We start from the raw sequence: 133,896 nt of genomic DNA on the forward strand, positions 1-133,896 counted from the left end.
ATGGTTCCCATTTCCAGATTTCGTGGAGTAAGCCATATTCGGATTTCTTCCCTAATGAACTTCAGCAGTTCCTCCCCTGTGTGACTCCATTCGCCAAGGCAAACCATGTGAAGGACGGCTTGACACCGCTGTGCCCTACCCACGTGGTACGATGAAGGGCAACCGAGATTTGGATGTGCAGTGGAGGCCGAGGACATGGGGGAGGAGGAGGAGGCACACACTGTAAAAGGACCAACTGCCTGGGAGCGAGAGCGTGGAGGAGGAAGCAGTGTGACCTGTCCAAGTTGCTGTTGTGGTTGTGCAGGAAAAACATTTACCCAGTGGGCCGTAAAAGACATGTATTGTCCCTGCCCGTAGTTACAGCTCCACACGTCGGCGCTGCCGTGCACTTTTAAACACACCGACAGGCTAAAAGACTGGCCCACCTTCTCTTGTACAAACTTATGCAGGGCTGGTACTGCTTCTTCGCAAAGAAATGACGGCTTGGGACTCTCCACCACGGCTCTGCACAAGCCATCAATTCCCTGAAAGCTGCAGAGTCCACCAGTTGGAAAGGGAGGGACTGCAACACCAGCAACTTGGATAGGAGCACATTCAACTTCTGCGCCGTTGCATGAGTGGGCGCATACTGTTGTCTCTTGGACATGGTTTTGCCGATCGATTGTTGGCGGAATGGCTGACTACGAGCGGAGGAAGCAGGAGCGCAAGAAGGAGGGTTTGACACAATGCTCCCTTCGGCTGAGGTGGTGGAGCCTTGGCTGGATGACGGAGGGAGCGGATGGCCACTGGGTGATGGGGCAGGCTGGACCACTACCTCGGAGCCACGGTTATCCCAGGCCGCTTTATGGTGGCGAATCATGTGTTGACGCAGGGCAGTGGTGCCGAGATTGGGACCCTGGCCACGCTTCACTTTCTGCCCACAGATTTTGCATGTGACTACGCTAAGGTCCTCTGGATTGTTTATGAAGAACAAACACACCGCAGAGTAGCTGATTTTCCCACCCGCAGTTCGCATTTCACTGCTACTGGCGCCGTCTCCAGGAACCCCTGTTCCACTACCTCCCTGAATGGTAGCTTGCCGCGAAGCAGGTGGTCTCCCCCTGGCACGTTTGGCTCCTGAATTTCCACTACTGCCACCATCACGCTGAATGCCAACCGTGCTACCGCCTTGCTGCCTCATAGACAAAGAGCAAATCTCTTCTCCTGATGATGATGAAGCCCCGGCTTCTGCACCCGGCTCCCAATTGCGATCGGCTTCATCATCATCAAAAGATGTGTGCACGTCACTGATGTCCTCCTCGTGTTCCACAACAGTGTCTGTCTCAGGACCCTGAACACCGCCTCCCACGTCACTCTCCGCATCACTATTTGCACACCTTGCGGAGCAAGGGACGCATGTCTCCTCACATTCTTGGCTGCCCATTAGATGCTGACTGTCCTCTATTACATCGTCCTCGCTAAATAGTGGAGCTGAACCCAAAGCATGAGATACTTCTTTGGGAGAGGGAACAGCATAGGACAAAGGCAATGGGATTACGGGGACTGCTCCCGGGCCATGCGAACTGAGGGTTGTGTCTGAGGAACCCACCGACTCTTGACTGGGGTTTTCAGATGTCGCTTGTGATGATGGGGATGAGTGTGCAAAACAATTGACGAGGAGAGATGGGTGGACGACACGACCGCTGGCTGTTAATGGGAGCTCAGGCCTATTGCTGCGACTCCTGCTGCCACTCGCCCCAAGTCTGCTGCCAACTCTGCCTGATGTATGTAGGCCTCTGCCCCTTCTCTGTGCATGTCCTGGCACTTCCCTGCCTGACATACTTAGTGCATTTATGAGGGTATAGAACAGCAGCAGGCGATTACTTACGGCTGTCCTTTCAAAGTATAACAGTTACTAAATAGTACACTCCTTTGTTGTGTGTATGCCCTTTGTATGCCCTTTGCAATGATGAGCGCGCTGTTAAGCGTATTTATACACAGAAAAAAACTCTTTTTTTGTTGTATACACCAGCCAGTGTATACTAATGTGTGGAATAGCACTGAATTTAGCACCAAGACAGAAATACAGGTACTAAATAGTACACTACTTGGTTGTATGTATGCTCTTTGCAATGATGAGTGCACTGTTAAGCGTATTTGTACGCAGGAAAACCTTTTTTTTTTCTTTTATACACCGGCAGGTGTATAACGTGTGGTATAACACTTAATTTAGCACAGAGACAGAAAAAAAGGTGGTATATGGTAAGCTATTTGCTTGAATTTAGGCTCTTTGCAATGATAAGGCCACTGAAAAAGCGTATTTTTACGCAGGAAAACCTTTTTTTTCTTTAATACACCGGCAGGTGTATAACGTGTGGTATAACACTGAATTTAGCACAGAGATAGAAAAAAAGGTAGTATATGGTACACTATTTCCTTGTATGTAGGCCCTTTGCAATGATAAGGCCACTGTTAAGCGTATTTGCACTCAGGAAAAACTTTTTTTTCTTTACTACACCGGCAGGTGTATAACGTGTGGTATAACACTGAATTTAGCACAGAGACAGAAAAAAAGGTAGTATATGGCAGGCTATTTGCTTGTATTTAGACCCTTTGCAATGATAAGGCCACTGTTAAGCGTATTTTTACTCAGGAAAAAAAAATTTTTCTTTAATACACCGGCAGGTGTATAATGTGTGGTATAACACTGAATTTAGCACAGAGACAGAAAAAAAGGTAGTATATGGTACGCTATTTGCTTGTATTTAGGCCCTTTGCAATGATAAGGCCACTGAAAAAGCATATTTGTACTCAGGAAAACCTTTTTTTTCTTTAATACACCGGCAGGTGTATAACGTGTGGTATAACACTGAATTTTGCACAGAGACAGAAAAAAAGGTAGTATATGGTACGCTATTTGCTTGTATTTAGGCCCTTTGCAATGATAAGGCCACTGTTAAGCGTATTTGTACGCAGGAAAACCTTTTTTTTCTTTAATATACCCGCAGGTGTATAATGTGTGGTATAACACTGAATTTAGCACAGAGACAGAAAAAAAGGTAGTATATGGTACGCTATTTGCTTGTATTTAGGCCCTTTGCAATGATAAGGCCACTGTTAAGCGTATTTGTACGCAGGAAAACCTTTTTTTTCCTTTAATACACCGGCAGGTGTATAACGTGTGGTATAACACTTAATTTAGCACAGAGACAGAAAAAAAGGTAGTATATGGTACGCTATTTGCTTGTATGTAGGCCCTTTGCAATGATAAGGCCACTGTTAAGCGTATTTGTACTCAGGAAAAACTTTTTTTTCTTTAATACACCGGCAGGTGTATAACGTGTGGTATAACACTGAATTTAGCACAGAGACAGAGTAACAGGTGAAAAATGGTAAAAAGGCACTAAAGTCCCCACTAATATGACTTATTTCTGAACAGCAGCAGGACCCAACAGTGCAGCACCACCAAAAAAAAGGGATCCAGGGATTAAACCCTAAATTGCACTTCGTCACATGATTCTGAGCAGCAGAAGATTTGTGGAGCAAATAAAAACTCAATTGGGCTGAAAAATGAGGAAATGAGATGCTTCAGAAAGTTCAGGCAGCTTGGAGATCTGTATGAGGCAGCTGACAGCTATCTGCCCCTCTCTGCTGCAATGCTCAATAACGTGAATAGGAGGTTTAGCAATCAATGATCCTTCTCAGTGTAACAGCACAGCACTCTGCACTCCTGTCTTTCCCTAATGCTGATGTGACTAGCAGTTGCAGTGTAACGCTGTGGTATGAGCTATTCACACACACACAGTCCCGTCCTCTCCATCTGAGTGCATAGATGAAATGAAGAGAGGCAAGATGGCCGCCGATTATATAGGGGCTGTGACATCACAGGGGTCAGTGAACACTGATAGGCTGCATCTCACATGTGGTTCAGGGTCAGCCCGCCTACTTTCATTCCCGCCGCTGTTTCCCGCACTCCCATAATCCCCTGCCCCATGTACTCACATGTAGTTCCGCCATCTTAGCTCTACAATAGCCTGGAATGCTGTAAAATGGAGTTTAATGAAGCGATTTGTGCGATAGAATCGCGGCGATATTCGTATTTGTTGCGAAACTAATTTTTCATAAAATTCGTAACAAATTCGGGTTCGTCAAGTTCGATTCGCTCATCTATAGTGTATATACTCAAAATCAGTACTTGCAGCAGCCTTGCGTCCCGGTTCTGGTCATCAGTGATGGCGGTCAGATGAATCAATGGAGTGGAGAGGTATAAGCTTTTCCCAGATGTGGATCGCAAACTGGCGCTTGCAGGGAGGCTGCCTGTCACAAATGCATAGAAGGCAGCAGGAGTAAAACCAGGCAGGTTTTATTGGTTAAAATGCAAACAGAGACAATGCCTTTCGCAAGGATCCTCTTGCTTCGTCAGGTCTCTGACGAAGCAAGGGGATCCTTGTGAAACGCGTTGTCTCTGTTTGCATTTGCATTGATACTACACATGTGATTTATCTTGCTACGTGCCATCTATGCGTTTAAAGTACATTGGATGTACAACCAGAAAATAAAAAACAAGAATTGCTGAACATCTTGTGATGCCATCCAAAACTGTGGCTTTTCAAAGATATATGGCCGACATTCATCATTGTAGGTGTAAGTGAAGAATTTTTCTAGACCTTTTCTTTGTTTGCTGATAATGTGTAGGAGTACCAAATTTATAAAAAGGTAGCAGAGCATTTGATACATTTTGTGCAGGTACACATTTTCAAAAATTTCACTTTTCACATACACCAAAAAGCTAAGCTAAGGCGCAAAAAAACGCAAATAAACCCTGCTTTCGCCTTTTTTTGCGCCTTTTCTAGACACAAAAAAACTGTCTAAAGACAATGATAAATATCGGCCTATGTCTGTATTTAAAAGACACTTTGTTGAGAAACATGCGGGAGACCTATCCTGCCTGAATATCCAGGGCATTGAAAAGGTTATTGGAGTAAGCTAGTGTTCAGATGGGAGGCATTTTGGATCCTCCGTCTGGACACCAGGTACTTGCGGGGATTAAATGATAGAAATGACTTATCTTATATCTATTAACATTTCTATCCCTATCTCATAATCATACCTATACATAGTTTTACATATTTCTTTGTTGTTTTACTGCATATACATTTGTTCTTCAGCACGTATACCTGCATTCGTATATTCAGCTGCTTGCATAATTGTACTAATTACCGGAACACACGCCATATGGGAGGTGTGTCCTTTACCCATTCATTACTTCCTCTGGCAGATATATATGCTTGTTGTTTTCTTCTGTGAAATATCGCTATGATTAAGGTTGACATGCAAAACGAAACGTGTCGGGGTTTCATTTGGCTTTTACCTTGCACTTTTTTCTTTGGATTTTAATGGAATAATTAAAGTTTTGAAGTTTTAAGGAAACTGGATCTACATTTATTTTTGCTCCATGAGCTTTATGCCCATGGTCTGGTGTTGTTATGTATAAAAGACCCGGCACCATTCTTTTACTACACCTTCGTTTACGAGGGAGCCTTACAGATAGCTACTTTACTTGGACCCCACTTCTTAGATTTTTCAAAGCCTATATGTTTACTTACCTCTGACAAAAAGCTCCTTACTAGAGAGTTTGCAAATAGGATGTCCTCTGTTTTTTCTACCTTGAACCACCTGGATCAATTTGGCTTTATGTCCAATAGGTCTATCTCCCATAATTTTTGTCAGAATAAAATTTACAGACCCAGCTGACTGACGATGACAGGTCAACAAAGCTTTTGATAGTATCAAGTGGGAAGACTTATAGGCTGTTATATGCAAAATAGGGTTTAGGAAAAACTTCTTGGCCTTGGTTCATCTTCTTTATACTCTTCTGGTAGCAGAGGTTTGTAGCAATGGGGGTTATCGTCATTTGAGCTATTGCCACAGAGCCTCTGGGTTCCATTAACCCCTTAAGGACCAGGCCATTTTATACCTTAAGGACCGGAGTGTTTTTGCAATTCTGACCACTGTCACTTTAAACATTAATAACTCTGGAATGCTTTTAGTTATCATTCTGATTCCGAGATTATTTTTTCGTGACATATTCTACTTTAACTTAGTGGTAAAATTTTATGGTAACTTGCATCCTTTCTTGGTGAAAAATCCCAAAATTTGATGAAAAAAATGAAAATTTTGCATTTTTCTAACTTTGAGGCTCTCTGCTTGTAAGGAAAATGGATATTCAAAATATATTTTTTTTGGGTTCACATATACAATATGTCTACTTTATGTTTGCATCATAAAATTTATGAGTTTTTACTTTTGGAAGACACCATAGGGCTTCAAAGTTCAGCAGCAATTTAGAAATTTTTCACAAAATTTTCAAACTCACTATTTTTCAGGGACCAGTTCAGTTTTGAAGTGGATTTGAAGGGTCTTCATATTAGAAATACCCCATAAAAGACCCCATTATAAAAACTACTCTCCCTAAAGTATTCAAAAAAACATTCAGTAAGTGTATTAACCCTTTAGGTGTTTCACAGGAATAGAAGCAAAGTGAAGGAGAAAATTCAAAATCTTCATTTTTTACACTCGCATGTTCTTGTAGACCCAATTTTTTAATTTTTGCAAGGGGTAAAAAGGAGAAAATTTTTACTTGTATTTGAAACCCAATTTCTCTCGAGTAAGCACATACCTCATATGTCTATGTTAATTGTTCGGCGGGCGCAGTAGAGGGCTCAGAAGGGAAGGAGCGACAAATGGTTTTTGGGGGGCATGCCGCATTTAGGAAGCCCCTATGGTGCCAGGACAGCAAAAAAAACACATGGCATACCATTTTGGAAACTAGACCCCTCAGGGAACGTAACAAGGGGTAAAGTGAACCTTAATACCCTACAGGTGATTCACGACTTTTGCATATGTAAAAAAAATATATATTTTTTTTACCTAAAATGCTTGGTTTCCCAAAAATTTTACATTTTTAAAAAGGGTAATAGCAGAAAATACCCCCCAAAATTTGAAGCCCAATTTCTCCCGATACAGAAAACACCTCGCATGGGGGTGAAAAGTGCTCTGCTGGTGCACTACAGGTCTCAGAAGAGAAGGAGTCACATTTGGCTTTTTGAAAGCAAATTTTGCTCTGGGGGCATGCCGCATTTAGGAAGCCCCTATGGTGCCAGAACAGCAAAAAAAAAACCACATGGCATACCATTTAGGAAACTAGACCCCTAGGGGAACGTAACAAGGGGTAACGTGAACCTTAATGCCCTACAGGTGTTTCACGACTTTTGCATATGTAAAAATGTTTCACGACTTTTGCATATGTAAAAAAAAAATTTTTTTTTTTACCTAAAATGCTTGTTTTCCCAAAATGTTTACATTTTTAAAAAGAGTAATAGCGGAAAATACCCCCCAAAATTTTAAGCCCAATTTCTCCCGATTCAGAAAACACCCCATATGGGGGTGAAAAGTGCTCTGCTGGCGCACTACAGGTCTCAGAAGAGAAGGAGTAACATTTGACTTTTTGAAAGCAAATTTTGCTCTGGGGGCATGCCGCATTTAGGAAGCCCCTATGGTGCCAGAACAGCAAAAAAAAAAACACATGGCATACCATTTTGGAAACTAGACCTCTCGGGGAACGTAACAAGGGCTAATGTGAACCTTAATACCCTACAGGTGTTTCACGACTTTTGCATATGTAAAAAAATATATATTTTTTTTACCTAAAATGCTTGGTTTCCCAAAATGTTTACAATTTTAAAAAGGGTAATAGCAGAAAATACCCCCCAAAATTTGAAGCCCAATTTCTCCCGGTTTCAGAAAACACCCCATATGGGGGTGAAAAGTGCTCTGCTGGCGCACTACAGGTCTCAGAAGAGAAGGAGTCACATTTGGCTTTTTGAAAGCGAATTTTGCTCTGGGGGCATGCCGCATTTAGGAAGCCCCTATGGTGCCAGGACAGCAAAAAAAAAAAACAAATGGCATACCATTTTGGAAACTAGACCCCTCGGGGAACGTAACAAGGGGTAATTTGAACCTTAATACCCTACAGGTGTTTCACGACTTTTGCATATGTAAAAAAATATATATTTTTTTTACCTAAAATGCTTGTTTTCCCAAAAATTTAACATTTTTTAAAAGGGTAATAGCAGAAAATACCCCACAAAATTTGAAGCCCAATTTCTCCCGAGTACGGCGATACCCCATATGTGGCCCTAAACTGTTGCCTTGAAATACGACAGGGCTCCAAAGTGAGAGCGCCATGCGCATTTGAGGCCTAAATTAGGGACTTGCATAGGGGTGGACATAGGGGTATTGTACGCCAGTGATTCCCAAACAGGGTGCCTCCAGCTGTTGTAAAACTCCCAGCATGCCTGGACAGTCAACGGCTATCTGGCAATACTGGGAGTAGTTGTTTTGAAACAGCTGGAGGCTCCGTTATTGGGGAGGGGGGTTGTATAGGGGTATGTGTATATGTAGTGTTTTTTACTTTTTATTTTATTTTGTGTTAGTGTAGTGTAGTGTTTTTAGGGTACAGTCGCACGGGCTGGGGTTCACAGTAGTTTCTCGCTGGCAGTTTGAGCTACGGCAGAAAATTTGACGCAGCTCAAACTTGCAGCTGGATACTTACTGTAATCCTCCGCCCATGTGAGTGTACCCTGTACGTTCACATTGGGGGGGGGGGGGGAAATCCAGCTGTTGCAAAACTACAACTCCCAGCATGTACGGTCTATCAGTGCATGCTGGGAGTTGTAGTTTTGCAACAGCTGGAGGCACACTGGTTGTGAAACACCGAGTTTGGTAACAAACTCAGTGTTTTGCAACCAGTGTGCCTTCAGCTGTTGCAAAAGCTACAACCCCCAGCATGTACGGACAGCGGAAGGGCATGCTGGGTGTTGTAGTTATGCAACAGCTGGAGGCATACTACTTTGGCTGGGGATGCTGGGGATTGTAGTTATGCAACAGCTGGAGACACACTGGTTTGCTACTTAACTCAGTGTGCCTTCAGCTGTTGCAAAACTACAACTCTCAGCAGTCACCGACAGCCAACGGGCATGCTGGGAGTTGTAGTTATGCAACCACCAGATGCACCACTACAACTCCCAGCATGCACTTTAGCTGATTGTGCAAGCTGGGAGCTGTAGTTACACAACAGCTGAAGGTACACTTTTCCATAGAAAGAATGTGCCTCCAGCTGTTGCAAAACTACAAGTCCCAGCATGCCCATAAGGGCATGCTGGGAGTTGTGGTGGTCTGCCTCCTGCTGTTGCATAACTACAGCTCCCAGCATGCCCTTTTTGCATGCTGGGAGCTGTTGCTAAGCAACAGCAGGAGGCTGTCACTCACCTCCAACTATCCTCGCCGCACAGGTCAGTCCCTCGTCGTCTCCGCCGCCGCCGCTGCTCCTGGGGCCCCGATCCCAACAGGAGCGCCGGGGATCGGGGTCCCCAGCACCCGGGGTGCACATCCCGCACCCGCTCACGTCCTCGGGAAGAGGGGCGGAGCGGGTTGCGGGAGTGACACCCGCAGCAGGAGCCCTGATTGGTCGGCCGGTAATCCGGCCGACGAATCAGGGCGATAGTGAGGTGGCACCAGTGCCACCTCACCCCTGCTGGCTCTGGCTGTTCGGGGCCATCTCTGACGGCCCCGATCAGCCAATAATTCCGGGTCACCGGGTCACTGGAGACCCGATTGACCCGGAATCCGCCGCAGATCGCTGGACTGAATTGTCCAGCGATCTGCGGCCATCGCCAACATGAGGGGTCATAATGACCCCCCTGGGCGATATGCCCCGATGCCTGCTGAACGATTTCAGCAGGCATCGGGCACCGGCTCCGCTCCAGATGGTTGCGGGGGGCCGGTAAAACACATGACGTTCTCATACGTCATGTGTCCTTAAGGACTCGGAAATGGAGACGTATGAGAACGTCATGTGTCCTTAAGGGGTTAAGGACACTTGACGTTCTGGAACGTCATGTGTCCGCTCCCGATCTATAACGCGTGGCCATGGCGTGGCCCCGCGTCATAGCGGGTCGGGCCCGGCCTCTAACAAGAGGCCGGGACCCGTGGCTAATAGCGCGCGGCACCTGGTCCTTAAGGGGTTAATTAGGTTTTTTCATGAGATTATTGTTTTTTCATGGAGACGTAGAGAAGAGAGAATTAAGCAAAACTACTAAGGAGTCAATGACCAGAAAAAACTCTAAACCCCAAGGCCAAAGCCCGGGGTGAAAAACCCCTATTGCTTACCCCTAAAAATTAACTTTTATTCAATATAGATAAAAATTCCCAAAACTGCTAAATGTTAAAACTGATGCCAGGTGTACCTAGTATTAACAATGTCAGAATAAAGAGAATAGTGTCCACTATTTCTCCATGAAATTAGCCCTGCAGTAGCTAGTGATATGAGAGGTAACAAACTGGTATCGCTTAAAAGGCAAAACACTATTGCCGCCTCAAATGAGGCGGCAATAGTGTTTTGTCTTTTAAGCGATACCAGTTTGTAGTCTGACAATGTTAATACTAGGTACACCTGGCATCAGTTTTAACATTTAGCAGTTTTGGGAATTTTTATCTATATTGAATAAAAGTTAATTTTTAGGGGTAAGCAATAGGGGTTTTTCACCCCGGGCTTTGGCTTTGGGGTTTAGTGTTTTTTCCGAGAAGAGAGAATCTCACTACCCAGACCTAGATTAATCAATCGCAGCAATGTAGCAATCATTTTGATCATAGATATGTTTTGGAACATGGTCTTATCATAAACTGGGGAAGTCAGTGATATTACCTTTGGACACAGACTCTATAGAGGTGCCCTTACCCTCTACAGACTGTGGGCCATTTTATATTCCTGGTTGTTATTCTCATCTTGTCCCCAAGACTTTTTTAGAAGATCATTTACTCCCTCTACTCCTTAAATGTACTAAGAAAGTAGAGATGTAGACCCATATTCCACTCTCTGTTGTGGTAAGAAGAATGTGAAAAATTATTTTGATGTCAGAGCTTCTTTATGTATTACATAATACTCCTGTTTGAATACAGGCTAGAAATTTTAAGCAGGTTAATAATATCTTTCAAAATTTAATTTAGAAAATAGATTACTCTCTGCACGCTTGGAGGCCAATGTGAAAAAAGACTCTGGAGGTCCTACTATTCCGAAACAATTTCTTTATTTCTTGGCATCTCGTTTACAACATTTGAAAGGTTGGGATCAATCTGAGGGATTGGACATTTCAGGTCAGTTTGTGGCGATTGCTACTAGATTCAGTCCACCAGTTGCAGAATTGGAGGTGAATATTTTGCTTGCACAGTGACACTCTTTCTGTACATAACTCCTTATGAATAAAGTGTGAAACACAATAGGCTCTCCTCTGTGTCTAGGGATTTACACCGTACACTACAGGGATTCAGAGAGTGTTCTATCAGGCTAAATTAAAATAGTTCTGGTCATAATCCCAATAATGCCTTACTTGTTTAACAGGCAACTGGATACAGTCTGATATGTCCAGTATTTTTGTGCTGTGTTGTTGTTACGCCTAGCGCTCCGGGCCCCCGCTCCTCCCCGGAGCGCTCACGGCGTCTTTCTCCCTGCAGCTCCCCGGTCAGTCCCGCTGACCGGGAGCGCTGCTCTGTCATGGCCGTTGGGGATGCGATTCGCACAGCGGGACGGGCCCGCTCGCGAATCGCATCCCAGGTCACTTACCCGTTCCCGTCCCCTGCTGTCATGTGCTGGCGCGCGCGGCTCCGCTCTCTAGGGCGCGCGCGCGCCAGCTCCCTGAGACTTAAAGGGCCAGTGCACCAATGATTGGTGCCTGGCCCAATTAGCTTAATTGGCTTCCACCTGGTCCCTGACTATATCTATCCTCCTCCCATGCACTTCCTTGCCGGATCTTGTTGCCCTTGTGCCTAGTGAAAGCGTTTTGTGTGTTTAAAGCCTGTGTACCAGAACTTCTGCTATCTCCCCTGACTACGAACCTTGCCGCCTGCCCCCGACCTTCTGCTACGTCCGACTTTGCTTCTGCCTACTCCCTTGTACCTCGCCTATCTTCAGCAGTCAGAGAGGTGAGCCGTTGCTAGTGGATACGACCTGGTCACTACCGCCGCAGCAAGACCATCCCGCCTTGCGGCGGGCTCTGGTGAAAACCAGTAGTGGCTTAGAACCGGTCCACTAGCGCGGCCCTCGCCATCCCTCTCTGGCACAGAGGATCCACTACCTGCCAGCCGGCATCGTGACAGTAGATCCGGCCATGGATCCCGCTGAAGTTCCTCTGCCAGTTGTCGCTGACCTCCCTACGCTGGTCGCCCAGCAAGCTCGTCAGATCGCCCAACAAGATCACCAGCTGTCGTACTTGACCACCATGACACAGCAACTCCAGTCACAACTACAGCAAGTACAGTCACAGCTACAGCAGCAACAACCATCTCCTCCGCCAGCTCCTGCACCCCTTCCGCAGCGAGTGGCCACTCCTAGCCTCCGCCTGTCCTTGCCGGACAAATTTAATGGGGACTCTAAGTTTTGCCGTGGCTTTCTTTCGCAATGTTCCCTGCACTTGGAGATGATGTCGGACCAGTTTCCTACTGAAAGGTCTAAGGTGGCTTTCGTAGTCAGCCTTCTGTCTGGAAAAGCTCTGTCATGGGCCACACCGCTCTGGGACCGCAATGACCCCGTCACTGCCTCTGTACACTCCTTCTTCCCGGAAATTCGAAGTGTCTTTGAGGAACCTGCCCGAGCCTCTTCTGCTGAGACTGCCCTGCTGAACCTGGTCCAGGGTAATTCCTCCGTTGGCGAGTACGCCATACAATTCCGTACTCTTGCTTCTGAACTATCCTGGAATAATGAGGCTCTCTGCGCGACCTTTAAAAAAGGCCTATCCAGCAACATTAAAGATGTTCTGGCCGCACGAGAGACTCCTGCTAACCTGCATGAACTCATTCATCTAGCCACTCGCATTGACATGCGTTTTTCTGAGAGGCATCAAGAGCTCCGCCAGGAAAAAGACTTAGATCTCTGGACACCTCTCCCACAGTCTCCACTGCAATCTGCGCCTAGGCCTCCCGCCGAGGAGGCCATGCAAGTGGATCGGTCTCGCCTGACCCTGGAGGAGAGGAATCGCCGTAAGGAAGAGAATCTTTGTCTGTACTGTGCCAGTACTGAACATTTTTTGGTGGATTGCCCAATCCGTCCTCCACGTCTGGGAAACGCACGCTCGCACCCAGCTCTCGTGGGTGTGGCGTCTCTTGATGCTAAGTCGGCTTCTCCACGTCTCACGGTGCCTGTTCGGATTTCTACTTCAGCCAGCTCTTCCCTCTCAGCCGTGGCCTGCCTGGACTCTGGAGCTTCTGGGAATTTTATTCGGGAGTCCTTAGTGAATAAATTCCGCATTCCGGTGACCCGTCTTGTCAAGCCACTCCACATTTCCGCGGTCAACGGAGCCAGGTTGGATTGCACCGTGCGTTTCCGCACGGAGCCCCTCCTAATGTGCATCGGACCTCATCACGAGGAAATTGTATTTTTTGTCCTTCCTAATTGCACTTCTGAAGTTCTCCTTGGACTACCCTGGCTTCAACACCATTCCCCAACCCTGGATTGGTCCACTGGGGAGATCAAGAGTTGGGGTCCCTCTTGTTCCAAGGACTGCCTTCAACCGGTTCCCAGTACTCCCTGCCGTGACCCTGTGGTTCCTCCTGTATCCGGTCCCCCTAAGGTCATTAAGGACTCTGCCTGCCACAGGAAATGCCTCTCCCCCCCTCCCAGTCCCATCAGGCAAGCCCCTGTGTCCCCTCATGACCCTCGTCCTGGTGTCACACTGCCCCGTGCCAGGTCTCGCCCACTGCCCTCTCTCCCCATTCCTACTCCTGCTGTTCTACCTGCCGTTGAGGAATCCCTCCATCCTTTCCCGGTGTCCTCATCCCAGGGGAGGCAGTTACCGGATAAAGAGAAGGGGAGACCTAAGGGGGGGGGGGGGTACTGTTACGCCTAGCGCTCCGGGCCCCCGCTCCTCCCCAGAGCGCTCACGGCGTCTTTCTCCCTGCAGCTCCCCGGTCAGTCCCGCTGACCGGGAGCGCTGCTCTGTCATGGCCGTTGGGGATGCGATTCGCACAGCGGGACGGGCCCGCTCGCGAATCGCATCCCAGGTCACTTACCCGTTCCCGTCCCCTGCTGTCATGTGCTGGCGCGCGCGGCTCCGCTCTCTAGGGCGCGCGCGCGCCAGCTCCCTGAGACTTAAAGGGCCAGTGCACCAATGATTGGTGCCTGGCCCAATTAGCTTAATTGGCTTCCACCTGGTCCCTGACTATATCTATCCTCCTCCCATGCACTTCCTTGCCGGATCTTGTTGCCCTTGTGCCTAGTGAAAGCGTTTTGTGTGTTTAAAGCCTGTGTACCAGAACTTCTGCTATCTCCCCTGACTACGAACCTTGCCGCCTGCCCCCGACCTTCTGCTACGTCCGACTTTGCTTCTGCCTACTCCCTTGTACCTCGCCTATCTTCAGCAGTCAGAGAGGTGAGCCGTTGCTAGTGGATACGACCTGGTCACTACCGCCGCAGCAAGACCATCCCGCCTTGCGGCGGGCTCTGGTGAAAACCAGTAGTGGCTTAGAACCGGTCCACTAGCGCGGCCCTCGCCATCCCTCTCTGGCACAGAGGATCCACTACCTGCCAGCCGGCATCGTGACAGTTGTGTGGGTGGGAAGAATAAATGCTGTAAAAAAAGGTGTGCCATTGACTTTTTAATCAAACGGAGAAGGTAACAAGTTCAATAGGCAGTTTCTGTTATCTTTCACAGCAAAGTTAGCATTGGCAAACCAGGTAAGGTGTGCCACAAGGAATGGCAGACAAACAATAAAATGTTTGCACTTCATTCACTTCTGACTATTCTGTACTTTATTTAAAATTTCAATATTTTAAAGTTGATAATTATTAGAACCATATATTGTATTACATAGTCACTCTACCCTGATCATTTGTTCTAACAGAAATTAGTTGAAATTAGGTCCTTGACATCTAAGTAAGCAATTGTATCCTTTGTAAAAATAATGGTGAAATAAAAGCAAAATGCTATATCTTACAGAAGAACAGATCAATGTCCATAAAAATATATACAGTAAAAAACACAGAAAAAAAAATACTGGAAGTCGGCCTTAGTGAGGCTTCGGCATCTGGGCTTTGCTCAGACAGAGAACTATTTGAATAATGAAGCTTGGGAGGGGGGGCGGATGTGGCATAGGCGGCTCCCCACCTCCACTGAGTGCTGGGGCACATTAGGAATAAAGGTATTTACCAACATAGCTCAGCACCTCCCGGACAGATTTAACAGAGTTACCCATCATTTTAAGGCAGTCCGCCTGCACTATATCCCAGTATACTGGGTTTAGTGCAGGTGAACTATCTGTCTATTTTCTTCTAATAAATCAGACAGCAAAGCTTCCTGTTCAAAAAACTTTATATACACACACACACATATATATATATATATATATATATATATATACTGTATATATTGTTACGTTACGTGCTCCGGCCGCACATGCTGGCCGTGAGCGCATGGTCCCGTTACCTGCTGCTGCTGGTGGGGCTGGGATTCGAATTGTGGACACACCGCCCCCATGCGAATCCCAGTCCATCACTCACCGGGTGCTTCTCCTGCCCCCGCCTCTGCCTCTCTTCTCCGGCGCGCGTGTCCCCAGCCAGTGCGGACATTAGTGTAGTACACCTGTGGCTAATTAATAAATTCCTCCTCCTCCCACACTTCCCTGCCGGATTTTTGCTGTCTTGTGACTAAGAGAAAGCATTTCTGAGAGTTGCCTTGCTGTGTATCTGATCCTGACTAAGCTACTGTGCCACCTGCCCTGACCTTCTGCTATTCTGACTACGAGCTGCCTTATCCCTCCTCTGCCTCGCATCTCCTCAGCTGCCTGTGTGGTCGAGCCGTGCCTGGGGTAGAGACCTGGGTGCCGCCTGCCGCAGCAAGTCCCTCCCGCTTTACGGTGGGCTCTGGTAAAAAAAACAGCGGCACCTTAGACTCCGCTCCCTGGTACGGCCGAGTCATCTACCACACAGGTCCAGCGGATCCACATCCACCGGTGTTCCTGTCTTCTGAAACGTGACTGTTACAGCAAGATCCGGCCATGGCTCCCACTGAGGTACCCCTGCCTGAAGTTGCGGATCTTCCCTCCGTTGTGGTATGTCAGTCTATGCAATTGGTGCGACAGGCGCAGCAACTTACCCAACTGTCTGCTATATTACAGCAGCTATTGGCCTTGCAGCAACAACAGCAGCTGGTACCGCAACCTGGCCCACTCCCACCACCAGTTCCTGCAGTGTCTTCTGGCTCCCATCTACATATGCCTTTACCCTCTGAGTATGATGAGGATTCCAAGCTATGCAGAGGCTTCATTACACAGTGCTCCATGCAATAGGAGCTCATATCTGAACAGTTTCTGACGGAACGTGCGAAGGTGGCTTTTGTCACTAGTCTACTGTCCGGAAAAGCCCTGGCCTGGGCTACACCCCTTTCGGTATCATCCAATTTGTCGGCTTTCTTGGCAGAATTTTGCAGTGTCTTTGAGGAACCCGCATGTGCCTCTTCTGCTGAGACGGCTTTGCTGAACCTCTGGCAAGGGAATTCTTCCTTGGTGACCATGCTGTTCAATTCTGCACTCTAACCTCTGAACTTGTATGGAATGATAAGGCCTTGTGTGCCACATTCCAAAAAAGACTTTCATGCAGGATTAAAGATGCCATTGCAGCACGTGATCCTCCATCCTCTTTGACTGAACTTATCCACTTGGCCACATGCATTGATGTGTATTTTGCTGAGAGACAGGAGGAACTGCGCTTAAAGAGGGAACCTGCCCAAACACGGAGATATACTCACCTGGCACCTGTGTTTCAAAGTCCACCTCTTCAGTTTCTTGCGCCTCTTGCCAAAGAGGCTATGCAAATGGATCATTCTCGTCTTATGCAACAGGAGAGGTCACGACGACGCAGTGAGAATTTCTGCTTGTATCCTCAATGAATGTACAGCTCGCCCACAGCGTCCAGGAAAACATTTCGCACCTAGGGTTTGTTGGAGAGGTGTTCCTGGGTGTGAATACTACCTCTCCACGCTTAACTATTTCTGTACAAGTCTTTGCCAAGTCTTCCTTCAGCACTACAGCATTTTTGGATTCTGGATCAGCAGGTGACTTTATTGATGCTTCTTTGGTCCACAAGTATCATCTTCCTCTTACTCGGCTTTCCAAGCCCTGGTTCATCTCTGTTAATGGACAAAATCTGGACTGTATGGTTCACTTCCGTACAAAATATCTCATCATGCAAGTGGGAGTATTGCATAAAGAAAAGATTGAATTCTATGTTCTTACAGACTGTACTTCAGAGATTCTTCTTGGCCTTCCTCCAACTGGATTGGAGAACTGGAGAAATTCGCTTGGGACAATCCGGTCAAAATCTTTGCCTCCAACCAGTTCAGTCTAAAGTTGTTTCTCGTCCACCTTCTTTACCTGGCTTGGTGCCACCTTACAGAGATTTCTCTGATTTATTATGCAAGAAACAGGCTGAGTCTCTACCTCCACATCGTCCTTACAACTGCCCTATAGATCTTCTGCCTGGTACCACTCCTCCTCGTGAAGGATATACCCTCTATCAGTTCCTGAGACCAAAGCCATGGCTGAGTATATCCAGGAGAATCTCCAAAAATAATTTATCCATAAGTCCTCTTATCCTGCTGGAGCTGGTTTAATCTTTGTAGGGAAGCAGGATGGATCACTCCGTCCATGCATTGACTACAGGGGTCTTAACAAAATCACGGCTACCCTCTACCTCTTATCTCAGAACTTTTGACCCTCTACATGGTGCCAAGGTCTTCTCGAAATTGGACTTACGTGGAGCGTATAACCTCATTCATGTTCGCAAGGGAGATGAATGGAAAACAGCCTTCAATACCTGTGACGGACATTTTGAGTATCTCGTAATGCCTTTTGGTCTCTGTAATGCTCCAGACGTTTTTCAAGAGTTTGTCCATGACATCTTCCGTGATCTTCTCTACACCTGTGTTGTTGTATACCTAGATAACATCCTGATTTTCTCTTCCAACTTAGAGGAGCATCTTACTAATTTTCATTTGGTTCTTCAGCGACTATGGAAAAATCATCTGAACGCCAAACTGAAGAAATGTCTGATCGAGAATTCTAGTCTTCGGTTTCTTGGCTACATTGTCTCTCATCGGGGCCTGCAGATGGATCCAGAAACATTTTCTGCAGTGTTGGATTGGCCTCATCCTTTAGGCCTACGTGCTATTCAATGCTTTCTGGGATACCCCAAACTATTATCGTCAATTTATCTCACATTTTTCGTCCTTGGTGGCTCCTATTGTGGCTCTCACTAAAAAGGCTTCTAATCCTAAGTCTTGGCCTCAAGGCTGAAGAGGCCTTCTCCAGACAAGGTGGTCACTGTTCTTTTCTAGGTTTAACTTCTTCATCCACTTCCATCCAGTAGACAAGAACATCAGAGCAGATGCTCTCTCCAGGTCCTCTGACGTCAATTGTGTGGACTCCACGCCTAGGCATATTATTCATCTAGACCATTTGATTTCTGCCGCTCCTGCCGTAATTCAGCAAGTTTCTCCGGGAAAATCCTTTATGTCCGCCAGATTGAGACGCAAGGTACTGAAGTGGGGTCATTCTTCTTTGACAGCAGGACATCCTGGAATATGCATGACTCTACTTCTAATCTCCTGGCACTACTGGTGTCCCCATCTTGAACATGATGTTTCTGATTTTGTTTGTTTCTGTGAAACCTGTGACCGTGATAAAACTTGTTGTCAGAGACCTGCAGGACTCTTACAGCCTTTACCCATTCCGGAGACTCCCTGGTCCCATATCGCCATGGATTTCATCACCGATTTGCCACCATCTCATAATTATTGGGTCAGATCGGTTTTCCGAGATGGCTCATTACATTCCTCTATCAGGTCTTCCTTTTGCTACACAGCTGGCGAACTACTTCCTGCTACATGTCTTTCGTTTACATGGCCTTCCTCAGCATATCGTTTTGGATTGTGGTGTGCAGTTTGTCTCTAAGTTCTGGCAAGCCCTTTGTAACTGTCTGTACATCAATCTGGACTTCTCCTTGGCCTACCACCCTCAGTCCAATGGTCTGGTGGAGAGGGTTAATCGAATTCTTGAGACTTATCTTTGGCATTTTGTTTCAGCTCGCCAAGACGATTGGGTCGACCTTCTCCCCTGGGCTGAATTCTCATATAATCATAAGGATTCCGAGTCCACGAGTTTGTCTCCCTTTTTTGTTGTCTACGGACTCCATCTCCATTCTCTTCTTCCTCTCCCAGTTTCCTCCCGTGTGCAAGCTGTTGATGAGCTGGTCCGTGACTTCTCCACCATCTGGCAACAGACCTGAAAGTCGTTATCCCAGGCTTCTTCACGCATGAAGGCGCAAGCTGATAAAAGTAAAAGACCTCCTCAGTACATCTCTCCGGGTGACATGGTGTGGCTTTCATCCAAGTACATCCGCTTCAAGATCCCCTGTTACAAGCTGTCTCCTACAAACTCTGTTTACCTGCTACGTTATGAATTCCCGATTCCTTCAACATCTCTGTCCTCAAGCCTCTTGTCATAAACTGATTTTCTCAAATGAATCCTGTCCCCACACCTGTCTCCGGCTCTTCTGACGTCTACAAAGTTAAACAGATTCTTGCCACTAAAACCATGAGAGGTAAACTATTTTTTCTGGTCGACTGGGAGGGTTACAGTCCTGAGGAGAGATCTTGGGTACTATTACATTATGTGCTGCGGCTGCACACGCTGGCCATAAGCGCATCATCCTGTTACCGGCTGCTGCTGGGGGGGCTCGGATTCACATCTTGGGACGCGCCCGCATGCAAATCCCTGTCTGTCACTCACCAGGTGCTTCTCCTGCCTCCGCTTCTGCCTCTCTGCTCCGGCGCACATGTCCCCATCCCCTAGGGCGCATGCGCCGGAGCTTTAAGATTGAAAGGGCCAGTGCGCCCATTAGTGTAGTACATTTATGGCTCATTGATAAATTCCTCCTCCCCCCACACTTCCCTGCTGGATCTTTGTTGCCTTGTGCCTGAGAGAAAGCATTCCTGAGAGTTCCCTTGACGTGTATCTGGTCCTTTGCTCTGTGACCTGACCTTGCTCCTCTGTGGCCTGCCTGCTGATCTCCTGCTATGTCCTGACTACGCTACTGTGCCACCTGCGCTCCCTGGTATGGTCCGAGTCATCTGCCACACAGGTCTAGCTGATCCACATCCACCGGTGTTCCTGTCTTCTGAAATGTGAGTGTTATTTTTATATATATATATATATATATATATATATATATATATAATGTATTAATATATATATATATATATATATATATATACATACATACATACACACAGACACCAGCCCGACTACCAATTCTAGAGTGGAGTGGTGGTCTTCAACCTTGGCAACAAGCTGTCAACAAGGGGAGTACAGGAAGATCAGAAGAAATCAAATTTGCAAGAGGGATGTATTTGCAAAAATATTTACCTTGACGTGCCCTACTGCCCTACAGGTTTAACTAGGATAGTTGCAAAAACTACATTTAAAGATCAATGTTTACATTTGCATTAAGCATGTATTTAGCTACTGCTAAACTTCAAAAAAATTATAGGCCCAAGGCCTGAGGCACCAGGGAGGCAAGTAGTTTGTGAAAGACACAGAATGAGTCTGGAGCAGTCATTCGCAGTACCCAAGAGGGTTTCATAACCCCTTACATTTAAAGATCAATGTTGACATTTGCATTACGCATGTATTTAGCTACTGCTAAACTTCAAAAAATTATAGACCCAAGGCCAGTAGCATCATCTTTCCCCATATTGAGAGCATAGTTGTCCCCCAGATTAGTCAGAATAGATGTCACCCAGATTAGGCAGCATACATGTCCCCCAGATTAGGAGCATAGTTGTCGCCCAGATAAGGAGCATAGTTGTCCCCCAGATTAGGCAGCATAGATGTCCCCCAGATTAGGAGCATACTTGTCCCCCAGAGTAGGCAGCATAGATGTCCCCCGGATTAGGATCATACTTGTCCCCCAAGATTAGGCAGCATAGATTTCCCCCAGGTTAAGCAGCATAGGTGTCACCCAGATTAGGCAGCATAGATGTCCGCCAGATTAGGCAGCATAGATGTCCCCCAGATTAGGAGCATAGTTGTCCCCCAGATTAGGCAGCATAGATGTCACCCAGATTAGGCAGCATAGATGTCCCCCAGATTAGGAGCATACTTGTCCCCCAGAGTAGGCAGCATAGATGTCCCCCAGATTAGGAGCATAGTTGTCCCCCAGATTAGGCAGCATAGATGTCCACCAGATTAGGATCTTAGTTGTCCCCCAGATTAGGAGCATAGTTGTCCCCCAGATTAGGCAGCATAGATGTCATCCAGATTAGGCAGTATAGATGTCCCCCAGATTAGGAGCATACTTGTCCCCCAGAGTAGGTAGCATAGATGTCCCCCAGATTAGAAGCATACTTGTCCCCCAGATTAGGCAGCATAGATGTCCACCAGATTAGGAGCTTAGTTGTCCCCCAGATTAGGAGTAGTGTTGAGCGGCATAGGCCATATTCGAATTCGCGAATATTCGCGAATATATGGACGAATATTGGTCATATATTCACGAATATTCGCATATTCGTTATATTCTCGTTTTATTTTCGCGTATGCGAAAATTAACATATGTGAAAATTTGCATATGCGGAGATTAGCATAAACTAATTTTCGCATATGCGAATTTTCGCACGCCAGTCTCACACAGTAGTATTACAGCCTTCTTTACACCACACAAGCTGGAAGCAGAGAGGGGTAATCACTGTGATGTGTACTGTGAAGAAAAAAAAATAATAAAAAACGAATATTCGTAATTACGAATATATAGCACTAGATTCGCGAAATTCGCGAATTCGCGAATATGCGATATTCGCAAATAATATTCGAATTGCGAATATTCGCGAGCAACACTAATTAGGAGCATAGTTGTCCCCCAGATAAGGAGCATAGTTGTCCCCCAGATAAGGAGCATAGTTGTCCCCCAGATTAGGCAGCATAGATGTCATCCAGATTAGGCAGTATAGATGTCCCCCAGATTAGGAGCATACTTGTCCCCCAGAGTAGGCAGCATAGATGTCCCCCAGATTAGAAGCATACTTGTCCCCCAGATTAGGCAGCATAGATGTCCACCAGATTAGGAGCTTAGTTGTCCCCCAGATTAGGAGCATACTTGTCCCCCAGAGTAGGCAGCATAGATGTCCACCAGATTAGGATCTTAGTTGTCCCCCAGATTAGGAGCATAGTTGTCGCCCAGATAAGGAGCATAGTTGTCCCCCAGAGTAGTCAGCATAGATGTCCACCATATTAGGATCTTAGTTGTCCCCCAGATTAGGAGCATAGTTGTCCCCCAGATAAGGAGCATAGTTGTCCCCCAGATAAGGAGCATAGTTGTCCCCCAGATTAGGCAGCATAGATGTCATCCAGATTAGGCAGTATAGATGTCCCCCAGATTAGGAGCATACTTGTCCCCCAGAGTAGGCAGCATAGATGTCCCCCAGATTAGAAGCATACTTGTCCCCCAGATTAGGCAGCATAGATGTCCACCAGATTAGGAGCTTAGTTGTCCCCCAGATTAGGAGCATACTTGTCCCCCAGAGTAGGCAGCATAGATGTCCACCAGATTAGGATCTTAGTTGTCCCCCAGATTAGGAGCATAGTTGTCCCCCAGATAAGGAGCATAGTTGTCCCCCAGAGTAGTCAGCATAGATGTCCACCATATTAGGATCTTAGTTGTCCCCCAGATTAGGAGCATAGTTGTCCCCCAGATAAGGAGCATAGTTGTCCCCCAGATTAGGCAGCATAGATGTCATCCAGATTAGGTAGCATAGATGTCCCCCAGATTAGAAGCATACTTGTCCCCCAGATTAGGAGCATAGTTGTCCCCCGGATAAGGAGCATAGTTGTCCCCTGGATAAGGAGCATAGTTGTCACCCAGATTAGGCAGCATATATATGTCCCCCAGATTAGGAGCATACTTGTCCCCCAGAGTAGGCAGCATAGATGTCCCCCAGATTAGGAGCATACTTGTCCCCCAGATTAGGCAGCATAGATGTCCACCAAATTAGGAGCAGAGTTGTCCCCCAGATAAGGAGCATAGTTGTCCCCCAGATCAGGCAGCATAGATGTCATCCAGATTAGGCAGCATAGATGTCCCCCAGATTAGGCAGCATAGATGTCCCCCAGATTAGGAGCATACTTGTCCCCCAGAGTAGGCAGCATAGATGTCCCCCAGATTAGGAGCATACTTGTCCCCAGATTAGGCAGCATAGATGTCCACCAGATAAGGAGCATAGTTGTCCCCCAGATCAGGCAGCATAGATGTCATCCAGATTAGGCAGCATAGATGTCCCCCAGATTAGGCAGCATAGATGTCCCCCTGATTAGGAGCATACTTGTCCCCCAGAGTAGGCAGCATATGTGTCCCCCAGATTAGGCAGCAGATTAGGAGTTTAGTTGTCCCCCAGATTAGGAGCATAATTGTCCCCCAGATAAGGAGCATAGTTGTCCCCCAGATTAGGCAGCATAGATGTCATCCAGATTAGGCAGCATAGATGTCCCCCATATTAGGAGCATAGTTGTCCCCCAGAGTAGGCAGCATAGATGTCCCCCAGATTAGGAGCATACTTGTCCCCCAGATTAGGCAGCATAGATGTCCACCAGAGTAGGAGCTTAGTTGTCCCCCAGATTAGGAGCATAATTGTCCCCCAGATAAGGAGCACAGTTATCCCCCAGATTAGGCAGCATAGATGTCATCCAGATTAGGCAGCATAGATGTCCCCCAGATTAGGCAGCATAGATGTCACCCAGATTAGGCAGCATAGATGTCCCCCAGATTAGGAGCATACTTGTCTCCCAGAGTAGGCAGCATAGATGTCCCCCAGATTAGGAGCATACTTGTCCCCCAGATTAGGCAGCATAGATATCCACCAGATTAGGAGTTTAGTTGTCCCCCAGATTAGGAGCATAGTTGCCCCCCAGATAAGGAGCATAGTTGTCCCCCAGATTAGACAGCATAGATGTCACCTAGATTAGGCAGCATAGATGTCCCCCAGATTAGGAGCATAGTTGTCCCCCAGATTAGGCAGCATAGTTGTCCCCCAATCAGCGCGGGCCCGTCAGTGCCAATCAAATGGCCGTATGTGGAAAGCGGTCCGTACAATGCCCAGGTCTGCCCCAGAGGGTTTCATAACCAACCACAATAGAGAAAATTTTGTTGTAGGAGCATGGTCAATCTACTCAGACCCATTTGTCATTGGTGGCAGGAAATCCTGGCTGATCCATCCCTGATTCATCTTGACAAACGTCAGTCGCTACACATTTTTAGTTGACAGATGAGTTCGCCTTGGGGTGACTATGGCCCTGGCCGCACTTAACACCCGCTCTGATGGCACACTACTGGTCGGACAGGACAGCTTTTCCAGGGCAAACTCCGCTAGTTGCGGCTATAAATCGTGTTTGGCTGCCCAGAAGTCCAGCAGATCTTCAACGGTTGTTGGCAGGGTCATGTCGAGGTCATGTCGAGGTAAGCCAACACCTGCTGGTTCAGGTCCCCGTTCAGGCTGCTGCTGATTGAGCCGGTACTGCTCCTGCCACCCCTCCCCTCCCCAGCAGCCGTGGCAGTGGAAGGTGAGCGCAGAGGGCCCCGCGAGTCAGACCTGCGAGTGGATGGACCATGTTGCCGATAGGCATCGGCCAACCGACTACATAGAAGCTCCCTGAAGTAGGTCAGTTTGTCCTCCCTCTCAGTGGGTGTAAAAAAGGCCCCCATTCTGGGCCGGTAGCGAGGGTCTAATAAGGTGGAGATCCAGAAGTCATCACGCTGACGAATTTTGACAATTCGGGGGTCACTATGCAAGCAAATCAGCATGCATCGTGCCTTTTGTGACAGTGACTCGCTGGGACTACCTGCCTCCATCTCCACTGCATACTGCCACGGTGTGTCTAGGTCCTCTGTCTCGCCTCCCTCGTAATAACCCTCCAGCTCCTCTGGCTGCTCCTGCTCCTCTTCTCCTTTCCAATGACCAGAAACACCGGCCATCTCATCCACCGTAAACTGTGCTCCGCTCTGCCCCTCATCATCCTCCTCCAGTTCATCCCCCACAGGACTCATGTAGCCTTCTGATGTAGGCGCAACATCTCCATTGCCGTGACCAGCCATGTTTTCAATCATTTTTTGGAGTAAATGTAGGAGTGGAATTACATCGTTCATGGCGTAATTCGAGCGACTATTAAAGGGCCTCAGCAAACGGCAGGTTGCAATGCGGTCGAGACCTGACTCACTAGTCAGTTTATGACAGGGAGCCTGTCTGATTCAATGAGTGGAGAGAGCAATCTGCAAGTAATGCAACAGATGGAGGCACCCTGATTGAAAACCACAGGTCTGCAGCTCATTTATGTTTCAATGGGTGGGGTGGCTGATGTGTGGGAGGGAGGAAAATGGAATCATGGGATTTGTACGCAAACAAGAAAACTGAAAACAGGAAATACAAGTTCACAAAAAGCTAGCCACCGTGTTATGGTAATCTCACAGCAAACTTACTGTCTGCCAGGTAGGTACTAAAATCACCTTATGCTGGATAATCCCTTTAAAGTGATATACACAACATTATGGAACAATAGGGTGAGACCTTGCAGGGGAGCCTCCAGGTCACTCAGGGTCTCACCCTGACAGGGCCTAAGGGTAGTACAGGACCATGTCCTGTACTGGGACATCACAATCAAATACTTATGTCATGCAATAAAACGAAAATGAATTTATATTTTTTAAATCATACAATGTGATTTTCTGGATTTTTGTTTTAGATTCCGTCTCTCACAGTTTAAAAAAAATTACCTATGATAACATTTACAGACCTCTACATTGTAAGTAGGAAAACCTGCAAAATTGTCAGTATATTAAATACTTGTTCTCCCCACTGTACATATATTTTCAAAGAGTGAAACTATATTATATATAAAAAACTAGCTGAGTACCCGGCGTTGCCCGGTTTTTCCTTCCTAATCCTTGTTGGGGAGGAAAATAAACAAAGGAGGAAGCTTTTGACTTCATATACTGTCCTCATATATTGTTGTCATATCCCAACCCCATATCCCGACCTTCTATCCCGCCCTCACATCTCGTCCTCATATCCCTACCTCATATCCCGTCCTCACATCTCGTCCTAACATCTCGTCCTCATATCCCATCCTCATATCCCAACCTCATATCCCGTCCTCACATCTCGTCCTCACATCTCGTCCTCATACCCCGTCCTCATATCCCGACCTCCTATCCCGTCCTCCTATCTCGACCTCCTATCCCGACCTCCTATCATGACCTCCTATCCCGTCCTATCCTGTCCTCCTATCTCGACCTCGTATCCCGACCTCCTATCCCGACCTCCTATCCCCACATCCTATCCCCACCTCCTATCCCCACCTCCTATCCAGTCCATCTAACCCAACCTCCTATCCCGTCCTCCTATCTCGACCTCCTATCCCAACCTCCTATCCCGTCCTCCTATCTCGACCTCCTATCCCAACCTCCTATCCCGTCCTCCTATCCAGTCCATCTATCCCCACCTCCTATCCCGTCCTCCTATCCCGTCCTCCTATCGGATCCTCGGATCCCGTCCTCCTATCTCGACCTCCTATCCTGACCTCCTATCCCGTCCTCCTATCCCGGTCCTCCTATCCCATCCTCCTATCCTGTCCTCCTATCCTGACCTTCTTTCCCGTCCTCCTATCCCAACCTCCTATGTCGACCTCCTATCCCGACCTGTAATATGTGTACCAGTTATTGAAATATCTCCAGCCGTACGGAATTTATGTGGGAACATAAATTTCTCATTGATTTGTATGGGACTTTAAACAAAAACCCTGACCCTCACAAATGGGGGTAGTTCAGTGGCGGATCCAGGGGGGGGGCAACGGGGCAATTGCCCCCCCCCCCCGAGATTTCTGCCCCCTCCCCGTATAATACTGCTAAAATAGCATAGCGGAGCGGGAGCTGTCAGCTCCCGCTCCCTCACACTGTTTATTTACCTTTTTGCCGGCTCGGCGCGGCTGCGGGGACCAAGTGCTGACAGGCTGGCGCGATGACATCACATTATGGTGCCGGCGCCGGAAGATCCCGTCCCCGCGGCTCGTCTGCAGTGCACACTGAGCTGCCTGTGTGACGCTGCAAGTAAGAAGATTTTCGGCGGGGGAACAAAATCTAAGTGCACATTTTTCTGTTTCTGTTTAAAAGAGTCAACTACATGACACTGGGGTAGGTGGCAATTATGTGGCACAGGAAAGGAGAAATTAATGTGAGCGGCCTATGACAGGGGGCATTATATGTTAAGAGCACTGACCCCTGTCATGTGTCTCTCACATATAATGCCCCCTGTGCTGTGCCCCTCACAAATAACGCTCCTGTCATGTGCCCCAAACATAAAATGCCCCCTGTGCTGTCCCCCTCACAAATAATGCTCCTGAGGGGACAGGATGGGGGCATTATATGTGAGGGGCACAGCACAGGGGGCATTATATGTGAGGGGCACAGCACAGGGGGCATTATATGTGAGGGGCGCATGAAGGGGGCATTATATGTAAAGGGCAAAAAACGGGGGCATTATATGTGAAGGGCACCGCACGGGGCATTATATGTGAGGGGCGCATGATGGGGGCATTATATGTGAGGGGCGCATGATGGGGGCATTATATGTGAGGGGCCAAAAATGGGGGCATTATCTGTGAAGGGCAGAGCACGGGGCATTGTATATGAGGGGCACATGATGGGGGCATTATATGTGAGGGGCACATGATGGGGGCATTATATATGAGGGGCGCATGATGGAGGCATTATATGTGAGGGGCAAAGAACGGGGAATTATATGTGAAGGGCACAGCACAGGGGGCAATATGTGTTAGGGGCACAGGGCATTATTATGTGGGGGGAACAGGACAGGTCATAATCATTATATGTAGGGGCACACGATGGGGCATTATTACTATATGTGAAGGCACAGAGTGTTTTGTATTTCAGAAGTATATTGTAGATTATGAGGAATTTCTGGGGTGGTACGTTTTTTATGGGCCACAAAACATTTGGGTATTTTATTCAGAGGGTGCACTGCACAGCAAGTTATATTCAGAGAATGCACTGTGTGGTAGTATTAAATTTAGAGAGCACAGTGTGTGATAGTATTATATTCAGAGAGTGCAGTGTGTGGTAGTATTATATACAGAGGGTACGGTGTGTGGTAGTATTATATTCAAAGAGTGCAGTGTGTGATAGTATTATATGCAGAGGGTACGGTGTGTGGTAGTATTATATTCAGAGGGTGCAGTGTGTGATAGTATTATATACAGAGGGTACGGTGTGTGGTAGTATTATATTCAGAGAGTGCAGTGTGTGATAGTATTATATTCAGAGAGTGCAGTGTGTGGTAGTATTATATACAGAGGGTACGGTGTGTGGTAGTATTATATTCAGAGAGTGCAGTGTGTGATAGTATTATATACAGAGGGTACGGTGTGTGGTAGTATTATATTCAGTGAGTGCAGTGTGTGATAGTATTATATACAGAGGGTACGGTGTGTGGTAGTATTATATTCAGAGAGTGCAGTGTGTGGTAGTATTATATTCAGAGAGTGCAGTGTGTGATAGAATTATATACAGTGGGTACGGTGTGTGGTAGTATTATATTCAGAGAGTGCAGTGTGTGGTAGTATTATATTCAGAGAGTGCAGTGTGTGATAGTATTATATTCAGAGAGTGCAGTGTGTGGTAGCAGAGAGCGCAGTGTGTTATAACATTATATTTAGAGGGCACAGTGTGTGGTAGTATTATATTCAGAGGGTATGGTGTGTGGCGGTATTATATTCAGAGGGTACAGTGTGTTGTATATTCAGGAGGTACCGTGTGTCAGAATTATATTCAGAGGGTGTGTGGCGGTATTGTATTAGAACAATACAGTGTTTAGCAGTATTATAATAATTATTGTTTTCATATAGAGGATCAGAATCCGCTGACATAGTGAGGAGACGTCTGGGCGTCAAGTTCTGCAGAGAGAAGATTTAGCTGGAACAAGTATTGGTGGTATGTACCATCTGAATTAAATAAGGAAAGACTATAGAGAAGACGTCACCTGTAGTCACTGATATCATTCTGTATCCTCCTGTGTGTGTCCCATCAGAGCTGGAGTCACTTGTCAGTTCTGCAGTAATGATGGGTGAAACAACAACTCCCAGCATCCCCTTACCACTGCTTAGGTCATACTGGGAGCTGTAGTTTTAAAATGGTAAAAACTTCTTTAGCACTTTCCCATTCTGTGGCAGTTGGTATATTTGATAATTATTCTGACATGTGAACATGGCCTAAGAGTCTTAAACAAGGTTAGGACTGTATGATACATTTAATAATATTGTAAGTTCCGTGAGCAACATCTTATTTTCTGTCCGCCAACACAAAATACTCTAATAGTGCCACTCCCGAGACTCGACTCTGGATCCGCCCCTGGGGTAGTTAAGGGTTAAATTAACTATTCTATATTTTAAGTGGACATATAAGTAACATGTGACTTTAAACATAAACCCCGCCCCTGGCAAATGGGGGTGAGTAAGGGTTAAATCACCTATCCTATGTTTGTTGTTGACATATAAGTAACATGTGTGCCAAGTTTCATGTTAATATCTTTAAACGTTTGGATGTGATGCTGGAACATACACACATACACACACATACACACACACGTTGAGTTTTATATATATATATAGTTTTAACACCAGGTCATTGCTACTGTGCGACTGAAATCACAAAATGGTTGTTTTGTTTTTTTGCTTTAAGCCCTAGAGGACATGCAACATACATGAAAGTCACTGCGCCCTGGTAATTGGCACACAGTGACACACATGTACATTGCAGGGGGTTTACAATCTATGATATGAGCACTGGAGCTGTGCTTGATTCATAGACTGTATGCCCTGGCTGCTATCAGTATCCACTAATCGTGGATATCAGCCAACACAATGCTGACCGTTGTTAACCTTTTAGATACTGTGATCAATACTGATATCTATATTTCTTTTCCTTGTGTCTTTGCCTTCAGACATGTTTCATCCACGCAGTTATCACTTGTCTGGACACTAATAGTATAATTATGGAAACACAAACAAAAGAAACATCAAACATTATACAAACTGATTTATTTACTAAATGTACTAGTGTGTTCAGCTTAACAGATGTCACAGTGCTAAAGAAATGTATACTGCAAATGGACATATTTAAACTTGTATAATTGCTTTTCCAGTGTTCTCTCCATTGAGCATCCCCATGAATCCAGCCGGCATGTTCTCAAAACCTTTTGTGATGTGTTCATGATATTTTACCTTACCCTGAAATATAAAAAATAAATAAATAAATAAATAAAAAATAAAATATATATATATATATATATATATATATTCAAAAATTAAGTTATGTGTAATAATGTAAAATGAAACCGCAAAAAAACAATTGAACACACAAAGAAAGGAAGATGCAAAAGGGCATGAAAAGCCAAGACAACAGCTGACATGTATCAGTAATTAAAAAGCAATCCAGCCCCTTGTCAGTGTAAATTAATATCAGCTGGTTCAGTCCTAACTGATGGCCTACAAAAACGTCTCATTGCCAATCTGTCAAAGAAGATATATCTCATGATGGGTAAAAGCAAAGAGCTATCTCAGGACCTTCGCAACCTAATTGTGTGGTGTCCCAATACCGTATTTCATACTGTACCTTTGTAAAGGTCCCCATAGTCAGAGTCCCTAGGAACATCGGGGTCCCTCTTCTATAGTTATCCCCTTGTCACCCCTTAGTTAGTTCATATTTGTATAGGATTTCATATAAATATAAGTATAAATATGTATATATTCAAATGCCTTCCTGTTCAGCGTAGCAGGACCTGCGGGTCATGTGATTAGGTTCAGAACTCAGGTTTTGCTAAAGGACCTTTGGTGGTTCTCATGACGTGTTCACCCACAATGCAATGTAACGGTGAGTGACAGTTGTTATGGACCAATCCAAAACGGCCAGCCCCTGCCCATATAAGGGAGCTGCGTCATCTTGATTGCTCTCTTTGGTTGCTGATTATAGATGAGGTAGGACCTCCACAGCTTACAAGACAATTTACTAGGCCAAAGCCTTGCGGCCTCGGCCTATAACATAGCGGATATACTAAGCAATTCCCCGCTACTCACCGCAAGATCACTGGACCTAAACGCACCCTTAAATCCAGCGGATCTATGCTACAAAATCTCTGAGAAGCTAAATTGAGCTTATCTGATCCCAACCAACTGTCAATCACTGCTCAGTTATATCTGTAGAGACTCTGTTATCTGGACTGTTACTATTGCTGCATGTACAGAAATTCTTCAGTAAAAGTTCCTGCAATTTTTCAGTTAACAGTGGTTGTGGACAATCCTTTATTTCTGCATCACCTATTGCTCTTGGGAAGGGTGGCAATAGGCCTCTCAAGATTTCCGTATTTAACCCTCACCCTGGCGTCACGAGTGACAAGGGTTAACAGCGCCCTTTATAATACTGAACAGCAACTACCCTACACCCCACAAGGCTTTATCCCACCAAGGCACCACAATTGTTTAAAAACATAACAATGGTATTGGTTACAGGTGCCTTTCTAAGCTTCTAAATGTTCCAGTGATCTCTGTTGCGTGAAAATACGGAAGACGAAAGTCTAAGTTATAGACTAAGTGTAGCCCTGGGCAAAAATAAAAATGGGGTGCCCAGATTGCGTGACCAAAGAGCCCCATGTAGCACTCCCTGAATTGTACTGTATCTCAGCTAATATGAGTAAATGTGATTGCGCTGCAAACCACAAATGGCTGCGACTACAACATGAGAAACGTAATAATTTTATCCAGGATGAATTTGTGGCTGGTTGGTGGTCGCAACGTGATCCCATTTAGTGCAAATCAGCTCAGCCCCCCTCCCCCCCATCTCCCCATCTGCAAGAATGAAGTGAACTGACAGCTGTGGAGCAAAAGCAACTTGTAAGGACACATTCTCCATGCAGACATTCCGCAAGCTGCGGGACAACAGCATAATAGACTAGGACTGCACAGGAACGCGCCGCTATGTATTCTATGCGGACTCCGCACAAAGGGGGGTGCAAACACCCAGGGGGGTCATCAGCCCCCCCCCCCCCCCCCATGTCGGCGATCGCGGCAAATCGCAAGTGAATTCACACTTGCGATTTGCGCGATTCCGGGTCATTACGGGTCTATAGAGACCCGGTGACCCGGAATATAAGGGGGATCGCGGTTGTCTAAGATACCCACGATCCCCCTGAAGGCATAGGAGTGAGGTGGCAGGGGTGCCACCCCTCCTATCCCTGCAATTGGTGGTCTAGACGCGACCACCAATAGCAGATCGGGGGCAGGGGAGTTAGCTTTCGTTTTCCCCGTCCTGCCCACCCACAATAGGCGGGACATAACGGGGAATGAAAGGAGACCGGCGCCGAAGATCCACTTACCGATCCGGGCTGGCGACGGAGGCTGCGGGCGACGGAGATCGGCAGGCGGCGATGACGTGCGGCTGGATCCGACGGAAGCCGGCGAGTTGCCTAGCAACATCTGGAGGGTACAGTTTGAGACCATTATACAGTGGTCTCTAACTGTAGCCCTCCAGATGTTGAAAAACTACAACTCCCAGCATGCCCAGACAGCTGTTTGGGCATGCTGGACTATGTAGTTTTGCAACAGCCGGAGGGCTACAGTTTGAGACCACTAAATAGTGGTCCCTAAACTGCAGCCCTCATGATCTTGCAAAACTACAACTCCTAGCATGCCCAAACAACTGTTTGCTGTCTGGGCATGCTGGAATTTGTAGTTTTGCAACAGCTGGAGGACCACAGTTTGGAGATCACTTTGCAGTGTTCTCTAAAACTGAAGCCCTCCAGATGTTGCAAAACTGCAAATCCCAGCATGCACAGACAGCAAACAGCTGTCTCGGCATGCTGGGAGTTGTAGTTGCGTACCTCCAGCTATTGCATAGCTACATCTCCCAGCATGCCCTTCGGCGATCAGTGCATGCTGGGAGTTGTAGTTTTGCAACAGCTGGAGGCAGACTGGTTGGAAAATACTGAGTTAGGTAACAGAACCTAACTGAAGGTTTTCCAACCAGTGTGTCTCCAGCTGTTTCAAATGTACAACTCCCAGCATTCACGGTCTGTCAGTACATGCTGGGAGTTGTAGTTTTGAAACAGCTGGAGGTTTGCCCCCCCCCCCCCCCAATGTGAACATTCAGGGTACATTCACACGGGCAGGTTTACAGTAAGTTTCCTGCTTCAAGTTTGGGCTGCGACAAATTTTTCGCCGCAGCGCAATTTCCTAGCGGGAAACTCACCGTAACACGCCAGTGCGAATGTACCCTAAAAACACTACACTAACACATAATAAAGAGTAAAACACTACATAGACACCCCCTTATACTGTCCCCCCCAATAAAAATGAAAAATGTATTGTATGGCAGTTGTATGGTCTCTTCGGCGCCAAAACGGAGCCTCCAGCTGTAGCAAAACAACAACTCCCAGCATTTCCGGACAGCCGCTGACTGTCCAGGCATGCTGGGAATTTAGCAACAGCTGGAGGCACCCTGTTTGGGAATCACTGGCATAGAATACCCCTATGTCCACCCTATGCGATCCCTAATTTAGTCCTCAAATGCGCATGGTGCTCTCTCACTTCAGAGCCCTGTTGTATTTCAAGGAAACAGTTTAGGGCCACATATGGGGTATCTCCGTACTTGGGAGAAATTGTACTACAAATTTTTGGGGGCTTTTTCTCCTTTTACCCCTTATGAATAGGAAAAGTTGGGGGCTACACCAGCTTGTTAGTGTAAAAAAATAAACCATTTTACACTAACATGCTTGGGTTGCCCCATACTTTTTATTTTCACAAGCATTAAAAGGAAAAAAAGACCCCCATAATTTGTAACGCAATTTCTCCTGAGTACAGAAATACCCCATATGTGGGCGTAAAATGCTCTGCGGGCGCACAACAAGGCTTAGGAGTGAGAGCGCACCATGTACATTTGAGGCCTAAATTGGTTTGCACAGGGGTGGCCGATTTTACAGCGGTTCTGACATAAACGGAAAAAAAAAATACCCACATGTGACCCCATTTTGGAAACTACACCCCTCACGGAATGTAATAAGGCGTGCAGTGAGCATTTATGCCCCACAGGTGTCTGGCAGATTTTTGGAACAGTGGTCCGTGAAAATGAAAAATGTAATTTTTCATTTGCACAGCCCACTGTTCCCAAGATCTGTCAAACGCCAGTGTGGTGTAAATACTCACTGCACCCCTTATTACATTCTGTGAGGGGTGTAGTTTCCAAAATAAGGTCACATGTGGGGGGTCCACTGTTCTGGCACCACGGGGGGCTTTGTAAACGCACATGGCCCCTGACTTCCATTCCAAACCATTTTTTTCCCAAAAGCTCAATGGCGCTCCTTCTCTTCTGAGCATTGTAATGCGCCAGCAGAGCACTTGACGTCCACACATGGGGTATTTCCATCCTCAGAAGAGATGGGGTTTCAAATTTTGGGGGGCATTTTGTCCTTTTACCCCTTGTAAAAAATTTTAATTTGAGGGAAAACTAGCATTTTAGTGAAAAAGAAAAATCATTTACACATCCAACTTTCACGAAAAGTCGTCAAACACCTGTGGGGTGTTAAGGCTCACTTGACACCTTGTTACATGCCTTGAGGGGTGTAGTTTCCAAAATAGTATGCCATGTGTTTTTTTTTGCTGTCCTGGAACCATAGTGGCTTCCTAAATGGGACATGCACCCCAAAAACCATTTCAGCAAATTTTGCTTTTCAAAAGCTAAATGTGGCTCCTTCTCTTCTGAGCATTGTAGTTTGTCCGCAAAGCATTTTACGTCCTAACATGGGATATTTCCATACTCAGAAGAGATGGGGTTACAAATTTTGGGGGTCATTTTGTCCTATTATCCCTTGTAAAAAAATTTAATTTGAGGGAAAACTAGCATTTTAGGAAAAAAAAAAATTTTCACGTCCAAATTTAACGAAAAGTTGTCAAACACCTGTGGGGTGTTAAGGCTCACTGGACCCCTTGTTACGTGCCTTGAAGGGTGTAGTTTCCAAAAAAGTATGCCATTTGTTTTTTGTTTTTTTTTTTGCTGTTCTGGCACCATAGAGGCTTCCAAAATGTGACATGCCCCCCAAAAACCATTTCAGAAAAACTCACTCTCCAAAATCCCACTGTCGCTCCTTCCATTTTGAGCCCTCTACTGCGCCCGCCGAACACTTGACATACACATATGAGGTATTTCCTTACTCGAGAGAAATTGGGTAACACATTTTAGAAATATTTCTCTCCTTTTACCCCTTGTAAAAATTCAATAACTGGGTCTAAAAGAACATGCTAGTGTAAAAAATGAAGATTTTGAATTTTCTCCTTCAATTTGCTGCTATTCCTGTGAAACACCTAAAGGGTTAACAAACCTTTTGAATTTCATTTTGAATACTTTGAGGGGTGAAGTTTTTATAATGGGGTCATTTGTGGGGTATTTCTAATAAGAAGGCCCTTCAAATCCACTTCAAAACAGAACTGGTCCCTGAAAAATTTCAATTTGGAAAAATTGGAAAATTGCTGCTGAACTTTGAAGTCTTCCAAAAGTAAAAACATGTCAACTTTATGATGGAAACATAAAGTAGACATATTTTATATGTGAATCAATATATAATTTATTTGGGATATTCATTTTCCTTACAAGCAGAGAGCTTCAAAGTAAAAAAAAAAATGCTAAATGTTCAATTTTTTCATCAAATTTTGGAATTTTTCATCAAGAAATGATGCAAGTATCGACAAAATTTTACCAATAACATAAAGTAGAATATGTCACGAAAAAAACTATCTCGGTATCAAAAGGAAAGGTAAAAGCATCTCAGAGTTATTAATGTTTAAAGTGACAGTGGTCAGGTGTGCAAAAAATGGCCGTGTCCTACAGTGAAAATTGGCTGAGTCCTTAAGAGGTTAGCCAAATTAGTATATTTAAAATCCTTCATTTTGACGACCTATAACTTTTTCATTTTTCTGAATAAGCGGCAGTATGAGGGCTATTTTTTTGCACCATGATCTGTAAAAATAAATTTTATAAATGTTTTTATTATTATTATTATTATAATTTTTAATAAAATGTGACAAAAAAAAGCACATTTTATGTTCATGGCGTTCAGCAACATTATATTATAATAGTTTGGACATTTACGCATGCAGCGATACCCAATATGTGTATTAACCCCTTAATGACGCAGGACGTATATTTACGTCCTGCGCCGGCTCCCGCGATATGATGCGGGGTCGCGCTGCGACCACGCATCACATCGCGTCGGTCCCGGTGCTCATCAACGGCCGGGACCCGTGGCAATGTGCGGTATTAACCCTTTAGAAGCGGCGGTCAAAGCTGACGGCCGCTTCTAAAGCGAAAGTGAAAGTATCCCGGCTAGTCAGTCGGGCTGTTCGGGACCGCCGCGGTGAAATCACGGCATCCTGAACAGCTTGCAGGACACCGGGAGGGCCCTTACCTGCCTCCTCGGTGTCCGATCGACGAATGACTGCTCCGTGCCTGAGATCAAGGCAGGAGCAGTCAAGCGCCGATAACACTGATCACAGGCGTGTTAATACACACCAGTGATCAGCATAGGAGATCAGTGTGTGCAGTGTTATAGGTCCCTATGGGACCTATAACACTGCAAAAAAAAAAGTAAAAAAAAGTGTTAATAAAGGTCATTTAACCCCTTCCCTAATAAAAGTTTGAATCACCCCCCTTTTCCCATAAAAATAAAATAAAACAGTGTAAATAAAAATAAAAATAAACATATGTGGTATCTACGCGTGCGTAAATGTCCGAACTATAAAAATATATCGTTAATTAAACCGCACGGTCAATGGCGTACACGTAAAAAAAATTCCAAAGTCCAAAAAAGCGTATTTTGGTCACTTTTTATACCATTAAAAAATGATTAAAAAGTAATCAAAAAGTCCGATCAAAACAAAAATTGTAACTTCAGATCACGGCACAAAAAATGAGCCCTCATACCGGCCTGTACGTGGAAAACTAAAAAAGTTATAGGGGTCAGAAGATGACATTTTTAAACGTATAGGTGACGCATCTTTCCCTGTATCAGTGGTCTCCAAACTATGGATCTCACGCTGTTGCTAAGCTAAAACTCCCAGTAAAACATCAACTCCCAGCATGCACAGAGTGTTGTTGGAACAGCTAACAGTCCACAGTTTGGAGACCTAGGGGAGATTTATCAAAGCCTGTGCAAAGGAAATGATTCCCAGTTGATTGGTGAGTGCTTCCAATAATTTTCTACTGTGAGACTGTTATGCTCACTACTATAAACTATTGGGATTGAGTACCACATCTGTATGCAGGAACCTGCAAAGTCGGGAAAAGATGTAGTGTTGGACTTTGTAGTGCTGAGCACTGTATCTTCCAGTGTCTCCCTATACACTGCTAGAGACAAGAGAGACGTGTCAATCAAGCCGGCTGGGCAGGGAGCAGCCGCCAGGACCTGCCCCTGTGACTATTTACCTGTATTCTTGTAGCATTTTCAAACTATGTCTCTGTGCAATTTGTGTCCTGGAATCGCAATGCCTGCCCCAGTGTTATGCTTCCCACGGTATTTTAACCCTATGCAATATCTACTACGGGAGGGGGAACAGTAAAAAAACAAAAACCCTTTCTAAAATTCCTTGCTTTCACACTGCCACTGAAATGACGGAATTCTGTTTCTGGTATCTGGCACTTTCGGTTAGGTGACATGACATGGCCAGCCATCCAATCAGTGCCTGAGGCTGGACATTGCTTCGGCCCGTAATTAAATGAGCAGCTGTGTGAGATCAGGTAACCTAACCCAGAAGTGCTGGACACTGGGAACTGAGTTCCGTGATTCTGGCGGTAGCTCAAGTGCAAAAAAGAGAGGGTTGCTTTTATTTATTTATTTATTTTACTGTTTTTCCCAAGTGGATTTTACATAGAGTTAATGGGTACTCCGGTGCTTAGACATGCCTGATCAAGGAGGTCCCGCCGCTGGGGATCCTCGTGATCTTGCACGCCGCACCCCGTTAAAATCAGTCCCCTGAGCGTGTTCGCTACGGGTCTGATTACTGTCGATCACGGGGCCAGAGTGTTTTGACGTCAAGGCTCTGCCCCATGTGACGTCACGCTCCACCCCCCTCAATGCAAGCCTATGGGAGGGGGCGTGACAGCTGTCATGCCCCCTCCCATAGGCTTGCATTGAGGGGCGGATGCGTGACGTCACACGGGGGTGGAGGCATGACGTCACACGTCGCCGGCCCCGTGGTCACCGGTAATCAGACCCGGAGCGAATACACTCCGGGGACTGATTTTAATTGGGGTGCTGCGTGCAAGATCACGGGGGTCCCCAGCGGCGGGACTCCCGCGATCAGGCATATTATTCCCTATCCTTTGGATGGGGATAAGATGTCTAAGCACCGGTGTACCCCTTTAATACCACATTACTATCTTGTATGTTGAGGCTGCACCCCTTTGACTTCAGGGCGCAGCCACAACGTAGTTCTCCTATAGAGGCATGGCAAATCAAGTGCCAGGCTTCCCTGTCCCTTCCCTGCAGTGACTGCTACAGTGATGCTGTGGGGCTGGTATGACAATTTTTCCAGGGCTAGTTTTTAGCCCCAGTCCGGCCCTGGCCACCATGCTGGATGATCGGATCCCCGCAGCAGCACCGCGCGCGATCCGATCATCCATATAACCGGGACCTGCCGGTACCAGCCAGGACCTGCCGCGCATGACACGAGCACCGGACTGGTCATGGCGGCGCATAAATGTACGCCATGGTGCGTTAAGTACATTGTTGTTAAGGTGTTAAAGTTTTCTGCACAACATTTGTTAAAGGCCAGCAAAATACTTGGAGAATATAGAGTGGTCAGATGATAGCAAAATTTTACTGTTTGGATGCTATAATACACACCATGTTTGTAGGAAAAATAGCATTGCATATCTCCCTAAAAACATCATTCCAACAAATCTGCTAACATTTACCAGGATGACAGAGATGAAAAGGGGGTGGACATTTTAGCAAGACAATGATTCTAAACACACAGCCAAGGAAACATAAACCTAAAGCTGCTTGAATGGCCCAGCCTGTCACTTGACTTAAATCCCATTGAAAATCTATAAAAAGAACTGAAGATCATGATTCACAGAAGAGGCCAACAGAACATTCAAGATTTAAAGATTGTTTGTGTGGAAGAATGGACCAAAAATCTCATCAGGGCAATGTATGCGACTAGTTTCTCCATACAAGAGTAATCTTGAAGCTTTCATTACCAACAAAGGCTTTTGTACAAAGTATTAAAGGGGTATTCCAGGATTTTTTTTTTATATTTGACTATGCTACAGGGGCTGTAAAGTTAGTGTAGTTAATAATATAGTGTATGTACCTGTTTGTGATGGTGGTATCACAATTTTTCTGTGATTTTCACCCCAGCACACAAAATTACTCATGTCTCGGGTTTTCACAGTTTGCAGGTGATGACAGGGAGCCTGTCTACTTTAATGGGGTGAGCCACCGCTGAGAGAGAGAGATCATTTTGCAACAGCTGTAGGCACCCTGGTTAAAAAACACTGGTCTTTTGAATGGAATGCAACTAATTTGTGTTTCAATGGGTGGGGTGGCAGATGTGTGGGAGAGAGGAAAATGACCTCAAACTTACAAGCATGGAACTATGGGATGTATAGTTTGAGAAAGAAATCAAACAGGAAATCCAGCGGGTAAGTACTAAAATCACCTTATGGCGAATAGCCCCTTTAAATAAATACATGTTCAATACTTTTTTTCTGTGTCATTTCACATTATTACACACAATATCATTTCTGAGCTTATTTGATTTAGTTTCTTAACATTCTATGTATGAATCTATGATGTATGTATGGATATGTTAGATAGATAGATAGATAGATGTGGACCCAGCAAAGACAGAAGCTAGCTGAAGCACATGTGACTCTGGCCAGGCCAGGAGCTCTTCTGACTGGTTATAGCCCACCCCTTTTCCCAGAGAGGAGGGTTAGACTAGGGGACTTATCTTGCATTTATTGGCTAGGAGACAAGAGCGGCTGGGACAGGATGACTGGTTAAGGTTGAGAGAAAGCTGAATGGAGCAAAGTTAGTAATATTCTTAATAAAAACCTGATCCAGAGTGCTCTGGACCTCAGGTTGAGCCAAAGGTCAACCTTCCAACAAGACAATTAGCCTAATCACACAGCCAGGAAAACACAGGAGTGGCCTAGGGACAGGAATGAATTAGACTCTGTGAATGTCTTTGAATGGCCTAGTCAAAGCCCTAACATTGACTACACAAAAAAAGAGAAAGAGATACGCAATATAATGCACACCCACAGTAACTGTAATCCAAAAAGTATATCTTTATTACATATAAATAGTACAAAAAGCAGACAATACAGTTAAAACCAATTAAAAAAGGCCCAATTGGCCACTGCACAAACGAGGGGGGGGGACCCCCTACCAAAAAGAAGGGGAGAAACCCCACCCAGGGCACCTGCCTCCACAAATACACAGGTTATCAACCTATCATACAACAAGAATGTTTAATCAATACAGTCCTGTCCCCACAACACCAATAATATGTATACAACCTGAGTGTCCTTAATGTGACAACACCCCTGAGGAAGTTGCTGAAGGGCAACGGAACGCGTGGGGTCTTTAGGGGGGCACCTGCCGTACTACTTCTCCATCTATTGTCCTCTACTACCAGTCCCCTGTGCTATATATTAAGGACACTCAGGTTGTATACATATTATTGGTGTTGTGGGGACAGGACTGTATTGATTAAACATTCTTGTTGTATGATAGGTTGATAACCTGTGTATTTGTGGAGGCAGGTGCCGTGGGTGGGGTTTCTCCCCTTCTTTTTGGTAGGGGGTTCCCCCCCCCCCTCGTTTGTGCAGTGGCCAATTGGGCCTTTTTTAATTGGTTTTAACTGTATTGTCTGCTTTTTGTACTATTTATATGTAATAAAGATATACTTTGGATTACAGTTACTGTGGGTGTGCATTATATTGCGTATCTCTTTCTCTTTTTTTGTGTAGTTATTGTTATTTGGTACGCTTAATAGCACCCCTTTGTGTATGATGCTGAGCCCACCTCCTTTCTATATACAAAGCCCTAACATTGAACATCTCTGGAGAAACTGGAAAATGGCTTCCACTGATGGTCCCATCCAACCTGGCAGAGCTTGAGAAGATCTACCGAGAAGAATGGCAGAAAATCCCTAAATCCAGGTGTGTAAACCATGTGACATCATACCCAAGAAGACTGGAGGCTGTAATTGTTGCCAAAGGTGCTTTAACAGTACAAGTAAAAGGTCTAAATACTTATGTTAATGAAATATTTTAACTTTACATTTAACTTAGCAAAGCTTTGCCACATTCTGTTTTCACATTATGGGACGGCAGAATGATGGGGGAAAAACTTGATTTGTTATTTTGATTTTAGCACAAGGCGGCAACATATTTTAACTTCTGCTTACAGAAGTTTTTTTTGCAGTGTATTACATCAGTAATCAGCGGATTGCATGCCTATGGGAAGGGGAGGATGTCATTTATGAAACCATTTCTAAACTAGGTGGGTTGTTAAAGGGGTACTCCACCCTTAGACATGTTATCTCCTATCCTTTGGACTTAACATGTCTGAACGCGGGGAGTCCCCAGGACAGCACTGGGGCTTTCCAAACAAGAAAGCCTGGGGCTTCCATGTCCGTGACATCACACCATTCCCCCTCCATTCATGTCTGTGGGAGGGGGTGTGGCAGCTAGTACACAGCCCTCACGCCCCCTCCCATAGACATGAATGGAGGCAGCGTGGTGTGACTCCACAAACATGGAAGCCCTAGGCTTCCTTGTTCAGAAGGCCGCAGCGCCGGCCGAACCCGCCACAATCATACATGTCTAGGGGCAAAGTACTCCCTTTAAAGGGTTAAATAAAAATCCAGCTATTATTTTTAAATCAGTGATCATTGCTGTTTCCGCTTCAGTAAGTGCACAGCGATCAGCCTTGTTATAAAATGTTACTGCTGATTTGGCATTTCCACTGCTGCAGTACTATAAGACCATAGTAATAATGGCCAATCCTGTAATCCATGGACAGGTAGAGTCTCTCATGCTCCCCTCTTTATTAGCAGCTTTCCATTCTAAGATCATGGGGGTGACCAGGAGGCAAGGACCTATTTCTATGAGATCAGTATGTTATCAGTTTGAGAATTTTATCAACACTACAGAATGGCCAAATTTCCATTTCCATGTAAGCTTCTTCCCCCATTACTACAGGTTATATTGTGATTACCTCTAAAACCCATTGCAGGAGTTGTTTTTGTCCCTCCATAAATCTGTCTGCCCAGCGTGGCACAAGGAAGCCTTCCATACGGAGTTGTTTAAAAAGAATGATGGGTTGTATGTAAGGTCCTATAAAGGAAATGCAAAATGAAATGAAACTTAACACAAATAATAGTCATCGGCATAGAAATTACATTGGATGGAGATGTCACATTGAGCATGCAGTCTAATCTGCAGTAATCTTTTATAGAGCAGGAAAAAATAAGCAGACTGGTATATTGTTTTCTGGGTTAAGATTGTGTTTTATTCATATCAATCTCTGCGCATTCTGGGCTTAAGAGTCCATGACACAGGATAGGGGATAAGTACATGATTGCGTGGGGTCCGAGTGCTGGGATCCCCGTGATCACCAGGACGGGACCCCTGGCTCTTGCAGAGAGGAGCACGTATTGTCTACTGGTAGACGGGACACCCTCCATTCATTTCTATGAGAGCATGGATGATTTCCGAGTGCTGTACTGAGTGCGTGATTTTCGACGCTCTGATAAAAATGAATGAAACGACTGCAACATGCCTCCACACTGAGCACCGGGTCCGTCCTGGTGATGGTGGGGGGTCCCAGTGTTCGCCACCCCCCCCCCTCCCCGCATTTGCACGCGTTCCGCTATTTATCCCCTGTCCTAGGGATAAGGGATTAGTTCATTTTAGTTGGATATCTCCTTTAAGGAAAGATAATCATACCGTTGATGCTGTAATCATACAGTTGCTGCTATAAGTTTCCATACACATTAGCCAAATTCATTTACACATTTACAAGTGTTTAACAATTCCTGGCTTTTACTCCTAGTATGTACCACATCTCTTAGGTCAGTGAGGATCACTACTATATTTCTAGAATGAAATGTCAGAATAATATTACAGACAATGATTTATTTAATATGCAATATCACAGCATTGATCAGTATAAGCAATCCAAGATTGCTTATTATATTCCCTTATGGGGATTTTAAAAGTGCTAAAAAAAATGTTAATAAAATAAAAGGCTTTATCCCATTTTTTTCATGAAAAAAAAAAGAATAATTAAAAATCATATTTGGTATTAAAACATAATGTTTATTATCCTACATGGTGAACAAAATATAATAAAAAATAAAAATACCTAAGGCCATAATTAAGTAAACAGTATAAAAAGGTGTCGTAGTCCTAGGTGTTTTAGGCAATTTTATTACTTCCTATGGATTTGTTCCTTACATAATTGGAGTTAAACTTCAAGCTCAGTAGTGAAGCCTAGTCCTTAATCATTCTCATATACTGTATACAGTATATTATTTGCTCTAGAATCATACCTGAGGGAGGCACTGCATGATTATACATGGATATAGCACCACACACAGAAATTCTTCCAAAATCCTTCATTTGAGGCAGGGCAGCATCAGCAAACTTCCCTCCAACCTACAGAGCAGCCAAAAAGATTGTTTATTTTATTGACACATACATTGCTACTTCATATTGGACATTTTTCAAAATAGGACATTATTCTAATTCAGGGGTCCTCAAACTACGGCCCGCGGGCCACATGCGGAACGCCAAGGACATTTATCCGGCCCGCCGCTGCCTGAGACATCCCTGTGTCCCAAAAGATGTTTTCGGGACACAGGGATGCGCTCTCGGAGACCCCGCGTTTTCTTTAAAAATGCAGAGGCCGCCGGGAAAGTGGCGCACGCAGGGACGTCATTGACACCGTGCGTACGCCCACAGCAACGGAGCGCGGAGGAGCGGGGCAGCGATGAGGACGTGCGTTGGCCAGCTAGGTAAGTGTTACCAGCGGCACGTCAGCTTCGGTGCTCCGACCACCCCGCTCCTTCGGTCCCGGGACTTACTGCTATGTCCGGACCGGAGGAGCGGTGGTCGGAGCACTGAAGTGGGGCAGAACACAGGCATACAGCCTCCAGCCATACACTGGCTGGAGGCTGCATGTCTGTGGGGGAACATACTGCACCTAATGTGGGAGAAAATACTGCACCTAATGTGGGGGAAAATACTGCACCTAATGTGGGGAGCTATACTGCACCTAATTTGGGGGATCTATACTGAACCTAATTTGGGGGATCTATACTGCACCTGATGTGGGGATCTATACTGCACCTAATTTGGGGGATCTATACTGCACCTAATTTGGGGGATCTATACTGCACCTAATGTGGGAGATCTCTACTGCGCCTAATGTGGGGGAACATGCTGCACCTAGTATGGGGAGCTATACTGCACCTAATTTGGGGGATCTATACTGCACCTAATGTGGGGGAACATGCTGCACCTAATGTGGGGAGCTATACTGCACCTAATGTGGGGGAACATGCTGCACCTAATGTGGGGTAACATTATACTACACCTAATGTGGGGGAACATTATACTGCACCTAATGTGGGGAAACATTATACTGCACCTAATGTGGGGGAACATTATACTGCACCTAATGTGGGGGAACATTATACTGCACCTAATGTGGGGGAACATTATACTGCACCTAATGTGGGGGAACTATACTGCACCTAATGTGGGGGAACTATACTGCACCTAATGTGGGGGAACTATACTGCACCGAAAGTGGGGGAACATACTGCACCTAATGTGGGGGAACTGTACTGCACCTAATGTGGGGGAACTGTACTGCACCTAATGTGGGGGAACTGTACTGCACCTAATGTGACGGAACTGTACTGTACCTAATGTGGGGGAACTGTACTGTACCTAATGTGGGGGAACTGTACTGCACCTAATGTGGGGGAACTGTACTGCACCTAATGTGGGGGAATTGTACTGCACCTAATGTGGGGGGACTATACTGCACCTAATGTGGGGGGACTATACTGCACCTAATGTGGGGGGACTATACTGCACCTAATGTGGGGGGACTATACTGCACCTAATGTGGGGAGACCTATTCTGCACCTAATGTGGGGAAACTGTACTGCACCTAATGTGGGGGAACTGTACTGCACCTAATGTGGGGGAACTGTACTGCACCTAATGTGGGGAACTGTACTGCACCTAATGTGAGCACTGAACAGTATTAGCAACCAAAGAATTGCTATAAATAGTCCCCTATTGGGACTATTAAAGTGTAACAATAAAAGTAAAAAAAGTTTTGAAAAAAGAAAAAAAATTTAAAAATCCCCTCCTCCAATAAAAATGTAACAAGTCCTTTTTTCCCATTTTACCCCCATAAAGTATAAACAAAAATAATTAATGCACATATTTGGTGTTACCGCGTGTGTAAATGTCCAAATAACTAAAATATAATGTTATTGATCCTGTACGGTGAACGGCGTGAACGTAAAAAAGCAAAAAAATAAACGCTAAATTACTGTTTTTTTGTCACATTTTATTAAAAAAAAATTATAAAAAAATAATAAAAGTTTTATATACACGAATCTGGTATCAATAAAAGGTACAGATGATGGCGCAAAAGATGAGTTCTTATACCACTACCTATATGGAAAACCGAAAAAGTTGTAGGTCGTCAAAATAGAAGGATTTTAAACTTACTAATTTGGTGAAAAAGTTTGCGATTTTTTTTTTTAAGTGCAACAATAATAGAAATGTATGTAACCATGGGTATCATTTTAATCATATTTACCCACAAAATAAAGAACACATGTCATTTTTGCTGTAAATTGTACGGCGTGAAAACAAAACCTTCCAAAATTAGCAAAATTGCGGTTTTCGTTTTAATTTTTTAATATCCCCACACAAATAGTATTTTTTGGTTGCGCCATACATTTTATGGTAAAATAAGTGATGTCATTATGCAGGACAACTGGTGGCACAAAAAAACAGCCCCCATACTGGTCTGTGGATAAAAATATAAAAGAATTATGATTTTTAGAAAACAAGGAGGAAAAAAACCAAAATGCGAAAATTTTATTGGCCTGGTCCTTAAAGGGGTACCCCGCCCCTAGACATCTTATCCCCTAACCAAAGGATAGGGGATAAGATGTCTGATCACGGGTGTCCCGCTGCAGGGGACCCCCGGGATCTCGGCTGCAGCACCCCTCTGTCATTACTGCACAGAGCAAACTTGACGTCATGATGCTCCGGCCCCTGTATCGACAGTCATTATGCACAGAGCAAGTTTGCTCTGTGCAGTAATGACAGTGGGGTGCTGCAGCCGAGGTACCGGGGGTCCCCAGCATCGGGACCCCTGCAATCAGACATCTTATCCCCTATCGTTTGGATAGGGGATAAGATGTGGGCTTGGTCCTTAAGCGGTTAAAGTAACCCCAAAATACCCCTTTAAACAAATGAAAGCTACTACCCGAATACAACTCAATTGTGAATGTCGGTATATGAAAACGTTACTATACAAATATTACTAATATTTTAGTAGTTTGTTGCTTACATTCTCAAAATAGCAGTCATAGCCTTCCGGAGATGCTTTCTTCAGAGCTTCTTCCAATGAGCTCACTGTCTTGTAGTTAAAAGCTTCATCAAAACCAATTTCCTTCAAATATTGGATTTTGTCATCTGAACCAGCAGATCCAACTACTTTACAACCCTAAGGAGAAATGTGACAGATCCATCTTACAACACAGAAAATAATAGATTTAGCATTTTTTTTTTAATCATAACGTCTAACAAACAAACTGAAGGTACCTGGTCCCATTCTGTTACAATGGACCCTCAAATTACAATATTAACTGGTTCCAGGATGAACATTGTATGTCAAAACCATTGTATGTTGAGACCAGAACTCTATGGAAACCTAGCAATTGGTTCTGAAGTCCCAAAATGTCATCCAAAAATAGGAAAAAGTGAGGATTAAAGAAAAATAAGTAGATAATTAATACAGATAAAGCAAATCCTTACATATAAAAGTAAGAAAGAGCTGCTGGTGATGTAATCATTGTCTATGTAGAGGACAGGAGCTTCTTCAGGGTCCTGTACAGTACACACAATCTTCCAAAAAAGTAAAATAGTGCAGCACTCACTTGGTGTCCAAATGAGCAGCTAGCCCTGGCAAAAGTAAAGAGTAGTACAGAACATGTAGTACCTCCCTGTACTGTAGTGCGGCGCTACCAGACAGACAGTCAGTTCATTCACTACAGTAATACAGGTGTTTTATTAGTAAATACCCATTCTGATTGGTCAGTTCTTCCAGCCATTGTCACATTTTGCAGATCTGGACTGTCCGTAGCATTGTATGTTGAGTATAATTTCAAATGATCCAGAAAAGATCATTGTATGTCGAAAATATTGTAAGTTGAGGGATCACTGTATCGGCATATATTAGCCATATATTAGCCACACAGACAGAGAGGCACTTGTAAACAAATAATATAAAAAGTTGGCACAATTTAGGGGTTCAGTTAGATAAATGTCATTTCTGTCGTTTAACCCCTTGACGCAAATGGACATTCATTAACGTCCATCTGCGGCTCCAGAGGTATGACGCGCGCTCAGCAGGTGAGACACGCATCATACCCAGTGGGTCCCAGTTGCTATAGGCCGATCGGGCTGATGTCCGACATTAACCTTTTAGTGAATGGGCAGTTAAAGGGGTATTCCAAGAAAAAACTGGCTCCAGAAAATTAAACAGATTTGTAAATGACTTCTATTAAAAAAATCTTAATCCTTCCAATAATTATCAGCTGCTAAAGTTGAGTTGTTATTTTCTGTATGGCAACAGTAGAAGAGGTTTGCTATGGGGATTTGCTTCTACTCTGGACAGTTCCCGAGACAGGTGTCATCAAAGAGCACTTAGAGTAATTTGCAAATCTGTTTAACTTTCTGGAGCCAGTTGATATATTTTATATGATATATATATATATATATATATATATATATATATATATATATATATATATAAAAAGTTTTCCCTTTAATTTCTGCAGAATTTTCATGCAGAATTCTGTGCGAAAATTCTTCCGTGCGAACAGACCCTAACACTTCGAAATGACAACTGCCTTTTCAGAACATTAATATAGCATTCAACGGGAAATTCCCATAAAGCTGCCCCATGAAGAACAATAATTTATAAGTTTATAAAATATTTGTAAGGCACCACAGCAACTTGTTGTTGCCAGGCATGGTGGCTTTCATCTTAAGGCTATGTTCAGATGGCGGAATATTTGCAATTCTGCACAATTTCCGTTCAGCAAAGCTGGCTGAACAGAATTGTGGAATTCCGGCTGAATTGCGGGGAAATTTCTACAGAATTCTGTGTTCTCAAAACACAGCACGCTGCCGAAATTCAAAGCCCCATTGACTTCACTGGGATTCTGCCGCGGAATTCTGCAAAGTTAAGGACAGGAATTGCTGCCGTGGAAATTCAGCTGAGTGAATGGGACACCGGAATTCCGTTAAAGTCAATGGACAGTTAATTTGGGTGGAGGTCTGAACATAGCTTTAGAGAAGTCATGTCTTGTGGCAGCATTTGGCCACTACAGGTCATGCAATGTGACATCCAGTTGTTACAAAAATGCAGTTTTGTAGAGAATTACAACCTTTGTTACAACAATATATTGATAGTAAGTTATCTTTCATTCTTGTATTGTGAAAGAAGTGTATCTAGTATAGACAATACAGTCATACAGTGAAAATAAGGCAGTTACGAATAAACTTTTTTCCTCCACAGAGGCATCTGGAACTTTTCACTGTATCTGGAAATATTCACTAAAAGTGTAAAGAAAGCCCACGGACCGGACAGAATGGGAGGGGAGGAGGTGCATGACAGGGGTTGTATGAGGAGTAGGGTTAGGAAAGGGTCAATGGTGTGAGAGCGGGAAGCTGGAAAGGGTAGGAGCTAGGAATGGATAAAAAAGGACAAGCCAGAAGAGGAGGAGCCAGTGGAGCACATGGAAGAGGAGTTGTCCCGCCCACCCGACCCTTTTTTGTTTGGGGTTCAGGTGGTGGTTGGGTTTTGGGGGTTTTGGGAACAGTTGTTGTAGCGGCAGGAATGGGAGGGGGGACTTTTGGAGAACATTTTTGGAGAACAGTGGCAGCGCTGGTGGAGCTGGGATGGGACCAGTATACTTTTCAAAGGTGGGGCCCTTGGTTCAGTGGGTGAGGCGACTAAGGGCGCAGTAGGAGACGGATAGGAATGGGTTGCTTTTAGGTCCCTCTCCTGGTCAATTTAGCATCTCAGGGGTTAAGCATATTTGCACTGTTATAATTGTTATGAAGGTGTTAGTGTTGTTACCCCGTGAGTTTAACAAGTTCGATGTGAATATTTATATATTTATGTGGTAAAACTTGAATAAACTTGGTCCACTGTGGCCTTTCCTACGACAAAGTAGGTGTCCATGTCGTGATGTAAAGGGTGGGGTGGTAGTAGGTGAGTGGATCTAGATGATCACCTACTTAAGCTGACATTCTTCTTTACTTACTTTGATCTTGGCAATCTGTCCCACAACTGACCCGACTGCTCCAGCAGCACAATTGACAAGAACGACCTCTCCTTCCTTTGGATTGCAGATTTCCAAAAGTCCAAAATATGCAGTTAAACTGAAAAAATAAATAAATAAATGAAACAGAATCATGTTGATAGAAATCACTCCATGCTATGTACCACAACATCTGGTTGAGACGTTGAAAACACATAATTTAGTGGGATTGAGGCATTTTTTACCTAATTTTGTTAAAAACCAGGCTGGAAAATATAATTTGGTTGAACACTGTGGGATGTTATCCATTAGACTAGTGGTCTTCAAACTGTTGCCCTCCAGATGTTGCAAAGCTACAACTTCAAGCATGCCCAGACATGTGGTTGTCCAGCTGTTTTGAAACTCTGAGCATGTCCTTACAATCACGTTGTGGAAGTAGTTTTACAACAGCTGGAAAGCCAAAATTTGGATACCACTCATTAGAGAGCTGCATCACTACTGCATCTATAGAAGAGAAGAGCCTTCTGTGTACAGTCTTAGAAAGTCTCAAAAACATTCTATGAATTCAAACCCTGCAACTGTCGGAAAAGCCACTAGGAAAGCCAAGGAGATCTGATAAAAAAGAAGAGGCACTACGCTCAACACCTGGACCCCCACCAATTGAAATGCCTGGCCTATAACTATATCATGTCAGAAGTTTTACAATTTATAGATATCCTAGAATAAAATTCTCTGAAGACTATTCTCCATTCCATGCTGGCTCAATGTCTGTAAAAAGCTTGTTGTGCTTATTCGCATTTTAGACGTGATCTCAATGTATGTATGTATTGATGGATGGATGTGTGTGTTCCAGCATCACTTCCAAATGGCTGGAGATATTCTGATAAAACTTGGTACACATCTTTACTTATAAATGAACTTATAAACTTACTTATAAAATACTTTGAAATTAACCCTAATCCATCCCCATTTGCCAGGGTCAGGGTTTTTTGTCTAAAGTCCAATGCAAGTCTATGGGACTTCGATTATCGTACGCCACAAGCTCCGCTCTGCATCTCCGGGAGAGTGTGTTGGTCCAGCTTGCAAGCCACGCCCCTTTTAGTTTCTGCCCTTTTTTTTCCGTCTCAAGGCCAAAAACACCATTATCTCTTGATACACCTACATCACAGGTCCTTCAACCACAATTTCTTCATCCCCCCCTTACAAAGTCCACATCACCGGGTGAATGTGTCAGTCTGGCTTGCAAGCCACACACCCTCCCATAAGGCCACATCACCAACAAAACCACTCCCCCCCCCCCCCTTTATTTTTATTGTTCAATCCCTTTATCACAACTTCCGGACAGCATATGAGGTTGGGATGTGAGGTCAGAATATAACAATAGAAAAGACTTGATGGCACTCACTAATAAAGCAGATAGAATTTATTTGCAGTCAGGTCTATGGATACACACAATGCCAATAGGCCATTTCATACTCTATCCAGTGCTGAATCTTGACCGGCCATTGTGTGTGTATCTATAGACCTGACTGCAAATAAATTCTATCTGCTTTATTGGTGAGTGCCATCAAGTCTCTTCTATTGTGAAATTGTACCTATAATTATTTGTGATAGAGCACCACAATAGAAGTGAAGCAAAAGATAGAAGTATGAAGAGTCCAGGTATTACTAAGATGGCATTTTGCTGATTGGAGGGCAGTGCCAGCAGTACTTTTCTCTATCTAAGGTTGGAATATAAGGTTGGGATAGGAGGTGAAATATAAGAATGGCATATGAGATCAAGATACAAGGTCAGTATATGAGTACAGTATATAAGGGCAAGAGTGTCTTTATATGTTGCTCCTCTCCCACAAGGTTTAGGTAGGATGACTGGGCAACAGCAGATACTCTGCTAATTCGATTAAGAAACTTTAAATAGTTTTCTATTCCTCAGATATGATGCAGACTTTGCCCGGCCTGAAAAAAAACACATTAAAATTTCACCCAAACTGCACAGTGTAAACAAGGCCTAATTTAGATAAAAATGCTTACCCAGGCATGCCCACTACTCCAAGTGCCAGAGATCTGGGCAGAGATTCAGGCCATTCAGAAGGCAGGGCTTTTAATCCTGTGCCATTAGATATAAAGTGTGTTGTCCAGCCTGAGTTCGAAACATAATAACCACCTACTAGGAATGCTGAATTTTTGCTTTCTAATATCCTAGATGAGAAAAAAGACCCATATGAAATATCTGATGCACATCCCCCACACATGCATAAAGCTATACCAAAACAACGCTATACCAAAATTTTCAAAATACAATTTACACAATTTACTGTAGGATAATAGGACTCATTTTAACATTTTCGGCTCAGTATTTTGGGCCATTTTTGAACCATTAAATGACTGTCATGTGGCTCAAAAAACAGACCAAAAGGAAAAACTACTGAAAAAAGATTTGACCTAATGGCTTTTTGGTCTTTTTTTAAAGCCATTTTTTCAGACATTGTTTTTTTATTTATTTTTTTTTTTTTTGGTTCATAAAAAAGATGGAAAATTGTGTGACAACAAGTGATGATGACTGTACAGGTTTTTGCACTATAGGTTTTTATTACCTAGATTTTTATTTTACTAGATACAGATACTGGAATGTGTTCTTTTTTCTAATCTGGCTGTAATTTATAATAATTTCCTTTTTTATACATTGGTATGGGGGGCAGCCATTTTGCATGCACTGTTTTAACAACATTTAGAGATGAGCATTACAGAAAGCCCTATGGATGTAGGCACAATGGACAGGAGCTGACCCATTGACGTTAATGGAATAGGTGTCTGGATGTGCACAACGACCTGTTTAGAGGTCTATCCACAGGAAGAGGGAGGCTGAACTTTGAGCTGACGCTATTGTGAAGATTCTGTCTTATCTACATACTGATTACACTGTACTCACCAGCAGAGCTCGCTCTCTATATGGTAGATGTCAGATGATATGGAAAATTTCGTGGTCACTGAGGGGTTAAGAAGGAGTGGCCCCTAAGTAAGAAGGGCAGTAACAGTCAGATAGACAGGTTCAGCTGCACAAGTACCTTCCTTTCTTACTTTGACATCTAACAGTACATCCTCTTCCAACAAGATGCTTATTAAAGCTATTTGGTGGGAGATAAATTGGACTGTAAACATTCATAGTTTTCAGTTTTTTTTGTTTTTAAAAAGTTTAATAAGTTTATACAGATGGAAATGAATGATTTTCAATCAATTCCAGTGCTTGTCAGATTTACTGACAAAATAAATTACCCATTATAGCTTGGTCCCAAGTGTACCTGCAGAACAATGACTTATGTTGTTAAGAATGTAATGTGAAAAATATAAAATTTACCTGGCAACTTGGGATCCAATCATTACATCACCTTCTTTTAATATCCATCCACTATATGGTCTGTTAGATATAAATCAATTGGGTTAGTCTTATTTATTTTGTTTGATTTAATTAACTTATATTGTGCCAACATATTCCATAGGGTTATAAAAAGATTATCCTTCCTATTGGTCACCATTGGGGATCAAATTCTAAATTCCAAAGTAACCTATGAGTATGTTTTCAGAGTGAAAGAGAGTATGTAGGGAAAAATGTGCAAATATAGGGAAAACATACAAAGGCCATGCATATGTTTCCTCTGGTCGGTTTTAAACTCAGGACCCAGAACCCTATGTACTGTATCATGAGAATTTACAAAATATTTTTCTACCTGGGGTATAAAGATAAATCCTGACAAAAATATTCATAATGGATTTTCTTTCATTCTCATGCACCACAAAATCAATTTATTGTGGAAATCTCTCTATGTTACTTTCATACTTAATAGTGAAAATGTGCTAAATATCTGCACGGAAAACACATGCGGACATTCCACACATTTGACTAATCTGGTGGGCGATAGGACAGTGCAGAAATGCACCATTTCATAGACAGCAATGCATTTTCTTGCAGAATCCCCAGAAATAATAGACATGTCTATTCTTTCTGCAGAGGCCGGAATCTGAAGTTCCGTGGCAGAAACATTTGGCGGGGAAATTCTGACGTGTGAACAGTGAAATGTCCGTGCGGTATATTCCATGCAGACATTCCGCAAAATGTCCTCAATGTGAACATGACCAAAGGATCACAGTTATTGTGGTGGTCTCTTTACCATCTTAGTCTGGGGTTTCTTTTAAAGACTTGGATTAGCCACCACATTTACAGCATAATATTCCGGACTTGTGGCAGCTTCTTGAATGGATCTTCCCCTAAATATTTTTTTGGTTATAGTCAAATAATTCTGAGCACTCAGAAGAGAAAATGCTACAGAAGAGAAGATACGACAGAAGAGAAGATACGACAGAAGAGAAGATACGACAGAAGAGAAGATACGACAGAGGAGAAGATACGACAGAGGAGAAGATTCGACAGAGGAGAAGATACGACAGAGGAGAAGATACAACAGAGGAGAAGATACGACAGAAGAGAAGCTACTACAGAAGAGAAGCTACTACAGAAGAGAAGATACGACAGAAGAGAAGACATAACAGAAGAGAAAACACAACAGAAGAGAAGATACTACATAAGAGAAGACACGACAGAAGAGAAGACACTACAGAAGAGAAGACACTACAGAAAAGATACTACAGAAGAGAAGACACTACAGAAGAGAGATACTACAGAAGAGAAGATAGTACAGAAGAGAAGATAGTACAGAAGAGAATTTATGACAGAAGAGAAGATATGACAGAAAAGAAGATACTACAGAGGAGAAGATACTACAGAAGAGAAGATACTACAGAAGAGAAGATACTACAGAAGAGAAAATACGACAGAAGAGAAGATACGACAGAAGAGAAGATACGACAGAAGAGAAGATACGACAGAAGAGAAGATACTACAGAGGAGAAGATACGACAGAAGAGAAGATACGACAGAAGAGAAGATACGACAGAGGAGAAGATACGACAGAGGAGAAGATATTACAGAAGAGAAGATACTACAGAGGACAAGATATTACAGAGGAGAAGATTCGACAGAAGAGAAGATACTAGAGAAGAGAAGATACGACAGAAGAGAAGATACTACAGAAGAGAAGTTACTACAGAAGAGAAGATACGACAGAATAGAAGATACTACAGAAGAGAAAATACTACAGAAGAGAAGACACTACAGAAGAGAAAATACTACAGAAGAGAAGACACGGCAGAAGAGAAGACACGGCAGAAGAGAAGATACTACAGAATAGAAGACACTACAGAAGAGAAGATACTACAGAAGAGAAGATACTTCATAAGAGAAGATACGACAGAATAGAAGATACTACAGAAGAGAAGATATGACAGAAGAGAAGATACGACAGAATAGAAGACACTACAGAAGAGAAGATACTACAGAAGAGAAGATACTACAGAAGAGAAGATACTACAGAAGAGAAAATACGACAGAAGAGAAGATACGACAGAAGAGAAGATATGACAGAAGAGAAGATATGACAGAAGAGAAGAAACGACAGAAGAGAAGATACTACAGAAGAGAAGATACGACAGAAGAGAAGATACGACAGAAGAGAAGATACTACAGAAGAGAAGATACGACAGAAGAGAAGATACGACAGAAGAGAAGATACGACAGAAGAGAAGATACGACAGAAGAGAAGATACTACAGAAGAGAAGATACTACCAACACATAATGAAACCTAATGGGGGAGATTTATTAAAACCTGTGCAGAGAAAAAGTTGCCCAGATGCCCATAGCAATGAATCAGATCACTTCTTTCATTTTTCCTCTTTAAAAATGAAAGAATCGATGTGATTGGTTTCTATAAACAACTGGTCAACTTTTCCTCTGCACAGGTTTTGATAAATCTCCCCCAACCTCTTTGAGAAAACCATTCCCTTATCCAGACCAGGATTTGTACAAAGGATTTAAAGACCATTATGCATTTTGCATAGTGGTTGTTTTCTTTTAAAGACAACCCCCATAGTAGACAATTTTTCAATGTCATTTTAGTGTGGTCTTCTCAATGAGATTTCACTGTATTGTTCTTTTATATCCCCTCTAAAGTGTGTCCTTTCTATGTTCTCAGAGGTGGGCATGTATGCACCGTTTCTGAGCTGTCTTATTTTCAATACTACAGTGTACAGGCTGTCCTAAAATCTTCAGTATTTTCTCTTGTCAGGAGAGATATTGAGCATATGCAGAGAAGACACTGAGAAAGAAAGAATAAGCCGACCACAGAAAGGTAGATGCACTTACTGTGGCACTGTAATACATTTATATTTGTAATGTATAAAGTCTGCACAAAAAAATAAGTGTATATACAAAAGATGTTTTATGTAACTAAACTTAAAATTAATCAAATGCCAAAATATGTACTAATAATTGGTTTGTCTTTGATGGGAAGATTACATTATTTAAGAACTGCATGGTAACCGTTTTTACACGAGTTACTGAAACATTGTTCCCTTTTGGTGCAGTTTTAGGAATATTTAGGGAGATTTATCAAAACTTGTACAGAGGAAAAGTCCAGTTGCCCATAGCAACTGATCACATTGCTTCTTTCATTTTCCAGAGGCCTTTAAAAAAAAAAAAAAAAAAAAAAAGTAATCTGGTTGCTATGGGCAATTAGGCAATGTTTAATTAATTCTCCTGTAGAAGTGCTTTGTCAGCCTAAAACTGACCAAACTGGAATACAATGCAAAAATAGTGCCTTTTACTGAAAAATCATAAAATGCTATAACAATTATTATTAATACTATTTACCTCATATATGGGTCTACACTCAAAAAAACGGATTCCAGGAGAATTTCTGAAAAGACATATAAAATGTTCATATATTGAATTCAGATATTGAAGGGGTACTCCACTGGAAAAAAAAATATTTTTATCAACTGCTGCCAGAAAGTTAAACAGAATTGTAAATTACTTCTATTAAAAAATCTTAATCCTTCCAGTACTAATCAGCTGCTGTATGATCCATAGGAAGTTCTTTTCTTTTTTAATTTCCTTTCTGCCTGACCACACTGCTTGCTGCTGACACCTCTGTCCATGTCTGGAACTGTCCAGAGTAGGAGCAAATCTCGATAGAAAATAATTTCCTGTGGATTATACAGCAGCTGAAAAGTACTGGAAGGATTAAGATTTTTTAATAGAAGTAATTTACAAATCTGTTTAACTTCCCGGCACCAGTTGATTATGAAAAAAAAAAAAAAAGATGTTTTCCAGTGGAGTACCCCTTTAATTCAGAATTAAAAGGAAACTGCCAGCTGTTTCATCCACTTTAAACCATATACACAGGGTTATAGTGCGTGTGAACCAGATTAAAATGATGTATTACTCATCCGGATCCCTGGTCCCTTTCTGGAGATACGCACTTTATTGGCTCCCGTTGCTACAATGTTAATTAAACCCCTTTGCACAATGAAGGCAGGAGCCCGTGTTCTGAGGTTCTCTGCCTCTGTTCTCTCTGCTCCCATATGGCGGGCATTTGGGAGGAAAGGGGACAGAGGCAGAGGGGACTTTTGAGTGTTTTGGTGGCATTAGGATCACTCGGAAATGCGCCGTCTTCATACTCATACATGTATTTGTGTTTGTTTTACTGTGTTGTGTTTGTGTTACTATGTATGTTCTTTTTACTAATTTTAATATCATACATTTAATATTTTCTATGATCTTTGCAGCAGTTGCCTTTTGGTGGTGATGTTTATGAGTTTGTATACATAGCGCAGTGGTGGACAGAAAACCACGCAACACGCTATTGCAGTCAAACACACAGCTAAACGAAGTGCCAAGACTAACTTTCCTCCACCATGAATGTATACATAATATGTAATAAAACATTTTTAAGAACAATTTTTGACCCAAACACTGTCCCTACTTCCTATGAGTCCATATTATAGATAATTCAGGAGAGGCATGGTTTAGCCTGTAAATATGATTTATTCATGGAATACAGCAGTGTTTGTAGGTTATGAAAAGTGAAAAGATACTAAGTATATAAAAGAAAGTTCTTTTACCTCCATCTTGCAGTGGCGGCAGCTCTTTTTCTATAAGCTTGAAGTCCTCAGGTTTCGGTGCACCCTCAAAGTGCTTTACCATTGTCCATGACTTAGATACAACCATTTTTCTGTATAGAAAATTATGAAAAATAAAGCTATGACACATTGTAAAATATTGTTGTTGTTTTATTTTTTATATAATAAAAATACTAGTAAAAAATTTAATGTCCATTATATTCAGAATGAAAATGTGCAAAAAACCTATTAGATAGAAATGTATTTATTCTTATAAAAAGTTTTGTGGGTATGTATACAGACAGAAATTAGCTGTATACTGTATATCCTTTTTTTTTATTTTATTTTTTACACTAGAGTCTAAATCATTTTATTATTTTTTACAATTTTCTGGTGGCCCAGTACTGGAATTGTGCCCTCATACCCTTGTTACCCTGTCAGGCAGCCTCCTTACAGTGTCCCCTGGGCCCCCGAACACCTGTCCCCTAGTGTATATATTGTTTGCCATGTGTTATACGGTATAATACATATCGAAAGTGTTAACATGTGATCATCAGTTGTCATGTGAGTTGTCATGTGAGTTTAACCCAGGAGGTATCAGTGACCATGTGACTTAATGGTGACCTATTGGACCCCACCAGAGTCTCCTCTATAAAAGCCCTGGGAGGGGTCTCTTTGCTCTCTTTCTGCTGAGTTGCAGTGCAGTCAGGTCCTATAGTGAGTCCGGAGTCTATAGGAGGCCTCAAGTCAGTTTAGCAGCCACAATTCCACAAGTAAGCTACAACCACAGCATTCTCAGTCTCAAGTCAATTCAGTCACAGTCATCTATTGTCAAGTCAGAGTGGCCTGCACTAAATTGTCCAAATCTACTGCAAGTCCCAGCAAGCCCTTAAATCTCTGAAGTCACTGGTCACCTCTGTGGGCCTGACTGAACTGAATAGACTGTACCAGCTGTCACTCAGTAAAGCTACCATTGTCGTTAACTTGGCGTCGGAGGCAATATTGCCCCGTGCCTAGCCCAGGGTCCAGAGGTATACCATCGGGTGGTATTGAGGATAAACCACGCCCTGGCTTCACGAATACAAGGGGTTAATGCTATCTGCCCCTAGGATAATTCCATCTGTCCTGCATCTCACACCCTCTACCACAATATTATCTAGATTTAGGCTAGGTTTTCGTCAAAGGTTACTAGAAAGGCTTTTTTTTCGATTTTCTGCAGATTTGCCGGCTACACATCCATGGTGTGAATTTATGCCTTTCTGTCATCCCAAACCAGTCTGCCCATACTTCTTTGACCTCTGGCATTAACATCCACACAACTGCCACTCACTGGATATGTTTTTCTTTTTCAGACCATTCTCTGTAAACCCTAGAGATGGTTGTGTGTGAAAATCCTAATAGACCAGCAGTTTCTGAAAAACTCAGATCAGCCCTTTTGGCACCAACAACCATGCCATGGGCCTAAATACTGCCATGTGGTTGTTGACTGATTAGTAAAGTGGTCAGTGAGTGTATAGTGTTCATTAGAGATGAGTGAATCGAATTTGACGAACCCGAATTCGTTACGAATTTCATGAAAAATTCGATTTGCAACGAATACGAATATCTGCGCGATTCTATCGCACGAATCGCTTCATTAAACTCCATTTTACAGCGTTACAGGCTATTGTAGAGCTAAGATGGCAGATCCACATGTGAGTACATGGGGCAGGGGATTATGGGAGGGCGGGAAACAGCGGCGTGAATGAAGGTAGGTGGGCTTACCCAGAACCACATGTGAGATGCAGCCTATCAGTGTTCACTGACCCCTGTGATGTCACAGCCCCTATATAATCGGCGGCCATCTTGCCTCTCTTCATTTCATCTATGTACACAGATGGAGAGGACGGGACTGCGTGTGTGTGAATAGCTCATACCACAGCGTTACACTGCAACTGCTAGTCACATCAGCATTAGGGAAAGGCAGGAGTGCAGAGTGCTGTGCTGTTACTCTGAGAAGGATCATTGATTGCTAAACCTCCTATTCACGTTATTGAGCATTGCAGCAGAGAGGGGCAGATAGCTTTCAGCTGCCTCATACAGATCTCCAAGCTGCCTGAACTTTCTGAAGCATCTCATCTCCTCATTTTTCAGCTCTATTGAGTTTTTTTTTTCTCCACAAATTTTCTGCTGCACAGAATTGTGTGACAGAGTGCAATTTAGGGTTTAATCCCTGGATTTTTTTTGGGTGGTGCTGCACTGTTGGGTCCTGCTGCTGTTCAGAAATAAGTCATATTAGTTTGGACTTTAGTGCCTTTTTACCATTTTTCACCTGTTACTCTGTCTCTGTGCTAAATTCAGTGTTATACCACACGTTATACATCTGCCGGTGTATTAAAGAATTTTTTTTTTCCTGAGTACAAATACGCTTTTTCAGTGGCCTTATCATTGCAAAGGGCCTAAATACAAGCAAATAGCGTACCATATACCACCTTTTTTTCTGTCTCTGTGCTAAATTAAGTGTTATACCACACGTTATACACCTGCCGGTGTATTAAAGAAAAAAAAGGTTTTCCTTTGTAAAAATACGCTTAGCCGTGGCCTTATCATTGCAAAGGGCCTAAATACAAGCAAATAGCGTACCATATACCACCTTTTTTTCTGTCTCTGTGCTAAATTAAGTGTTATACCACACGTTATACACCTGCTGGTGTATCAAAGAAAAAAAAGATTTTCCTGCGTAAAAATACGCTTAACAGTGGCCTTATTATTGCAAAGGGCCTACATACAAGCTAATAGCGTACTATTTAGTACCTGCATTTCAGTTTTATACCACACCTTATACACCTGCCGGTGTATTAAAGAAAAAAAAGGTTTTCCTGCGTAAAATTACTCTTTTTCAGTGGCCTTATCATTCCAAAGGGCCTAAATACAAGCAAATAGCGTACCATATACAACTTTTTTTTCTACCTCTGTGCTAAATTAAGTGTTATACCACACGTTATACACCTGCCGGTGTATTAAAGAGAAAAAAAAGTTTTTCCTGCGTACAAATGCGCTTAACAGTGCGCTCATCATTGTAAAGGGCATACATACAACCAAGTAGTGTACTATTTAGTACCTGTATTTCTTTCTCGGTGCTAAATTCAGTGCTATTCCACACATTAGTATACACTGGCTGGTGTATACAACAAAAAAAGAGTTTTTTCTGCGTATAAATACGCTTAACAGTGCGCTCATCAGTGCAAAGGGCATACATACAATAAAGGAGTTTACTATTTAGTAACTGTTATTCTGTCTAGGGCCTATATACTTTGAAAGGACAGTCGTAAGTAATCGCCTGCTGCTGTTCTATACCCTCATAAACGCACTAAGTATGTCAGGCAGGGAAGTGCCAGGACATGCACAGAGAAGGGGCAGAGGCCTACATACGTCAGGCAGAGTTGGCAGCAGACTTGGGGCGAGTGGCAGCAGAAGTCGCAGCAATAGGCCTGAGCTCCCGTTAACACCCAGCAGTCGTGTCGTCGACCCATCTCTCCTCGTCAATTGGTTTGCACACTCATCCATTAATCACAAGCGACATCTGACAACCCCAGTCAAGAGTCGGTGGGTTCCTCAGACACAACCCTCAGTTGGCATGGCCCGGGAGCAGTCCCTGTAATCCCATTGCCTTTGTCCAATGCTGTTCCCCCTCCCAAAGAAGTATCTCATGCTTTGGGTTCAGCTCCACTATTTAGCAAGGATGTTGTAATAGAAGACAGTCAGCATCTAATGGGAAGCCAAGAATGTGAGGAGACATGCGTCCCTTGCTCCACAAGGCGGCCAAGTAGTGACGCGGAGAGTGACGTGGGAGGCGGTGTTTCAATTGCTCAGGGTCCTGAGGCAGACACTGTTGTGGAACACGAGGAGGACATCAGTGACGTGCACACATCTTTTGATGATGATGAGGCCGATCGCAATTGGGAGCCGGGTGCAGAAGCCGGGGCTTCATCATCATCAGGAGAAGAGATTTGCTCTTTGTCTATGAGGCAGCAAGGTGGTAGCACGGTTGGCAATCAGCGTGGTGGTGGCAGTAGTGGAAATTCAGGAGCCAAACATGCCAGGGGGAGACCACCTGCTTCGCGGAAAGCTACCATTCAGGGAGGTAGTGGAACAGGGGTTCCTGGAGACGGCACCAATAGCAGTGAAATAGTGTGAACTACGGGTGGGAAAATCAGCTACTCTGCGACGTGGTTGTTCTTCATAAAGAATCCGGAGGACCTTAGCGTAGTCACATGCAAAATCTGTGGGCAGAAAGTGAAGCGTGGCCAGGCTCCCAATCTCGACACCACGGCCCTGCGTCAACACATGATTCGCCACCATAAAGCGGCCTGGGATAACCGTGGCTCCGAGGTAGTAGTCCAGCTTGCCGAATCACCCAGTGGCCATCCGCTCCCTCCGTCATCTAGCCAAGGCTCCACCACCTCAGCCGAAGGGAGCATTGTGTCAAACCATCCTTCTTGCGCTCCTGCTTCCTCCGCTCGTAGTCAGCCATTATGCCAACAATCGATCGGCGAAGCCATGTCCAAGAGACAACAGTATGCGCCCACTCATCCAACGGCGCAGAAGTTGAATGTGCTCCTGTCCAAGTTGCTGGTGTTGCAGTCCCTCCCTTTCCAACTGGTGGACTCTGCAGCTTTCAGGGAATTGATGGCTTGTGCCGAGCCGAGGTGGAGAGTCCCAAGCCGCCATTTCTTTGCAAAGAAGGCAGTACCAGCCCTGCATAAGTTTGTACAAGAGAAGGTGAGCCAGTCCTTGAGCCTGTCGGTGTGTTCAAAAGTGCACGGCAGCGCCGACGTGTGGAGCTGTAACTACGGGCAGGAACAATACATGTCTTTTACGGCCCACTGGGTAAATGTTATTCCTGCACAGCCACAGCAGCAACTTGGACAGGTCACACCGCTTCCTCCTCCACGCTCTCGCTCCCAGGCAGTTGGTCCTTTTACAGTGTGCACCTCCCCCTCCTCCTCCCCCGTGTCCTCGGCCTCCACTGCACATCTAAATCTCGGTGGCCCTTCATCGTACCACGTGTGTAGGGCACAGCCGTGTCAAGCCGTCCTTCACATGGTTTGCCTTGGCGAACAGAGTCACACAGGGGAGGAACTGCTGAAGTTCATTAGGGAAGAAATCCGAGTATGGCTTACTCCACGAAATCTGGAAATGGGAACCATGGGGACCGACAATAGGAAGAACATTGTGGCCGCGCTGCGACAAGGAAGTGTGAACCATTCGCCCTGCATGGCACACGTGTTGAATCTGGTTGTCAAGAAGTTCATCAAGTCTTCACCCCATTTGCAAGACGTCCTGACAATGGCAAGGAAACTGTGCATGCACTTCAGCCACTCGTACACCGCCAAGCACACTTTGCTTGAGCTGCAGCGTCAGAACGGTATCCCACAACATAGTCTCATTTGTGACGTTGCCACAGGTTGGAATTCCACCCTCCATATGTTGGACAGACTATACGAACAAATAAAAGCCATCACAGATTTTTTGATGATTCAAGCAGATAGGAGTACTCCCCTGTGTAACTTCAATGTGAACGAGTGGCAGCTCATACGTGACACCTGCCGTTTGCTGATGCCCTTTGAGGAAGCCCCATTTTTTGTTAGTCGCTCGAATTACGCCATGAACGACGTAATTCCACTCCTACATTTACTCCAAAAAATGATTGAAAACATGGCTGGTCACGGCAATGGAGATGTTGCGCCTACATCAGAAGGCTACATGAGTCCTGCGGGGGATAAACTGGAGAATTATGATGAGGGGCAGAGTTTACGGTGGATGAGATGGCCGGTGTTTCTGGTCATTGGACAGGAGCAGGAGCAGCCAGAGGAGCTGGAGGGTTATTATGAGAGAGGCGAGACAGAGGACCCAGACACACCGTGGCAGTATGCAGTGGAGATGGAGGCAGGTAGTCCCAGTGAGTCACTGTCACAAATGGCATGATGCATGCTGAGTTGCTTGCGTAGTGATCCCCGAATTGTCAAAATTTGTCAGTGTGATGACTTCTGGATCTCCACCTTATTAGACCCTCGCTACCGGCCTAGAATGGGGGCCTTTTTTACACCCACTGAGAGGGAGGACAAACTGATCTACTTCAGGGAGCTTCTACGTAGTCAGTTGGCCGATGCCTATCGGCCACATGGTCCATACACTCGCAGGTCTGACTCGGGGGGCCCTCTGCGCTCACCTTCCACTGCCATGGCTGCTGGGGAGGGGAGGGGTGGCAGGAGCAGTACCAGCTCAATCAGCAGCAGCCTGAGTCTACAGTCGCTGATGAGTAGCTTCCTTCAGCCGCATAGTGAAGCTACTCCTCAGCAGCAGGTGGACATGGAGCAGGACCTGAACCAGCAGGTGATGGCTTACCTCGACATGACTCTGCCAACAACCGTTGAAGATCCGCTGGACTTCTTGGCAGCCAAACTCGATTTATGGCCGCAACTAGCAGAGTTTGCCCTGGAAAAGCTGTCCTGCCCAGCCAGTAGTGTGCCATCAGAGCGGGTGTTTAGTGCGGCCGGGGCCATAGTCACCCCAAGGCGAACTCGTCTGTTCACTAAAAATGTGAAGAGACTGACGTTTGTCAAGATGAATCAGGGATGGATCAGCCAGGATTTCCAGCCACCAATGACAGATGGGTCTGAGTAGATTGACCATGCTCCTACAACAAAATTTTCTCTATTGTGGTTGGTTATGAATCCCTCTGGGGCAGACCTGGGGATTGTACGGCCCGCTTGACACATACGGCCCTTTAATTGGCTCTGACCGGCCAGCGCTGATTGGGGGACAACTATGCTGCCTAATATGGGGGACTTCTATGCTGCCTAATCTGGGGAACAAGTATGCTCCTAATCTGGGGGACATCTATGCTGCCTAATCTGGGTGACATCTATGCTGCCTACTCTGGGGGAAAACTATGCTCCTAATCTGGGTGACATCTATGCTGCCTAATCAGGGGGACAAGTATGCTCCTAATCTGGAGGACATCTATGCTGCCTACTCTGGGGGACATCTATGCTGCCTAATATGGGTGACATCTATGCTGCCTAACCTGGGGGACAACTATGGTCCTAATCTGGGGGACATCTATGCTGCCTAATCTGGGGGACAACTATGCTCCTAATATGGGGAAAACTGAAGCTTCTGGCCTTGGGCCTATCATTTTTTGAAGTTTAGCAGTAGCTAAATACATGCTTAATGCAAATGTCAACATTGATCTTTAAATGTAAGGGGTTATGAAACCTTCTTGGGTACTGCGAATGACTGCTCCAGACTCATTCTGTGTCTTTCACAAACTACTTGCCTCCCTGGTGCCTCAGGCCTTGGGCCTATAATTTTTTGAAGTTTACCAGTAGTGTGCCATCAGAGTGGGTGTTTAGTGAGGCCGGGGCCATAGTCACCCCAAGGCGAACTCGTCTGTCCACTAAAAATGTGGAGAGACTGATGTTTGTCAAGATGAATCAGGGATGGATCAGCCAGGATTTCCAGCCACCAATGACAGATGGGTCTGAGTAGTTTGACCATGCTCCTACAACAAAATTTTCTCTATTGTGGTTGGTTATGAAACCCTCTGGGGAAGACCTGGGCATTGTACGGCCCGCTTGCCACATACGGCCCTTTGATTGGCTCTGACCGGCCCGCTCTGATTGGGGGACATGTGTGTAAGCGCATCTGTCTCCAAAAAATCAGGTCACAAAAGATTTCTTTTGTTGGAGGGGAGGGTGAACAAGACATATGTCTTCTTAAAGCTGGTATCTCGATCTTTTATATAACAAAAGATAAAAAGATAACAGAAACACCCCTACACCCTGCGCATATTCAAGAGAACACATAGGGAGTCATATTCAAAACTCTTTACATCAATAATTTTCCGTTTTGGCGTGAAAAAGTTCACATCAGATATTCAGATATAAGTTTTTTTTTACATGAGAATTATCCAAGGTTTACACTAGTCATGCCAGTTCTGCAAAAGTGGGCGTGGCTATATGCATTTCATGTGTTACATAATATTTTCAAAGGGGTGAGACTCCATTTTAAATGTTTTATTTATACAGTTATCGCTTGTCTGGACACTAGTGATTTTACATGATATTACATGAGAAACTTCTGCCAGAATTTCCCGGGATGTAAAATTTGGCGCCAAAATTGCTGATTTTGGTGCCAAACTCGGCAATTTTTGGCGCAAAAAAAAACAAACAAAAGTGGCATGAAAATGAACTCTCACATATTTTAATAGCAGCACAAGAAGCATGTGAAGAGAAAAAAAAAAGGATAATTAATATCACTCTAACAGAAATTACAGTAGTTTTTTAACCCCTTCAGGACGGAGCCCATTTTGGCCTTAAGGACCGGAGCGTTTTTTGCACATCTGACCACTGTCACTTTAAACATTAATAACTCTGGGATGCTTTTAGTTATCATTCTGATTCCAAGATTGTTTTTTCGTGACATATTCTACTTTAACATAGTGGTAAATTTTTGTCGATACTTGCATCCTTTCTTGGTGAAAAATTCATAAATTTGATGAAAAATTTGAAAATTTTGCATTTTTCTAACTTTGAAGCTCTCTGCTTGTAAGGAAAATGGATATTACTAATACATTTTTTTTTGTTCACATATACAATATGTCTACTTTATGTTTGCATCATAAAATTGATGAGTTTTTACTTTTGGAAGACACCAGAAGGCTTCAACGGTCAGCAGCAATTTTCCGATTTTTCACAAAATTTTCGAACTCAGTATTTTTCAGGGACCAGTTCAGGTTTGAAGTGGATTTGAAGGGTCTTCATATTAGAAATACCCCATAAATGACCCCATTATAAAAACGACACCCCCCAAAGTATTCAAAATGACATTCAGTAAGTGTTTTAACCCTTTAGGTGTTTCACACGAATAGCAGCAAAGTGAAGGAGAAAATTCACAATCTTCATTTTTTACACTTACATGTTCTTGTAGACCCAATTTTTGAATTTTTACAAGGGGTAAAAGGACAAAATTTTTACTTGTTTTTGTAGCCCAATTTTTCTCGAGTAAGCACATACCTCATATGTCTATGTAAAGTGTTCGGCGGGCGCAGTAGAGGGCTCAGAAGGGAAGGAGCGACAAGGGGATTTTGGAGAGTACGTTTTTCTGAAATGGTTTTTGGGGGGCATGTTACCTTTAGGAAGCCCTTATGGTGCCAGAACAGCAAAAAAAACACATGGCATACCATTTTGGAAACTAGACCCCTCGGGGAATGTAACATGGGATAAAGTGAACCTTAATACCCCACAGGTGTTTCACGACTTTTGCAAATGTAAAAAAAATAAAATAATTTTTTACCTAAAATGCTTGTTTTCCCAAAATTTTTTAATTTTTAAAAAGGGTAATAGCAGAAAATACCCCTAAAAATTTGAAGCCCAATCTCTCCCGATTCAGAAAACACCCCATATGGGGGTGAAAAGTGCTCTGCTGGCGCACTACAGGTCTCGGAAGAGAAGGAGTCACATTTGGCATTTTGAAAGCAAATTTTGCTCTGGGGGCATGCCGCATTTAGGAAGCCCCTATGGCGCCAGGACAGCAATAAAAAACCCACATGGCATATCATTTTGGAAACTAGACTCCTCGGGGAACGTAACAAGGGGTTAAGTGAACCTTTATACCCCACAGGTGTTTCACGACTTTTGCATATGTAAAAAAAATAATTTTTTTTTTACCTAAAATGCTTGTTTTCCCAAAAATTTTACATTTTTAAAAAGGGTAAAAGCAGAAAATACCCCCCAAAATTTGTAACACAATTTCTCCCGAGTACGGCGATACCCCATATGTGGCCCTAAACTGTTGCCTTGAAATACGACAGGGCTCCAAAGTGAGAGCGCCATGCGCATTTGAGGCCTAAATTAGGGACTTGCATAGGGGTGGACATAGGGGAATTCTACGCCAGTGATTCCCAAACAGGGTGCCTCTAGCTGTTGCAAAACTCCCAGCATGCCTGGACAGTAAACGGCTGTCCGACAATACTGGGAGTTGTTTTGCAACAGCGGGAGGCTCCGTTCTGGAAACAGTGGCGTACTAGACGTTTTTCATTTTTATTGGTGAGGGGAGGGGGGTTGTATAGGGGTATGTGTATATGTAATGTTTTTTACTTTTTATTTTATTTTGTGTTAGTGTAGTGTAGTGTTTTTAGGGTACAGTCGCCTGGGCGGGGGTTCACAGTAGTTTCTCGCTGGCAGTTTGAGCTGCAGCAGAAAGTTTGCGGCAGCTCAAACTTGCAGCCAGATACTTACTGTAATCCTCCGCCCATGTGAGTGTACCCTGTATGTTCACATTGGGGGGGGGAAGAACATCCAGCTGTTGCATAACTACAACTCCCAGCATGCCTGTTGCCTGTCGGTGACTGCTGAGAGTTGTAGTTTTGCAACAACTGTAGGCACACTGGTTATGTATCACTGAGTTTGTGACCTAACTCAGTGTTTCACAACCAGTGTGCCTCCAGCTGTTGCAAAACTACAACTCCCAGCATGTACGGTGCATGGTGTACGGTGACTGCTGAGAGTTGTAGTTTGCAACAGCTGGAGGCACACCGGTCGTGAAACACTGAGTTAGGTAAAAAAAAAACTCTGAGTTTCACAACCAGTGTGCCTTCAGCTGTTGCAAAACTACTCTCAGCAGTCACCGACAGCCAACGGGCATGCTGGGAGTTGTAGTTATGCAACCAGTAGATGCACCACTACAACTCCCAGCATGCACTTTAGCTGTTTGTGCAAGCTGGGAGTTGTAGTTATACAACAGCTGAAGGTACACTTTTCCATAGAAAAAATGTGCCTCCAGCTGTTGCAAAACCATAGGTCCCAGCATGCCCATAAGGGAATGCTGGGAGTTGTGGTGGTCTGCCTCCTGCTGTTGCATAGCTACAGCTCCCAGCATGCCCTTTTTGCATGCTGGGAGCTGTTGCTAAGCAACAGCAGGAGGCTGTCACTCACCTCCAACGATCCACGCCGGAGAGGGGTGGAGCGGGTGCGGGAGTGACACCCGCAGCAGGCGCCCTGATTGGTCGGCCGGTAATCCGGCCGACGAATCAGGGCGATCGTGAGGTGGCACCAGTGCCACCTCACCCCTGCAGGCTCTGGCTGTTCGGGGCCGTCAGAGACGGCCCCGAACAGCCAGTAATTCCGGGTCACCGTGTCACTGGAGACCCGATTGACCCGGAATCGCCGCAGATCGCTGGACTGAATTGCCTGCTGAACGATTTCAGGAGGCATCTGGCTCCGGTCCCCAACCGGCTAGCGGTGGGGGCCGGAATTCCCACGGGCGTATGGATACGCCCTCGGTAGTTAAGGACTCGGGATGCAGGGCGTATCCATACGCCCTATGTCCTGAAGAGGTTAATATCTCCCCCATAGTGGCTGCAGGTTGCAGCATCCCTATTATATGTGAGTACAGTATATAGGTCACTACTCATAGAGCTGGGTGTAGAATGTGCAAATCTTTGGCATTGTAGGACCCACAAGTATGCTTAATGCTTTCTAATAATCTGAGATTTACCTGCTTAAAGCCAAGCCCAGGTGTTGTTTGGATCTTGTACGAAAAACGTGCTGCTGAACAAGTCTCGTCTAGACCATAGGTTGCTCAGCACAGGAACAGAAGTCCTTACACAACTTCCCCCTGTGTTGGTGTCCGGCCACTCCTCCAGTATCTAACCAGTGCTGCTGCAGCCTTTCATAAGCTAATGCTGAGCTCCAAGACCTCCCTTTCTACCCCCTCTCTAGAGAGAATGCAGCTGGCTGCAGACCAGAATACTGAGTAAAGTTCACGCCAGAGAAGGAACACTCCTTGTGTTTCATGAAGAAATACATAAAGTCAACACTGTAATTACCAACTTTTATTTGAAGGTTATATAACATTTTGGGCAGAGGCCTTTTGCAATGAATCAGATACAATTGTAAGGTATCTCCAACGATCCACGCCGATGGCTGCCCGGGCTTGCTGGGAGTTGTAGTTTTGAAACATCTGGGGGTCCGTAGGTCGAAGACCACTGTATCAGACATTGACAAGCGGTGATGATGAAGGTGGGGACATGTGGTGATGATGACAAGGGGATGATGAAGGGGGGGTATGGGATGATGACAAGGGGAAGATGAAGGGGGGGTGTGAGATGATGACAAGGGGATGATGAAGGGGGGTGGGGATGATGACAAGGGGATGATGAAGGGGGTGTGTGGGATGATGACAAGGGGATGATGAAGGGGGGTGTGGGAGGATGACAAGGGGATGATGAAGGGGGGGGGGTGTGGGATGATGACAAGGGGATGATGAAGGGGGGTGTGGGATGATGACAAGGGGATTATGAAGGGGGTGTGTGGGATGATGACAAGGGGATGATGAAGGGGGGGTGTGGGATGATGACAAGGGGATGATGAAGGGGGGTGTGGGATGATGACAAGGGGATGATGACAGGCGGTGATGATGAAGGGGGGATGATGACAGGCGGTGATGATGAAGGGGGGATGATGACAGGGTGATGATGATGAGGGTGTTAATGATGGGGGTCTGGATGATGAAAGGGGGGATGATGTATTTCCCACCCTAGGCTTATACTCGAGTCAATAACTTTTCCTGGGATTTTGGGGTGAAATTAGAGGCCTCGGCTTATATTCGGGTCGGCTTATACTCGAGTACATATATATATATATATATATATATATATATATATATATATATATATATATATATATATATATATATATATATATGAATATGGGTGCACTACTGTGGTAGTTGTGAACAATACATTGGCTATCCCTCAACACTGATGTTAAAATTGAGACATTCGCCAGTGTATCCTTATATGAAGGACACACCAGATAAGGATACACTGGTGAATGTCTCAATTTTAACATCAGTGTTGAGGGATAGCCAATGTATTGTTTACATCTACCACAGTAGTGCACCCATATTCTTGTATTGTATTCTAATTGTTACATATCCACACCGTTTATCTGGTGTAGGATTCTATTGTGGCACTTGTAGTCCGCTGCAGGCATCCTCCATTGTATGCATTTTTATGCTGGGGATCGCTCCTAGCAACGGACTACAAGGGCAGGATCTGCTCCACCAGTATAAATGCACAACCGCATTTGGGGTTGAGCACTTCCAGCCATTTGAGACCACGTTTTTTGTTGTTTGTTTATATATATATATATATATATATATATATATATATATATATATATATTTATATATATATATATATATATATATATATAACTCAATGTGTGTGTGTGTGTGTATGTATGTATGTATGTATGTGTGTGTGTATGTTCCAGCATGACGTCCAAAAGGCTAAATATATTAACAACATGAAACTTGGCACACATGTTACTTATGTGTCAACAACAAACATAGGATAGGTGATTTAACCCAGGGGCAGGGTTTTTTTTAAAGTCCCATACAAGTCAATGGGAAATATATGTTACTGCATAACTTCCAAACGGCTGGAGATATTTCGATAATACTTAGTCACATGTTACTAATACGTCCACTAAAAATATAGGATAGTTCATTTAACCCTTAACTACTCCCATTTGTGAGGGTCAGGGTTTTTGTTTAAAGTCCCATGCAAATCAAATGTATGTTTCCACATAACTTCCGTACGGCTGGAGATATTTCAATACCTGGCACACATATTACCGGTCGGGATAGGAGGTCGAGATAGGAGGATGGGATATGAGGACGGGATAGGAGGTCGAGATAGGAGGTCGGGATAGGAGGTCGGGATAGGAGGTCGAGATCGAAGGTCAAAATAGGAGGACTGGATAGGAGGACAGGATAGGAGGTCGGTATGGGAGGTCGAGATAGGAGGTCGAGATAGGAGGACGGGATAGGAGGACAGGATAGGAGGATGGGATAGGAGGACGGAATAGGAGGTCGGGATAGGAGGTCGAGATAGGAGGACGGGATAGGAGGTCGGGATAGGAGCTCGGGATAGGAGGTCAGGATAGGAGGTCAGGATAAGAGGTCGATATAGGAGGACGGTATAGGAGGTCGGGATAGGAGGTCGGGATAAGAGGTCGGGATATGGGGTTGGGATGTGACAACAATATATGAGGACAGGATATGAAATCAAAAGCTTCCTCTGTTGATTTTCCTCCACAACAAGGATTAGGAAGGAAAAAGCGGGCAACGCCGGGTACTCAACTAGTAAATAATAAAGAAAGCATACATAAAAGAAATTGCAAGGCTTCAAAACAGAAAGTGAAGTGCTGGCACTGTTCTCCCTCTATGCTCTCCCTTAAATGGTCTATATGCGCACTCTAGCTAGCAGCGTATCTTCGTGTGGTGGTGCTCATGTACTATAGTAGTAACAAGGTGAATACAAATCCATATAGTTGAGAAGAAAGTACAGGCAACTCACCACGTTGTAGTAACTTCGTGTTTATTACTGGGACATGCAGGTAAAGCGGCTCCACGCCACACCGGGATGCCGAACACTAGTGCGTTAACCGATGACAGCTGTTTCTTTCCGTTCAGGAACTTCAACAGATCTGGGTCGATAACCAGGGGGTGAAAAGGGCTGACAGCAGCGCTCTAGACCCCAGGAAAGGCAGGGGGAGAGAAGCGGGCAGCGACGGCCTCTCTCCCCCTGCCTTTCCTGGGGGTATATCGGGGTATACACGCGCACACACGCACCCTAATTTTATCATGGATATTTGGGTAAAAAACTTTTTTTACCCAAATATCCTTGGTAAAATGAGGGTGCGTGTTATAGGCCGGTGCGTGGTATACCCCGATAAATACGGTATATTTTAATAATTCAGACAATAATTCAGCTCACCTTGCTTGGTTGTGTAATACACACAACCACATATGCGCATGTATCAATAAAAGTGGTGCAGCCTCCCGATGTCGGAACCTGGAGTGATCCTGGCCGAACAGCAAGAACTCAGGAATAAGAAAAATATTACCGGATTTCTGGCACAGTCCACCAAACAGATGAAGCGATGTATCTTTAAAGTAGTTTTATTAGCCAAACATGCCAGTTTTGGAGCATAGGAGTTCCTTCTTCAGATGAAATCGCAGTATGGCAATACAGAATGTGTGGGTTTCAGTTATACATTAAAATTGGTCTAGAGGTGTCAATGGTGTAGATGAAGAATAGGGAAAAGGGCAAATAGAGAGGAGTCATCAATGGGTAGCAATGGAACAGGACTGGACTAATGAGGACATAGTTAGAAGGGGAGTAAAGGAAACGGGAGATAAAACATATGCAGAACATGAGGTGCATATGGACATAGTAAGGCGAAAGTATGGCTTATTATGTACCACAAGTTTATGGAACTGAACCAGTGATTAATAAACAATCAACTGTATGATAAAATATATATAGTGATGATAATAGGTGCTGAACAAGGGATGAAAACTATATTCAATTATATACCTGGTTCCTATTGGCACAATTCATGGAAATAAATAAATAAACAATAAAATAACTTGCATAAAAACAATAATAATGACATGTAAAATTACCCTATGAGATCCTATACTAGGGTAACAGTAGGGCTTGAGTCCTGCAGGAACGCACAGGAACGGCGTTCCTTTGCTTTTTTGAGAGGAGGAACACCGTCCCTGTTACACTAGTCCTGCAGAACTGACCTCTGAATTATTATTACCCTCCCTCCGTCTCCTCCCCTGGCCCAGACTGCAAGATGTTGAAGATGTAGGACCTGTAGAACCTTTGATGATGTGACGTAACCATCACATGTTGGGGGCGGAGCTTAGCTGTGGAGGAGGGGGAAGATCGTGGTTGAAGGACCTGTGTGATGCTGTGGAGGAGGTGGGGCTGAGCTGGAGGAGACATGTCACATGTCACCCCAGTAAGGTAATTACATAGAAGGAGATTTGTTACAGTGTTACACCACAGTAGTATTAACCACTTAAGGACCAGATCAATTTCCATTGCAGGACCAGAGCTTTTTTGCACATCTGACCACTTTCACTTTAAGCATTAATAACTCTGGGATGCTTTTACCTTTCATTCTGATTCCGAGAAAGCTTTTTTGTGACATATTCTAGTTTATGTTAGTGGTAAATTTTTGTCGATACCTGCATCATTTCATGGTGAAAAATTCCAAAATTTTATGAAAAAATTGAAAATTTTGCATTTTTCTAACTTTGAAGCTCTCTGTAAGGAAAATTAATATTCCAAATAAATTATATCTTGATTCACATATACAATATGTCTACTTTATATTTGTATCATAAAGTTGACATGTTTTTACTTTTGGAAGACATCAGAGGGCTTCAAAGTATAGCAGCAATTTTCCAATTTTTCACAAAATTTTCAAAATCAGAATTTTTCAGGGACCAGTTTAGTTTTGAAGCAGATTTGAAGGGCCTTCTTATTAGAAATACCCCACAAATTACCCCATTATAAAAACTACACCCCTCAAAGTATTCAAAATGACATTCAGTAAGTGTGTTAACCCTTTAGGTGTTTCACAGGAATAGCAGCAAAGTGAAGGAGAAAATTCAAAATCTAAAATTTTTACACTTGCATGTTCTTGTAAACCCAGTTTTTGAATTTTTACAAGTGGTAAAAGGACAGAAATCTTCCTAAGATTTGTAACCCAATTTCTCTCGAGTAAGGAAATACCTCATATGTGTATGTCAAGTGTTCGTCGGGCGCAGTAGAGGGCTCAGAAGGGAAGGAGCGACAGTGGGATTTTGGAGAGTGAGTTTTTCTGAAATGGTTTTTGAGGGGCATGTCCCATTTAGGAAGCCCCTATGGTGTCAGGACAGCAAATTTTACATTTTTACAAGGGGTAATAGGAGAAAATGCCCCCCAAAATTTGTAACCCCATCTCTTCTGAGTATGAAAATACCCCATGTGTGGGCGTCAAGTGCACTGCGGGCGCACTACAATGCTCAGTCACATTTGGCTTTTGGAAAGCACATTTTGCTGAAATGGATTTTGGGGGGCATGTCCCATTTAGGAAGCCACTATGGTGCCAGAACAGCAAAAAAAAAACACATGGCCTACTATTTTGGAAACTACACCCCTCAAGGAACATAACAAGGGGTCTGCTGAGCCTTAACACCCCACAGGTGTTTGACGACTTTTCGTTAAAGTTGGATGTGTAAAGGATTTATTTTTTTTCACTAAAATGCTGGTTTTCCACCAAATTTTTACATTTTTACAAGGAGTAATAGGAGAAAATGCCCCCCAAAATTTGTAACCCCATCTCTTCTGAGTATGAAAATACCCCATGTGTGGGCGTCAAGTGCACTTTGGGCGCACTACCATGCTCAGAAGAGAAGGAGTCACATTTGGCTTTTGGAAAGCACATTTTGCTGAAATGGATTTTGGGGGGCATGTCCCATTTAGGAAGCCCCTATGGTGCCAGAACAGCAAAAAAAAAAAAACACATGGCCTACTATTTTGGAAACTACACCCCTCAAGAAACGTAACAAGGGGTCCGCTGAGCCTTAACACCCTACAGGTGTTTGACGACTTTTCGTTAAAGTTGGATGTGTAAAGGATTTATTATTTTTTCACTAAAATGCTGGTTTTCCACCAAATTTTTACATTTTTACAAGGAGTAATAGGAGAAAATGTCCCCCAAAATTTGTAACCCCATCTCTTCTGAGTATGAAAATACCCCATGTGTGGGCGTCAAGTGCACTTCGGGCGCACTACCATGCTCAGAAGAGAAGGAGTCACATTTGGCTTTTGGAAAGCACATTTTGCTGAAATGGATTTTGGGGGGCATGTCCCATTTAGGAAGCCCCTATGGTGCCAGAACAGCATAAAATAAACCACATGGCCTACTATTTTGGAAACTACAACCCTCAAGGAACATAACAAGGGGTCCGCTGAGCCTTAACACCCCACAGGTGTTTGACGACTTTTCTTTAAAGTTGGATGTGTAAATGATTTTTTTTTTCACTAAAATGCTGGTTTTCCACCAAATTTTAAATTTTTACAAGGGGTAATAGATGAAAATGACCCCCAAAATTTGTAACCCCATCTCTTCTGAGTAAGAAAATACCACATGTGTGGGCGTCAAGTGCACTCCGGGAGCACTACAATGCTCACAAGAGAAGGAGTTACATTTGGCTTTTGGAAAGCACATTTTGCTGAAATGGATTTTGGGGGGCATGTCCCATTTAGGAAGCACCTATGGTGCTAGAACAGCAAAAAAAAACACATGGCCTACTATTTTGGAAATTAGACCCCTCAAGGAACATAACAAGGGGTACAGTGAGTCTTAACACCTCACAGGTGTTTGATAAAGTGGGATGTGAAAATGAAAAATTTAATTTTTTTACACTAAAATGCTGGGGTTACCCCAAATTTTTCATTTTCACAAGTGGTAAAAGGAGAAAATGTCATTGTAAATGTGTAAATACATTTCTTTGGAGTAAGGACATACCTGAAGTCTGGGCGTAAACAGCATGCCCACCGATCTCAGAGGAACAGGTCGCATTCAGGGGCCTTGAGCTTCTGCGGTGCGGCCTATGGAGCCAGAACAGTGGGACCCCCCCCCAAAGGGCATTACATGGGGTAAATAACTGGGGTACACTAAATAACTAAAATGGGGTACAGTGGGACATAAAATTATAAAACAGGTTATGTTCCCAGAATGATGACCCAGAGCATAGCCAAAACTAAAAAAATATGTCCGCCCCAAACCCTGTGCTCTGAATCATCATTCTGGGAACGTGACGTGTGTGACGTACCCCGCTCAGGTGGAGAGAGAGCGCTGCGCATTTGAGGCAACAAAAAAAGTCCCCGATGATAGTGACTCAGTGACCCATGACCCAGAGAAAAAAATACCCCCAGAGGTCTTATCAGTTTTTTTAGATGAGTTTTTTTGGGCAATTTAGTGGTTTATGGGTTAAAATTTGGAATGTACTCTGGACTTGGTACATTGGGGTCAAATTATGGAAAATTAAAATGAAAAGGGAAAATTTAGTACTGCATGGAAGTGTGATACTCCCTGAAGCAGTTTTTAATGCAGAGGCCCGGATGATCGAGGCAAGTGTGACATTGAGTGGTGGTGTCCTTCCGTATCCGCCTCTTGTAACACTCTCTGCATCTTTTCTGGGAATCGTCCCTTCTTTCCATTGTGGGGGACCTCACCTGGAAAGTGTTGGCCTGGGATGATCCTGGCACCTATTATTCCAGTTCCTTGGGAAGTCCGGCCTGCTCTTTCCCGGTCGCCAAAGATCAGGACCTTTAGGACTTCTTCTTGGAACTGGAGGAATGTCCCTGTGTTGCCAGCGTACTGGGACAGTACAAAAGCGTTGTACATGGCAACCTGTACCAAGTAGACCGCAACTTTTTTGTACCATACCCGTGTTTTCCGCATGGCCTTGTATGGCTTGAGGACTTGATCAGAGAGATCAACTCCCCCCATATACCGATTGTAGTCCAGAATACAATCGGGCTTGAGGACCGGTGTTGTGGTACCTCGCAAAGGGACAGGTGAGCTGCCATTACCATGAATAGTGGTCAGCATAAGGACATCCCTCTTATCCTTATACCTGACCAGCAACAGGTTTTCATTGGTAAGGGCACGGGACTCACCCTTGGGCATAGGTGTCTGCAGAAAATTAGAGGGAGGCCTCTCTGGTTTTTCCGCACGGTCCCACAAGCGGATGTGGATCTGGCGGCAAGGGATGTGAAGAGAGGGATGCTGGCATAAAAATTGTCCACGTACATGTGGTAACCCTTATCCAGCAATGGGTGAACAAGCTCCCAAACGATTTTCCCGCTAACACGCAGAGTGGGGGAATAATCTAGGGGTTCAATACGAGAATCTCGTCCCTCATACACTCTAAACTTGAGTGTGTACCCGGAGGTACTCTCACAAAGTTTATAGAGCTTCACGCCATACCGCGCCCGCTTCGAGGGAGTATACTGGCGGAAGATGAGTCTCCCCTTAAATCTGATAAGAGACTCATCGACCCAGAGCTCCCTGAGGGGTACGTAGGCCTCCAAAAATGTGGCCCCAAAGTGATCGATGACCGGCCTCACTTTGTAAAGCCGGTCATAGGTGGGATCACCTCGGGGTGGACATGCCTCATTATCTGCATAATGGAGGCATTTCCAAATGGCCTCGAACCGCCTCCATGCCATGACCATACTGAAAAGAGGGGTCTGGTAGAAGATGTCCCCGCTCCAGTACTGCCTGACACTTGGTTTTTTGACCAGGCCTATATGCAGCAAGAGGCCGCAAAATGTCCTCATTTCTGCTGCATCAATGGCATACCATTCATTGGGCCTGGCCAAAACAGAATCAGGGTGGTGGGCGATGAACTGAGTGGCGTACAGATTCGTCTGCTCCACTATGTGATTGACAAAACTGTCACTGAAAAAATAACTGAAATAGTCAATTTCAGTGAATCCAGAATTGTCAATCCGGATTCCGGAGTCACCAACAAACTCCGGAACCTGTGGCTGATAACCCTCTGGGGGTCTCCAGACAGGTTCACCGGAAGGGGGCTCCGGTAAACTTGTCTGGGGGGTCAGACTCCTAGTACGAGCGGCATCATCAGTCGCACTAGTGCCGGCCACTGGGCCACTATCATGGGGAGTGCGTGGCCTCGCCTAGCGGCGTCTCCGCCACCGTACAGGGGACTCATCATCAGTACTAGATGAAGAGGAGGATGATGAAGAACACAGGAATGTAGGATCTTCATCGTCCTCACTGACTGATTCGGAGTCGGAGGCAAGAAAAGCATACGCCTCCGCTGCCGAAAATGCCTGGCGAGCCATCGCCTTTTTTCTACGGTGGTGTGGGGGTGGCGGGGGTGGTGGGTTGGTGGCGGGGGTGGTGGGTGTGTGTGTGTGGGGGGGGTGAGTATGTAGTGTGTGTGATTGGTGTAACTGTAACTGTATGGGGAAAAAAAGCGCTGCGGACAAAAAATAAATAAAAATGGGGGGCCAAATGCAGCGCCCTGAACCCCTAATAGGGCCCGGGTCACACAAAAAAAATTGTGGCGGACCCTTTAGGTCCTATTAGGGGGCCATGGGGGGGGGGACAATTTTTTACTTTTTTACACTTTTTTTTTTTACTTTACTTTACTGGTTAACCCTACATGTCCCTGGGGCTGTACTCTCTCCCTGCTCTAAGGGGGGTCTTCCTCTGTGAGGGGCTCCGATCTTCACAGAGGAGGGGTCCCTGGCTCCTTCTCGCAGTTCTGCCTGCTGAATGAACTCAGGGGACTAGCAGAGCCGTGAGAAGGGGCCGTTAACCCCTCAGCTGCCGGCTGCTATTGGCAGCGTTCCTGGGGGGGTGACGAAATCGCCACCTCCCCATAGATACAGAGGGTGATAGGGGGTGTATTCTACACCCCCGATCCCCTTGTATCTCCTGGTCAGCGGGTCACACGTGACCCGCATCTCCGGAATAGCTGAAAATCGCAAGTGTGAGGAGCGGGTGTATTAGAAATCTTGGGTGAGTTCCCACACTTTTTTTTCCAGGACTTGACCCCTGGGTAACAGATAATGCAGCCATAAAAATATTAGAATAAATTTGGCTAAATGACAGATGGATGGCAAATGACGTGAATGCCATGGATAAGATCTATTAGTGCTCATAAATTCAGGTGTGCATAACCGGGCTATTATTGCTCTCCACCTGTCTAAGAGTACTAAAAAGGTGATATGTAAGCTATGGTCACAATATTATTAGCGAATGATGTCTATGGCTTCGTTAAGACCCAAGACGTGCAGGCTATTCAATTTGTAGATCCAGTAGGACTCCCTGCGTTGGAGCCTCTCAAATCTGTTATGAACATTGCTAGAGATGTGTTCGATGGCTAGCAGGGAAAATTATGCAAAATTGTTATTGTGGTGTGCCGCAGCATGCCTGGATACACTGTGATTAGAGATGAGTGAACCGAAGTTGACGAACCCGAATTTGTTACGAATTTCATGAAGTATTCGATTCGCAACGAATGTGAATATCGCAGCGAATCGCTTCATTAAACTCCATTTTACAGCATTCCAGGCTACAGGAGACCTAAAATAGCGGATCCGCATGTCACTACATGGGGCAGGGAATTATAGGAGAGCGGGAAAGTACGGCGGGAAGGGAGGTAGGCGGGATGACCCTGAATCACATGCGAGCTGCAGCCTATCAGCATTCCTTGACCCCTGTGATGTCACAGCCCTATATAATTGGCAGCCATCTTGCGGCTGCTCATTTCATGCCATATACACTGCAGAGATAGGACGGACTGCGTGTCTGTGTGTGTTACATACACAGAAACTCTGAATTGATCATACTGCAGCGTTCCACTGCCAACTGCTAGTCACATCAGCATTGTGGACAGACAGAAGTGCAGTGCTATTCACTTTATTGAGCATTTCATCAAAGAGGGGCATATAGCTTTTCCTTGCCTCATACATATCAACAAGCTGCCTGAACTTTATGAACCATCTTATCACAGGAGGCAGGAAAAAAAAATTCTGCGCAATTCTGTGCATTTTTTCCACAAGAAATCATCTGTTGCTTATAATTGTGTGTAGATGGTATAAAAACCAGTTCACACCATTCTTAGCACTCTGTGACAGTGCAATTTAGGGTTTAATCCCTGTTTTTTTTTTTTTTTTTTTTTTTTTGTGGTGCTGCACTGTTTTGTCCTGCTGCTGTGCAAAAATATAAGTTTTTTTCAGCGGACTGTGGTGCATTTGTCTGCCCTCATACTTGCATACCATATACCTACATCAAAGCAGTCTACTATTTTGTATCTGTAACAAGTCTAGATACAGGGAAAGTCCTGGCAAAAGTAATCATTGGCTGGTGTTTTACAAAAATACAGAGTTTTTTGGCGTATTGTTGCGCATTTTTTTGCCCTCATACGTGCATGCCACACATACGTACGTCTAATAAGTGTACCATTTTGTACCTGTTAATCTGTCAAGGGCCTACATACTGTGAAAGTCCAAGCAACAGTACTCAGTAACTGGTGTTTTACAAAAATAGAGTTTTTTGGCATATTGTTGCGCATTTTTCTGCCCTCATCAGTGCATACCGCATACCTACATCTAATTAGTGTACCATTTTGTACCTGTTAATCTGTGAAAGGCCTACATACTGTGAAAGTCCAAGCAACAGTACTCACCGGCTGTTGTTTTACAAAAATACAGAGTTTTTTTGCATATCGTTGCGCATTTTGTTGCCCTCATACGTGCATACCACATACGTACATCTAATAAGTTTATCATTTTGTACCTGTTAATCTGTCAAGGGCCTACATACTGTGAAAGTCCAAACAATAGTACTCACCGGCTGGTGTTTTACAAAATGTACAGAGTTTTTAGGCTCATTGTAGCGCATTTTTCTGCCCTTATAAGTGCATACCACATACCTACATCAAAGCAGTCTACTATTTTGTATCTGTAAATCTGTAACAAGTCTAGATACTGGGAAAGTCCAGGCAAAAGTAATCACCAGCTGGTGTTTTATGGAAATACGTTATCCAAGTGTACTGTAGCGCATTTTTTTAGCTCATACGTGCATACTTCATATGTACATCTAATAAGTGTACCATTTTGTACCTGTTAATCTGTCAAGGGCCTTCATACTGTGAAAGGACACCCAAAAGTAATCACCTGCTGCTGTTCTAGACAAATACTTTTTAAAGAGTAGTGAAGCATATTGTAATACCCTCATATACGCCCTAAGTATGTCAGGCAGAGAAGTGCCAGGACATCAGGACGTACACAGAGGAGTGGCAGAGGCCTAAATACTTCAGGCAGAGGTCGCAGCAGACTAGGGGCAAGTGGCAGCAGGAGTCGCAGCGAGAGGCCTGAGCTCCCGTTATCAGCTAGCGGTCGTGTCTCCCCCAGCAACCCATCTGCCGTCGTCGATTGGTTAACACAGTCATCCACGTCATCTCAAATGACATCTGACACCCCCAGTCAACAGTCGGTGGGTTCCTCAGACACCACCCTCAGTTGGCATGGCCTGGGAGCAGTCCCTGTCCTTCCATTGCCTTTGTCCTATGCTGTTCCCTCCCCTAAAGAAGTATCTTATGCTGTGGGTTCAGCTCCAGTATTCACTGAGGACGATCTAATAGAGGACATTCAGCAGCTACTGCCCAGCCAAGAAGGGGAGGAGACATACGCCGCTTGCTCCGCTAGGCGGACAAGTAGTGACGAGGAGAGTGACGTGTGAGGTGGTGTTGCCAGGGTTCAGGGTCCTAAAGCAGACACTGTTGAGGAACCTGAGGAGGACATCAGTGACGTGCAGACACTTCTTGATGATGATGATGAAGCCGATCGCAATTGGGAACCGGGTGCAGAAGGGGCTTCATCATCATCAGGAGAAGAGAGTTGCAGGTTGCCCTTGAGGCAGCAGCTGAGCCAGCAAGGCGGTAGCTTGTTGGCAGTCAGCATGGTGGCAGAAGTGGAAATTCTGGAACCAATCATGCCACGGGAAGACCACCTGCTTCGCAGCAGCCTACCTTTCCGGGAGGTAGTGGAACAGGGGTTCCTGGATACGGCGCCAGTAGCAGTCAATTAGTGCGGACTACAGGTGGGAAAATCAGCTACTCGGCCGTGTGGCAGTTTTTCATTAGGCATTCAGAGGTATGCAAGGTATGTCGGCTGAAGGTGAAGCGTGGCAAGGGTCCCAATGTCGGCACCACAGCCCTGCGTCAACACATGCTTCGCCACCATAAAGCGGCCTGGGAGAACCGTGGCTCCTATGTAGTGGGACAGCCGCTCCCTCCTTCAGCCAGCCAAGGCTCTACCACCTCAGATAAAGGGAGCTGTGTTTCATACCCTCCTTCTGTCGCTCCAGATGCTTCTGCTTCTCCCACTTTTAGTCAGCTACTCCGCCAATAATCCATCGACGAAGCCATGTCCAAGAGACAACAGTATGCGCCCACTCATCCAACGGCGCAGGAGTTGAATGTGCTCCTGTCTAAGTTGCTGGTGCTGCAGTCCCTCCCTTTTCAAGTGGTGGACTCTGCACCTTTCAGAGAATTGATGGCTTGTGCCGAGCCGAGGTGGAGAGTCCCAAGCCGTCATTTCTTTGCAAAGAAGGCAGTACCAGCCCTCTATAAATTTGTTCAAGAGAAGGTGTGCCAGTCCTTGAGCCTGTCGATGTGTACAAAAGTGCACGGCAGCGCCAATGTGTGGAGCTCTAACTACGGGCAGGGACAATATATGTCTTTTACGGCCCACTGGGTAAATGTGGTTCCTGTACAGCCAGGTCACAAAGCTTCCTCCTCCACCCTCTCACTCTCAGGCAGTTGGTCCTGTTACAGTGTGCGACTCCGCCTCCTCATCCTCCACTGTGTCCTCGGCCTCCACTGCATGTACAAATCTTAGTGGCCCTTCAACGTACCATGTGTGTAGGGCACGGCGGTGTCACACTGTTCTTCACATGGTTTGCCTTGGCAAACGGAGTCACACAGAGGAGGAACTTCTAAAACGGAAGCCCCCAAAAGTTACAAAATGGCGTTTTTTCTTTGATTTTGTCGCACAATGATTTTTTTTTTCCGTTTTGCCGTTTATTTCTGGGTAGAAAGACTAATGTCACTGCAAAGTAGAATTGCCGATGCAAAAAATAAGCCATAATATGGATTTTTAGGTGGAAAATTGAAAGGGTTATGATTTTTAAAAGGTAAGGAGGAAAAACGAAAGTGCAAAAACTGAAAAACCCTGAGTCCTTAAGGGGTTAAATGTAAGCGGTTATGAAACCCTCTTGGGTACTGCGAATGCCTGCTCCTGACTCATCCTGTGTCTTTCATTAACTACTTGCTTTACTCATGCTTCTGGCCTTCGGCCTTTAATTTTTGGATGTTTAGCAGTAGCTAATTACATGCTTAATGCAAATTTCAACATTGATCTTTAAATGTAAGGGGTTATGAAACCCTCTTGGGTACTGCGAATGCCTGCTCCTGACTGTTCCTATTTCTTTCAGGAACTACTTGCCTCACTGATGCTTCTGGCCTTGGGCCTTTAATTTTTGGATGTATGCATTTTTAAACGTATAAATTTTCCTTCATGTAGTTATGATTTTTTCGAGAAGTACGACAATATCCAACCTATATAAGTAGGGTATCATCATACAGAATAATGATAAGGTGTAATTTTTACCGAAATATGCACTGCGTAGAAACGGAAGCCCCCAAAAGTTACAAAATGGCGTTTTTTCTTTGATTTTGTCGCACAATGATTTTTTTTTTCCGTTTTGCCGTTTATTTCTGGGTAGAAAGACTAATGTCACTGCAAAGTAGAATTGCCGATGCAAAAAATAAGCCATAATATGGATTTTTAGGTGGAAAATTGAAAGGGTTATGATTTTTAAAAGGTAAGGAGGAAAAACGAAAGTGCAAAAACTGAAAAACCCTGAGTCCTTAAGGGGTTAAATGTAAGCGGTTATGAAACCCTCTTGGGTACTGCGAATGCCTGCTCCTGACTCATCCTGTGTCTTTCATTAACTACTTGCTTTACTCATGCTTCTGGCCTTCGGCCTTTAATTTTTGGATGTTTAGCAGTAGCTAATTACATGCTTAATGCAAATTTCAACATTGATCTTTAAATGTAAGGGGTTATGAAACCCTCTTGGGTACTGCGAATGCCTGCTCCTGACTGTTCCTATTTCTTTCAGGAACTACTTGCCTCACTGATGCTTCTGGCCTTGGGCCTTTAATTTTTGGATGTATGCACTAGCTACATACATGCTTAATTGAAATTTCAAAATTGATCGTGCAATGTAAGGGGTTATGAAAGCCTCTTGGGTACTGCTGATGCATGCTCCTGACTGTGAGTTTCAGGAACTACTTGGCTTATTGATGCTTCTGGGCTTGGGCCTTAAATTTTTGGATGTTTAGCACGAGCTAAATACATGCTTGATCGAAATTTCAACATTGATATTTCAATGTAAGGGGTTATGAAACCCTCTTAGGTACTTCTGATGCCTGCTCCTTAGTGCTTCTGTGTCTTTCAGGAACTACTTGGCTTACTGATGCTTCAGGGCTTGGGCCTTAAATTTTTGGATGTTTTGCACTAGCTTACATATATGCTTAATTAAGATTTCAACATTGATCTATCAAGCTTAGGGGTTATGAAATCCTCTAGTGTTCTGCTGATGCCTTTTCCTGACTGTGTCTTTCAGGAACTACTTGGCTTACTGATGCTTCTAGGCTTGGGCCTTAAATTTTAGGATGGTAGCACTAGCTAACATGCATATTCAATAGAGATTTGAACATTCATCTTTTACTTTTAGGGGTTGTGAACTGCCTCCTGCTCCACTCTGTCAGCCCGTTGGTCCTGTGACAGTGTTCGACTCCACCTCCTCATCCTCCACCATGTCCTCAGCCTCCACTGCCCGGACAAGTCTCAGACTCTCAGTGGCCCTTCAGCATACCATGTGTACAGGGCATGGCGGTGTCATGCTGTTCTTCACATGGTTTGCCTTGGCGAAAAGTGTTGGAAACAATGGCTGGTCCGGGCAATGGAGACATTGCGCCTACATCTCACGGCCACATGAGCCCTGTGGGGGCTTGTTAGATTTGTCCCTTGTACCCACACGCCGGGGTCCAGGACACTAAAACTTGGGAGTTAAAAGTTAAATTTCAAAATCATTAAATTAAATTTCAAATTCTTAAATTTAAATTAAAAAAATCATACATTTCAATGGTCTCCTCGTGCTTCAGCCAACTCCAGGCTGTGTCATTCAGGCAATATATGTTTTACTGATACCACTGCTGGGCCTGGGTCTGGGAATAAAAATTTGGTTATGGCAGGTAGCACTAGCTATCCAAATTCTTCATTTTAAAATTCAAAATTCTTGTGTTTTTGGGGGGGATTGTGAAGCCCTGTGGTCTCCTCATGCTTCAGTCGACTCCAGGCTGTGTCATTCAGGCAATATATGCTTTACTGATACCGCTGCGGGGCCTGAGTCTGGGAATAAAAATGTTGTTATGGTAGGTAGCACAAGCTATCCAAATTCTTCATTTAAAAATTCAAAAATTCTTGTGTTTTTTCATGGGGATTGTGAAGCCCTGGGGTATCCTCGTGCTTCAATCAACTCCAGGTTGTGTCATTAAGGCAATATATGGTTTACTGATACCGCTGCTGGGTTGGGTCTGGGAATAAAAATGTTGTTATGGTAGGTAGCACTAGCTATCCAAATTCTTCATTTTAAATTTCAAAAATTCTTGTGATTTTTGGGGGGGATTGTGAAGCACTGGGGTCTCCTCATGCTTCAGTCAACTCCAGGCTGTGTCATTCAGCCAATATATGGTTTACTGATACCTCTGCTGGACCGGGGTCTGGGAATAAAAATTTTGTTATGGTAGGTAGCACTAGCTATCCAAATTCTTCATTTTAAAATTTTTAAATTCTTGTGTTTTTTTGTGGGAATTGTGAAGCCCTGGGGTCTCCTCATGCTTCAATAAACTCCAGGCTGTGTTATTCAGCCAATATATGGTTTACTGATACTGCTGCTGGACCTGGGTCTGGGAATAAAAATTTTGTTATGGTAGATAGCACTAGCTATCCAAATTCTTCATTTTAAATTTCAAAAATTCTTGTGTATTTTTGTGGGGATTGTGAAGCCCTGGGGTCTTCTCATACTTCATTCAACTCCAGGCTGTGTCATTCAGGCAATATATGGTTTACTAATACCGCTGCTGGAACTGGGTCTGGAAATAAAAATTTTGTTATGGTAGGTAGCACTAGCTATCCAAATTCTTCATTTTAAATTTCTAAAATTCTTGTGTTTTTTGGGGGGGATTGTGAAGCACTGGGGTCTCCTCATGCTTTAGTCATCTCCAGGCTGTGTCATTCAGGCAATATATGGTTTACTGATACCTCTGCTGGACCAGGGTCTGGGAATAAAATTTTGTTATGGTAGCTAGTACTAGCTATCCAAATTCTTCATTTAAAATTTAAAAAATTCTTATGTTTTTTGGGGGGGATTGTGAAGCCCTGGGGTCTCCTCATGCTTCAGTCAACTCCAGGCTGTGTCATTCAGGCAATATAAGGTTTACTGATACCTCTGCTGGACCAGGGTCTGGGAATAAAATGTTGTTATGGTAGCTAGTACTAGCTATCCAAATTCTTCATTTTAAATTTCAAAAATTCTTATGTTTTTTGGGGGGGATTGTGAAGCCCTGGGGTCTCCTCATGCTGCAGTCAACTCCAGGCTGTGTCATTCAGGCAATATATGTTTTACTGATACCACTGCTGGGCCTGGGTCTGGGAATAAAAATTTTGTTATGGCAGGTAGTACTAGCTATCCAAATTCTTCATTTTAAAATTCAAAATTCTTGTGTTTTTTGGGGGGGATTGTGAAGCCCTGTGGTCTCCTCATGCTTCAGTCGACTCCAGGCTGTGGCATTCAGGCAATATATGCTTTACTGATACCGCTGCCAGGCCTGAGTCTGGGAATAAAAATGTTGTTATGGTAGGTAGCACAAGCTATCCAAATTCTTCATTTAAAAATTCAAAAATTCTTGTGTTTTTTCGTGGGGATTGTGAAGCCCTGGGGTCTCCTCGTGCTTCAATCAACTCCAGGCTGTGTCATTAAGGCAATATATGGTTTACTGATACCGCTGCTGGGCTTGGGTTTGGGAATAAAAATGTTGTTATGGTAGGTAGCACTAGCTATCCAAATTCTTCATTTTAAAATTTTAAAATTCTTGTGTTTTTTGGGGGGGATTGTGAAGCACTGGGGTCTCCTCATGCTTCAGTCAACTCCAGGCTGTGTCATTCAGCCAATATATGGTTTACTGATACCTCTGCTGGACCAGGGTCTGGGAATAATTTTTTGTTATGGTAGGTAGCACTAGCTATCCAAATTCTTCATTTTAAATTTCTAAAATTCTTGTGTTTTTTTGGGGGGATTGTGAAGCACTGGGGTCTCCTCATGCTTCAGTCAACTCCAGGCTGTGTCATTCAGGCAATATATGGTTTACTGATACCTCTGCTGGACCAGGGTCTGGGAATAAAATTTTGTTATGGTAGCTAGTACTAGCTATTCAAATTCTTCAATTTAAATTTCAAAAATTCTTGTGTATTTTTGTGGGGATTGTGAAGCCCTGGGGTCTTCTCATACTTTATTCAACTCCAGGCTGTGTCATTCAGGCAATATATGGTTTACTGATACCGCTGCTGGAACTGGGTCTGGAAATAAAAATTTTGTTATGGTAGGTAGCACTAGCTATTCAAATTCTTCATTTTAAATTTCTAAAATTCTTGTGTTTTTTGGGGGGGATTGTTAAGCACTGGGGTCTCCTCATGCTTCAGTCAACTCCAGGCTGTGTCATTCAGGCAATATATGGTTTACTGATACCTCTGCTGGACCAGGGTCTGGGAATAAAATTTTGTTATGGTAGCTAGTACTAGCTATCCAAATTCTTCATTTTAAATTTCAAAAATTCTTATGTTTTTTGGGGGGGATTGTGAAGCCCTGGGGTCTCCTCATGCTTCAGTCAACCCCAGGCTGTGTCATTCAGGCAATATAAGGTTTACTGATACCTCTGTTGGACCAGGGTCTGGGAATAAAATTTTGTTATGGTAGCTAGTACTAGCTATCCAAATTCTTCATTTTAAATTTCAAAAATTCTTATGTTTTTTGGGGGGGATTGTGAAGCCCTGGGGTCTCCTCATGCTTCAGTCAAATCCAGGCTGTGTCATTCAGGCAATATAAGGTTTACTGATACTTCTGCTGGACCAGGGTCTGGGAATAAAATTTTGTTATGGTAGCTAGTACTAGCTATCCAAATTCTTCATTTTAAATTTCAAAAATTCTTATGTTTTTGGGGGGGATTGTGAAGCCCTGGGGTCTCCTCATGCTTCAGTCAACTCCAGGCTGTGGCATTCAGGCAATATAAGGTTTACTGATAACTCTGCTGGACCAGGGTCTGGGAATAAACATTTTGTTGTGGTAGGTAGCACTAGCTATCCAAATTCTTCATTTTAAAATTCAAAAATTCTTGTGTTTTTTCTTGGGGATTGTGAAGCCCTGGGGTCTCCTAATGCTTCAGTCAACTCCAGGCTGTGTCATTCAGGCAATATATGGTTTACTGATACTGCTGCTGGGCCTGGGTCTGGGAATAAAAATTTTGTTATGGTGGGTAGCTCTAGCTGTCCAAATCTTGGGTTTCAATTTCTGAATTCATCTTTTAATCTTAGGGATTGTGAAGGCCTAGTGTTAACTCATGCTGGTGCCTACTCCTGGCTGTGCCATTTAGCCACTATATGATCTCCTCATGCTGCCAACACCTCCACGCTGTGTCATTCAGTCACTGTGTTGTCTCCTCATGCTGCCAAAACCTCCACGCTGTGTCATTCAGCCCCTATATGGTCTCCTCATGCTGCCAACACCTCCACGCTTTGTCATTCAGCCACTACATGATCTCCTCATGCTGCCACCACCTCCACATTGTGTCATTCAGCCACTATATGGTCTTCTCATGCTTCAGCCTCATCCACGCTCTGTCATTCAGCCACTACATGGTCTCCTCATGCTGCCACCACCTCCACGCTGTCATTCAGCCACTATATGGTCTCCTCATGCTTCAGCCTCATCCAAGCTGTGTCATTCAGCCACTATATGGTCTCCTCATGCTGCCAACACCTCCACGCTGTGTCATTCAGCCACTATATGGTCTCCTCATGCTGCCACCACCTCCACACTGTGTCATTCAGCCACTATATGTTCTCCTCATGCTGCCAACACCACCACGCTGTGTTATTCAGCCATTATATGGTCTCCTCATTCTGCCAACACCTCCACCCTGTGTCATTCAGCCACTATATGGTCTCCTCATGCTGTCAACACCTCCATGCTGTGCCATTCAGGCACTATGTGGTCTCCTCATGCTGCCAACAACTCCACGCTGTGTCAATCAGCCACCATATGGTCTCCTCATGCTGCAGCCTCATCCAATCTGTGTCATTCAGCCACTATATGGTCTCCTCATACTGCCAACACCTCCACGCTGTGTCATTCAGCCACTATATGGTCTCCTCATGCTGACAACAAATCCAAGCTGTGTCATTCAGCCACTATATGTTCTCCTCATGCTGCTACCAACTCCAGGCTGTGTCATTCAGCCACTAAATGGTCTCCTCATGCTGCCGCCAACTCCAGGCTGTGTTATTCAGCCACTATATGTTCTCCTCATGCTGCCGCAAACTCCAGGCTGTGTCATTCAACCACGATGTGGTCTCCTCATGCTGCCACCACCTCCACGCTGTGTCATTCAGCCACTATATGGTCTCCTCATGCTGCCAACACCTCCACGCTGTGTCATTCAGCCACTATATTGTCTCCTAATGCTGCCAAAACCTCTACGCTGTGTCATTCAGCCACTATATGGTCTCCTCATGCTGCCAAAACCTCCACGCTGTTTCAGTCAGCCACTATATGGTCTCCTCATACTGATGCCACCTCCAGGCTCTGTCATTGTGATTCTAAAAGCTTTGCCGGTAATCTGCATGTTATTCTGAATAACAGTATTATTTCCCTACCCCAGCACACTCCATATGCGTGTTAGAACACAGCAAAGTTTTCTATACCCCCTATTGAGGCTCTCTGTAGGCTAGAAATAGCCTTTTTTAATATATATTCACCGCAAATAAATTTGGATCAAAACTAACTTTTTCGGAAAATTCGGCCGAATCTGATTTTTGAAAAGTTCGCTCATCTTTAACTGTGATTTATGAATCCTCTGGATACGTTGAATCTATGATTGTTTATCCGTGTTCTGAGTTGTTGGGTGGTCCTGCCCACATATTGGAGGTTGCATGAGCATTATAAAAGATAAATGACACGTGGTGGAGAAGTTGATTCTGCTTTTAATGGAGAATGATTCTCCATAGACATTACTCTTGAAGTTGGATTTCCCATTTAGGATATTTGTACAACATTTCCAAGCTTTAGCCCCACACTACGTAGGACTGTGATTCAGAACAGGTGGTTATGAAGTTGCATTTAAAATTTTTCTCTATTATTTTGTCTGGTCTTACTTCTCTCTTGACTTTTTTTGTTGTTAATGATCCGCTCTTGTTCTGGTTTGGTGATCCTCGGTGTGTGTTGACTTTTTTCATTCTCCCTTGGATTTTTCAGTGCTCTGAGGTATGCTGATTTAATAATACGTGAGGGGTAACCTTTTTTTTTTTTTTTAAATCTCTGCAATATGATTTTGCTTTGTTGTTTGTAGTCCCAGATCTTGGTGCAATTCCTGCGAAATCAGTGGAATCGTCCATATCGTAAATTTGTTTTCCACTTTCTGTGGTGGTAGCTGTCAAATGATAGCAAGTTGTTGCAGTCAATCTTTTTGAAGAAGGTCTTAGTAATGACTCATTATCATTAGTCAGTAGTAGGTCTAAGTACTGCATATTAGAAACGCAACATTTTCCCTCAGGGAAATGTTGTAGTAGTTGGTGTTGAGATATTCTGTAAATGCTGAAAATGCTGCCTCAGATCCATACCATATGAATATCAGATCATCAATGTAACGTTTATTTGTTACGATGTTGTGTGACCATTGGTGGTTGCCGTAGATATGGTGTTTCTCAAATGCCGCCATATATATATTTGCATATATATATATATATATATATATATATATATATATATATATCTTAATTTTTATTGATGATGCCATCTTCATATGCATTTAGAATAGGATTCTGAAAGGATCTGGAGAATTCATCAGTGGGGTTGTATGTGAAGGTCATATAGTACTGTTGATCACTTATAATCCTATATGCCTCGCTTGTATAGGTGTCGTAGTCCTGTATGACAATACCTCCTCCCTTTTCTGTGTTTCTAATAAAAATGTTTTGGTTGGCAGACAAGGACTTTAGGGCTTGTTTTTTTGACTGGAGAGATATGATTTCTCGAAAAGTTTTTTGACAAGTTTCATGAAGTCCGACACCATTTCAAAAAAGGTTTTGACAAAATGTCCCCTGTGATGGAGGGAATAGAAATTAGAGGCTGTTTTAAGGTGTGTAGTGATGGGGGGAGGGTACAGGGAAATTACATTTCCTTCTGTTGGTGTCCATGTTTTCCCTGTATGGTACTGCATGGAGAAATGATGTGTTGTCAAATGAAGTGTCAGTTGCTGTGTGAATCTATTCAAATCCACATATAAATAAAATTCATGGATGGTGCTGCTGGATGGACAAAAGGAGAGTCCTCTCCCGAGTAGACTGCATTCTGCGTCGTTTAAGATATGCCTGGAGGGGTTGAATATTTTGATACTCTCCTTGTTGGTGTGGTCTGTTCTTCTGCACCAGAAACCCGGAAATATTTTTTCCTATTTCTGAGATACACTCAGAACAATGCTATGCCATAATATACACCATGTTCAAAATTATTAAGCAAATTCTATTTAAGTGTCACAAAGATTGAATATTTAGTTTTTCAGTTGAACTCATTGTGTCTCAGGGCTCTTTTGATCACTAAAAACAATCTTGGAAACCTGTGATAATTACCGTATTTTTCGCTGTATAAGACGCACTTTTTCTTCCCCAAAACTGGGGGGGAAAAGTCGGTGCGTCTTATACGGCAAATACACCCCTATCGCGGCGGTCTCTGCGGCCATCAACGGCAGAGACCTGCGGCTAATACAGGACATCTGTCAGAATTCGGCAGGCTGGAGGTGGATGCTCTGTGTCAGAGAGGGATTGGCGTGGACCGTGCCGGCTGATCGGTTCTAAGTTGCTACTTGTTTTCACCAGAGCCCGCCGCAAAGCGGGATGGTCTTGCAGCGGCGGTAGCAACCAGGTCGTATCCACCGGTAACGGCTCAACCTCTCTGACTGCTGAGATAAGTGCGGTACAAGGGATTAGGCAAGAGCAAGGTCAGGGCAGGCAGCAAGGATCGTAGTCAGGGGCAACAGCAAGAGGTCTGGAACACTGGCTTGGGATACACAAGGAATGCTTTCACTGGCACAATGGCAACAAGATCCGGCAAGGAAGTGCAGGGGAAGTGAGGTAATATAGAGAAGTGCACAGGTGAACACACTAATTAAAACCATGCGCCAATCAGTGGCGCACTGGCCCTTTAACCCCTTAAGGACTCAGCCCATTTTGGCCTTAAGGACTCAGACAATTTAATTTTTACATTTTCATTTTTTCCTCCTCGCCTTCTAAAAATCATAACTCTTTTATATTTTCATCCACAGACTAGTATGAGGGCTTGTTTTTTGCGCGACCAGTTGTCCTTTGTAATGACATCACTCATTATATCATAAAATGTATGGCGCAACCAAAAAACACTATTTTTGTGGGGAAATTAAAACGAAAAACGCAATTTTGCTAGTTTTGGAAGGTTTTGTTTTCACGCCGTACAATTTATGGTAAAAATGATGTGTGTTCTTTATTCTTAGGGTCAATACGATTAAAATGATACCCATTATTATATACTTTTATATTATTGTTGTGCTTAAAAAAAATCACAAACTTTTTAACCAAATTAGTATGTTTATAATCCCTTTATTTTGATGACCTCTAACTTTTTTATTTTTCCGTATAAGTGGCGGTATGGGGGCTCATTTTTTGCGCCATGATCTGTACTTTTTTTTGATACCACATTTGCATACAAAAAACTTTTAATACACTTTTTATATTTTTTTTTTTAATAAAATGTATTAAAAAAGTAGGAATTTTTGACTTTTTTTTTTTTCGTTCACGCCGTTCACCGTACGGGATCATTAACATTTTATTTTAATAGTTCAGACATTTATGCACGCGGCGATACCAAATATGTCTATAAAAAATGTTTTTTACGCTTTTTGGGGGTAAAATAGGAAAAAACGGACGTTTTACTTTTTTATTGGGGGAGGGGATTTTTCACTTTTTTTTTACTTTTACTTTTACATTTTTTTACATTTTTTTTACACTTGAATAGTCCCCATAGGGGACTATTCATAGCAATACCATGATTGCTAATACTGATCTGTTCTATGTATAGGACAGAGAACAGATCAGTATTATCGGTCATCTCCTGCTCTGGTCTGCTCGATCACAGACCAGAGCAGGAGACGCCGGGAGCCGCACGGAGGAAGGAGAGGGGACCTCCGTGCGGCGTTATGAATGATCGGATCCCCGCAGCAGCGCTGCGGGCGATCCGATCGTTCATTTAAATCGCGAACTCCCGCAGATGCCGGGATCTGTATTGATCCCGGCACCTGAGGGGTTAATGGCGGACGCCCACGAGATCGCAGGCGTCGGCCATTGCCGGCGGGTCCCTGGCTGCGATCAGCAGCCGGGATCAGCCGCGCATGACACGGGCATCGCTCCGATGCCCACGGTTATGCTTAGGACGTAAATGTACGTCCTGGTGCGTTAAGTACCACCTCACCAGGACGTACATTTACGTCCTGCGTCCTTAAGGGGTTAAATCGCAGAGAGCCGGCACGCACGCGCTCTAGGGAGCGGGGCCGCGCGCGCCGGGACAGCACAGATGGGGAACGAGTCTGGTAAGCGGGTTGGGATGCGCACTGCGATGCGAACGGGCGCGTCCCACATCACGAATCGCATCACGGCTAGGGACATTATCGCAGCGCTCCTGGTCAGCGGGTCTGACAGGGGCGCTGCGAACAGGAGAACGCTGCGAGCGCTCCGGGGAGGAGTGGGGACCCGGAGCGCTCGGCGTAACAGTACCCCCCCTTGGGTCTCCCCCTCTTTTTTGAAGCTGAAAATTTGAGAATAAGGTCCTTGTCGAGAATGTTATCCTCCTGTTCCCATGACCGCAATTCTCCCAATCTACAAGAAAACATTTTTTACCTCTGACCGTCTTGGATGCGAGAATTTCTTTAACCGAGAAGACATCTGAGGACCCGGAGACAGGAGTAGGAGCAACAACCTTGGGAGAGAAGCGGTTAAGGATAAGCGGTTTAAGGAGAGAGACATGAAAAGCATTGGGAATACGGAGAGAAGGGGGAAGAAGGAGTTTGTAGGAGACAGGAATGATTTGGCACTTGATTTTAAAGGGTCCAAGGTAACGTGGTCCCAGTTTATAACTGGGGACACGGAAGCAGATATACTTGGCGGAGATCCACACTTTGTCTCCAGGAGCGAAGACAGGAGTTCTTTTTTTTTTGTCGGCATGTTTCTTCATCCGGGATGAGGCCTGTATGATGGATTTTTGAGTCTCTTTCCCGATGGTGGAGAAGTCCCGGGTAACCTCATCAACAGCGGGCAAACCAGAAGGCGTGGGAGTGGGGAGGGGGGGGGAAGAGGGTTACGGCCGTACACCACAAAGAACGGGGATTTAGCGGAGGACTCAGAGACTTTGAAATTGTACGAGAATTCGGCCCATGGTAGAAGATCGGCCCAATCATCCTGGCGGGAGGAAACAAAATGTCGCAAATAGTCACCAAGAACCTGGTTAACTCTCTCCACTTGCCCATTGGATTGGGGATGATAGGAAGACGAGAAGTTTAATTTGATTTTAAGTTGATTACAGAGGGCCCTCCAGAATTTCGACATAAATTGAACGCCTCTATCCGAGACGATATGTGTGGGAAGCTTGTGAAGGCGAAAAATGTGCACAAAAAATTGTTTCGCCAACTGTGGTGCAGAAGGAAGACCTGGAAGTGGAATAAAATGTGCCATCTTGGAGAAATGATCAACAACCACCCAAATGACTGTGTTGCCATGGGATAAAGGCAGGTCTGTTATAAAGTCCATAGCAATTTGAGACCATGGTAGCTCAGGAACAGGCAGAGGATGAAGGAGGCCGGCAGGCTTCTGACGAGGAGTTTTGTCCCGGGCACAGACTGTACAAGCCCGAACAAAATCAGTAACATCTGCTTCCAGGGTAGGCCACCAATAAAAACGAGAGATGAGCTGGATGGACTTTTTGACGCCAGCATGGCCGGCGAGATGTGAGGAGTGTCCCCACCTGAGGATCCTGAGGCGCTGACGTGGAGGGACGAAGGTCTTTCCAGGAGGAGTTTGTCTGATGGAAGCTGGGGAAGCGGAGATCAGACACTCAGGAGGAATAATGTGTTGCAGGGAGGCTTCCATTTCAGAGGCATCCGAGGAGCGAGAGAGGGCATCAGCCCTGATGTTCTTGTCAGCAGGGCAAAAATGAATCTCAAAGTTAAAACGGGCAAAAAACAACGACCACCTAGCCTGGCGTGGGTTCAGCCGTTGGGCAGACTGAAGATAAGAGAGATTCTTGTGATCAGTGTATATAATAATTGGGTATTTGGACCCCTCCAGCAGGTGCCTCCATTCCTCGAGGGCCAGTTTTATGGCCAGTAGTTCTCGATCACCAATGGAGTAATTTTTCTCCGCCGGAGAGAAGGTCCTAGAAAAGAAACCACAAGTAACGTTATGTCCAGAAGAGTTTTTTTGTAGGAGTACAGCACCGTCTACCTCTAGTGAGAAGGGTTTAGATGGATCAGGTCTGGAGAGTACGGGAGCAGAAGAAAAGGCAGTTTTGAGACGGTTGAACGCCTCGTCCGCTTGAGGAGGCCAGGACTTAGGGTTGGCGTTTTTCTAGGTTAGGGCCACAATTGGGGCCACAATGGTGGAAAAATGTGGAATAAATTGTCTGTAGTAATTGGCAAACCCCAAGAAACGTTGGATAGCTCGGAGTCCGGAGGGGCGTGGCCAATCCAACACGGCCGACAGTTTGTCCGGGTCCATTTGAAGTCCCTGGCCAGAGACTAAATATCCTAGGAAGGGAAGAGATTGGCATTCAAAGAGACATTTCTCCATCTTGGCATATAACTGATTGTCCCGGAGTCTCTGAAGAACCAGGCGGACATGACGGCGGTGTTCTTCGAGGTTAGAAGAGAAAATCAAAATGTCGTCCAAGTAGACCACAACACAGGTATATAATAAATCACGAAAAATTTCATTTACAAAGTCCTGGAAGACGGCAGGGGCGTTGCAAAGCCCAAAGGGCATAACCAGATATTGAAAGTGTCCGTCTCTGGTGTTAAATGCGGTCTTCCACTCGTCCCCTTCCCTGATGCGGATGAGATTATATGCACCTCTTAAATCCAATTTGGTAAAGATGTTGGCGCCACGTAGGCGGTCAAAGAGTTCCGAGATAAGAGGCAGGGGATAGCGTTTTTTTATAGTGATTTTATTAAGACCGCGGTAATCAATGCATGGTCATAAGGAACCATCTTTTTTGGAGACAAAGAATAACCCTGCTCCGGCAGGGGAGGATGACTTGCGGATAAATCCCCTTTTTAAATTTTCTTGGATGTACTCCGTCCTGGCTTGTGTTTCAGGAGCAGACAGGGGATAGATTCTGCCCCGGGGTGGAGTAGTACCAGGGAGGAGATCAATAGGACAGTCATAAGGCCTGTGAGGAGGTAAAGTCTCTGCTTGTTTTTTGCAAAAAAGATCAGCATAGTCCATATAGGCCTTGGGGAGACCTGGTATCGGAGGAGCCATAGGGTTTTGACTGGCAGGACTGGGAGCAGACATAAGGCATTTTTTGTAGCAAGAAGTACCCCAGTTCTTGATCTCCCCGGTGGTCCAGTCAAGGGTAGGGGAATGGCGTTGAAGCCAAGGTAGTCCGAGAAGAATTTCAGAAGTGCAGTTAGAAAGTACCAGAAATTCAATCTTTTCGTGATGGGGTCCAATGCACATTAAGAGGGGTTCTGTGCGGTAACACACAGTACAGTCCAATCTTTCACCATTAACTGAGGCGATGTAGAGAGGTCTGGCGAGACTGGTCACTGGGATGTTGAACCTGTTAACGAAAGAGGCCAAAATAAAATTTCCTGCAGATCCAGAATCCAAGAAGGCCACAGCTGAGAAGGAGGAGTTAGAAGAAGAAATCTGCACAGGCACAGTAAGACATGGAGAAGCAGAGTTCACACCTAGGGCTGTCTCACCTTTGTGCGGAATCGGAGTGCGTCTTTCCTGACGTGGAGGACGGATAGGACAATCCTTCAAGAAGTGTTCGGTACTGGCACAGTACAGGCATAGGTTCTCATTGCGGTGGCGTGTCCTCTCTTGTGGTGTCAGGCGAGACCGGTCTACTTGCATAGCCTCCACGGCGGAAGGCACAGGAACAGATTGCAGAGGACCAGAGAAGAGAGGAGCCGGGGAGAGAAACCGCCTAGTGCGAACAAAGTCCATATCCTGGTGGAGCTCCTGGAGTCTTTCGGAAAAAACGCATGTCAATGTGGGTGGCCAGATGAATAAGTTCATGCAGGTTGTTAGGGATTTCTCGTGCGGCCAGCACATCTTTGATGTTACTGGATAGGCCTTTTTTGAAGGTCACACAGAGGGCCTCGTTATTCCAAGATAATTCGGAGGCGATTGAGAATTGGATGGCGTACTCGCCTACTGAAGAATTACCCCGGACCAGGTTCAGCAGGGCAGTCTCGTCAGAAGAGGCTCGGGCTGGTTCCTCGAAGACACTTCGAATCTCCGCGAAGAAAGAGTGTACGGAGGCAGTGACAGGATCATTGCGGTCCCAGAGCGGTGTGGCCCATGACAGGGCCTTCACAGACAGGAGACTAACCACGAAAGCCACCTTTGACCGTTCAGTTGGGAATTGGTCCGACATCATCTCCAAATGCAGGGAACATTGCGAGATAAAACCACGGCAAAGTCTAGAGTCCCCATCAAACTTGTCCGGCAATGATAAACGGAGGCTGGATGCGGCCACTCGCTGCGGAGGAGGTGCAGGAGCTTGTGGAGGAGATGGTTGCTGAAGCTGTGGTAGAAGCTGCAGTAGCATAACAGTCAGTTGAGACAGCTGATGGCCTTGTTGCGCTATCTGTTGCGACTGCTGGGCGACCACCGTGGTAAGGTCAGCGACAACTGGCAGCGGGACCTCAGCGGGATCCATGGCCGGATCTACTGTCAGGATTTGGCAGGCTGGAGGTGGATCCTCTGTGTCAGAGAGGGATTGGCGTGGACCGTGCCGGCGGACCGGTTCTAAGTTGCTACTGGTTTTCACCAGAGCCCGCCGCAAAGCGGGATGGTCTTGCAGCGGCGGTAGCAACCAGGTCGTATCCACCGGCAACGGCTCAACCTCTCTGACTGCTGACATAAGCGCGGTACAAGGGATTAGGCAAGAACAAGGTCGGATGTAGCAGAAGTTCTCTACCGATTTTTTATTACCTTCCCAAACTACACATGTCCCTCACTCACCCTCCTGGTCGTCCTATTATTTCGGGGGTTGGGTCCTTCACTAGTAATCTATCGCACTTTATTGACTTATTTTTACAGCCTTTTGTGTTACAGTTACCATCATATCTTAAGGACTCCACCCAACTAATTAGAGAAATTCACAATTTAAGTTTACCTTCACATTTTTTATTCATCACACTTGATGTTTGTTCATTATATTCGAATATTTCCACATCGGTTGGTTTGAAAGCTATTTATGATACTTTGTCTAATGATCCTACATTGGATCCTTTACAGATCTCCTTTTTAATTGAAGCCATGCATTTCATTTTGGATCACAACGCATTTCAGTATAATAACACGATTTACAGCTCGGGGCTGCGCTATGGGGACTCGTTTCGCCCCAAGTTATGCCAACTTGGTTATGGGGCGATTCGAGTCCCTGTACATTAAGCAGCCCACTCATTTCAGTTCTCATATTATTTTTTACAGACGTTTTATAGATGATTTGTTCTTTATTTGGTCAGGTTCTATCATCTTGGCTGAACAGTTTGTTTCTCATCTAAATTCTAATGATTGGGGTTTTTCTTTTACCCTACATTTTTCTAATAATGAGATAGAATTCTTAGATTTGTTGATTAAAAAAGATATCAATAATAAGATTATAACAGAAACCTTTTTCAAAAAGGTAGACGTTAATAGTCTTTTGGAATACAGTAGTTCTCATTATCCAAAGTGGATTAAAAACGTGCCCTATGGGCAGTATTTGCGTATACGCAAAAACTGCACCAATAAACAAGATTTTTTAAAACAGTCAGGCATTCTTCGTGAACGTTTTCTATCCAAAGGCTATCCCCCCTCCATCCTAACCGATGCATTCAATAGGGTGAAGGATATATCACAGGAAACACTTGTGAGAAAAAGAAAAAAAGAGTTTGTTCAGACAGCACCTAAGGAGTCCTATAAATATAATTTTATTACAGATTATAATTGTGGAGCAGGTGATATTCGCCGAATATTAAGAAAAAATTGGTCTATCCTATTGGATGACTCTATTTTAAAAAAATGTTTGCCATCCCAACCAGGTATTACGTTTCGTCGGTCCCCGAACCTGAGAAATTTGGTGGCTCCTAGTAGGTTCAAATCTGAATCTCTTCAACAAAACCATTCTGTTGGCTCCAAAGGGCCGGGCACCTTTCCTTGTGGGCGACCAAGGTGCCTTTGTTGTGCTATGATTGGCACTCCCTCTGTTTCATTTAACTCCACAGTATCTAAAAAAAGTTTCCAAATAAAAAATCATTATTCCTGTGATAGTTCGTTTGCTATCTATCTACTTACTTGCTCGTGTGGGCTTCAATACGTTGGCCGCACCGTACAGACGGTGCGGTCACGTATGAACAAACATAGATCTAACATTAAAAATGGTTTTGTTCTACATAGTGTCTCACGCCACTTACTTCTTAAACATGATAGATGCATTGATGTTTTAAAGCTGACTATACTAGAAACTATTCCAGTTTTTAGTCATAATCGTATACAGCGATTAAATAATAGGGAATCCTTCTGGATTTTTTCTTTGGTTACTTTATTTCCAGATGGTCTTAATGAGACACTGGAAAATGCCCGTTAAAACATCGAAGAGAAAAAAGAGGAAAGAGGAAAAAATAAATAAATAAATAAAGGAGAAAAAAATGGGAAAAATGGAGGAAGGGAAAAAAAAATAAAAATAAAATTAAAAAAAAGGAAAAAACAAAAAAAAAAATTTAAATATATTTTTTTTAAATATATATAGTACTATAATATTTTTAATATTTTTTTTGTTAAAATTTAATATTTGTTTTTAATTGTATTGTATTTGTTTTATTGGGTACTTTGTTGTGATGTTATTCTGTGCTTCTATCTTGTTGTGAAGGGCTTAAAGGGCTTGACCCCTCAAGGGGTTAATTTAATTTTCCTCCTTGAAGGGGTTAACCCCTTTTCCCTATATATACCTTGTAATCTGCTAAACCCAACATGCCTGAGGGAGCGTGTGACCGTGAAACGCGTTTCATTATGGGAAATAAATCCTTTTAACTTCTTATCTGGTCTCAGCGCTTCCATTGATCCCGCTCTGCTACCTGGAGATTGCTTGTTTTTATCGTGATTCTATTTCAGCGGGACGAAGCTGCAGAGACCCTTTGATGATACACCCTGTTCCATTGTTGTACTTGGTTGGAGTACAACTTCATGTGGTAAGCGCAATTCACACTTAGCGTTACCAACTTACCTTTGGTGTTACACTACGGAGCGCATCCGTTTGTGCTTTTTTTATTTCGGATGTAGCAGAAGGTCAGGGCAGGCAGCAAGGATCGTAGTCAGGGGCAACGGCAAGAGGTCTGGAACACTGGCTTGGGATACACAAGGAACGCTTTCACTGGCACAATGGCAACAAGATCCGGCAAGGAAGTGAAGGGGAAGTGAGGTAATATAGGGAAGTGCACAGGTGAACACACTAATTAAAACCATGCGCCAATCAGTGGCGCACTGGCCCTTTAAATCGCAGAGAGCCGGCGCGCGCGCGCCCTAGGGAGCCGGGACAGCACAGATGGGAAACGAGTCTGGTAAGCGGGTCGGGATGCGCACCGCGAGCTGGCGCGTCCCGCATCGCGAATCGCATCCCGGCTAGGGACATTATCGCAGCGCTCCCGGTCAGCGGGTCTGACCGGGGCGCTGCGAACAGGAGAACGCTGCGAGCGCTCCGGGGAGGAGTGGGGACCCGGAGCGCTCGGCATAACAACATCACCGATCGCGGTGATACCCTGTATTAACCCTTCAGACACGGCGATCAAAGCTGACTGCCGCGTCTGAAGGGAAAGTGACACCAACCCGGCTGTTCAGACGGGCTGTTCGGGACCGCCGCGATTTCACCGCGGCGTTCCCGAACAGCCCGACTGAATAGCCAGGTTAGTGCTTACAGGACACCGGGAGGGACCTTACCTGCCTCCTCGGTGTCTTCTCCGTTCAGGGATCCCCTGTATGGCCGGCGCTCTCCTTCCTCATCATCACGTCGTCGCGTATGTGCGTCGGCTTGCGTAACGACGTGATGACGGCGACGGAGAGCGAGGATACCCGGCCGGCAGTAGAGACATTACGGTGCGATGGGGACACGGCGACAGTGATGGAGCGACATCCAGGGCAAAGGTGACGGGTCCGGAGCGGCGGGGACACGTGAGTATTACCTCCTATGCAGTGGTCTTGCACCTAAAAATTGGATTTTGCACCTAAAAATTGGGTGCGTCTTATACGCCGGTGCGTCCTATAGGGCGAAAAATACGGTAGATTGCCAGGTGAGCCCAATTTAAGGAAAATCTACTAAAGGTGGGTTTTCCACATTATTAAGCAGAGCACCATTTTCAAGCAATATAGGGAAGAAAAAGTATCGCCATGCTTCCGAAAAGAATGAAATAGTTCAATGCCTTGGACAAGGTATGAAAACATTAGATATTTCATGAAAACTTAAGCGTGATCATCGCACTGTTAAGAGATTTGTGGCTGATTTAGAGCAGAAAGTTTGTGCAGATAAAGGCACATTGAAAACTATTTCTGCCAGATCCATGCATCGGATCATGAAAGCAGCTGCTAAAATACCAATATAAAGCAGCAAACAGATATTTGAAGCTGCTGGAGCCTCTGGAGTCCCACGGACATCAAGGTGTAGAGTCCTCCAAAGTCTTGCAACTGTGCATAAACCTTCTATTCGGCCACCACTGACCAATGCTCACAAGCTGAAACAGTTGCATTGGGCAGAAAAATACAGGAAAACTAATATTCAAACAATTGTGTTCACTCATGAGTCCTGTGCAACCCTGGATGGTCCAGTTGGATGGAGTAGTGGATAGTTTTTGCATGGCCACCCTGTTCCAACAAGGCTGTGATGTCAGCAAGGGAGTGGTGGAGTCCCCAAAGGTGTAAAGATGAACTCTGTAAAGTGTGTGGAGTTTCTGACTGACCACTTTCTTCCCTGGTACAGAAGGAAGAACTATGCTTTCTGTAATAAAATCATCTTCATGCATGTCAATGCACCATCTCATGCTGCAAAGAATACCTCTGCATCAAGGGCTGCTATGGGGATAAAAGGAGAGAAAGTCATGATGTGGCCTCCATCCTCCCCTGACCTCAATCCTATTGAGAAACTTTGGAGCATCTTCAAGCAAAAGATCTTTGAGGGTGGGAAGCAGTTTAGATCCAAACAGCTGCTCTGAGAGGCTATTCTGACATTTTGCAAACAAATTCAAGCAGAAACTGTCCAAAAACTCACAAGTTCAATGGATGCAAGACTTGTGAAGCTACTATCAAATACGGTGTCCTATGTTAAAATGTAATGTGACCTGTTCAAATATTGAAAAAGTTAAAATGTTGCTAAAAGTTTAATTAAAATAGCTTTTGATTTCAGTAAATATGTTCCAAATGCAACAAATGACAATTTTCGGTTATTTACAGCCTATAAAGTGTTTTGAAACTTACTGTGCGTAATAATTTGGAACAGTGCATTTTGTAAGTTAAAAAAATTAAATGTTATCATTGGGAGGTTTGTTCAACAAAATTTGAATTGCACTCTTAATAGTTGATAACATGATAATTATGCTGACTGTTATTTACATCAATTATTTAGGTAAATGTGAAAAATATAATCAGCATAATAATTTGGAACAAGTTGTAGCATTGATCAGTGATATTGGTGCTCTGCTGCTCCAGCCTGCATGGCTGGCTGGGAGCAGCAGAAGACCGGTCGGATGATGAGGAGGCAGGTAAGGGCCCTCCCGCCATCCTCTCAGCTGATCAGGACCCATGATGTCGCTGCGGATGTCCCGATCAGCTCCACTGAACTAACCGGCACCGTTTACCATAATTTTAGACGGCGATCAACTTTGATCGCGTCGTCTAAAGGGTTAATGCCAGGCATCGGCCTGATCAGCGGGGCCTGGCATTAACCATAGGTTTTGGCTGCTCATAGCAACTGGCCTCCATGCTGGGAGTTGTAGTTTTGCAACAGCTCGAGGCACACTGTTTGGAAAACACTGATCTAGACTGACAGTTTAACCAACTTCCTACCAACTTCCTGTCTGTCTTTCTCTTTCTCAGTTGAGCATTTTCTGATGTTACCAGTGGAAGTTGTAACACTGCATATAAAATGTAGTATTATCCCCTATTATTAAGGACTAGGCCATTTTTCATTTTTGCACTTTAGTTTTTTCCTCCTCCTCCCCTTCTAAAAGTCTCTTTAACCCCTTAAGGACCCAGGCTTTTTCCGTTTTTTCATTTTCAATTTTTCCTCCTTAACTTTAAAAAATCATAACTCTAAAATTATATATAATGGCTTAATTTTTGCGTCACTAATTCTACTTTGTAATGACATTAGTCATTTTACCCAAAAATCTACGGTGAAACGGGAAAAAAAATCAATGTGCGACAAAATTGATGAAAAAACACTATTTTGTAAGTTTTGGGGGCTTCTGTTTTTACGCAGTACATTTTTTGTCAAAAATGATACCTTATCTTTATTCTGTAGGTCCATACGGTTAAAATGATACCCTACTTGTATAGGTTTGAATTTGTATCACTTCCGAAAAAAATCATGAATACATGCAGGAAAATTTATACGTTTAAAATGGTCATCTTTTGACCCCTATAACTTTTTTATTTTTCTGTGTTCAGGGCGCTATGAGGACTCATTTTTTGCGCCGTCATCTGAAGTTTTTACCATTTTTGTTCTGATCAGACTTTTTGATCACTTTTTATTCACTTTTTTGTGGTATAAAAAGTGATCAAAAATGCGCTATTTTGGACTTTTTGCGCGTACGCCATTGAACGAGCAGTTTAAAAAGCGGTATATTTTTATAATTCGGACATTTTCGCACGCGGCGATACCACATATGTTTATTTTTATTATTATTTACATAATGTTTATTTTTATTTTTGGAAATGCCGGGTGATTCAAACTTTTATTAGGGGAAGGGATAATTGAAAGGGTTAATGATTTTTTTACACTTTTCTTATGCAATATTATAGCTCCTGTAGGGGGCTATAACATAGCATGTACTGATCTTTTACACTGATTGATCCATCTCCATAGGAATGGATCAATCAGTGTTTTCGGCGATTGAAGGCTCAAGCCTGGATCTCAGGCTTGAAGCATTCATTCGGCGATCGGACAGCACAGGAGAAGGTAAGAAGACCTCCTCCTGTGCTACAGCTGTTCGGGATGCCGCGATTATACCGCGGCGATCCCGAACAGCTCCCTGAGCTAACCGGCAACTTTCACTTTCATTTTTAGCCGCGCGGCTCAGTTTGAGCGCGCGGCTAAAGGGTTAATAGCGCGCGGCACAGCGATCAGTGCCGCGCGCTATTAGAGGCGGGTCCCGGCTTCACTATGACGCCGGGCCCGCCGCGATATGATACGGGGTCACCGTGTGACCCCGCGTTATATCGCAGGACCGGGACAAAGGACGTACCCATACGTCCTGGGTCCTTAAGAGGTAAAATTTTTCACCTACAGACCCATAAGGCGGCTTGTTTTTTGCTCCATCAATTTTACTTTGTAATAACATCAATCATTTCACCATAAAATCATTGGCAAGACATAAAATTTTATATTTTTGAGGCAAAATAAAAAAAAGCCATTTTGTAACCTTTGGGGCTTCCCATTCTTTGCAGTGCACTTTACCCAAATTGTTAAATACGCAATAGTTCTTGCTCGGTGTAGACGTATTATTATCATCATCACTATAACTATATTATACAGTCATATTCCCTGGTGACCCTATTGCAGTATACATGCTGCTCCATAATAATGTGTGTATCAAAGAGAAAAAGGGAGCTTAACCACTATTTGACCAATAAAACAATACCTTTATTTTAATTTTCCATAAAACATATATTACGCATGATTGGGTCTTTTATTGCAACAATCCAATACTGTAAAATACATATTTAACATATTATTGCATTACATGGCAATTTTGCATGGGGTAATTTATGCTGAAAAATCAGTAATACTCCATATAACAGCGTGTGTTGGGGTGGGAAACTATTCTCTCACCTGAGAAGACCCAAATCCCTACACTACACATATATCTATTACGTACACATATCTTCAGATGCAGTATTCCACTTACCCATATCTTTTATGGTTTGCTCCGGCACCTCCCCCGACCTCAACGCACGTTTGGCAGTCTTTTTCAAGAGGTCATGCTAGCAACATCTCCACCCAAGATTTATATATGGACACCAATAAATCTTGCCAGGTATGTTTGTTGTTGGCGCATGTGCCGAAGATTTCCGGATGCGACCTTGCATCATACCTCAGTGCCGCATCGTCAATGCACATGTCCGGGACGGCATATTCCGGACACGCGCATTGCGAGATTACGGCACCTGGGCATGCGCTGTCAATCAAACGCATCAAGCGCACATGCACTATATACCAGGTTCAGATATTTTAGTTCCTCTTCCATTGTGTCTCATTTCACTGTTAACCCCTTAAGGACCAAGGGCGTACAGGTACGCCTTTGCTCCCTGGTACTTAAAGACCAAGGGCGTACCTGTACGCCCATGGGAATTTCGGTCCCTGCCGCGCGCCGGGCGGGGACCGGACCGGGGTGACTGCTGATATCGATCAGCAGGCACCCCGCGCCAATGACCTGGGGGCTCATCAGACCCCCCCCCCATGTAGGCGATCGCCATGTTGGCGAAAATTCACTTGCGATTTTCGGCTATTCCGGTGATGCGTGTCACGTGTGACCCGCTGACCCGGAGATACAAGGTGATCGGGGGTGTAGGATACACCCCCTATCACCCTCTGTATCTATGGGGAGGTGGCGATTTCGTCACCCCCCCAGGATCGCTGCTATTGGCCGGACGATCGTCCAGCCAATAGCAGCCGGCATGGGAGGGGTTAACGGCCCCTTCTCGCGGCTCTGCTTGCTCCCTGAGTTCATTCAGAGGCCAGAGCTGCGAAAAGGAGCCAGGGACCCCCACCTCTGTGAAGATTGGAGCCCCTCACAGAGTAAGACCCCCCTTAGAGCAGGGAGAGAGTACAGCCCCAGGGACAGGTAGGGTTAACCAGTAAAATAAAGTTAAAAAAAAGTGTAAAAAAAAGTTAAACATTCCCCCCCCCCCGACCCCCTAATAGGACCTAAAGGGTCCGTCACAATTTTTTTTGTGTGACCCGGGCCCTATTAAGGATTCAGGGCGCTGCATTTGGCCATTTTTTTTTTTGGGCCCCAGCGCTCCCCCCCCCCCCCATACAGTTAGTTACACCAATCACACACACTACATACTCCCCCCCCCCCCCCACACACACCCGCCACCCCCGCCACTAACCCCCCTCCCCACCACCGTAGAAAAAAAGCGTTGGCTCGCCAGGCATTTTCGGCAGCGGAGGCATACGCTTTTCTTGCATCCGACTCCGAATCTGTCAGTGAGGACGATGAAGATCCTACATTCCTGTGTTCTTCATCGTCCTCCTCATCATCTAGTACTGATGATGAGCCCCCTGCACGGCGGCGGAGACGTGCGAGTGGTGATGCTGCTCGTACTAGGAGTCTGACCCCCCAGACAAGTTTACCGGAGCCCCCCAATCTGTCTGGAGACCCCCAGAGGGTTATCAGCCACGGGTTCCGGAGTTTGTTGGCGACTCCGGAATCCGGATGGACAATTCTGGATTCACTGAAATTTACTATTTCAGTTATTTTTTTCAGTGACAGTTTTGTCAATCACATGGTGGAGCAGACGAATCTGTACGCCAGGCAGTTCATCGCCCACCACCCTGATTCTGATTTGGCCCGACCCAATGAATGGTACGCCATTGATGCAGCAGAGATGAGGACATTTTGGGGCCTCTTGCTGTATATGGGCCTGGTCAAAAAACCAAGTGTCAGACAGTACTGGAGCGGGGACATCCTCTACCAGACCCCACTTTACAGTATGGTCATGGCACGGAGGCGGTTGAAGGCCATTTGGAAATGCCTGCATTATGCAGATAAGCGGCATGTCCGCCCCGAGGTGATCCCGCCCAGGACCGGCTTTACAAGGTGAGGCCGGTCATCGATCACTTTGGGGCCAAATTTTTGGAGGCCTACGTACCCCTCAGGGAGCTCTCGGTTGATGAGTCTCTTATCAGTTTTAAGGGGAGACTCATCTTCCGCCAGTATATTCCCTCGAAGCGGGCGCGGTATTGCGTGAAGCTCTATAAACTTTGTGAGAGTACCTACGGGTACACTCTCAAGTTTAGAGTGTATGAGGGACGAGATTCCCGTATTGAACCCCCAGATTGTTCCCCCACTCTGGGTGTTAGCGGGAAAATCGTTTGGGAGCTTGTGCACCCTTTGCTGGATAAGGGTTACCACGTGTACGTGGACAACTTTTATACCAGCATCCCTCTGTTCACATCCCTTGCCGCCAGATCCACGTCCGCTTGTGGGACCGTGCAGAAAAACCAGAGAGGCCTCCCTCTAAATTTTCTGCAGACACCTATGCCCAAGGGTGAGTCCCGTGACCTTACCCATGAAAACCTGTTGCTGGTCAGGTATAAGGATAAGAGGGATGTCCTTATGCTGACCACTATTCATGGTAACGGCAGCTCACCTGTCCCTGTGCGAGGTACCACAACACCAGTCCTCAAGCCCGATTGTATTCTGGACTACAATCGGTATATGGGGGGAGTTGATCTTTCTGATCACGTTCTCAAGCCATACATGGCTATGCGGAAAACACGGGTATGGTACAAAAAAGTTGCGGTCTACTTGGTACAGGTTGCCATGTACAACGCTTTTGTACTGTCCCGGTACGCTGGAAACACAGGGACATTCCTCCAGTTCCAAGAAGAAGTCCTAAAGGTCCTAATCTTTGGCGACCGGGAAAGAGCAGGCCGGACTTCCCAAGGAACTGGAGTTATAGGTCCCAGGATCGTCCCAGGCCAACACTTTCCAGGTGAGGTCCCCCACACTGGAAAGAAGGGACGATCCCAGAAAAAAGAGTGTGTAACAGGAGGGGGATTCGGAAGGACACCACCACTCAATGTGACACTTGACCCAATCATCCGGGCCTCTGCATTAAAAACTGCTTCAGGGAGTATCACACTTCCATGCAGTACTAAATTTTCCCTTTTCATTTAAATTTTCCATAATTTGACCCCAATGTACCATGTCCAGAATACATTCCAAATTTTGACACCATAAAACTACTGAATTGCCGAAAAGAAAAACTCATGTAAAAAAAAAAAAAACTGATAAGACCTCTGGGGGTATTTTTTCCTCTGGGTCATGGGTCACTGAGTCACTATCATCGGAGACTTTTTTTGTTGCCTCAAATGCGCAGCGCTCTCTCTCCCCCTGAGCGGGGTGCGCATTTGAGGCAACAGGTTAGGGACGGCCACACACGTCACATTCCCAGAATGATGATTCAGAGTATAGGGTTTGGGGTGGGCATATTTTTTAGTTTTGGCTATGCTCTGGGTCATCATTCTGGGAACATAACCTGTTTTATAATTTTATGTCCCACTGTACCCCATTTTAGTTATTTAGTGTACCCCAGTTATTTACCCCATGTAATGCCCCTTGAGGGGGGGTCCCACTGTTCTGGCTCCATAGGCTGCAACGCAGAAGCTCAAGGCCCCTGAATGTGACCTGCTCCTCTCAAACCAGTGTACAAGCTGTTTAGGCCCAGACTTGTGGTATGTCCTTACTCCAAAGAAATGTATTTACAAACTTACGGTGACATTTTCTCCTTTTACCACTTGTGAAAATGAAAAATTTGGTGTAACCCCAGCATTTTAGTATAAAAAAATCAAATTTTTAATTTTCACATCCCACTTCATGAATATTTATCAAACACCTGTGGGGTGTTAAGACTCACTGTACTCCTTGTTATGTTCCTTGAGGGATGTAGTTTCCAAAATAGCATGCCATGTGTTTTTTTTTTTTTTTGCTGTCCTGGCACCATAGGGGCTTCCTAAATGCGACATGCCCCCCGAGCAAAATTTGCTCTCAAAAAGCCAAATGTGACTCCTTCTCTTCTGAGCATTGTAGTTCGCCCGTAGTGCACTTCAGGTCAACTTATGGGGTACCGCCATACTCAGAAGAGATGGGGTTACAAATTTTAGTTTTTTTTTTCCTACTATTAACCCTTGCAAAAATGTGAAATTTGGGGGGGAAACACATTTTAGTGAAAAAAATATATATCTTTTTTTACATATGCAAAAGTCGTGAAACCCCTGTGGGGTATTAAGGCTCACTTTATTCCTTGTTACGTTCCTCAAGGGGTCTAGTTTCCAAAATGGTATGCCATGTGGGGGGGTTTTGCTGTTCTGGCACCATAGGGGCTTCCTAAATGCGACATGCCCCCCGAGCAAAATTTGCTCTCAAAAAGCCAAATATGACTCCTTCTCTTCTGAGCATTGTAGCTCGCCCGTAGTGCACTTCAGGTCAACTTATGGGGTACCTCCATACTCAGAAGGGATGGGGTTACAAATTTGGGGGGTATTTACTGCTATTAACCCTTGCAAAAATTTGACATTTGGGGGGAAACACACATTTTAGTGAAAAAAATATATATTTTTTTACATATGCAAAAGTCGTGAAACCCCTGTGGGGTATTAAGGCTCACTTCATTCCTTGTTACGTTCCTCAAGGGGTCTAGTTTCCAAAATGGTATGCCATGTGTTTTTTTTTGCTGTTCTGGCACCATAGGGGCTTCCTAAATGCAACATGCCCCCCAAAAACCATTTCATAAAAACGTACTCTCCAAAATCCCCTTGTCGCTCCTTCGCTTCTGAGCCCTCTACTGCGCCTGCCGAACAATTTACATAGCATTATGAGGTATGTGCTTACTCAAGAAAAATTGGGCTACAAATACAAGTATAAATGTTCTCCTTTTACCCCTTGTAAAAATTCAAAAATTGGGTCTACAAGAACATGCAAGTGTAAAAAATTAAGATTGTGAATTTTCTCCTTCACTTTGCTGCTATTCCTGTGAAACACCAAAAGGGTTAACACCCTTACTGAATGTCATTTTGAATACTTAGGGGGTGTAGTTTTTATAATGGGGTCATTTATGGGGTATTTCTAATATGAAGACCCTTCAAATCCACTTCAAGCCTGAACTGGTCCCTGAAAAATAGTGAGTTTGAAAATTTTGTGAAAAATTGGAAAATTGCTGCTGAACTTTGAAGCCCTCTGGTGTCTTCGACAAGTAAAAGGTTGTAAATTTTATGATGCAAACATAAAGTTGACATATTGGAAATGTGAAAAAAAATGTATTTGGAATATTCATTTTCCTTACAAGCAGAGAGCTTCAAAGTTAGAAAAAAGCTAAATTTTCAATTTTTTCATCAAATTTGGGGATTTTTCCCCAAGAAAGGATGCAAGTTACCACAAAAATTTACCACCATGTTAAAGTAGAATATGTCACGAAAAAACTATCTCAGAATCAGAATGATAAGTAAAAGCATTCCAGAGTTATTAATGTTTAAAGTGACAGTGGTCAGATGTTCAAAAAACGCTCTGGTCCTAAGGTGTAAAATGGCCTGGTCCTTAAGGGGTTAACTTTCTCTATGGGAACAGAATGTAAGGGCCCACATTGCATACTACTCTCTCTCAAACCATTATATGGAGTATTAGGATACCATTCTAACCATTTTATAGTGTCAAAAACCATATTAGTGCATATATTTTAAAATTATACATGAAGGGAAATTATTTTAAAATATACATATGATCAATACATTTATAAAAGTGCACATAATATTATATAAACCAATTATATAAAGTGCATGTGCTGCATGACATTATCACAATAGTGTACATAGGTGCAAATGTGCAAACACCCCTTTCATAAATGTAATACAATATAATATACGTTATGAATTATGAATTATAAATTATAAAGTAGTGAAAAGATATAGCTACTGGCACTGCTGTAATGACGGAACTAAGTGAGCAACAGGTGAGATGAATGAAGCACAAATCCTGTACGGGTGCAACGTCCAGAAATGAAAGATTCCATATATCCAGACCAGAAGAAAGGTAGACAGCACTCACCAGGAAAGTAGCTTCAACTTCTTTTATTGTTCTTATGTAAACATCTCAGATCAGGAGTGCGGTGTCATGCAGGTATCATGGCGGAGACGCCGGGGACCCAGTGTGGAGGTAACAGCTGTGTTGTACTTCCGTACTTCTTCAGACCACACACGCCCCAGGCATAGCCACCAGTGATTGTGCCGGAGAGGCAGAACTGCAGTGTCTCGCCGACCTGGTCGAATTGGCTGGGGAAAACCCTCAGAGTATTAGTTGTATTTCTACTCAGGAAGCAATTTTCACAGGAAGTATAAAATCACAGTTTTGTCCCCTATTGCGCCAGGCAGTAATTTAGATTTGTTTTACTACAAAGTTATGGAGGTTATGAAAGCTCTTAAATATCCAGCAGTTGTTAGCAACCTCAATAAAGAAGAGAATGAGGTTAAGATTAAGATCACTTAATAGGTTAAGATCACTTAAAAATGTCATCTTTAACCTGTTAAGGTCCCATGACTTACCAGTACGTCATGAGTCCGCTCCCGTTCTATAACCCAGCGTCATAGCGGGTCGGGCCTGGCCCCGCGTCATAGTGTGTCAGGCCCGGCCTCTAACAATGGCCGGGACCCATGGCTAAAAGCGTGCGGCACTGATCGTGGTGCCGCGCGCTATTAACTCTTTAACTCTAAAGTGAAACTAAAACATTGCTGGTTAGCTCAGGGAGCTGTTCAGGATCGCCGCGGGAAATCGCGGCATCCCGAACAGCTTACAGGATTGCCAGAGGGTCCCTACCTGTCTCCTTGCTGTCCTATTGCCGAATGACTGCTCAGTGCTCATTTAACCCCTTCCCTTTTCCCATAAAAAAAAAAACTGTGTAAATAAAAATAAACATATGTGGTATTGCCACGTGCGGAAATGTCCGAATGATAAAAATATGTCATTAATTAAACTGCACGGTCAATGGCATACGCGCAAAAAAGTTCCAAAATCAAAAATAGTGTATTTTTGGTCACTTTTTATATCAGGAAAAAATGAATAAAAAGCGATCAAAAAGTTTGATCAATACAAAAATGGTAACGCTAAAAACTTCAGATCACGGCGCAAAAAATAAAAAAAAGTTATAGGGGTCAGAAGATGACAATTTTTAAACATATACATTTTCCTGCATGTAGTTATGATTTTTTTCCAGAAGTATGACAAAATCAAACCTACATAAGTAGGGTATCATTTTAATCGTATGGACCTACAGAATAAAGAGAAGGTGTCATTTTTACCGAAAAATGTAATGTGTAGAAACGGAAGCCCCCAAAATTTACAAAATGTTTTTTTTTTTTTGTCTCACAATGATTTTTTTTTGCGTTTCGCCGTAGATTTTTGGGTAAAATGACTGAAGTGATTACAAAGTAGAATTGGTGGCACAAAAAATAAGCCATCATATGGATTTTTAGGTGCAAAATTGAAAAAGTTAGGATTTTTAAAGGTAAGGAGGAAAAAACTAAAATGCAAAAATGGAAAAACCCGGGACCTTAAGGGGTTAAGAAGGTGGACATCGTGTTATTAACTGAGGAGTATTACATTAGAGAAGCCAGAAGACAGTTAGATAATGGCTCTAATTATGAGAAATTAAAAAACAATCCCACTTGTAAGATAAAATCTAAATTGCAAACCTTGCTTATAGAAGCAGTAGAAAAGGGTATATTATATAAAGACATGGCATCAAAGCTACTCCCTATTTTCCTGAAGTACCCTTCCTGGTACTTCCTACCAAAGATACACAAATACGCCCTATTGTGTCCGCGGTGGGCTCCATAACAAAATGTATCTCTAAATATATTGACTTCTTATTGAGACTCATACTGAGGGATGTCCCCCCTTTAGTTAAAGATACAAACAAATATTTGGCCTTACTGAAATATCAGGAATGGCAAAAAGGAGGTATATTGGCTTCTATTGATATATAATCCCTCTATACCAAAATCCCTCAAGATTTAGGAGTCTTTTGCATCCGAAGGCTGTTGGAAAAAAACTGTTGAATAAAAATCAAGGCTGTTGAATAAAAATCAAGCTATGATTGACTTGGTCTGCGAGGCGCATAACTTTAATCCTTAAAAACAACGCATTTTTATTTGACAACGATTGGTATAGGCAGACCTCCGGAGTGGCCATGCGCACTCCGTTGGCCTGCACTTTTGCCAATTTATTAGTGGAATGTTTTGAGAGAGATTTTATTTTCTCAGCTTCGAACCCTTTTCTGCGATTTGTGAAGGGATGTGCACAGTTCGTGGACGATATTTTTATCGTCTGGACGGGCTCTGAAGCGGACTTTGCAGGCTTTGTCAGTCACATTACCAACAACAATATGAACCTGAGTTTCACTTTTAATACTAGCACTACTCAGAGTTTCTTGATGTCTTGGTACTGGTAAGCGATGAAGGGTTGATAACTACTGGGTATAGGAAACCCTCTGCAGGTAATTCTCTCCTACACCACAGTAGTTATCACCCGGAACACGTAAAAACAGCCATACCCTATGGGCAAATGCTCAGACTTAAAAGGATTAATAACACTGAAGATGGCTTTAAAAAAGCAGCAGAATTGGCCGCAAGACTTAAAGAAAGAGGATATCTCCGTAATGTCCTAGAAAAAGCTTATAATCGTGCCCTGTCCCAGGATAGAAATCAATTATTAAAAACTAGAAGGAAAAATAAACAATCTGATAGATTTACTTTTTCCTTTAAATTTAGTCCCATTACCAGTTTCATTAATTCAGTTATCCATAAACATTGGTTTCTTACTCAGAATGACCCAGTTCTTTCAGAGTACACTCGCCATAATCCAATGATAGCCTATAGGAGAGCCAAGAATTTAGGCGATTCAATTACCTGCAGCAAATTTTCTTCACTCCGCACAAAAAAAAGAAGATAGCAGTTGGTTAAATCTAAAAGGAAATTACAAGTGCGGAGCTTGTAATTGGTGTCCACAGTTATTGTGTGATAAATCTGTGACTTTAGGAGGTGTTCATATTCACTGTAAAGATTTTGTTTGTTGTAAGACAAATTTTGTAGTATATGGTTTGATTTGTGAGTACGGACGATTTTATATCGGAAGCACCACAAGAGCGCTGCGCATTCGATTCCGCAAGCATCTGTACTCCTTACGGAGTAGGAAGGGCTGTCCGAGAGTTATAGAGCATGTGTGGGAAATAAATAACGGGAATCCTTCAGCTTTTCGTTTTTGTGGCATTGAAAGGGTGTATAATCAAGATGGGATAGACAGAAAGAGGGCTCTCTTTCAAACAGAGGCTCGTTGGATTATGTGCACTGGAGCTCAAGGAAATTTGGGACTAAATGAAAAACTCGATGTAAGTATTTTAATCTGAATTAATGCATTACCAGTGATGTTTTCCCAGCATGTATTTTGTGTTTTTAATTGTTTTTAACGCACATGTTTTTTTAACGCACACCTTTTTTGTATTCCCCTTGTACACGTCACACAGGTATATCACTGGTGGCTATACCTGGGGCGTGTGTGATCTGAAGAAGTACGGAAGTACGACACAGCTGTTACCTCCACGCTGTGTCCCCGGCGTCTCCGCCATGATACCTGCCTGACACCGCACTCCTGATGTGAGATGATTGCATAAGAAAAATAAAAGAAGTTGAAGCTACTTTCCTGGTGAGTGCTGTCTACCTTTCTTCTGGTCTGGATAAATTATAAAGTGTCTCCCTGATGTTTCTAAACACATTACCCCATCGTATGTAATATATCATTTAAAATATACCAGCCACCCTGCAGCAAAATTCCAAAACATGCTATACACCTCATTGTAAATATTAATTACTCCCTAATTGCCCACTCCCCTAAATGTAACTACCCAGATAGCCAATTCCATCTATTATCATCTTCATAGGGTACCACTTTTGTCCCATCCATATAGATCACATGGCTATCTTGCTTCTAGGGAGATGTCACTTGTTCTCATCTTACATATGACATATACAGGTACCTAAAATAAATTATTTTTAAATAAAAGAAAAAAAGGTTAAAAACACAGTAGAATAACTAAATCACAAATAAGGGGTGAAACTCAGGTGTTCCTTTAAACCCCTTGGGGCCATTGTCCCCAGGGAAACAATCCAGCGAGTTTCCTTTTGTGCTAGAATGCGTTTTATGTTACCTCCTCTAATTCCGCATTGCACCTGCTCAATACCCTTTACCATAAACTCTCTTGGATCACAATTGTGATACATTTTAAAGTGACGAGGAATTGTTTTTAAGTTTGCATGATCCTGTATATCTCTGGCCGCCAGTATATCCCTCACGTGCTCGCAAACTCTTATTTTTAATTGTCTGGGTTTCAATCCGATCTAAATTTTATTGCATCCACATGTCGCATGGTAGATGGCATTCAAGCTCATGCAGGATATATACTGAATTCCCGTGCACCATCAGAGGTTTTAACAAACTTGTCACTACTAATATTTTTACATGTGACGCAATGGAAAACACCCTATTATTGCTGATAAAATTCCAAAGAGACTTGGAGTTTTTGCTATGTAGTGACTCCTGACTAACATGTCTTTTAGGTTTTTGCCACGTCTCTGTCATGGAAAGTTTCTCGGGAAGTATAGACCCCCAATACTGGATCCACCCGTAGCACATCCTGATGTTTTTCCATTGCTTCTTTCATCTTACTCCACTGGCTATTAAATGTGAAGATAAATCTGGGGCATTTGTCATATATTTGGGCGTCCTTTTGTTTAACTTGCAGAAATTATTTTCTTGGTGTATTTTTTGCCTGTCTATATGCTTATTTTTATACTTTTCCTGCTATACCCCCTTTCCAAGAATATCTTAGTAAGCTCTTGGCTTTGTTCCTCAAAAGCCTCATCTGATGAACATATACATTTTACATGTAGAAACTGACCTGTAGGTACAGCTTTTATTGTCGATTCCAGATGTGCAGATGTAGAATGAAGCAATTCATTCGTAGTAGTTTCTTTTCTGTATATATTGGCCAGTAGATGTCCATCAGGTTGTTTTTCAATGGAGATATCCAGGAAATTGACAGCACTGTAAGTGTAGGTAAGTTTCAGATTAATAGTGTCATCATTCAATCTTGACATAAAGCTCTCTAAGCTTGCAGGAGACCCCTGCCATATGAACAGAGCGTCTTCGATGTAAGGCATCCAACATTGCACTATGGATAAGTGGAATACTGCATCTGAAGATATGTGTACGTAATAGATATATGTGTAGTGTAGGGATTTGGGTCTCCACAGGTGAGAGATTAGTTTCCCACCCCAACACACGCTGTTATATGGAGTATTAGTGATTATTCTGCATAAATTACCCCATGCAAAATTGGCATGTAATGCAATAATATGTTAAATATGTATATGGTTTGGAAACTGGTATTCCTCTTCCTTCATATACTTTACAGTATTGGATTGTTGCAATAAAAGACCCGATCATGCGTAATATACGTTTTATGGAAAATTTTAATAAAGGTATTGTTTTATTGATCAAACAGTGGTTAAGCTCCCTTTTTATCTTTGGTTTACCCAAATTATATAGGTTTTATTTTGATTTACTTCTTTTAAAAATTATAACTTTATGTACAAAAATAAGCATGTTTAAAAATGTCCCATTCCGACCTCTATAATTTTTTATTTTTACGTATACAGGGCTATATGGGGGCTCATTTTTAGTCATCTGTAGTTTGTATCAGTGACATTTTTGTTTTGATGGGACTTTTTTTTGCTTTTTAAGGTATACAAAGTGACCAAAAATACGCAATTCAGGATATTGTTTTTTTTTTTTTACGTATATGCCATTGACCATGCGGTTAAAGTAACTTTAGTAATTGAAATAAAGAGACCAGTTTAAAACTCTGCAGCTAATATACTGTCTACTATTCATTTTAGGCAGAGTGGCCTTTTAGACACTTGTGGCCTTTTTTTTTTTTAAGGTTTAAAATAACCGTGTTCGCTATTTGCTCATAGTAGAGTATTTTGCAAACAAATGTTGCCATACTGTTTTTTTTCAGCCTTTAAAGCTGATGTATTATTTTCTGCAATAGCAACAAATATTGCTGTGTAGTAGTGACTTTGCAAATCAAAGATAATCTCCATATCACTGCAGTCAGATTGTAGTTTAAAGTTTAATTTTCACAATCTACAAGACTATAAAAGGACACGAGAAGGTGTTATTGTTTGAAGAACAAGTCATTGTGCTTTGTCGGTAAAAGGTAAACTATGCTTAAACCTAGCTAGGTGTGTGCCAAACTTACTGTTTGACCTTCTGTTAAAATAGTTAATATGAACTTAATGACCAGTACATGTAATATTCTACAAAGTAAAACATATTGCAGTCCAAAGGTATTGTAACATCATAGAGAGTTGCCTCCCATATGAGCTAGAATGGAGGGTTATTTAAGAGTGACTCCCAGAGAAAGCTATTCTTGTCACATGGTTTCCTGTCAATTACAGCTAGGTGGAAAAAAAAAAAAACACTGAGTAAGGAGCACAGATAGGAAACACAATTATTTTACATTGTAGAGTAGTGAACCTGCAGTACAAATGGCAGAATTCAAATCTCAGGAATCACTACTTACCTACTTAAGGTGGATTCACTCTGCGGATTCTCCGCTTGCAGAATTCCATCTGGTGGATGCCAAAATACTTTGGCGGTAGGACCACGTGGCACTGCGCCATCACCATTGATGGCTATATAGTGCTCGCAGACTTCCACGCAAAGAATGAACGTTCATTCTTTGCGTGGAACAATTTAAACGGTGGAATTGTCAGACGCTGAAATTCCTCAATGTGAACAGGTCTTGCAGAACACCCATTAACACTGAAGTTAATGTTTACTGCACGTAATTCCGCTCACAGAATTCTGTGGGAATTACGCAGTGTGAACATACCCTTACACTCTCTGGGCCAAGCACCCTGCATCCAACCCACAGAGTAGTACTCTGAGAGAGTTGAAAAATCTTCAGGTCGAAAAATAACAGAAAAAAAACTAAATAAACAAAGTAGAAACTGTTATGCCGAGCGCTCTGGGTCCCTGCTCCTACCCGGAGCGCTCGTGGCGTTCTTCTCTGTGCAGCGCCCCGGTCAGACCGGCTGACCGGGAGCGCTGCACTGGTATCACCGGCGGGGATGCGATCCGCATAGCGGGACGCGCCCGCCCGCGGTTCGCATCCCAATCTCCTCACCTGCCTGTCCTCTTGCTGTTCTGTCGCGGCGCGCGTGGCCCCGCTCTCTAGGGTGCGCGTGCGCCGGCTCGCTGAAATTTAAAGGGCCAGTGCACCATTAATTGGTGCCTTGCCCAATCAGTACCTACACCTGCTCTATGTGTGTAAAAACCCACTTCCCCTTCCTGTCCTTGCCGGATCTTGTTGCCTTGTGCCCTGTGAAAGCATTTAGTGTGTTCCCAAGCCTGTGTACCCAGACTTTCTGCTGTTGCCCCTGACTACGACTCTTGCTGCCTGCCCTGACCTTCTGCTACGTCCGACCTTGCTCTTATCTTGTCCCTGTGTACCGTGTCTGTCTCAGCTGTCAGTTGGGGTTGAGTCGCTATCGGGTGGAACGACCTTGGGGTTACCTGCCGCTGCAAGTCCATCCCGCTTTGCGGAGGGGCTCTGGTGAAAACCAGTAACCCCTTAGACTCCGTTCCCCTGGTACGGCCCACGCCATCACCCCACTGACACAGAGGATCCACCACCAGTGTCCTCGCTGTATACCAGTCGGGATCCTGACAGAAACCTAGGCTAAACCCACCTCACTGTTCTTATTACTAAAAAGGTCACAAAAGAGTGCAAAAGCCGCAATAAGATTTAAATCTTTGCACAAACAAGGCTTGTATTAACAAATGCAACTTTGCATGTCAGCAAACTGGTGTGCATGTACCAGAGCTATTAGTTGAGTATAGAAGGGAGGGTTATTACTAGAGATGAGTGAACTTTTGAAAATTTTGATTCTGTCGATTCGCCAAATTTTCCAAATAAATTTGTTTCGGACCAAATTTACTCACCGCGAATCGCTATTAAAAATGGCGATTTCTGGCCTACAGAGAGCCTCAATAGGGGTGTAGAGCACTTTGCCTTGTCCAAACATGCATAGGGAGTGTCCTGTGTTAGTGAAATAATACTGTTATTCAGTATGACCTGCAGATTACAGGCATTGCTATTAGAATCACTGGAGAGCGGCGATGTGGCAGCAGGGAGACAATATGGTGTCAAATTTGAAGAGAATAAAGAGATGTTTTATGCAATTCTAATTTAAGTTTATTTAATTTGAATTTATTTTAATTTATTGATTAGCCATTCTGGTGAGCATCGAGCTGGCGGTCCTCCGCCAGGCAAGATACCACCTGTTCAAGTCCTTGCCTCTCAGCGCTCCCTTGACTATGAAAGTGCGAATGTTTAATTTAATCAGTTATGATCCATTATTATCTCTTCAAGCTGTTTCATTGGATTCTTGTGATAATTCCATAGATAATATGACTTAGTCGACCATAGGGCCTCCGTCTTGAAAAGATGACATAGATTTTTTTTTTATTTAAATTTAAGATTTATATTAGATTCCCAATTTTAATGTCTCTGTGCTCATTTTGAACTGATACTGAATGCCCACAAAACCCAATCTAACAAGGAGTCACATGGAGGCACAATGACAGAGCCTAGAAGTGGCAGCAGCATGAGGAGACCATAATCTGGCAGAATGACACAGCCTGGAATTGGCAGCAGCACGATAAGACCGTATAGTGGCGGAACAACCCTGCCTGGAGGTGGCAAAAGCCTGGCAAGACCATAGGGTCTCACAATAGAGAAGATTAAAGATATTTTTGAAATTTTAAATTGAAGATTTTACATATATGAAAATGTTAAAAGTTTTATTTAAGGTGCCAACAGCATCAGTATACCATATAGTGGCTTAATGGCACAGCCTGGAGCTGGCAGCAGCAAGAGTAGACAATAGGGCTTCACAATCCCTAAGATTAAAATAATTTTAAAATTGAAATTGAAGATTGTGAAATTGAAATTTAAGATTACACTCCCAAGTTTTATTGTCCCGGGCCCCGGCATGTGGTTACAAAGGACCAAATCTAACAAGGAGTCACATGTCACATGGCGGCACAATGACAGAGCCTGGAGGTGGCATGAGTATGAGTAGAACATATAGTGGCTAATTGGTACAGCCTGGAGTTTGAGGCAGCATGAGGAGACCATATAGTGTCTGAATGGCACAGCCTGGAGATGGCTGAAGCATGAGGAGACCATTTAGTGGCTGAATGGAACAGCCTGGAGGTGGTGAAGCATGAGGAGACGATATAGTGTCTGAATGGCACAGCCTGGAGGTGGCTGAAGCATGAGGAGACCATGTAGTGGCTGAATGGCACAGCCTGGAGATGGCTGAAGCATGAAGAGACCATATAGTGGCTGAATGGCACAGCATGGAGTTGGCTGAAGCATGAGACCATATAGTGACTGAATGGCACAGCCTGGAGGTGGCTGAATCATGAGGAGACCATATAGTGGCTGAATGGCACAGCCTGGAGGTGGTGAAGCATGAAGAGACCATATAGTGGCTGAATGGCACAACCTGGAGGTGTCATCAGGAGCATCAGGAGTCCTGAAAGTGACTCAGTGATAGAGTGGCAATACCAATACCCGGTGATGAAGGTGGGTGAAAAAAGGTCTGATGCAGAGGAATGTTTGTAACTGAGGAGTATCGCCTTAAATCTGTTTGGCAATATCCATATTTGTGAAGTGTTGGTGTGGTCAATCTATTCTGATGCATCAGGCTTTGGTGGGTGGAAATCCTGGCTGAATCATGCCTGATTTATCTTCACAAAGATCAGTCTTTGCACATTTTTCATGGACAGACGAGTTCTTCTTGGGATGACTATGGCCCCCGCTGCACTAAACACCCGCTCTGATGGCACACTACTGGCCGGGCAGGACAGCTTTTCCAGGGCAAACTCTGCTAGTTACGGCCACAAATCAAGTTTGGCTGCCCAGAAGTCCAGCGGATCTTCAAGGTGTGTTGGCATAGGCATGTCAAGGTATGCCACCACCTGCCAGTTCAGGTCCTGCTCTAGGTGTACCAGTTGCTTCACTATGTGGGGGAAGAAAGGTACTCATCAGCGACTGTAGACTCACACAGGGGGGGGCCCCCGATTCAGACCTGCGAGAGGATGGACGATGGCACCGATAGGCATCAGCCAACAGACTACATATGATGCCTTTGTAGTAGATCAGTTTGTCCTCCCTCCCAATGGGTGTAAAAAAGACCCCTATTTTGTGGCGGTAGCGAGGGTCCAATAAGGTGGAAAGCCAGAATTCATCCCGCTGCTGAATGGTGACAATTCGGCGGTCACTATGCAAGCAAGTAAGCATGCATCGTGCCATTTGTGTAAGTGACTCAGAGGGACTCCCTGTCTCCATCTCTACTGCATACTGCCACGGTGTGTCTGGGTCCTCTGTCTCGCCTTCCTCATAACCCTATAGCTCCTCTGGCTGCTCCTGCTCCTCCTCTCCTATCAGATTACTAGAAAAAAATGCCCATTTGGCGAAACCTAAAACTGTGCTCCACTATGCCCCTCCTCCTCCTCCTCCAGCAGCCCCCACAGGGCTCATGTGGCCATGAGATGTAGGCACCACATCTCCAGTGCCCTGACCAGCCATCATTTCCATCGTAAGAAATGAAGCAGTGGAATGGCTTTGTTAATCCCGTAATCCTGGCAACTGACTAATAATGTGGCTTCCTCAAAGGGCCAGAGCAAACTGTAGGTGTCACGTATGGGCTGCCACTGGTTCACATTGGAGTTACACAGGGGAGTACCCCTATCCGCTTGCATCATCAAGAAATCAGTGATGGCTTTTCTCTGTTCGTACAGTCGGTCCAACATATGGAGGGTGGAATTCCAACATGTCACAACGTCACAAATCAGACTATGTTGGGGTATACAGTTCCGATGCTGCAGCTCAAAAATAATGTGCTTTGCGGTGTATGAGCGGCTGAAGTGCATGCAAAGTTTCCTTCCCATTGTTCGGCTGTCTTGCAAACGGGGGGAACACTTCAGGAACCACTTGACTTCCCAGTGGCAGAGCAAGCAAGATGTTCTTCCTGTTGTCAGTCACCATAGTTCCCATTTCCAGTTTTTGTGGAGTAAGCCATGCTCCGATTTCTTTACGAATGATTTTTAGCAGTTCCTCCCCTGTGTGACTCCATTTGCCAAAGCAAACCATGGGAAGAACGGCGTGACACCGCCGTGCCCTGCACACATGGTATGCTGAAGGGACTTGTCTGGGCAGTGGAGGCTGAGGACACGGTGGAGGATGAGGAGGTGGGGTCGCACACTGTCACAGTACTAACGGCCTGAGAGCGTGGAGGAGGAAGCGGCGTGACCTGTCCAAGTTGGTGTTGTGGCTGTGCAGGAACCACATTCACCCAGTGAGCCGTAAAGGACATGTATTGTCCCTGACCATAGTAACAGCTCCAGACGTTGGCTCTGCCATGCACTTTGGTACACACAGACAGGCTCAAGGACTGGACCACCTTCTTTTCCACAAAATTGTGCAGGGCTGGTACTGCCTTCTTTGCAAAGAAATTATGGCTTGGCACTCTCCACCTTGGCACGGCACAAGCCTTCAGTTCTCTGAAAGGTGCAGAGTCCACCACTTGAAAAGGGAGGGACTGCAGCACCAGCAACTTAGACAGGAGCACATTCAGCTTCTGCACCGTTGGATGAGTGGGCGCATACTGTTGTCTCTTGGTCATGGCTTTGCCGATGGGTTGTTGGCGGAATGACTGACTAAAAGTAGGAGGAGCAGGAGCATCTGGATTGACAGAAGCAGGGTATGACACACAGCTCCCTTTGGCTGAGGTGGTGGAACCTTGGCTGGCTGAAAGAGGTAGCAGTGTGCCACTGGGTGATGCAGCAGGCTGGACCACTACATCTGAGCCACAGTTCTCCCAGGCCGCATTATGGTGGTAAAGCATATGTTGACGCAGGGCCGTGGTGCCAACATTGGGCAAAGGATTTTTAACTTTTTTTTTTTTACATTTTTCAACTTTTTTTTTTCAACTTTTTATGTCGCCTAATACTGTGCAGTGCTATGCATAGGACACAGCACTGCTCAGTATTATTGGTGATCTTCTACTCTGGTCTGCTCGATCGCAGACCAGAGCAGAAGACCCCAGGAGACAGCCGCGGCAGAGCTGCGGGCGATCCGATCATCCAATCAAAGTGCCGCAATGCCACAGATGTTGTGATCTGTATTGATCACGACATCGAAGGGGTTAATGGCGGACATCCGCGCGATCGCGGATGTCCGCCATTACCTGCGGGTCCCCGGCTGCTGCTAGCAGCCGGAACCTGCCATGTATGACGCGAGCACCCTTCCGATGCTCGCGGTCATACACAGGACGTAAATATACGTCCTGGTGCAGGAAGTCCTGCCAAACCAGGAGGTACATTTACGTCCATGGTCGTTAAGGGGTTAAAAAAATTATAACTACATGTACCAAAATTAGTATGTGTTAGGGACAGTGCTCCGGCCATCTATCCTGGCCGTGAGCACCCCCTTTCGTCTGCCTCTGTTGGTCCCCGGACTATCGGTGCAGGACGCACCCACATGCGTATCCCGGCGTTGCTAGGGGCAACACTCTGGCTGTTCTGTCCGGCCGTGAGGGCTCCCCGTCTAGTGTATGCGGCGGCTCTGGGACTTAAGGCATCCTCTTACCTCTCGCTGCTCCCGTCTGCCCTCCTGCTCTGCTTTGCCGGCGCGCACATCCCCTTCCCTTAGGGCGAGCGTGTCGATATTGCCAGATTTAAAGGGCCAGTATGCCCATAATTAATTGTCTGCTGGGCTGACTCTATATTAGTCTGGCACCTCCCTATTATGGTGCTGGATCTTTGTGCTTAGTGCGCTAGAGAAAGCATTACTGTGAGTGTGCCCTTTTAGTGTTCCAGACCTCCAGCTTGTGACTTGACTTTGCTCCTTTGCAGCCTGCCTCCTGACCTTGTGCCTTTGACCCGACTACGCTCCTTTGCCACCTGCCTCCTGACCTTGTGCCTGTTACCCATCTATGCTTCTGTGCGGCCTGCCTGCTGACCCGTGCTACGTCTGACTACGCTTCCTTCTCTGTGCCAAGTTACATCTGGGCAACCTGTGTGGATGGATCGTGCCAGGGTTAATGACCTGGGTGCCGCCTGCCGCAGCAAGACCATCCCACTTTGTGGCGGGCTCTGGTGAAAACCATCGGCACCTTAGACTCTGCTCCCTGGTGCAGTTCAGCCATTGTCCACACAGGTCAACGGATCCACTTCTCAGCCGATTACGGTAAGACCGTTACAGTATTTTTCAAAATTGTCCTTTTCTGACCCTTATAACTTTTTTTTTCTGTATATGGGGTGGTATGAGGGCTCATTTTTTGCGGCGTGATCTGAAATTTTTATCGGTACCATGATTGTTTTGATCAGACTTTTTGATCACTATTTATAAATTTTTTAGGGTAAACAAAGTTACCAAAAATAAGCAATTTGGGAATTTGGAATTTTTTTATGTTTACGCCATTGATCATGCTGTTTAATTAACCTTATATTTTTTATAGTTCGGACATTTATGCACGCGCCGATACCACATATATTTATTTTTATTTTGTTTTTATATTTATATAGAATTTGGGAAAAGGGGGGCGATTTAAACTTTTAATAAGGAAGGGGTTAATGTGTGTGTTTAAACTTTTTAAAACTTTTTTTATGTACACTTTTAGGAGGAATAATTTAATTCCATAGAACCGCATTGATCTGTGTGCTCTGCTCGATTGATAAAGCCTGGTCCTGCCAAGCTTTATCATTCACAGCACAGCAGCCGACACAGGAGCAGAGGTAAGCCCTCCATGATCACGCTGGGGGGGGGGGCGATCCACCCCACTGGCTTTGACAGCGGCGATCTAAAGGGTTAAAGGAGTTATCCACCTTAAGGTGATTTTAGTATGTATCTGGCAGACAGTAATGGACATGCTTAGAAAGGATCTGCGCTTGTTTTGGGCCTAAATGGCTATGTTGTGAGATTACCATAATACTGTGGATAGCATTTTGTGAACTGGTTTTTCCTGTTTGACTTTTCTTTTTTTGACTACAAATCCCATAATTAAATTTTCCTCCCTGCCACACATCGGCCACCCACCCCATTGAAACAAATATGACCTGCATCCATTTAAAAGACCTGTGGTTTTCAATCAGGGTGCCTGCAGCTGTTGCATTAGTTGCAGATTGATCCCTCTCCCACCAAGCGATCCCTCCACCCATTGAAGCTGACAGGCTCCCTGTCATCAGCTGACTAGTGAGTCAGGTATCGGCCGCATTGCAAGCTGGGAAAAATCTGAGACAATCGTCATTTTGTATGCTGATAAAAATAAATATTGGGGTGAAAATCACAGAAGAATTGTGAGAAAACCATCACATACAGGTACAGACACTATATTATGAACCAAAAAAAATTCCTGGAATACCCCTTTAACCTCTTCAGAACGAAGGGCGTATGCATACGCCCTGCATCCTGAGTCTTTAAGGATGAAGGACGTATGGATACGCCTGTGGGAATTCTGGTCCCCGCCGCTAGCCGGTTGGGGACCGGACCGGGATGACTGCTGATATCTATCAGCAAGCATCCCGTGCATATGCCCAGGGGGGTCCTAAGAACCCCCATGTCGGTGATCGTAGGAAAGTGCTGGTCAATTCAGACTGGTGATTTTCAGCAGATCCGGGTCATACCGGTATCCGGTGACCCGGAAAATCAGGGGGATTGGGGGTGTCCAAGACACCCCCGGTCCCCCTGAAGGGATAGGAGTTAGGTGGCAGATAGCAGATAGGGGGCGGGGTGGTTAAAGTTCGGTTCCCCCGTCCTGACCACCGGCGATAATACGGGCAGAACGGGGGAACTGTAGCTTGACCGGCGGTGGAGGTCCCTTACCTGATCGGCTGTGGCGGGCGGCGATGACGTGCGGCTCCCTCATGGATCCCTAGAGAAGACTACGGAAGCCGGTGAGTAGTTGCCTAGCAACATCTGGCGGGGCTAAAGTTTGGAGACCACTATATAGTAGTCTCCAAACTGTAGCCCCCCCCCCAGATGTTGCAAAACTACAACTCCCAGGATGCCCAGACAGCCGTTTGAGCATGCTGGGATCTGTAGTTTTGCAAGATTTAGAGGGCTAGAGTTTGGTGATCACTGTGCAGTGATCTCTAAACTGTGGCCATCCAGATCTTGCAAAACTACAACTCCCAGCATGCCCACACAGCAGTTTGCTGTCTGGGCATGCTGGGATTTGTAGTTTTGCAACATCTGGAGGGCCACAGTTTGGAGATCACTGTGCAGTGGTCTCTAAACTGTAGCCCTCCAGATGTTGCAAAACTGCAAATCCCAGCATGCCCAAACAGCAAACAGCTGTCTGGGCATGCTGGGAGTTGTAGTTGCATACCTCCAGCTGTTGCATAACTACATCTCCCAGCATGCTCTTTGGCGATCAGTACATGCTGGGAGTTGTAGTTTTGCAACAGCTGGAGGCACCCTGGTTGGAAAATACTGAGTTAGGTAACAGAACCTAACTGAAGGTTTTCCAACCAGTGTGCCTCCAGCTGTTGCAAAAGTAGTTTTGCAACAGCTGGAGGTTTGCTCCCCCCCATGTGAATGTACAGGGTACATTCACACGGGCAGGTTTACTGTAAGTTTGCTGCTTCATGTTTGAGCTGCGGCAAATTTTCTGCCGCAGCGCAAACTCCTTGCGGGAAACTCACTGTAAACCTGCGCCAGTGTGAATGTACCCTAAAAACACTACACTACACTAACACATAATAAAGGGTAAAACACTACAAATACACCCCTTACACTGTCCCCCCACCCCCCACCGCCCCAATAAAAATAAAAAACATTGCACGGCAGTGTTTCCAAAATGGAGCCTCCAGCTGGTGCAAAACAACAACTCCCAGCATTTCTGGACAGCCACTGACTGTCCAGGCATGCTGGGTGTTTAGCAACAGCTGGAGGCACAATGTTTGGGAATCACTGGCGTAGAATATCGCTATGTCCACCCCAATGCAATCCCTAATTTAGTCCTCAAATGCGCATGGCGCTCTCTCACTTCGGAGCCCTGTCGTATTTCAAGGAAACAGTTTAGGGCCACACTTCTGTACTCGGGAGCAATTGAGTTACAAATTTTGGGGGGCTTTTTCCCCTTTTACCCCTTATGAAAAGGGAAAGTTGGGGTCTACATCAGCCAGTTAGTGTAAAAAAAAAAAAAAAAATTTTTACACTAACATGCTGTTGTTGCCCCATACTTTTTATTTTCACAAGAGGAAAAAGGAAAAAAAAGACCCACAAAATTTGTAACGCAATTTCTCCTGAGTACGGAAATACCCCATATGTGGGCGTAAAATGCTCTGCGGAAACACAACAAGGCTCAGGAGTGAGAGCGCACTATGTACATTTGAGGCCTAAATTGGTGATTTGCACAGGGGTGGCTGATTTTACAGCGGTTCTGACATAAATGCAAAAAAATAAATACCCACATGTGACGCCATTTTGGATACTACAGCCCTCACAGAATGTATCAAGGGTTATAGTGATCCTTTACACCCCACAAGAGTTTGAAGAATTTTCGTTAAAGTTGGATGGGAAAATGAAAAAAAAAATTTTTTTTTGCTAAAATGCTGGTGTTACCCTAAATTTTTAATTTTCACAAGGTAAATTGGAAAAAAAAGCTCCACATAATTTGTAACCCCATTTCTTCTGAGTAAGAACATACCCCATATGTGGAAGTAAAGTGCTCTGCGGGCAAACTACAATGCTCAGAAGAGAGGGAGCACCATTGGGATTTTGAAGAGAAAATGTGTCCAGAATTGAAGGCCACGTGTGTTTACAAAGCCCCCATAGTGCCAGAACAATGGACCCCCACATGTGACCCCAATTTGGAAACTACATCCCTCACGGAATGTACTAAGGGGTGCAGTGAGCATTTACGCCCCACAGGTGTCTGACAGATTTTTAGAACAGTGGTCCGTGAAAATGAAAAATGTAATTTTTCATTTGCACAGCCCACTGTTCCAAAGATCTGTCAAACGCCAGTGGCGTATAAATGCTCAATGCACCCCTTATTAAATTCTGTGGGGGGTGTAGTTTTCAAAATGTAGTCACATGTGGGGGGGGGGGGGGTTCCACTGTTCTGGCACCACGGGGGGCTTTGTAAATGCACAAGGCCCCTGACTTCTATTCCAACCAAATTCTCTCTCCATAATCTCAATGGCGCTCCTTCTCTTCTGAGCATTGTAGTGCGCCAGCAGAGCACTTGACGTCCACACATGGGGTATTTCCATACTCAGAAGAAATGTAGTTACAAATTTTGGGGGGCATTTTCTCCTATTACCCCTTGTAGAAATGTAAAATTTGGGGGAAAAACTGCATTTTTGTGAAAAAAAATTCATTTACACATCCATCTTTAACTAAAAGTCGTCAATCACCTGTGGGGTGTTAAGGCTCACTGTACCCCTTGTTACGTTCCTTGAGAGGTGTAGTTTCCAAAATAGTATGCCATGTGTTTTTTTTAAATTTTTTTTTTTTTTTTTTTTTTACTGTTCTAGCACCATAGGGGCTTCCTAAATTTGACATGCCCCCAAAAACCATTTCAGCTAAATTTGCTTTCCAAAAGCCAAATGTGACTCCTTCTCTTCTGAGCATTGTAGTGCGCCTGCAGTGCACTTGACGTCAACACATGTGGTATTTCCATACTCAGAGGGGATGGGGTTACAAATTTTGGGGACATTTTCTCCTATTACTCCTTGTAAAAAAAAAAAATTTGGGGGAAAAAACTGCAATTTAGTGAAAAATAATAATTTACACGTCCAACTTTAATGAAAAGTCGTTAAACACCTGTGGGGTTTTAAGGCTCACTGGACCCCTTGTTACGTTCATTGAGGGGTGTAGTTTCCACAATTGTATGCCATGTGGAGGTTTTCTTGCTGTTCTGACACCATAGGGGCTTCCTAAATGTGACATGCCCCCCAAAAACCATTTCAGAAAAACCCACAGAGCACTTCACATCCACATATGAGATATTTCCTTACTCGAGAGAAATTGGGTTACAAATTTTAGGAAGATTTTTCTCCTTTTACCCTTTGTAAAAATTCAACTGGGTCTACAAGAACATTGCGAGTGTAAAAAATGAAGATTTAGAATTTTCTCCTTCACTTTGCTGCCATTCCTGTGAAACACCTAAAGGGTTAACACACTTACTGAATGTCATTTTGAATACTTTGAGGGGTGCAGTTTTTATAATGGGGTCATTTGTGGGGTATTTCTAATATGTAGGCCCCTCAAATCCACTTCAAAACTGAACTGGTCCCTGAAAAATTCTGATTTTGAAAATTTTGGGAAAAAATTGAAAATTGCTGCTATACTTTGAAGCTCTCTGATGTCTTCAAAAAGTAAAAACATGTCAACTTTATGGTGCCGACATATTGTATATGTGAATCAATATATAATTTATTTGGGATGTCTATTTTCCTTATAAGCAGAGGGTTTCAAAGTTAACAAAAATGCAACATTTTCAAATTTTTCATCAAATTTTGGAATTTTTCATCAAGAAATGATGCAAGTATCGACAAAATTTTACCAATAACATAAAGTAGAATATGTCACGAAAAAACTATCTTTGAATCAGAATGAAAAGTAAAAGCATCCCAGAGTTATTAATGCTTAAAGTGACAGTGGTCAGATTTGCAAAAAAGGCCTGAGTCCTTAAGGTGAAAATGAGCTGCGTCCTTAAAGGGGTTATCCAGGAAAAAAAAAAATTATATATATATTATAAAAAAATTATATATATATCAAATGGCTCCAGAAATTTAAACAGATTTGTAAATTACTTCTATTAAAAAATCTTAATCCCTACAGTACTTATGAGCTTCTGAAGTTAAGGTTGTTCTTTTCTGTCTAAGTGCTCTCTGATGACACGTGTCTCAGGAACCGCCCAGTTTAGAAGAGGTTTGCTATGGGGATTTGCATCTAAACTGGGTGGTTCCTGAGACACGTGTCATCAGAGAGCACTTAAACAGAAAAGAACAACCTTAACTTCAGAATCTCATAAGTACTGAAAGGATTAAGATTTTTTAATAGAAGCAATTTACAAATCTGTTTAACTTTCTGGAGCCAGTGTATATATAAAAAAAAAGTTTTTTCCCGGATAACCCCTTTAATGCGATCGCTGCATGTTGGCTATTAATGTCGCCCCTCAGCTACAAAAATCAGCTGGGGACCGGCCGGTATGACGCAGGCTCAAGTCGGGAGCCCGCGCCATACCGCGTTAACTGCACAAGGACGTGTATGCACGTCCTTGGTCGTTAACCAGTTAAAAGACAAACACAGTGAATGAAAGAGGATTTATGTGGTATTCCCGGGCAATATTACCTCCTACAGATTAACAAACATTGTATAACACAGAAGGCGTGGCAAGGCTACATTTTACACACCATCTAGTAATTAGGAAGTATGCAAATTGTGATGGCACTATACCATTTACAGTACACTTTATGTTCTCTTAAAGACAGACTTTGTAGTTTAGTGCCATCCCAATTTTTGTACTTTCTAACTACTAGATGGTGTGTATATAATGTAGCCTTGATAATATGCATGAGTAAGGGGGGCCGCCCCTGAAACGCCATTGCGTCGCTGGTGGAGAGCATTCTGTCGGACCACAGTTTACTGCTACTGTTATCTACGTTTGCCCTTATGCATGTAAGATGCTGTGTATGACAAGACTGATTTGAAGAAATAAAAAGAAAAAGTTAAGCATTACTTCTTCTGAAGCCTTATGGCACCAAATATCTGAGATAATCGGTAAATTATCTTTTCTGGTCCCATGTTGTGTATATGAAGCTTGAGATCGGAGGGAAATAGTGCAATCCCTGTTATAAGACTTCTATTAAAATTGCTGGAGCAACGAAGTGTATGTTTTGCTTTAAGTTATATAATGTAGCTTTGCCATGCCATCTGTGCTATATTGTTTGAATTCCATTGCCCAGGAATACCATGTGAACCCCTCTTTCAGTCGCTCTCTTCATCCTTTTTATACTGTATATTTGTATGATTTTATCATGTGTATGAATGAATAAAAATTGTATTTTGTGTAATACTTAAGTCCCAAGAGCATTTTTTTGTAGTTTTTTTTTGTTCGTTTTTGATACCATTATTTGCTTGTGTGGTGTCCCGCTGCAGAACACACTTGTCCAACTGCCCTGTCATGTGGATGTCACTTATGGTTCTGCTCTGGCCTACAGATCCAGGTTACATTGTTGTGTATTTCGGGATTTATGCCGCTGTATTATTTATTTAACATAATGGTATTGTATTGTCATGGAAAGCGTTAACTATCTTTAAAGGAGGATGCATGGGGAAGGACATTAGCAATTCTGCCCTGCTCCACCCAGGTCTGTCTAGACAGGCAGGAGTTAGGGTGGTTTCACACCACGTTTTGCACTTACAGTTCCCGTATACGGCTGGGAGTAGGACGGGGCTTTATCACGGCACCCGCACTCAGCCGTATAGGGGAACCGTATTTAATGCATGTCTATGAGTCGACCGGAGTGAACCGCAGCCTCCGGTCAGCTGCGTTTTCGCCCGTATGAGGTTTCCCGACCGCAGGCAAAAACGTGGTCGACCGCGTTTTTGCCTGCGGTCGGGAAACCACATACGGCCGAAAACGCAGCCGACCGGAGGCTGCGGTTCACTCCGGTCGGTTCATAGACATGTATTAAATACGGTTCCCCTATACGGCTGAGTGCAGGCGCCACGATTAAGCCCCACCCCCCCTCCTCCCAGCTGTATACGGGAACTGTAAGTACAAAATGTGGTGTGAAACCACCCTTAGTTAGTTGAGTCTGGAGAGGAGAGTGAGTGGAGGGCCAGTCCAGACCACTTCTGTGAGCCCTGTACCTCACCATATGAGGACAGGCCCAAAGACCCAGTTGCTGCAAAGTTTTCAGTTCTTGGGCAACATCACCCTTCACCAGGATCCCACCAACTAGGTTGTCCATCTGTCAAGTTCAAGTCAGCTTTGGGGACAAGTGTCAGGAGAGCCCTTGGCCCCCATAGCCAAAGAAAAGCAAAAAAAGCAGCCAAGAGGCACATCTTTAGGCGCAGTGGGGGAGATTTAGCAAAACCTGTCCAGAGGAAAAGTTGCCCAGTTCCCTTTAGCAACCAATCAGCTCACTTCTTTCATTTTAAACAAGACCTCTGCAAATTGAAAGAAGCGATCTGATTGGATGCTATGGGAAATGTTTCCGTTGCACAGGTTTTGATAAATCTCCCCTCCCATATGTTGTTGCACTTTGTGCGCCTTTTAAATATATGCCCTTTTTGTAAAGAGACTGTGAAATCCAGCGATGCACCTTTTCAGATGCAGTGGATGTTATTTATTATGTGGGCCCATAAAAAGGATGCATTAACCTTAAAAATGCTGCAACTTTATTCCAGGTCGGGGCAACCTTTCTATTGTGGCTGGAGCCAGCAAAATCAGAGCTAAAGTATTAACGTGCAATATTTATTAAGGATGTGTGCCTTTATAGTAAATTGGTTAGCCAATAAAAGACCCAAAAATTCTGCCAGGAAATACGGCATCCTACAGCCAACATTGATAAATGTCTGTACAAGTACATCCTGGCGGTAAGCACCCACATTGGCTTCCACACAATGAAGTTACAAGAGTCAGCTCTCAAGTCAAGCCTAATTCAGTCAACACAAATATTCCTCGATAAAAATCCTTGATACTCATGTTCAAATTAGGAAGCGCACGACTAAGAACCAATTGCTTCAAAACACCCCAAAGTTT

At 44.2% G+C, this 133,896-nt stretch overlaps 1 protein-coding gene across 2 annotated transcripts; it reads right to left on the reverse strand.

Annotated features, from left to right (window-relative positions):
- Nucleotides 1-30,217: 30,217 nt before the first annotated feature.
- On the reverse strand, nucleotides 30,218-69,592 carry LOC130306835 (prostaglandin reductase 1-like). Of its 2 annotated transcripts, XM_056552133.1 has the most exons (10): nucleotides 69,398-69,592; nucleotides 57,860-57,969; nucleotides 56,607-56,652; nucleotides 53,201-53,260; nucleotides 51,877-52,044; nucleotides 49,849-49,966; nucleotides 46,863-47,018; nucleotides 43,807-43,912; nucleotides 42,471-42,589; nucleotides 30,218-30,423 (listed from the first exon to the last, which is right to left on the reverse strand). In XM_056552133.1, the coding sequence occupies exons 2-10, from the start codon at nucleotides 57,963-57,965 to the stop codon at nucleotides 30,313-30,315; spliced, it is 990 nt and encodes a 329-aa protein (XP_056408108.1). In that variant the 5' UTR covers nucleotides 57,966-57,969; nucleotides 69,398-69,592; the 3' UTR covers nucleotides 30,218-30,312. The 2 variants fall into 2 exon arrangements, with proteins under 2 accessions (XP_056408108.1, XP_056408109.1); XM_056552134.1 differs by lacking the exon at nucleotides 56,607-56,652.
- Between the last annotated feature and the right edge of the window lie 64,304 nt (nucleotides 69,593-133,896).

The sequence above is a fragment of the Hyla sarda genome, chromosome 1 (genome assembly GCF_029499605.1).
Source record: "Hyla sarda isolate aHylSar1 chromosome 1, aHylSar1.hap1, whole genome shotgun sequence".
Lineage (NCBI taxonomy): Eukaryota > Metazoa > Chordata > Amphibia > Anura > Hylidae > Hyla > Hyla sarda.

What these genes read in the sequence shown, in the direction of transcription:
- LOC130306835 (XM_056552133.1), bottom strand. Translation starts at nt 57,965, where the DNA reads ATGGTTGTATCTAAGTCATGGACAATGGTAAAGCACTTTGAGGGTGCA. An exon ending in ATTGGATCCCAAGTTGCCAG is followed by an intron (nt 52,045 to 53,200) that starts GTAAATTTTATA and finishes TTTCTCATCTAG; the next exon opens with GATATTAGAAAGCAAAAATT. An exon ending in TCCTGCAATGGGTTTTAGAG is followed by an intron (nt 30,424 to 42,470) that starts GTAATCACAATA and finishes TTTATATTTCAG; the next exon opens with GGTAAGGTAAAATATCATGA.